The following is a 132,770-nucleotide window of genomic DNA, read 5'->3' as shown; positions in this document are numbered from 1 at the left end:
AAGGGTGATTGCCTCATGTTTCTGGCCCAGTCCCAGCAGGTACCACTGTTAGAGACTGATAACAGTTGGGTTGGAAGTTATGGTACAGTTTGGGTTGGAAGGGTCCTTAGAGATTGGCCACTTCCAGCTCCTGTGCCATAGGCACAAGTTGCTTAGGCACAAGTGCTTGTGCATAAGCACAACTTATGCACAAGTTGCTTAAGTCCAGTCTGGATCATGCTAGGCCATGTTTAGTAGATAACTAGAAGCTGGATATATTTGTCTAGCTGCTTTATGGATGCACTCAGGATTAAGACTTCATACTGAGCAATACTTGACTAAAAACATAGCATCTCCCTTAGCTTTTCTCAGCTCTAGTTTGGGAGGAAGGATAGATGCCTTCTCTGCATGATGCAGGGAATGTTTGACGCAGAGCAGCCTTGTTCATGCTCTTTAATGGGTCAGAAAGATAAAGTTTGGGTCCAGTTATCTTTGGTGTAAGTCCATGTAGATCCTTTTTCCTGGATGATGTAGATGGTGTGAGATTTTGACCCCTTGCCCTTATGTGGGCTTTCTACTGAAAGTGTTTGACCAGACTAGCTGCTCTCTGTAGTGGCAACTCACATCACAGTGCCAGAAATGTCTTTTTTGAGTGAAACCAAAGTTTCACCTAGATCCTGTCTTTGGGAATGGCAAAGAGTGATGCCTTTAGGAATCATAGGATAGGGAAGAGGATAAGAATAGAGCAAATGTATAGCAATACCTCTCTGTATTCAGTACTTCTCTGATCATTAGTGATTTCCAGCTGACGGATTCATTGAACTAGGGATGATGCCTTTATGTTCAATTGCCCTTTTAGAGACTTAGAACTGTTCTAGTGGGCAGTTTTCCCAGGCCCTGTTTGTCCTAAGGCTAAATTCTCAACACTTCAACTGTGAAGATGTAATGGACCCATTGGAAATTACCTCAGTGTTGAATGTAACAGATTCCCTTGGTTAGCCGTCTAGGTGCTGACAACTCTGATCAGTGATGATTCAGTTCCTTCAATTTTACACCATTCCACTGAATGGTATAAAGTCATTTGTTCAAGATAGCAAAACGCAAGGGAGGTGGCAAAAATTTTGACTTATTGAACCAGAACGAGTGGTTCAGTGTCCTCATGAAAAAGAAATGAAAAATAATTTTCTGCCTGTTTTATTTCAAAATAATAGCCTTATCTCTGTATTTATTTTTATTACGTGTCCTTTTTGAGCAATGAAGATAAGTTCTGATGTGTATTCAAAACATTAATCTCTTTCCTATCCTGAAAAACAATCAATAGGCTCAAAGCACTACTGGCACCTAGCTGACCACAACTAAGAGTGAGGTTAACGAGGCAAACCCACTTGCCAGGAAGTTCTTGAGACGAATCTGAAACACAGTGTTCCTGTCTGGCAACAAAGAATAAATTAAATGTTTTCTTAGCTCTTAAAATGCATTTAAATGCCAGCATTCTCAGGGTAAATTGGTTTCTGAAAAGAATTTGTATCAAAATTATCTTTGTACCCACTTCTTTGGAAAAACAGTTGATTGTCATTTATTTTCATAATCATTGTGCCAAGTATTCCAAGTATGAGGAAATACTGAATTCTGCATCTGACTTGCAGCAGCAGATTTGCTCCAGACAGCCTCATCTCCCAGAAAACTGATGGTTGTTCCCCGTGCAGTGTGGCTTGGATGGGATGCTGCCACCCTGTCTTAGCCCTTACTCTGAGGCACACCTGCCATAGACTTTGCTCAATCTGATGCTGACAGAGTCAAACAGGGGTGGAAATCTGGTTATTCTGGGTTTCACACAGCAGGAGAAAAGAGAGTAACCCTGCCCAGGAGTAAAGGCAGAAAAAGGAAAGACATACAAGAGCAAGGCAGCAGAGACTGCTGAGAAATGATCATGATATGATGAGGGTTTTTCAAAGGCCTGTGGAGGTCATCTAGATTAGCTGGAAATATAAGTGCAAAGGGAATTAGTTACATTTCATCTCTGTTTGCACAGGTGTTCTTGTTCAAAATGAAGATGACCTGGTTGATACCATTAAACCAGTTTCACTTCACAGTTTTCATTAATTCCACTAGTTTTCTTTTGAGTTTTCCATGGTAGACAGATCTTGGTACTGTTCTCTTTTCCAAGCTGGGGCTGGAAGAAGGAAGGACAGAAGCAAGAGGAACCACTTCTTAGGGTCAGAAATGAGAGAATTGAGTACCTTGTTAAAGAGATAAGGCTTGGACAGACATCAGCCCTCCAGAGCAATTGTCACTTGCAGAAAATCTACACAGGAGAAAGCAAGGCAACATCAAAGGCTGAAGGATGACAAGAGGCTGAGAATGGTCAACTAGGGAAGGTGTGAAAGGTAAAAAGAGAAGCCAGAGGATGCTAGGAAGCAAGAGGATAAAAATAGAGAGTTAAGAAAATTATTTAAGTAATGTTCTGAAGGGAGTGGGTGCAAGGGGGGACAAAACTGGAAAGGAGAAGGGCTGTGAGAGGATGTGAGAAGAAATGACAAATTTTAGAGAGGCTGAGGAAGGTAAGAAAGCTGAGACATAGAAACAGTCATATCCAGAGGACAGCGTAAGTGAAAGATGATATCCAGGAAAAGGGTGGAGGGACTTAGAGGAATCTGGTATTGAGCAGTCAAACACAGAGGGCAGTGCTGAAGCAGATATCAACATTGCAGCCAAGTAGACCAGTGAGGGATAGTCCAGGGCAAAGGTGAGATCCACTCCAGTGGATTAATTTCTGTATGAAATATAGACCACTTCTGCGGAGCAAATCAATGAAAGAAAGATGCCAGGTAATCAAATGGGCACCAGTGTGGAGGTGAGGCTGTGGTTAAAAGGTAATGATGTGAGGGAAAGGTGATGAGCTGCAAGTTGTGACCTCCAAGAGAGGTCATCCAAGACTTATCATGCCACACAGTGTCAGGATGGGACATGTAGAGAAGTTGGATGAAGTGATGATGATGGAAAGAGGGTAAGAAAGAGCAGGGAGGTGCTGGAATTATTGATAATGAGAAGAAGAGCCCAGCAACCTCTTTACACTTTTTATCCCTGGAATAATTAATTGCTAAGAAAGATGTGGGAAAGAAAAGGAAGTAGTACAGCAACCACAAGAATGAAGAAATGGTGAGATGCTATTTGAGGATAAGGAGTGAAAAGTTAATAAAAAGGGAGGGAATATAATTGGGCAAAGGAAAACTGAGGAAAGACAAAACAATAGTGCTGAAGAGGACAGGGAGGCAGGTGCAGTTGGAAAAGACCTTTTGGAAATGCTATTTGGACTCCAGGGCTTACAATTCTGAACAGAAAGGGAGGAAAATGCAGGTCCCTGTGACTCAGAGGTGACTCTGGCAGTCGCAGTGTACTCAAACCACTACTAGTTCTTCCTGTGACAGGCTGTTCCTTTCTGGTCCCTGAATCCCATCAGTCCATAACCCACAGTCCCATTCCATGTGTCTCAAATAAAAGTACATTGTTCCTGTATTAGAGAGAGAACTACATCAATGCAAAGCTTAATGATAGAACACCCTGAATGACACAAATTCCCCAGAAGAACTTTGCCCTGTACTTTGTTTCCAAACTGGTGCTTCAAGTATGCAGAACCACCGAGCACTGAAAAAACTTTCTTCTGAGGCAAGAGCAGGGAGAGCTGTGCGCCTCACAGCATGGTAGTGTCATGTTCAGCAGAGCATCCTCCATGCCTGGGACACGGGCACAGCTGGCCTGTGTTGGTAGTGTCTTCCAGCCCAGGGGCAGTTCTGCCCTCCAAGCTGCCCCTGTGAGATCAGCCAGGCAGCACTGGGCCACTCTGGGGACATCCATCTCAGGGAAACCTTCTGAGGACAAGTCCTTCTTGCCAAGTATCAGCAGCGCCTGCTGCTGAGCTCAGGAGCAGGAGCAGCCGGCTCTTGTAGGGTGGCAGCCACGGCTGCGCATGGATCTGGCCTTCCTCATGGCCCTGGTGACAGGAAGACCATTCATGAAGAAATTAGGCACAGCCCTCCAATGTTTTGAGGATCTGCTTGTGCAATGGCAGCATTGTTTCCAGTCACCAGGCTGACATGAAGATTTAGGCAATGGAGCTGCTCAGCAGGAGGGCCCTTTCTGAAGAAGAAGAGGAAGCATAAACATCTCAGTGCTGCTAGAGACTTGGTTGAAGCATGTGAGGAACCTGTGGGCCATTAGCTAATTCCTATATGCAAAATGAGCAGGAGAGAAGATGCCTTGGCCAGGATTCCCCTTTTAAGATAGTCTTAAATAGCCTGCTATGTGCATGGGCCAGAGTATTTAATAGGTCTGAGTAATACTTTATGCTCATCAAGCAGCATTTTGTAAAGCTCTTTGAGAAACCCTGACTTGAAAATATATATAACACTGGGGGGGAGGAGGGGTGGTGAATAATATTTTGGGGGTGATTCCTTGACCTCAGAAAATTAATTTATTCTTCTTTTCTATTTAATTAATGAAAACTCATGTCTGTCCCATGCTTTTTCAATTATCTGTTTAAGATCTGTAACCACAAATAACTCCAAATATTTTAAGTCTATGCGAGTCACCCTAAAGGTTGAAAATCCTTTATCTTTATTCCAAATATCAGTAGATACACCCACAGTTAATTTTAGGTCTTAAATACCACAGATGGAAAGTCACCTAACTCTGCAGATCACCCTCTGCACTTTACCATGTTTTCAGAGTGCTGTTACTGAGGGATAATGTGACCTCAGCTATGTGACTGACAGTAAATTCAAGGGTCATGCTGTGTAGCAACTGGAAGAATTAGTCTTGACTAGTGAGATGCCTCTCTGCCTTGTAGCTGTCAAAATCAAACACTAGTTTGAAATTCATTGCACTGGGTGCCTGCCAGAAAATGCAGTGCAATGCAGTTTATTTGAATTCCAAATACCCTGAGTAGGGCTGAAGTTTATTGGAGTAAACAATATCCCTTAAAAAAAACACTGTGAGAGCAAAGCAATTGTAGCCATTAAGGAAACAGTAAGTCTAAGCTGTTGATCAATCCTAGTTCTTTTCTTGCCTAATAGAGCCATAACAATAGCCTTCTTTTTTAACAGAAGGATCTCAGAGAACGAATTTCCTCTACTGCTGCAAAATTAGAGTTTTCTTCTCACTTTAAGTTTCCAGGAACATGAGTTTCATGGAGGTGCCTATCAGGAATGGGCTGTTGCTTGCTCCTAGTGGTGGGGCAAGGGGAGTGTTAGGGCAAACAAGCTTGGACAATTTAGTAAATCAGTGGAGTTTATTTGGGCCCAGCAGACATTGATTAATTGGGAGGTGAATCCTCTGAGGCTCTCAAATTCATGAAGGACATCCTCTCATAATACTGTGGCTGCCAAGCTTAGTGAGACATCTTTCCTCACAGGACCAGAGCTCCCCATCTCCGTCTCCATCCCCATCCCAGGCACTCTCCCTGGGCCAGTAGCACACGAGTGTCTCTGCAATCACTGCTCTGAGCTGCTGGCCATGGTCTCATCAGACAAAGAGGAGCAGTAAGGGTAGCTCCTCCTGGACTATGTCCTTAATGCTCCTAGTTTCTGTCTGCTGTCAGAGTTAAGGAGATGGGGGTGAAAATGTGGGTCTAGAAGTCCTAAACTCTCCATCATGTGGACAGACTTTGCTGCAGGGCCTGTCCATGCAACTTAGATGGCCTCTATCCCCTGGAGTTGTCATGAAAATCTGTTTATTTTGGCAAAAAGGCAAAGGTCGGAGTTCTGTGTAGAGCCTCAAACTCACCAAGTTTCTACTGGAAGCTTTTTTTTTTCCTATGTCTCAAAGTTACCACCATCTGCAATGAGGGGGTACAAGCACCATGCAGGAATGGAAGCTTAGAATTGCTACTCGTGCCTTTCCAGTTCAGTGCTCTTCGGCTGTGGAGGGCTCAGTACAGAGGGATGAGGCATTTTTTCCTGTTTTAGAAGCAGCCAGAATCGTGTTTAATTTGGAAGAACCCGTGGTAAGAGTGGCCAAGCTGACACACCTTTTATTAGACTGCTGCTTGCCATGATGAAGCTTTCAGGACTCGACACTTCATTGTGCTGACTGAGCTTTAGCAGCTGAAATGGCCTTGAACCTGGACAGACAGTGTTACACCTCTGATGGCACCCATCAGCAAAGCCTGTGTCAATCAGTCTCTCTCCTGACAGTTCCCAGGGTGTGAACATTGCTGTCCAGGCATCACACTGGCAGAGATCCTGTACGGCTGGGGATTGTGTGCTTCAGGCAGTCAACAACACCTAGATTTGACATGCTTCAGGGATTTCTTCATTTACGCACCTTGCTTCTCATTAGGTTGTCATTTCCAAAGCTGGACCTGGGTTTTGTGAGGAAAACATCAGGCAGGAATACAGGGAACTTCTTCTTGAGGCTTTGAAAACAAATTTTGTGAAGACTTTCATGAGTAGCACTTATATTCTGCTATTTTAATGCTGACTGGTGGCAGTGTTGAAAGGTGTTTGGCAAGGCAGCAATGGCTGAGTTTTATCAACTCAGTCTCACCAAGAGATGAAGAATAGGGGATCATGACATGGCATTATTACATTCACTGTTCTGACAGAACAGCATGGTAGAATAACACAGCTATCTCCATATGTATAAACACTCAAAGAAAATATTAATTTGCTCCAGAAGCTGAAGCAGTTTAATGGAGAGGAGCAGCATTGCTACCACCTTCTATTGTGGTACATGACAAGGAGCAAGAGAGTTGCAGGCGTGGCTTCTGTGAGAAGCTGCTAGAAGCTTCCCCATGTCTGATATAAAGCCAATGCCTGCCAGCTCGAGAACAGATCTGCTGGTGGTCAAGGTTGAACCCATGAGTGACAGTACCAGCACCTCTGAGAGGAAAAAATTGCACAACAGCAACTTCAGCCAGAGAAATGAGAATATATGAGAGACAGATCTGCAGGCACCCAGGTCAGTGAAGGGGCAGAAGGAGAAGGTACCAAGTACCCAAGCAGAGATTCCCCTGAAGACCCTGGAGAAGACCATGGTGAGGCTGCTGTCCCACTGCAGTCCTTACAGGCCCATGGTGGAGTAGAAATCCAGTTGCAGACCATGAAGGACCCCTTGCCAGAGCAGAATGCTGTGAAGGAGGTTGTGACCCTCTTGGGAAGTGTGCACGGGAAGAAACTGTGGACCCATTGGGAGAGCAAGGAGCTCGCACTGGAGCAGGTTTGCTGGCAGGACTTGTGACCCAGTACCAGAACACTGGAGCAGTCTGTTCCTCAAGGAACAGTGCTCAAGGACTGTATCCTGTGGAGGGGACCCACACTGGAGCAATTCAAGCAGCCTGTGGGAAGAACTGTCTTGCAGGGGAGAGAGCCCGCACTGGAGCAGAGGAGGAGTGTGAGGAGTCCTCCTCTTAAAGAGGAAGGAGCCACAGAGATAATGTGCTGAACTGACCACAGCCTCATTCTCTGTGTCCCTGTGCTGCAGTGGGAGAGGAGGTAGAGAAAATCTGAGTAAAGTAAGCTGGTGAAGAAGAGATTTGGTTTGTAATAAATTAATTTTCCCAAGTCAAGCCTGTTTGCCTGTGACTGTTATTGCTGAGTGATCTCTCCCTACTCTCATCTCAACCCATAAGCCTTTTGCTATATTTTCTCTCCCCTGTCCATCTGAGAAGGGGAATGATAGAGTGGCTCTGGTGGGCATCTGGTATTCAGGAGGAGCTACTAAAATGGAGTTCAACAGAAGTAGTGCTGGGCACTTTGTCCATAAAAGTCATAGAATCAGAGAATCATTTAGTTTAGACAAGACTCTTAAGATCATCGAGTTCAACCAAAGCCAAAACACTGATATTGTATAGAAGAATGGCATGGAAAATACATGTTTTCAGATGTAACAAGAGAAACAAGGCATGCCAGCTCTACAGCTGCCTAAAAACTTTAGTTACTTCTTGTTTGTTTGCAGCATTCTTTAATTACATAATCTTGTCTTCTTTAGTTTTTGTTTAAATGAGTCTACCAGATGAGCATACAAGAATTCTGATTCCACTGACAGTCATCTGGCAATTTCATTTAACTTAAGCAGCTTTTCATTTTCTTCTGTCAGGTTTTTTTTTAAAATCTCTATCTAGAAGCTGGATTGGGTAAATACCCCTCATATCTTCAAGAACACGTGCCTGAACTATTTTGTTGTTAAAAAGCCAGAAATCTTTCTTTTGGTTTAAGTGTGAAGGTTACCAAAACATATAAACGTTAATAATTAACAAATACATTAAAGAAACTGTTTCCAGGCAAGTAAACCAGAACAAAAGGCAAAATTCAGCAATTAAATTATTGGCTACTTGTGATTTGCCCATAACAAGTATATTTTCTAAATGTCTTCTTTTTAAAAAATGAGCACTTATTTTATATGATGCAGGTATTTGTGCTTCTACCAACCTGTATCTCACACTGAAATAGGGCAACCTGCAAGGAAAAGGAGTGGTTACCAGATGCACATAGTTTTACATTGCTGGAAAATATTCCCTGGCTCTCTTTCAGCCTCTTTTCTCTCCATTAGTGGCCTTCAACAGAATTGTACACTTCAACTCAAAAGAATTACATGATTAACATGCTTTAAATTGTTTCTGTTTGTTTTGGACTAAAATAGACATTTAGGCTTATGCATTTAAATATTCCTTGCATTTTGTACAGGTTTAGTGTTAAACAGATGCAAAATATTTACAAGACGGAGTCTTAGATTGTTTAAACAAAATTGTGTGGAACAGTGGTTGCCATTAGAGTAAGTGGTCAGAAACTTTCTTGGCAGTGTTTAACGTGGCATTCCTCCTTTCTTGTGCATATAATAAACATTTTATAATAAATAAAGCAAATGTCACAGGAATTTAGTAAAAGGCTGCTATATTTTTTTTTCATTTGGATCTGAAGCTATGATTGCAGATTGTGTAGAAAACACTCCATAGCAGATGTGGCTTTAGCTGCTGGGTGCTGAACCATGCCTGTGTTGTAGCCCATGCTGCCATACCTGGGCTGATGCTGGGGCTGAATCCTGCTTGCTTGTTTCCAAGTGAATTGCAGCCAGTGCTGTAGAGAATTATGGAGGAGAGAAATGCTCTTTACGGAGCCCTTGAAATTATAAGTATCTGGATAATTTGGCTCGCTAAAATTCTTCCTTTATATGTCTCTGTTTGCCTGTGTCTTCCATTTGTAAACCTGTCCCTACGAATGGAGGAACATCATTTCTATCTCATGGGGAATCCCTCTGCCACCCATGACCAGCTGGATGCTGGAGGGGCATGCTGAGTCTGTTCCTCCTGCTTTGGCAGGTACCATTTTCTCTTAGGGCAAGCTCAGAAATCCTTGTCAGAGAATTTGTTGCTGCAGATAGCAGGCAGGATTTGGATTTCTATGATGCTGAGACCCCTGACTCTAACAGATAGTCTTTACCCAGGTTTACTTGCTAAAACTTTTAACCTAAATATCTGGATCTCTCTGGTTTTGGTTTGGTTCTTTTTTTTTGGTTTTTTTTTTGTTTTTTGTTTTTTTTTTTTTTTTTGTTTCTTGTTTTTTGCTTTTTTTTTGTTTTTTTTTTTTTTTTTTTGTTTTTGTTTTTTTTTTGTTTTTTTTTTTTGTTTTGTTTTGTTTTTGTTTTTGTTTTTGTTTTTGTTTTTGTTTTTTTCTCTAGCTGTCATGCTTTGCTAGTGAAGTGTACTTTCTCTCAGAAACAGCTGGTGTCCCATGTGAGAATTACATGTCTTTAAGCAGTTAGTGTTCAAGTTAGTCCTTGATTCATAAAAAAATCCTTTCAAAGCTGCACTTTGGCATTCCATTCCTCACTGTATGACTGATGCTGTTGCACTGTGAACCACATCCTCAAGAATGCCACTTAGGAAGGAGAGAATCACAGCCCAAAGCATGGTAATGGATAATGATGCAGTGATGCTCAAGCAGGAGTGGCACCATTCAGAGCAATGAGGGGTACAGTGACCAGTGATGCCAGGTGTGATGCAAAGCCAGGAGGCTGCAACAGGCAGCAATCTACTAAAAATGTGGTATTACAGATGTGCCTTAACTTGAGATTCCTAAAACCCTGTCATCTAGAGGGTTTGGTATGCTTCTGTTTGGTATGCTGCTTTGTTTTTAAAAGCCTCTCCCAGGCTGTAGCAGTCAGGTTCTAGGAAGAAATATTCCAGGAGTGGTGAAAGACAGCCTTCTGGAGATGCTCACAACTCAGGACTCCCTTTGCTTGTCCCAGTGTGGCTTCCTGCTTCAGTTCTGGACTACAGTCCCTACCCTGTGCATGGCTGCTCCAGTCTCAGCTTGCTCCCAGGCTTCCTTACAGAGTGCAGTTGTCACCTTGCAATGAAACAAAACCCAGGTGTAGTTCTGCAGGAGGCTGTCCCATACCCAGTATGGATGAGCAGCTGCCAGGTTTGGCTCCCTATGTCCCACAGAGCTCTCCACCATCATCCTGCTGTAACATCACAGGACATGTAGCCTACAGTGTTCAGGTGTGAACACACATTCAGCTCATCAGCTTATACAATCTGCACCTCATTTTGGATGCTGCAAACTATGAAAATGCACATATGTAACACGCAGGGCACGAAGGATATTGATACCAGTGGGTACATGGCCAGTGTGCTCCTGTGGGCGGTGGGACCCTGGGCAGCTTGGCCAGGAGGACCAGAGTGGTGAGTAGGACCAGAGTCCCAGAAACAGGTATGTCCAGCAGCAGAGATGTAGCCTGACACTTTGGAGCCACTCTGTGCCAGTCCTCCATGTGCTCAGCCATGGAGCTGGACAGCAGCATGCCAAAGCCGGTGCTTGGGCAGAAGCGAGTGTGGAGCCAGATTCCTGTGCAAAGCCTGCCCCTGTTATTTACCTTCCTTTGATTTGTGCTTTTGTTTATTTGGTCTGTTCGTTTCTTTGTTTTCCCCAAAAAGATGTTGTTTATTTTCCCCAGTCTCTTTCCCTTCATAGCAGGCAAGAACTTTTATGCCCCATTTGGTTTTGGTTTTGCTTAGTTTTCCACAGCAGAGGACCCATAATTAATTGTTACAGAAATATCCTTCAGCAATGCAGCAAAAAGTAGATGGGGGATATGTGTTGGAGAGTTGTGGGAAGAGCCAGACAAGTCAGACTGCGAAGTGCCTTGTCGATATAACAGTGCAAGTCTACTGAAGCAAAAACCCAGGCCAGATATGGGGTGAAAGTTCAGAAAGAACAAAAGATGATGTGAAGAAGGAAAGACAAGCAGGTATAGAAAGTTTTGTGTAGTGAGCCGTATGCCCACACATAGTGCCGTAAGGGGAGACAGAAGGCAGCACGAGGGTGCTTGGGCCAGAAATTCCTCTGGGTGCCGAGGTTCAGGCTCGGAGCTCGTCGTCTGCCTGGGGAGATGTTTCCCGAAGGAGCCAGGTGCGCGCTCGCCAAGGCAGGGGATGCTGCGGGCACCGGCCGCCGGGGCGGGCCGGGACGGCGGGGGGCGGAGGGCCGGCTCTCGGCTCCGCGGGGCCGCCCCGCTGCAGTGTCCCGGCAGCCCGGGAGGAGGAGACGGCGGGGCGCGCAGCAGCAGCGGGGCAGCCCCGCCGAGACGATCGCCGGGCGGGCGGCAGCTCCGCGCCCCGCCGCTCCCGCCGCCCGCGCCCCGCGCCCCGGCCCCATGGCGGGGCTCGCCGCCCCCCGGGCCGCCCTGCTGCTGCTGCTGCTGCTGGCCGCGCTGCTGCCCGCCGCCCTGCCAGGTACGGGGAGCGGCCGCCGTCCCACCGTGTCCTGCCCGGCGGCGCGGGGCGGGAGGTGCCGCGGGGCGCGGGGCTCAGCGCGACGCGGTGCCTGGGGATGGATGCCCGGCGGCGCCGCTCTCTGCCCCGCCCGGCACGGGACAGCGCCGCGGGCACAGCCCGGCCGAGCCGGCCGCCCCCCGTCCCGGCGCAGCACCTGCCGCTGCCGCTGCGTGTGCGGGGCCGGAGGGACTCCCGAGCGGGGAGGGGAGCTGCAAAGCCGGGCAAGCCTCGGCACCGAGGGTCACCCGGCTCTCGGAGGGCGGCCGGGACCCTCCGGGGGTTAGCCCGATGCGGCTCCTCCACAAGACGCTCGTGGCCAGACGTGAGCAGGTGGCACCGGAGGGTGGCACCTCCCGCTTGCCTTCAGCCCATGGATGACTTTTCCCCCCTGGAACCGCGTGCTGGTCCCGTCGTCCTGGCTGGGCTCTGCTGGGAGCCCCGCTGGCGTGGTTAGCGGCACTGACACCGAGCAGCCCGGCGCTGCATCTGCCCGGGAAGTCGGGACAGATCCCTGTGTTCATCGCTGCCGCCGGAGTCCTGTGGATCGAGCCCTGTGCCAGCCTGGGCGAGGCTGGCGCTGCTGTCGCAGCTCCCCGAGCCCGCAGGCTCAGGTTTAAGCTGCTCTGGAGGTGGCGTTGTGGGAGGCAGTGGCAGATCTGCCCTGTCCTTTCCCTTGTGGAAGCAGTGTACGATCACTGCAGCCCCCGCGGCACTTTCTGCAGCGCAGGCAATGCTGAACCGAGTCTCTTCAGCTTGCGGCCACAAGGTTTGCCCCGGAGCACGGCTAAAGTCAGGGTGTAGACACACGGACGGAGGCATTTCAGTGCCAGATTGTATCTGTTGGGGTTACAGTAGCCGGAGCGGCACAGGGACACTTGCCCCCACCTCCGGATGTGGTGACTGTCCCGACTCCAGCCCTGTGCTGTAGCGCAGAGGAGCCAGCCGAGGACGACAGCATCCTCCCCAAGCCTCCCTGCAGCTCTGGGCTGTGCGGCAGAGCCCGGGATATCATGTCACCCGTGGCTTCTGGCGAGTTTTAGTGTGCAGCTAAACAACCGGAATGATCAGCTTAACCTGGAACTGTAGTTACTCTGCAACTTGCTATGCCCATCCAGGTTAAGCTTGGGATAGCACTCCTGGAAGCGGTTTTATAATAGTGCTCCCTTGTGGCAGTGCTAAATGGAGAGGGAACTGGATCTCTGGGGCTGCCTGCTGGCCAGTGAGAGGAGGAGTGAAGGGAGTAGGGGATTTGTGTTCTGCTAGAGAGGGAAACATTGTGAGAAATGTCATAGCCTCTGAGGAAAAGAGTTAGCTGTTGAGTGTGTGTGGGCTCTTGTTTCCCTGATTGTGAAATGTCTAAAGTGATTCTTGGAGATTCTGATACTTCACTAAAATTTTTGCATGTCATATCCATATAGTCTCTCCTTGTTTGCAGTCCCACACCAATGCGCTGTTAAAATTAGGCCAATTTCTGAACAAACCCAAATGTGTTGGCATGGTGCTGCACAGAGCTCTGCGTGCTTCCCAGCTATGGAACTCTGGAGCACACCAAAACCTGTTGGAGTGGGAATACTGTGCTCTTAACCCCAGAGTGCCTGGACAGGACTGAATGTGGGCTGCATGTGAGTTCCCTGTCCTTGTTGGTACGCTGGCCACGTTGAGGGGACACCACTTTCCTTCTCCAGTCTAGGGAGTAGTTTATAAGCTACTAAATACAGACTGTGTCCTGAGCATGTGCAGTGTCAAGCAGGAGGGCTGGTGGGTTATGAAGTTCCTTCTCAGGGGGTAGAGGCCATTGTTGAGCATTTTTGCTGCCCTTGGTCCTGCTTTCTCACACTCTAACTGTGTTTGAAATGGTCCTGCTGGCCAGCTTTACTGCATGTGCTCTGCCTAGGGGACCTGTCCCTAGCTCACTCTGCACTTTGGATCCTGTGTCCAAGTACCACATCTGTGAGACAGCGAGGCTGCCTTGGCTCAGCAGACAGGCTCCAACGAACTGAAAGAGCCCTTCAGTTTTTGTCTGGGAAAGATTTTTCCCCAGTAGGGGTCTGGCATTGGACTGGTGCTGTCATTGACCCTGTTCTGTTTATCAAAATAGAAAGTCAGTGTGGGGCCTGTGCCCAGGATTCTTGTGGCAGTCCTCAAGCCAGGAAAGCGTAAGAGAAGGATGTTGTGCTGGAGCCAACTTAGGGGGCAGATCCTATTTGTGTGTTGCCAGGAGCAATTTGTTGCTTGATGCCAGATCCCATGTGTAGAAGAATGGATACTGACTACAGAAAACAGTAGTCACCCACCCACCTTATTAGCTTAGACAAACAGTATTCAAGAACCACCTGCAGCCAGTGGAAGAAATTTGGGACAAACATTCAGAGGCTATGCTCAGAGCCAGAGCCTTTCTGACAGCAGCACTAACTCTCGTTTTCCTTCCTTGTCTAGACTGTTTGACATAAACAGAGAAAGCAGAAGGGTCTCCAAGGGAATTTTCCACTTCATTTAGCTCTAAGGAATGTATCTTCTTGGTTATTTAGGACAGTGCTGTAATGGTCTTAGCTGTATAGCTCTGTACCAGCCTCTGGGTGTGTCAGATGTATGAAAGCTCCTGTGCCGTCCAAGTCTGTGATTCCAGCTCTTCAGACAGCACATGGACTGATTTTGGCTGGATATGTGGTTAAGAAGACACTTTCAGAAGCTGATCTATACAGAGAGAAATTAGAGGGAGGACTGAGTAGATCAGGCAGCAAAAGAAAGACATGCCAGGAGGGGGAATGGGATCTTGTGTCTATGATCCAATGTGTTGAGTGAGCATTCAATTGCCCAAAAATATAGCTCAGACACATTTAGTGATCATATTTCCCATGCAGGACACTGAAATGTGACTTCTAAGTTCTCAAGATAACTTAGGTTGGACTTTATATCTGCTTCACATTGTATGCAGCTGTCTGCAGGAGGGCTGCTGTCTTCACGTGAAGGAAGCATAGCAGTATTTCCACCAGGCTCAGTTTCTGTGCATGTGTAGGATCCATGGTTTCTCTAGCTGGGAGTTATGTAACCCATCTCTGTCTGTCACTGAGGAAGTGCTCAGTAGTGTGGGTAAGTTGGCATTGGGATGTGCTGGCACCAGGCAATAGGTCTCTTAAATTTATGCTGTTGCATCTCAAGTATAATCAGTTCTGGAACCTCTTCCTAACCAAAGACTTCTAGAGTGAACCTGTGCTTAGTAGCCTGTGGGATCCCAAATATGCAAAAAACTGCAACCAAATCAAAACTTTTTTCCTCCCTTAGCTTTGAAGCGTCAGGATCTTCTTATCTTGTTTAACCTGAGTTACCTGTCTTCATAAATTAGTATTCCTTTACTCCCCCCTTTGCCAGCCCAAGTGAACCTAGCTAGGTGCATGGAAGTATAATGGGAACATTTACCTTTTGTTGTGCTTTCTTCTGGGAAAGAGGAGAGAGTATGGATGATAGGCATGTTCCCCACAGACTGTTAATGCACTAAGCAGAAGTGGTCACTTCTCCTGGGGGAATGGTGTGGACATCGATGTACCTTCCTCCTAGGGAGCTCCATGCTGCTATTTTCTCCCCCAGGCTGCAAGTGTACCACACTTTTTTGCAGCCTTGAGAGGGTTCTCCTAACCCTGCAGACTCTGTACTGATCCTTCAGGCAGGTGCCAGCACTCCCTGTTGTCTTTTTCTACCCCTGAAATTGCCACGTGTCTTTTCTCTTTTACAGCTCCCTAAAGCAGCAGCACTTTCACTGGTGTGCTGCTCTGTGTGATTGTTTTTATTCCTTTGAATGCATGTGAAATTTAATTCACTTGGAGCTATGAGTGTTTTCATTATTCCCCAGGATGAGAAAGATGGCTTCATCTCTGCAGCCAGTGCCCTGCCCAGCATGAGAGGGAGGGGTGAGCTGCTGAGTTGTGAGGCAGTGAAATCCAGAGGAGTGCAGCCAATACTGAAGATGGGGAGATCCTTTCCCTCTGTCTCGTGAGAAGCCCAAGTATTTTTCTTCCATGTGGGTTGAAAACTTGCATTTTGGCTATGTTTTCACTAACATCATAGCCCCTGAGGAGTGGTATGGCTTCCACTCAGGTCAACAGAGGAGTGATGGGTGTCTTGAAGAAATGTAAGGTTGTCTGAAAGATCCTTTGCTATGCATGACCCAATAGAAAGCCTTTGAAATCATGTTTGCATTTTCTTATATGTGTTTGCTATACTGCTGTTTATTCGCTGCACTGTTGGCTGCAAAACCTACAGTCTGTGTTGAATGTTCACAAACTGACATGCCAAAATAAGCACTGCCAAGATCAAGACAGTGGCTTAAATTGCACAAGTTTTAAAGAAAATCAAGAACTGCTGAGGTCTTCTGCTTTGCTGTCTGTTCTCTGAGTCTCAGGACACACGTTCCTTAACTTTCCTCCACACCCTGGATGCCTAGGGATTAGAGGGGTGGTGTCCTGCATCTCCACTGCTTGCTTTTTACCAAAGAGGCATTTGGACCAGCACTAGGGATTTTGTACTGCTCTTGTACCTGGCTAGATTGACTCTGGACACTCTGATCCCAGCTCTCACATTTATTCTTACTTGAGGCACCAGCAGCTTTTGCCTGCAGCACCTCTCTAGTTGGATTAATTTCCTTTGGGGGATGTACAAGCACCTGGAAAGTGTCTGCTTTCCCTGGTTCCTCTTTAAACTTTAGACAAGCTTGTAATAAAAAATAACATTTTCCACAGTGTAACACATGGTTGAGTGCTTAACTGCTATGCCAGTAGCAGAGTTAACAAGAGCAACATAAAACAGCATTTACACAGTGTCCCCTTCATTGTATGGTCTTGATTTTCCTGGGGAGATGAGAGCTTGTGCTGACAGCCCATGTGCTTCTGGTCCCCAGCGAGACTGTGTGGGCTGCTGAGCTCCCTCTGCCTCCTCTCTGCTGGATGGGACCTGGTACCCTGCTCTCTCCAGACCTCTTGTTCTGTGTCCTGCCCTCCTAAGGCACATGGCTGCTGGGTCACGTAGCTCTGGAAATTCTCTTCCCTGGTTCCCTGGAGCTACTGTCTGGGATGTCATATAAGGTCTTTTCTCCTACTCAGGGTTTCTGGAAATGTGTGTTTAAACTTCAGCATGTTTTGTACTGTTCACAGCACTTTGAAGGATGGTTAAAATCTCTCTGGGTTAAATTGTACCTTTCTCAAGCAGCAGTCACTGTACCTCACTCTCATTGAACTTGTAACCTCTGGCCCACTGTTAGCTCTTCATAAATGACATCTATGGAGTGGGACACAGCAGCTTTTCCCTAGTGCCAGGTTGGGTTGTGTACCCTGGCTGTGACACATCTTTGTGCTGTGGTGAGAACTAAGCACTCTCCAGTGCCTCTGAAATCAGCCTGCATGGGTCTCCATTTTGGCATAGGTGCTTGCATTTGGCAGGTCTGTATTTAAAGCAAATAGTCTTAAGGAGTGGAGAAGAAAGGAAAAGTGGAAGAAAGACCCAAGACATGTAGAAATTGTGTGCTCTAAACAGAGGGCTTTTCCTAAACAAAGAGAAATTGTTAGTTGCATCAAATGTAATACTGAAATTCAGTGGTAAGGAAGGTAGTCCAAGCTTCTGCTCATCCTGGAAGAACACATAAAATGTACATCCAAATTTAACTGTGTACACATTAAAAGTGGTCTGGAGAAGTGTGCATTTTAAATCACCCCTCTTCAGTGAGTACCTGAGTCATCAAATCAGCTCTTCATTAAACACAGTAAATTACTCTTTGAGGACTGTGGAGTGTGTTCAAATTTCACAGTTCCAGTGCAGCTATTCCACTATTACATAGTTATTAAGTCCTCTTGGGCATCCTGCAATGGTCCTGGTTCCAGCAAATCTTTCCGACTGTTGTATTCTTCCTGCGCTAAACTGATTACTTTTCCATTGGAGGAGCTGGTTGTTCTTAATATACACGTTTCTTGTAAAATAAGAGGCCACTCTTCAAATGGTTGTTTGACATGTTTACTGTAGAGTTGACTGCAATATTTTGGCTGAAATTTCTTTTTGGGAAAAAGTGCAGGACTGCTGAAGCTGGGAATGTTAATGTTTCCTTGTCTCTAAAAAAAAAGACAAAAGTAAGAGAAATTGAATAGTCAATGTAATTTGTTTTGGTATTCTATTATGAAGTGCTTAATCACTTCTTTCAGAGTGGTGTACTTGGAAGGGTGTACAGAAGGGTTTAGCTGGTATTGGGGAAAAACTACTGAGTGTGCCTTAAAATTCCCGCAATGGAAAGCAGCAAATGGAACTGACAAAACATGCTGCCATGGCTGGAAGCTTGTGGTACCTAGAGACCAGCCCCAGCCCTGCCACCTGCCTGGCCAGCCTTCTCAGAGCCCCTGGATGGTCCTGTTGCTGAGGGAGGGGAGTGTGGGAGAAGCACCCAGTTCCCAACCCTAGCATCCATCCCACAGCTTGAGAAGTAGCCAGGCTTATGTTTTCAGCCTCAGGAAGACCTCAGGAAGACAGTGTTTAGTTTTGCTGTCAAGATCTTGGGGCAGGTCTGAGAGCTCTGCAGGACACTAGGATAGATGGAGAGCTGGATTTAGATGCTGTAATTCCTGCTGGGTAGTGTCTTGCTTCATGTGGCAGCCCCATGGAAGTACCGAACATCATCAGAATCTGCGCCTGCATGAGTAACCGAGCTGCACTTTCACATAGTCTGCATGTCTTTCCCTTTCATCACCTTTTGAAGCTGTGCCGAGTTTGGTGACATAATTGTGTGGTCTTTAGCACGGGATGCATTGCACATGGTGCTCAGCTCCTGTGCCAAGAGGCTGCAGCAGTGAGGGCTTGCTGCACTGTGCAGGAGTGGGTGCTCTGGGTTATGTGTTTGCAGCCTTGCATCAGCTCAGCTTTGTGTCAGCCTCTGTCTCAGCTGTGCCAGTTGGGTTGATGTTTCTGGTCTCCCAAAGCAGAGCTGCTATTAACAGTTTTTAACCAAATGGCAGGAATGGAAATGCTCCATTTGGCTTTGCTGGTCTGAGACTTCAGGCTGATTTCAGGTTGCATCTCACCTTTCCCAAGCTCCACTGGCCCTGTTTTAAAAACAAGGTGGATGCTTTTTCCATGATGCAGTGCTGAAGAACTGCCCAAGCTAAGAACCTACTCTCTTCTACTTGAAATTTTCCAAACAAGAAGTAATGACTGATGTCTTGTGAATTGCCCAGTTGCCCAAAGCTAAATGTATGCAGAAGCAAAACTGCTGTCTTTACAAAGACACAAAACATAAGAAAATACAATTAACCAGAAAAGCTCTTCTATGGTAGCACTGCCACAGCATTGAAAACCTAGAAAGTCTAAGCCTTAAACAGCAATATTAGCAGGCCAAATTTCCCTGTTAGATGTGTACAGTAATGTATTATTTTGTTTGCAATGTGGTGATTGTTCTGCCAGAGCACTGAGTTCCTTTTCTTCACTCTTAATGACTACTGTAAGTCAAGCCAGTCCTCCAAGAGCCTGACTACATGTTTAAATGGGAGTCAGGGGACTGAATGCCCAGTGGGCACTGTACATGTTTTCATGAAAGCCCTTCCCAGTCAGGTTAGAGCTGCTGGGTTTCAGTAGCTGTGCACAAATTTATTGCCATAAGATATCTCTGACCATATGTGCTCCACATCTGCCCTCACAGCAAGTCAGCCCTCAGTGCAGGATGTGCCATGCCCCTTGGAAGTACTGACTGCTGAGGGCCACACACCTCTGCAAACACACTTTCTTTCTTTCCTCTGCAAAACCAGCTGTTTAAATTACCCTCAGGAAGGAATGATGAGTGGTATGAGACACTGTGGGGTTCTGGTTGTGTTTGGTATCACATCATGCAGGTCGGGCTGGAAACCTGCAGCTGATGATGTGATATGGGAATGAGTATGAAACCTTGGAGGGGTGGAAACAGATTTCAAACCACTACTTAAGTGAAATTAAATGAGAAATGGCTTTGAACTGGCTTAAGTCTTTCCTTGTGGTGGTGAGAAGCCAGCTGTCCCATGTTATGCTTGCACAGGGTAGTCACAGGCAGCGTGGTGTGGGCACAGCTGTGCCTGCACAGCAGCACAGTGGGAATGTGTCTGGGAGAGGATGGTGTCCACACTCCCACTGGGAGTGGAGGGAAGGAACCACCCAGGTGTGTGTCAACAGAGGGAAGGGAGAAGGATATACAAGAAAAAGCAAGACTTTTTTTTTTTAACACCAGCAGGGGAGAGGAAGGATTCAGCCCAGTGGAGAGAGCTGAAGTGAGAGCTCAGATTACTGATGGACCTCAGGGTCTGGTGGGTGTAAGCACCAGAGTATCTGATGAGTTAGTATGGATGTTTCTGAAAGAAGGTGGTGTGCTTGAATTATTTTAAGCACATGATTCTACCTGTTGCTTTCCTTTGGGAGAAGCAAGAGTTTTCTTAGGACTGGATCCTTACAGAAAAAGCTGCTAGTAATTGTAGTAAGGGTGGCAGAAGCAGACCCTATGAATCCAAACATAAGAACCTCATAAAATTAGACATAGAATTTGCAAGATTTTTGGCAATATGAAATGAACCATTTGGCTTTTTCAGCAGTTGTACTTTTTTATATATTTAGCAAATATATTTTTTCTCTGCTTGTACTGTATTAATATATTTTTAAAACCTCCAAACTTTGTTATTCTTGCAAGAAGTCCCTATAAAAACTGAGAAGGCAAATAATGAAATTTCAAAATGTCTGTAGGAGCTTTTGAGTAATTTGGGGCTGCTTTGTATGGAAGGAAATCACTATGTTTCAGGAAGCTTTGCAGCTTCAGCAAAATGTTTGTGCTACTGAATGGTAGCAGATGGCCAACCCACAAAACAGTAGCAAGTTGCTTGAGCTACTTGTAAAATAGTGCAAATTTCCTTGCCTTGCTCTTAGCAGCCAGCCTTGGTTTGAGGGATCCAAGCTTGGACCTTGTCTCTGCTGTGGCTGCAGGGCTGCTTCCCCAGCACTGGCCACACAGAACACACAGATTCAGGCTGCCCATAGCTCTGTTGGGTAACCTGTCCTTGCCATGCAGATCTGGTCAAAGCCCTGTGGCAGTAGAGGATACCACTGCCACAGAAGTAAGGGTTGGTTTTCATCAGAAGCTCAGGTTTGAAGAGGGGGGAAATTATTGTTCATCACCAGATCATTATAGGTCACCAGCATTGGTGATGGGTGGGTCAGAGCTCACAAGCAAGGCAGGCAATGCTGGGTGGGTGCTTTGGTATTGGAAAGCTTCATTCCTCTGAACTGCACCAGTGCCAGCGTGGTGTCACAGGTCACCTAGCAGCAGTCAGAGTGTGGCCTGCATCCATACACCCTTCCACTGCATCCTTCCCTCCAGATCTTCCAAACACTTTGGGTTTGGAACATGAATAGCATAAAATAGGAGTCCATGTACACTGGTACATAGCTCTAGCAGGCTGCTATCTATGGCATGTTAAAGACTCTGAAAGTCCTTCCTGAGACTTGCTCTCCTGATTTTTGAAGAGGCTTTATTAACAGGAAGGATTGATTCTCTTCCCCAGAGGCTCCACTTGCTGCACATGCCACTGGTCAGGGATATTCTGTGCTGTGCTGCAAGCCTTGAACCTTAACACTGGATACCAAACCAATGTAGATATATGTATTTTCAGTTCTAGATACCCCTGCCTAACCCAAGGGAGATGGCATAGATTCTCTTTTACAAACCTGCATATTTTTGATATGTTCAGATTCTTTTCAAGGTTATTAATTGGGTAAAATCTTTGCCAGCTGTCCCAGTACTTGACAAATCATGATGGGGCAAATCCAAGTGGCTGCTGCCATTTGTCCCAGTTGTGTCTGCTCAGCTATGATAAAACTGCTTTTAATGTGTGAAACAGCCCAGGGCTTTGCATGAAGACATTGCTTTGAATATGACTGCAGAAAGTTGCTCTTTGGAAAAGAACTTAAATAAGAAATTAATTTAGCAGTAATGAAGATCTGTGCCTATCTGAGCCCAACCTAATACAGAGCTCCTAACAATAGAGATCATAGTATTCTGGCCATTTCCCTGGCATGCACTTTATCTAGGATCTCTGAATTTTGCACTTTGGGAGCCTTGGAGGGTGCACCACCAGCTTCCCTTTTAGTGTACAAAGCTGCATGTGTAGTTTTTGAAGGAACTTTTGCAATAAATAATGTGGAATAAAGTTAGTTAGAAGAATCAGAGTGAGTATTACTTCAAGACGCGAATTGTGAGCCGTTTTATATTAGAGATAGATAAATAATATTTTAGTGGTTTTTATTTGCATTTACCATCAAGAGGAAGCAGAAAAGGCTATGTTATTTTAAGATTTATGTTTTCTAGTCTCTGTAAAGAAACTTAATCTCTGGGAGCTGCTAATGAAAGAGCAGAGACTAACGTTGAGTCTGAATTTTGTTCTTAGCAAAGCTGCACCTTGGGAAGCTAACTTTTCTGATTTATAAAAGGCTTTGAAATGTGAAATAAAAATGGAGAGTTTTAAATTTTATTTTCCTTCAATGCATGATGAAGCTTGAATTCCTACTCTCTGACTTTGTGAGTCTGAGGCATTTTTGGCAGTTTTGAATGGAAAGTTGAACATGCACTTCAACTAGAGATGGAATGGAAAGACTTTACATAAACATATGAATCTCCAGTAAATTAAAAAATCTGTGCTATTTCACTGGGTCAGGGAGCAAATTTATCTATGTTGAGGGGCTTCAGAAAGAGGTGCAAACCAGCCATCCCAGTGTAAATGTAAATGTCCCAAATGTAAGTAGGATGCTTGAGGAAGATTTGGTGAAGTCTGTGATATGCATAAAGAAATGAACTAAGAGCAGAGACACAGCATCCAGATTGCCAACGCTTTGGATTCAAACCCAATCTTCATTTCAGAAGTATCTTACTGATCATCTTCTTTTTTTTTACTTCTTTTTTTTTTTTTTTTTTTTTTTTGTATAACTGAAAATCAATTTTCAGAAATTTTCAAAATCCTAGATTTCTGAATTACAGTTGAAACCATGAGGATTTTTTTACTAGTTATGGTCTGGTTAACATTTGTTGCTGTGTCCACAAATGACTGATGTAATTAATCCATTTGCTGAGTGTTAAAGTGGCCAAGATTAACAGGTTTTTCAGAGGATATGAAAGTGACTGAGAGTTATCACTTTCCTCCCACAGCCTGTCACAAACCAATACAGAGTGGGTTATAGGCTACCATTTGTCTCCTGCTTTGAGGATGGGCCGTGAAACATCCCAGCAACCAATAGCTGAGAGAAATTTGGAAAGAAATTGGGTGTTTGGATAGAAGTGTTTAATTAAAAATATAGTTCTCAGATAAAGTGAATAATACAAGCAAAGCATGTGAAGCTTTGTGCTTTATGAATGTTGGTAACCACTGCCTGATGAGGTTGGAGTGAAAGCTGGTGCAGAAAGAGAGCTATGCTTCCTGCTGTGGCTTCCTGTAAGGCTGGTCCATATCTTCCATCAGGATAAGAACATTCAATGTTTTCTTCAGGCTTTGAACAAGCAGGGCCTCATTCTTCACTTGAGTGCTTCTATAACATGCCACTGGTTTTAATGAGATTGCAGGGATGTGAAAGGAGAGCAGTGCAGTGAAGATTTAGGTTCATAAGAAATGACCCAGGTGCACAGCATAAAGATCTGCCACGGTTTAGTTAGCCTCCTAATGAGCAGTGCAGTTTTAATAGTTGTGTTTTCCTTACTGGAGATGTATGGCCATAGCTGTGGGGAGCAGAACAGAGGTTGGCTCACAGAGGTGCATGCTCTGCCTCTGACTTGTGTCCCTGCCAAGCCACTTCAAAGCTACCTCAGGCTGCAGGCACAGGGAGGGAGCAGTGGTGGAGGGACGGGATGCCTGACAGCCTAGAAACAATACTCTCTTTTTTTTTTAACTGCCTCACCTGTGGGCATCCTTTGAGGTCCAGCTGGAAGGAAATAAGCTATCTGATCTGAAAGCCTGCCTGGGGTTGAGAGTAAATGTGAGTAAGCTGCAGTGCTGGAACTCACACACCCAGGACCCACATCCAGTCTGGGCAGAGCAGCATCATGCAAGATTCATGCTGGTGTCAGTGCTGGAGAGAAGGGATTTTGTGGGCTTCTAATCCTGTCATCCTTCCCATTTAGCCATACCTAGATACCTGTGGTCATCAACTACAGCTGGAGTTTAAAGCTCTGCATATATTTCCTCATGTGGAAATGAAACATTTCCTTGGTGGCAGCTCCACAGAATGTGAGAATGCCACTGAGACTAAGTCAGTCTGAGAAAATATTTTGTCTTATTCCAGGTTTTCATGAAACCAGCATAAACTTCAGTTAAAAGCAGCAATGCTAGCAGCTGATGTTATTTCTTCCTACTACCACGGAGGATTTTACCATGTGCATTTGTACCAGCAGTCCATTCTTTGTCATAGAAACACATGTAGAGATTGTGCCTTAGAGCTGGCAGCTCTCAGTGTGGGAGTCAGTATACTCTACAAGAGGGATAATATCCATCCTGGTGCAAGCTTTCTGCTGTCTTCTTGCCACCTTCTGCTGTTGTCATGGACAAAATTGCCAGGTTGTTAGAGGAGAATAAGACTGTTTCTGCTCATCATGGGTTCTGCCTGGATTCCAAGTGGCACTTAGAGTATCCCCATGCCTCTGACAGCCTTTGAAATATCTGAGGGATAAGCAGTAGACTGGAGTAGTCATGAGCAAAGGGGAGCCCTGCTCTCCAGGAGCTTGCATGGAGAAAACTTGTTGAAACCCATGAGTTTGCCCCAGGTACTAGTGACAGATGGATGGTGAGTGCCCTTGGGTCTGCACTCTGGAGCCATGGAATTGCTGTGGGGGATCCTGCTGCCTTTGGAATCTGTCAGGGATTTCTTCTCCTACCTTCTTCTGCAGTCAGAGACCAATATGGACTGTGCTTAAAACGTCACATTAATTAAGCTGTGTTTTCAGGGCCCATGCTGTTAAAGGCCCCAGCCTTTGTAGAGGAGGCTGTGAGGAGAGTGTGCATGTGTGTGAGGATGGGAAGTCAGGGATGTCCCAGGGAAGATGTGGCTTCCAAGTATTCAGGACCATTTTGTGGGTTTCTGTTCTGTGCTGTCCACTTCTCTTAAATGGACAGTGTATTTTCAATACCTTCTTTGACCACACAATTAATTACACATTAAAAAGCAGTATGAGTCAGGTGTCCCTAATTTTAAAGAGGAAACTAACCAAAATTCTAGGTCTGTTAGCTTTGTGGCAATGTGTGTTACATTTGCTCTTAACTTTCCTGACACGGTTTTGATGTAGTGTGTGCTTCATCTTAGACTGTTAGAAACAAAGAAGTTACCACAGTTTGTAGTAAATAAAGAACATGAATATGAGAACAAGAATAAAGTGTAGGTGTAAACAATGTGGTGGCTATAGTCATGGGCATGGTCTGGAAAGACTTTGAAGGGGGTCCTTTATTTTAATGTCTGTTTTAATGTCTTGCCATGGCATGAGTTGCTTGGTGGGTTCATGTTCTAATTTTCCCAGGTAGGTTTCTTTCCAGTCACTGGACTGGGGCTTCTGACTAGGGCTAGAGGACAGCCTGTACAAGGATTATCTAGAGGAAAACAAGCTGGGTTCTAATTTTATCCTGTGCTTTTGACATGTCTGTGATTGCCATCAAATTAAATTCACAGTGCACCATTTAAAGCAGCCTCAGGCTCTGATTTATCTCAGAAACAGTGCTTAAGATGTTGTAAGTTGATATTTGTGCTAATTCTGCAATTGGATGTCCAGTGAAACGTGAGTTTCTTGCACACTAGGAAGTATCTGAGTGTCACAGGAGCTGCCAGTTGTGACAGCCAGGAGTCTTGTGAGGCAGTGTGGTGTTGGCACTGGGAAACCTCAAGTGCATTTCAGCAGAGAAGCACTAATATTCCCTTTATCCTGCAGATGAGGAGTTGAAGGGGTGTATGTGGAATCATTTGGGACCAATGGCTTTATCAGATCCATTGACACCTCAAGCTGTTCCTCCCTGTTGATGTAAAAGAAATAGATGAGCTTTACTGTAAACTTGTTTTTCTGAAAAATCAGTGAGTCCCCCTTTTTGCAAATCAAATTTCCAGTGACAGACCTGATAAAGTAGAGGTTTCCACTGAAGCCAGGGACCTTTGAGTCAAACTGGAGTACCACAGGTATCCAGCCCCTCCTTATAGTCTTTCATTTTTAAGTTTAGAAAAGGTGAGACTTGGGGTCAGTAAGCAAAGATTGAAAGGATACTTGTATTAACATTTGAAACTTTGTAAAATATTACAGGTCTGATTTTTATTTGTTATCAAAAACTTAAAGGCTGTAAGCCTAGTTCTGCTGATGATACCACCTCATTCTCTGACTGCTTTCTGGACTCTCAAAGAACAACTGGAGTCAGAATTATGACTCTGTCCTGCATAGGAAGAAAAATCTTTATGTTGTCAGTCATTTTGGCAGTATCTCCGGCTGATATGGTTAAGCCATGTAAAAGAGAACAATCCACCAGAAACAAAATTATTTTCACCAGATGGAGAACTTCTAAGACTACAAGTGTAAACAAGCTAATATTATCAGGACCTTGAAAGATGCATTGATGAGAATCCCAAAGAAGAGTAGACTAATATCAATGTGAGTTAGTATTAGACAGCCAGGTGGAGGAAATGTATCTAGACAAAAGGGCAATTTGAATGACAGGTTTAAAAGCCACCTTTCAGTGCTGGTTTTGGAGTACCTGGTTTTAAAAATACTTCCGAAATGGGTCTGCCAAATGTTCAACTTTTTCCGTGTTTTACTTATTAGGGAATTGGGAATAATTAAAGTTTTTATGACATACAAAGCACATTCTTCATACATGCTGCTCCCTTTTCTATTAGAGATTGAGGATTTTATTTTAGAAGGGTCACACCCCTACATACTGTGCCTGATTTACAGAGTATGCTATATCCATCCATATTCATCTCACTGCCTAATGTTTGGAAGCTTTCAGGAGGTCTGCTGCTGGAATAGGTTTCATGTTTTGCTCTCCCAGAAGTGGCTGCTAAGTTGAGCAGTGGGCTGTATTTCTCCAGGAACTGAAACAGTGGCCTGATGTAAACCATATGTTTTGGAGCCCAGGCCATGCACATTAGTGTGGGTGGCAACAAGGAGCCCCAGGGCCAGAGCTGTGCAGCCAGGAGAGCTTGAAAACAACCTGCTCAGTTCTTCTGGGCTGTCAGGGGTTTCTGTCCTCTCATTGGACCTAAAGGAGCAATGACTTGATGCCTCTACCTCTGGAGCAGGAGTAGGTTCCAAAATGAGCTGGAGACAAAGTGTGCTACCAAGGCTTCAGCTGGGAACCATGAAGGTTTAAGGAGTGAGAGCAGTGAAGAGCTTTGATTGCAGTCTTGAATCAAAGAACTCAAATGCATGTGGTGAGGGATATTTTTAAATGCTCATGAGACTGCTGTCAGTCTCCAAGCAACAATTATAAGTGAAAAATATGTGCTGTAGTGGCACAGCTATGTAAAATAAAGCAAGGGGGCTGTTTTTAAGGCATAGCTGTCCACAGCATCTCTTGAGAAGAATGTGGAAAGAGAAAGATGGAAAATGCAAGTTTTAAAATTATAATAGTGGTGTTCTGGGAGCTGTATGGCTCAAATGGATGGCTTTTGCTGTTGCCACATACCTGTTGTCCATTCCTCACATGTGCTTGCAGTGACTGTGCACTTCATCTGTTTTGATGCTGGAGTTCTTTGTGGTGCCCATACCTGCCTGGTGAGCAGCATGGGCACCGAGAGTGTCTTGCAGTTTAAAGGTTTTGGCTGCATAAATATGCTAGCACATGCAGATGAGCAACATTGTGATTAGGGCAAGATATCAAGGGTGCAGTCCTCAGGGAGAACAGAAAATTATAGCCCAGTAAGTTAATGGAAAGGATTCCCCCAGCCCAGCCTGTGGAAGCCAGTAATGGTGAGGGCAACCCCATACCTTTGCCAGCCAGTTTCACCTGCTCTGCCCCAGCAAGGAGCCCCCAAAACTGTTGTCACTCCAGTACTGCCTTTCCTCCAACTGAGTGAACAGGCAGGTGTTGGATGGGCACTTGCAGACCAGGACTATGGCTGCAGTATGCTCTGACAGCCTTTGTGAGGCTCCTGACAGCCTTTGCACAGTGGTTTGATCACTGGAGAAGCCCAGATGTGAGGCATCCAAAGCCAGTGGGTGTGAGACACAGACATAGCCCAGCCTGAGTGGGCTCCCTTCAAAGGTCACTGATGCAGAAGGAAGCCTGTGCATTGATGTCAACTGGGGAACGTGAAGCCTTCAGTAATTCACTGTTGGTTTTTCCTAAGTCGTAATACACGTGTTAATCGTGTAGAATTACATTCCTGAGTTTGAAAAATGCCCTGCTCCACTGTGCTTAGCATTCAGAGGGCTCTTCAAAGGGAGCACTGGAAACTTATGTTGAAGGCTGTCAATTTAAAGAATGTCCTCTGGCTGCCAGGTAACTCCTCTACAGATGTATAATGAATCGCTGTCCTTAAATCAGACATTACCCTTGGATACTGGTCCTCTGCCCAAAACTCCTGACCAGAGCCCAATGAATTATGGCACAGATTCCATTGTGCTTTGCAGGAGCTAAAGCGTTCCAGTCCCTGCTTTCTGTGCCAAGCAGAAGTGTGTGGAAATGCGCTAAACGATTTTTTTTTTTTTCTGCAAGAAACAAAGGATTTTTATGTTGCTTGCCTCTACTGCTTTAACTGATGAGCTTATTTCCAGGAGGAGATCTGATGTTGAGTGTATAAATTAGTGGCATTACAAGGGTTGATCAGCCCTGCTGATCAGGGAAAAGTTTAACAGTGCATTTTAAAATGCCAGGAGACTTACCAACCCAGTAAGCCTCAGGGTGGATTTGTTTTTCCATTTCAGTCCTACTTTCTCTGGTCATGTACTTAGGCTCTTACACGTGTTAACTGCTGCAGTACTCTGAAGATCCCTGCTAGAGCTCGTGTTCTGGTCTGTGCCAGGGCAGGTCTGAGGGAAATCACTGAGCCCAGACTCTGGTGGATTTAGAGCAGTCAGCACATCACAGTTTGGAGGGCCACATCAGCACTGTTTGAGCTGGCTCACCCACTGCAGGAAATATCTTCGCAGACTGAACTCTTCTTGGGATGGCCCCAATCCAGCCCTCATTGAAGCTGGTGGAATTGCTCACATTTTCTTAACTGAGCTTGGGTCAAACCATCAATTAAAAAAAAATTCCAGCAACCCTTACCCAAAGTCACATGGGACATTAATTTTTTGGTGGAAAACAACTATCTTCCCGTGATATTGTGTTTGTGCTCTTTCTTCTTTTCTTTTCTGCTGATGTGGCTTGGGGACAGCGGTATGGTGACAGGTAACAGAGTATGTGAAGGTGAGGAGGAAAGCAGCCACACCCCTGTGTGGATTGCTGGATGAGAAATGTGAGATGTTTTCTTTCCCCCATGCTTTTCAGTTATGGTAAAATGACATTTTTATTTTCCTGTTCACGAATAATCAACAAAGGTTGAAAGCCTTAAGTTGCACAAAGGACTACAGAGCTTAGATGCCTGGCTTTGCTGGTAAAGCTCTGCTTTCACCTTGTCAAATACACTCTGTTTCATAATCTATTTCAAATCAGGTGAAAAAACAAGATGGTGTATCTGAATTGCCCCAACCCTTAAAGCAAATATCAAAGTGATTTACCTACTGAAAGATGGAAAATAGCATGTGGAAAATAGCACCTGTTGGGAGCATGAAGAAGAAAGAAGTGATCATGTTGTGAAGTGTTTTTGAAAGCAATAAACTTTTTCCTGGTGAAGGTCTGGCCATGGTACAGCCAGTACATGAACTCTGCCACATGAGTGTGGGGCTTTACTCTCTGACTTCCCTGGTGCTTTTTGCAGAGCTGGCATTCCTCAGTCTTTCTGCACCCCTGGGCAGAATCCTGTCTTGTTTTCACAAGCTGCCCAAAAAGGACATCTGTAGAGTTGCCTTAGGATGTGTTTGCCATGTGTGTCCTGAACTTGAGTGTCACTGCTCAAATAGTTGCATTTAGGAGTGGCCAATACAATAGATTTTATGAGTATGAATGTTTTACAAAGTCTTTCATCACAAATGGAATTAAATTTAGAATTGCCAATTAAAGAATTGAAATATAGTGTCTCCTTTTTTTCTTATTCATGGATTAACTATAATTTTTTGCTACAAGTACAGCTGACCTCTTCATGGAGGTAGGGCATGGACACTTATGGAAATAAAGAGTGTTGTTTCCCAAGGAAATAGCTCAGAGATCTAGGAACTGCACCTGGCTGAGGTACTTTTCTAGTCCTGGTGGTGGTTTTGAGTGGAAAAGTCCAGAGTATTTGTAAACTGAGTCGCTCAGCTCTGAAATTGGATTGTCAGTGGGGCATTATCTCAGAGGACAATTTTTTAAGCTGAGGGAGCAGTTAAGGACTTCTTAAGACAGGAATCTATGTTTTTTTAGAGGGATGGATGAACTGAGCAGTCGGTACTTTTTCTTTAAACTTACATGCTGTTTTGTCTGGCAAAGCAGCAGTAGTCTCAAGTACAGGGTTCAGAATCAGTAAATCTCATTTGATGCTTACAACTTAATTTAAAATAATAATAAAAACCGAAACACCACCTTTGCCCTAAAAAACCCACAAAAATCCCACCAGTTTGCTGTTGCAGTGAAGATTCTGATGATTTTTGGTCAAGTTGCCCATTGCAAAATTTAATTTTTCAGCTACCATTTCTGGTTTTTTCTGATGACTTGTTATCTCCTAGCAGCTACAATTTCTGCCTCCAAGCTGTTACTTTGGCCATGGCTGGGTCGCTGTACTCAGTCTCCCAGACTTTTGCCTGCAGTGAAAAGAGAGATAGGTAGTTGTTTATAAACTATATGGATGTTGTCTGCTGACTGTGCCATATTATGTGCCATCTCTGCAGCAGAATACATTTTATAGGTCCAGTTTTCCAGTCCTGAAGTTATGGAGCACAAAGTGTAGAAAAGTTTTTGTTGACTATGGAAGGCAAAAGGAAAAATTTGTGCCTAGACTTGCAGTGGTAAATTGAAGTGCCTGATTTTTTATGACCTCAAATTTCAACTACTTTTTGTGCTTGTATCTTAGTAGGTTTAGATTGCTTGGTATGTTTTTTCCCTGCAGTTATAGATTGATTGCTAGGGGTCAGTACTTCCCTTTTCTTCTGGAACTATTTTGTGTTTTCCTTTGCTGGATAATTGATGAGACCCTCTGAAGAATCTGTATGATTTGGCAAGTGCAAGCTGCCTCCGTGTGTGGTTGTTCAGAGGATGTGCTACCCTCAGCTTAGACCTTGTGCTTTGGGCTTATGTAATTTGTAAAATGTTTTCCTTCAGTTCTGACACACAGAGAAAATTTGGCAATACTGGTAGACATTTCATCTGTGAAAAGTCAATACCAAGGCTTTAATCAGCCCTGAATATTTGGGGCCAAGATACTGTACACAGATTCCTGCAGTTCAAAGTAATGTCGGATTTCTAGACTGAAGAGAGTAGAGAGGAGTGGCCCTTTTTCATTTTCCAGAATATAAAAAAACATTTTATTTTAATGTAATTGCAGGTAGCTCTTCAGATGAGTTCTGAAGATGATTTAATTTGACAAGAGTGGAACTCCAGCAAGCTGTTAAATCAGTTTTGGAACAAAAGAGAAAAAATAATTAGAGATGTTTACAGGTGTAAATAATAGGAGATGGGGAAGACAACCTTAAGTTGAGTCAAGTATTTTTAAGTCTGTTAAAGACTATTGGTCCTGGGGAGTTCAGTATTCTCACAGGAAGGGGCTACATTGGGAGTTGGATGAATTAAATGGTTGCATGGGTTTTATTACTTCCTCCTCCCATCACTTCTCTGGTGAGTGTAGCTTGTTTAGGACAATTCTAATTTTTGGATATGATTTTTGTTGTTAGTGCTTGTGGTTCTGAGGGATTTTTTTGAACATGAATGAGCCTGGCCAGGAGGACAAAACTCTTTAGAGTACAATGAGTTTTTCTTGTTGCTCACTGTATGTAGTCCCAGGGTTATCCTCCTTGTGGAAATTCAGAATTTTTTTTTCTTGAGAGCAGGAGACCAGGACAAGGGGATGCTGAGGTGCAGGGGCTGTGACTGCAGAAGACAGTGATTTTGTTGGGGACTTAAGGAGTGTGAAATGCCCTTCTGACCCTTTGGCCTGGCTAAACCTGGTGGGACATCAGCTTGGTAGATACTTCTATGGGGAGGTGTGAACCCAGTTTCATCTTCCTCTGTGTGGCTGAGGTCACTGCCTTCAGCCTTATCCCAGACCAGACTGATGGCTCCTGGGCTGTGGTAAGCTCCTGCTGCTGCTCTTCATTTTCAATGAGAAGTCCCTTTCTTGTAAAGCCTGGCATAGACTTCACATAAAAACGCTGTTTTTGATGGATCAGCAGTTATCAGCAATGCCATTTTAACCATTTAAATGTGATAAGGCACCATCTTGGGTGCCTTCAAACTCCTGCTGGTCAAAGTGTGACGAGGAATGATAAATAGAAACTGGAACTAACTAGTGAAATGGGAAGAATGGGTAGTAGAATATGGTGCTACCATGAGGAAAGTGAATGAAGCCTTGGAAGCCCTGGTTTTAAAATCTCAGCTGATCCCCTGCGTTCAGCCTGAAGGTCGATACAATTCTCTTTGCCTAAAACCACATTTGTTTTAGATTGAATATTTTCCATATGGCTCTCTGGCTGGGCTGGCTGGTTCCTTTTGTATCCTTCATCCCTTGCAACTCTCTATTTTAATTGCAGATGAAAGCTGCAGCTTTGACTGGGGAAGCAGAGCTGTTGGGCTGCAGTGTTCTTCCCAGAGCATACAGAGCTGCTGAGAGAAAACCAGCACACTGTGCTTCCACTGCAGCTGGAAAACTGCAGGCACCTGGGAGAGTGTGGCTGGTTGAGGGGAGATGTTACTCCCCTTAGCCAGGGCTGGGATGCTCAGGAGAAATGTTGAGATTTGGGGATGTGGTGGCTCCCAATGGCACATGGGCTCCAAGGAGAGCCCAAGGGAATGGCAAACAGGAGGATGGGGAAACATCTCTCAGCAGCCAGCTGCTCCTCGATGGGAGGCTGCAAGAAAGTCACTTCTTGGTGGGAGCAAGGCACATGTAGGGCTCTAATGCTGGGCAGCAGCTGCAGGTTGCTGTCTGGAAGGGTTGTGTTGGACATGGGGAGAATGTATGAGAAGTAGCTTGGCCAGCAGAACCAGGAAAGGGATCACACCCCTGTACTTGGACTGGTGAGACTCAACTACTTTGAGTTCTGTGTCCAGTTTTGGGCCCCTCACCACAAGAAGGACAGCGAGGTGCTGGAGGAAGTCCAGAGAAGTGCAACAAGGCTTGGAAGGATTGGGAGCACAGGTCTTATAAAGGAAGGTTGTGGGAGCTGGAGTTGTTCAGCCTGGAGAAAATGAGGAAAGGTCTCAGGGGAGGCCTTGTTAATGTCTACAACAGCTTGAAAGGAGGTTGTAGCATGGTGGGAATCCATCTCTTCCCCCAAGCTGTGAGTAACAGAACAAGAGGAAATTTAGATACCCAAGTTACCCAAGAGGAGGTTAGGATTGGATACTAGGAAATTTTTTTCACTGAAAGAGCTGTTGAGCCTTGCATCAATGTCACTTCTTAAAAGAACACTGCAAACTTGTCAGCAAATAATACCCAAAAAATACCCAACTTGCCTGAGGTACCTTTTACAGTGCTTAAGGGATCATATAATGGGAGTTTGGGAAGTCAGGAGTTGAGGCATGTGCAGAACAGACATTTTAGATATGAGTCTGTTGGGGAGCAGAACCTTTAGAGATGGGTTTAGGAGAAAAGAACCTGCTTTTAATAATAAAACTGTTCTGTGCTTCATTTTACACCTAATTTTAGCTCTTCCCAAAAAAATAATATACCAGTGTGCCTGAACTAGGGAAAAGGGATTTAAAAAAAGGAAAAGGAAAAGATTTAAACAGGAAAGCTACAAGACATCTCCAGTTTCTGGCAGGAGTCCTTGTATTATGGTATGTTTTCACTTGCAAGGTCTTGCACCAGTCTGTCTGAAGGGCCTGGGAAAAGATACTGTTGAGTATTGTACATCCCGCTTGGAAAGCTTGTTCTTACTCCAGCTTGGTTTTACAGAAAAAAATCAAAAAGCTCTAAAATTATGCCTTTTATTCTGATCTTAGTAAATGTGATTGTAACAGACCTATGTGGACTGCTATATGTGTCATGTGCTTCCTAGTAATTGTCATGGGGTTTGTGTGTGTGTTTGCTTATTTTGTGAAGAGAAAGACATGCCAAGGAGACCTCTGAGAGTGCGAGCCCAGTCTCCAGACGGCAAGTTACCTTTTCGGTGGAAACCAGCCTATGGAGCAGGCTTCAGAGGTGCACACAGCAGGTCCCAAGGTTATCCCCGTGGGTATGGAGAGAGCAACCGAAGGATGAGCTATGCTCCCATGCAGCAAGAGCGACAAAACCAGGAAGCAAGAAAACTCGGTGAGTCAAATTTCCCTGATGGCACCTGGCTTAGCTAGCACACTTCTGTAGTCCCCTGTGGCTGCTAGGTGAGCACACATCACATGCTGTCCTAGCTATCAAAAACTCTTCCTATAAATGAAAATACTTGTTATGATTCTGTTCTGTGTCTTAGCATAGGGAGAGTATTACGTAGAGAATAGGGCAGAAATTGTAGGAGAACTTGATGCTATGTTAAAGAGACACCATATGCAAGTTTGTCATATTAACAGCAGAGGGAAAGGGTGGAGAGCCACAGCTCAGATTCTGCTTGCATGTAGTGGGACCACTCTGAACTCTATTCTTTCTTTTAAATGAAAAAGGTTACAGGAAGCCTTCTGTTTTTTCCCTGTATGCACAGCCTCTGAATCAGTTCATGTGGTTTCGATGCCATCAAGGAGCTCACAAGGACGGAGCCAACCTGTCTATAGGTCATCTTTAACTAAAAGAAAAGTCACAGGTATGTTTCTTGCACATCTACTGCCAATGAGTGGAGACAATTGGATGCAAAGAGATAGCTGTGTGATTTTTATACTGGAAGTCTTTTGGTGCTGGAGCTACTATATTTTTCTCTTTTTGGTAAAGAGTTTGATGGATGTCTCTAATTCTCTAATTCAAGCAGGATTCATAAAATAATACAACTTTGTAACATGGTTGGTTTGGTTTCTGAGGTCCTGTTTGTTTGTTTTTTCTATAATCTCCTTCTCTCTATCTACTGACAGATGTTATGCATTGTAGTAACTGCATGAGAAGACTTGATTAAATCAAATCAGGACCCCCAAAACGTTATGACTTTTTTTTCTGAGATCTATAACCTCTTTTTTGTACCAGAAGTGTCAACCTGGTCAGCAAAAGTTTTCACTTTCTTTTGGAAAGAAGTTATTACATGTTGCTGCCATGGTTAAAAAGGATGAGTGACATTCTGTCATCTCCATGCCAGTGTGCTTTTTCACCCTCTCACACTGTGATGTGAATGGCATGGGAATGGCAAAGTGTTTAGGAGATTCTGATGGTGATGAACACCTATGGCAGAACTGAGAGTTGTGGTTGGACTGTGTTGAAATCCCATCTCACACCTTTTCTGGAGAGGTGATGCTCACTCATTTCTCATGCTCACTTTCTTTCTTCAGGTGCTCCCATTGCAAAACTTTGTAAATTCAGGTGCTCCCATTGCAAAACTTTAACCCCCTAAGCTATTTGTGGGTGGTAGATGGATCCTCTTGGCCATTTTTGTATAGTAGCTGTTTGGCTTGGAAAACCTGGAACTGTCTGAAAACTCTCTGTGTTAAAAACCTGTTTGGAAGAGGGGAAATGTGCCTCCCTGCTGCCTGCCATCTATGCAGGCAGTGCTGGGTTTTGGGCTAATGTGCCACTTGCTAAAGAGAAGGGCAATATCTCCCTGAATTTCAGTTATATATGAGTAAGATCCCTAGAGAATGAGATCATCCTCCAGAGTTTACTGGCTCCTTTCCTTTCCTGAGACATTGATATTTTTTCCAATGTTACTTGTCTATAAAATTCTGTCTGGAAGGTCATGCCTTGTGCATTCTGTGCCTTTGGGAGACTTGGAAACAGTTAGGAAAAGTAGTAAATCTTTAATTGGCCAGTAGATAGACTAGACTAAAACAACTGTGATGGAGAGATATAAAAGGGAACATCATCAGCCTTAAAAAATCTCAAAATATCAAATCAGTTTCACTAATTTTAAAATTTTGTAAATTATTTGCAAAAGGGACTCTGATATGTCAAAACAACCCATTGCAATGTTTTTTTCGTTTTTATTCTTGTATACCTTAAAAAAATTAAAGCTGAATTCAAACACACTGTTTGAAGCACTCAAAAATATAACATATACCCTAATTTTCCCTTGTGAAAAAAAATTTTGAAGAATGTTTTATTGTTTGAAAATCTCAGATTTTCCTTTAAGACAAAATTTCTGCTCTCCAGGTACCTCTAGCAGTGCATTTGCCAGAGATGGCAAATATCAGTATGTTAATAAAACATTTGCTGTGAGTAGCAGTTTGGGGATAGAATATTGAAGGACTGTAGAATGTATTAGTACCGTGCTCTTGCAGGCACACAGCTAACAAAAGAAATTATCTTTCCATGAAATACCATCAGTAACCAATGTAATTAGTTCTCCACTCCCACCTTTATTTCTAAGTCAACTGTGCTGTGTGAATATTATAGTGTGACTTGAAGACATTGCTAGTTTTTATGAGAACTCCAATGTTGTTGGTGATATGCTGTTCTGTTTTGCCATTTCAGAGGAGGAAGAGGTGGAGGTGGCACAAGACATAACTGTTCGAGTTATGTCCTCTCAGTCTGTGCTGGTTACTTGGACAGACCCGCTGTATGAAAGGAGGAAGGTTGCAGCAAATAGGTACTTAGCCCTGGGCTTTTTAGATGGCTGCTGAAGGGAAACTCCTGCCAATGATCTACTGGCTGCTTTTTGCATTTATTTAATTGCTGTTGGTTATGAGAATAATTTAGCTTGCTTCCTAGCACCCTGCTCGTTAGCATTTAGAGATCTGTGTGAGTATTGTACTATAGGAGTTTACTTCTCTTCTGAAATGTTGCCAGCACCAGCTCAGGTATTTGGCTGTTCCAGTGTTGGGATATCACCACAGTCAGCAAATCCCCAAAGACGCATGGGGAAAGAGGGAGTCGAGGACAAGGCACAGCCCACAGAGGTGAGGTGCTGAGTTGAGTTGTCAAAACAGACTACAGCTTTGAGGTGAAGTGGGTGGAGGAAGCATCACTGCAGTGGGAAAGACATCCATCCTTGCACCCTACATCCTCTGACCCTCCAGGAGCCCTATGCAGCTGAGGCTGAGCAGACTAGGGCTCCTGTGAGTAAGAGTTTAGCTTGTGGCAGCATGCTGCAGTGGTTGCAGACCAAAACAAACAAGGAAATGGGCTGGAAACTGCCAAAGATCTGAAAGCACTGGATTGTGTTGCTCAGCCTGGGAGCACTGAAGAGCTGTGCAAACTGGTGCTGAAATACCCTGAGAGCCACAGCAGGAAAGCTAGTAATTTCAGATGTTATCTCTTTCTTTGTGGCAGCAGTTATCTAGGCAGACAGGTGGGAACAGAGCCACTGGTGCTGCTCTGGGAGAAAGGGCCTGCCAGCAATCCAGCCATGCTCATGGCCATGGGGCAGTGAGATGGTCCTGTGGGCACCCCCAGGATGCCTGACTCAGTTCAGGAAATCCTGCAGCTTTCCCCCAGGGAAGAGGGTGTTGAGTAAGAGTCTTGAAAGAGCGGTCCATCCTTTGGGGTGAAAGCCATCACACTCCATTAGAGGAAGGAAAAAATATGCTGGGTTTTGTTGGTACTTTGTTGTTTGCACTTTGGTAGGTTCCTCCCTAAGCCCCAGCAGGCTGCCTGAGGGCAAAGCATCCCTGTCCCGCTCTGGTTCTGCTAAGGGCAGGCTTCCAGGTGCGAGCTTTTGTTTCCATTTCTGATGGCAGGCAGTATAACGTTCGCTATCGGGAGAAGGGGGAGTCGGCAAGGTGGGATTACAAGCAGGTGTCCAACCGGCGGGCACTGGTGGAGAGCCTAGTGCCAGACACTATGTACGAGTTTGCCATCCAGATCCTGGAGGGGGAGAAGGAAGGCAAATGGAGCGTGTCTGTTTACCAGCGGACCCCAGAGGCAGGTATGCATCCTTGGGGTAACACAGGTAGCAGGGTTTGAGCTCTGGAATAGGACTGACTTGAGGGAAAGCCAGAATGAGCCAAGGGGTTGCTTGGGGCAGCAGAGTGTGGGAAGGGCCTCAGTGCTGCTGCCTGCATCCCTGCGGATGTGAAGCACACCAGGGGAGCTGCTCTTGTGGTGCAAGGAGAGCAAGGGGAGGTGGCTTAGGTATTTTTGTGGGATGGGTCAGAGCCTTGGGCCCCTGCAGCTGGATGTGCCCCTCCCTTTGAGAAGAGCAACCTGGATTCCATTCCTCTCTGTGGACAGCAAATTTAAATCCTTCCTCCACCATGGAGAAGCTGTCAGGCCCCTTTGGTACAGGGAAGTGGTCCATAACAACCAAATTACCATGTCATCCCAGCTAAGCCACAGTAGCAGTCTTGTGCAGAACTCTTGTTTGTAAAAATATGGAATAGAATTTCACTATGGCAGTCTGAGAGAGAGATGTGACTGAGACAAGCATGGACCTGAGCCATGTGTAGTTGCCACATTTATCTTTGGAGTAGCTGTAGGAATAGTACAGTAGTATAGGAATCACTGCCATGGAGCAAAAGGTGTATGCTGTGTTGATTCTTACTTGCCTTTTCTGTGTATGGCTGTTTCCCAGCTCCTGCCAGTGCACCTGAAAATTTGGATGTTTGGCCATTAAAGGGGAAGCCAACCTCTGTAGCAGCATCCTGGGATGCTCTTCCAGAGAGTGAAGGAAAAGTCAAAGGTGAGTCTTCACTGTTGGTTTCTAACTCCCTCAAGGAGCTGGTGTTCTCAAGGGCAGACTGCTGTCCTGAAGTAAGCTGGAACCTTGGCTGTGCCAGGATTCTTTCACTTGATTAAACCCAAGCAAGATTTTCATGTTTCCAGCCCAGTGTCTCCACAGTGCCACTGAGAAGCCACCATCACTGTGGATGGACCATCTGCCTGGGATGTCACACTTTCCTGGAGTACCATGCATGCACATTTTACCTCTTCTTCCATCCATAGGCAGGTGAAAATGAGGCTCCAAAAGGAGGTTTCCAGAAAGATTTTTAAGAATTAATTGAAGAGGAAAAAGTTGGGTAGTTGCCACGAAAGTCAGTGGGTTTATGTTGTGATTTTTTTTCTAGTTTGTCATGGAAGGAAATCCTCAGCTTAAGAAGCAAACACAAAACTGATTTCAGCAGATATTATGCATAAATCATGTGTACTATAGCATTATTGTACATAGTCATAAAGACAATTTGCCAGTTGGCTAAGTTTTTGCATAGATTTAAAGAAAAGGGAAAAGCTCTGTCTGGGATTTTTTTCCTATTTCCCTCTGAAAACGAGGCTGATTTTTTTAGCCTTCTGTTCTTCAGTGGTTAACAGGATTGTGTTCTCAAATTACACAAGTTTTTGGAGGTACCTTATCAGCACTACACTATCTCAGGATTTGAAAAATCATTGGCCTGGAGGGAGGTACACCATGTCTGCAAGACCTACTTTATGTGTTCTTCAGGACAGTGGTGGAATTCCTTCCGTTTTTGAAGTCAGTAGAAGTCTTGCCAATTGCTTCAATGGAACTGCAGTTGTGTCCAAGAATCATTATTTCTGTAAGAAGGGTCATGCAGGGACATTATCTGATGTTTGAAGTCTGCTCCTAATTTTGACCAATCTGTAGCCCTTTGTGCAGTTTTGTCTGCATTGTTATGAGATGATTCATCCAAGGCAATAATCTTAAAGATACCTAATAATCAAGGGCTGAACGCTTATACACATCTAATATATTGAGTATGAAGTGTTACAGGAGAGGTCTTATTTTTAAACTAAATAAATGACAAGATACTTTTACTGGCTAACTAAAATCACTTAATTAGTATTTCATGGTCATTTTGATAGCATGTGGTAATCAGAAATTTTTGTCTTTTGATCCTTTTGTTTTTCAACCCTGTCCTTTTATGTATTTATACCACATATTAAAGTAATGGGAAAAAATGTCCTCCAGTAGCCATTTGAAAGTTATCAGAAGCTACACCAGTGTCTCTGCCATGAAAGCAACTCCTGTGTAAAAAAAAGGAAAAGAAAAAAGATGCAAAGAAAAAAGATTCATGCCTTCTGATACCTTGATTTGTTTTTCAGTGTAGCATTAAATGTGTTTGCGTATAAAATATTGATTTTTTTTTTCTTGATTTTGATGAACTGTGCATGGCTTATTTCTTAACACACTGAATATGGGCTCACTTTCAGTAAAAAAAGATGCCATTATGTTCTAGAGTTTTCTTATTGTGGCACTGTGGCTCCTCGGGTATTATTGTGGGTTTTTGTATAGAGAGAGAAACCTGGCAGCCCATGAAATTTATTATCAAAACCCTGGTTTTGTCTGATACCTGTGCCTCTTACAGAGGATTTGAAAAGAAAACAGAGCTTGCACATGTCTGAGATCTCACCTGCACTCTTTGGGAGTATAATGTGAAGATTCCTTTTCGTGCCCAGGATTGTTCCTATAGGGGTGAGATTTCTCACAATACAGAAAGCTAAGACAGAGCACAGGTATCACAGTAATTCAAAACTCAAAGGTGAGAGCAGGGTGAGTTTCCAAATGGCAATCAGACCTTGCTTTGCTCTCTCTGCCGTGGTATTTGGCCCTAGCTCTGGCTAAACACAGTGTATCATATTTTGATTTTTTTGGACAGACATGAGGTTGCTACCATTTGGCAAATCTGCAGCGCTGATATTTTCTGGTAGAAGTATCTCTTCTGAATAAGAACAAATATTACATGTCTCTCTCTTTCATGTCTTTATACTCCAGCTGTTGACTCGGCGTGCATTGCTAGTGTATTAATTTTAGTAATGCACGTTCTAATTCATCCTACCCATACAGTCTGTCCGCTGGAAACAGGACTGTTTTCAGTTTCCTCCTTCCAACCGTCTGCCAAATCATTTCAGAATACATTCTTTCATACGCCCCGGCTCTCAAGCCGTTTGGAGCAAAGTCCATCACCTACTCTGGAGCTACAACATCAGCCATAATAGATGGTCTGCAGGCCGGGGAGCGCTATATTTTCAAAATTCGTGCAGCAAACAGGAGGGGACCGGGTCCTCAGTCAAAAGCCTTCAGTGTCGCCATCCCAGCAGGTGAGCACCAAGCCATGAACCAATGCTGTAATTCACCCACTCTTGCCTTGGTCCCTGTTGTGTTAATTCTTACTGACTCAACTCCTCTGCACTTTGTCTGACCTGGGGGATTTGACTTCCTTAATATTATTTCTGCATGCTCTTTTCATCATTTTATTGTCCAAATAAGTCTTTGTCTCTCTGCAGCATGTAGGAGATCTTTATGGACATTTTAGCCTCTTAAATAAATGCATGCCATAATCTATGACAGTGTTATGTGCTCTTGTTATCCAAAGGCCAAAGAATGCAATGCTCTGGGTCTGTGGCTGCTCTGTTCCTGACAGCTTCTGCTCTTGATTGTCACTTAGTGTCTTACTCAGATACTACTCCTTGTGCTTGGCTCTTGAAAAGTTACTGTTGTAAGGACAGAGTATTTGCTGGGTTAGGTAAAAAGGTGAGCCATAGCCTTACATGGGATAATGCAGCACCATGCCTCAACATGACTAAATTCTGCTGAAGATTTGGCTCCCCTGAAAGGGTGTTGCAGTCCCTGATTTGAGAGATTTGATTTTAATTGGTCTAAGTTTCACCTAAGCTACAGTAATTCCAAATAGGTACCTTCCTACAACCCAAAACTTAGCTTGCCTGGACTCCACGGCCTGGTTAATACAAAAATAATTATTGTCTCATGTTCTCATAAGTTGTTTTGTTCTTGCTACCTTGGTGGTTTCTGCTTTTGGTTAGTTTTTGTGAATCTTCTACTGTTGTGAATAAACACTTTTCTTTTTGTCCCTAGCTGCTCATGAGGATTCAGTTGCTCAGCAAAAGACAAATATTCAAGATAATTCAGAGGCTAAAAAGACTGGGAATGCTGGCTCATCTCCTTCTCAAACTTCTTCTGTTTCTTCAAAAGCCCAGCTGTCTTCTTCTAAGCAGTTGTCTGTTCATTCACCTAGTATTAGTGATAAAAAGAGTCTTCTTTCTGAATATAAGAACAAAATCTTGACTCGAGGGACCCTAAGTAAATCTCAGTTACCTTCTAGAAAGACAGGAGAGCTAGAACCTGACCTCCAATCCACAGAGGTGACAGATGATCATGATTCCTCACAGGAAGCTACAGCGTCACCGCCAAAAGCCCAGAACCAGAGGAGGAATGTTAAAACCTTGTCCCCTAGTCGGCCAGTGCACCCTGTTCTTGCCTCAGGGAGGATGTCTGTTCGAACCCATGCATCTGAGGTGTCAAGCACAGAGACACGTGAGCCACCAGCACTGTTACCATCATCAGCACAGCACTCTTCTGCCTCGTCCGTTCCCCGGTACACAGATAACGAAACAAAGCAACCGAGGCAAAGCAGCAACACTGTGCCTTCTAAGACCTCTTCTCATCCTTTGCCTGCCAAAAATAATGGTGTTGTGAGTAGTGTGGAAGGAAAGCCTGACCCCATGCTGGTGAAAGTGTCTTCTAAAACTTCAGAGCCTGGTCACCAGGCCTTGCCATCAAATCGGCAGTCCGCCGTCTCTCACGAGGGTGTCTTAGACCATCGCAGTAGGTCTGGCTCTCTAGGTCATCAACCTGCTTCCAAATCAGCAGATTCCCATGCTCATGATAGCCATAATGAGTTTGACAGTGAAGAAGCAGAGGACAGAGCAGGACAGCCCAGTTCTAGGTCACAGCAAACAAGGCTATCCTCAGGCTCCAGTTCCCGCCCATGGAAGGATTCCAAATCAGCTGTGGCAGCAGTCTCATCAAGGTCTGCTGTTCCTGGTTACACTTCACCTCACTCTCGCTCCTCCACCAGTGCCAAATCCAAGGGAAAGGATGTTGATAAGAATTATAGGGAGGTCTCACAAGATGTAAACCCCTTATTTCCTTCTTTGCCCTATTCCAGGCAATCATCTTCAGCAATCAATTCCAAGAGAAGAAATCCTCAGGTCGATTCTGATTCTCGTCCCAGAGAGACACAGGGTGAAAAATCACCCCACTCTGATTCAGAAGAACAACGAAGTCAAACAGCTGCTCCAGAAAAACATTCTCTTTTGCAGTCTTCTCTTTCCAAATACGAACCTGAAGAGCAGGGCAATCGAGAGGTGAAAGAAACGCTTGCTCGATCAAAACCAAGTGAGTCTTTCCCTAGAAAGACATCATCTCCTCGACTTCCAGTGGAGAAGACCTCCCACTCAGAGCCTCCACACAGGGCGCAAACCAGTCCTTCCATACTGCATTCAAGGGGCCGGCGCCTCCCATCTCACGTCTCATCCCAGAGTAATGAAGAGTTGCAGGAGGACGATGATGAGGATGGAGCAGAGGGCACTGACAGAGCAAGCAGGCGCTCTGTGTTTCTTAAAGAGGTGTCCTCTTCTAGGGGATTGTCTGCATCTTTCTCTCAGGGAAGCTCAAGTTCATCTCAATCAAAGCAACAGCAACCAGGCTCTCAGGTACCTTCCTACAAACCAAAACATACTCAGCCAGACTCCAGTTCTGCAAGTGATACAGCAAAAGACAACCAGTATAATCAAAGGTTGTCACCCACTTCGAGACAAACTCGTCCTTCATTGCCTACTCGCTCAGGAGCTGCCACAAGAACAGCATCCCAAACAGAGAAAAAATATGGCCTGCTGCCCTCAAAAATGTCTAACACTGAACTTCCTCAAAAAGTTCCTTCCCCCTCTTTATCTAAATCTCATCAGTCAGTTTCTAATGAAGAGGATGATTACTACAGTGAATATGATCAGAAAGAAATAGAAGAGAAACCCACATCTTTGGCAGCAAAACGGTCCCCTTCTGTTTCTAGAGGTAACAAAAATGTATATGAAGACACTGCTAGCAATAAAAGAAAATCTATGGACACTCTTCTACCTCACAAAGTAAGTTCTGAAGAAGAAGAGACAGAAAAACCTTCAATATTAAAAGTGTCTTCTGAATCACCAAGAAGCTCTGCTGTAGCATCACAGATTGCTCAGTCCTCTAACAAACATATCCCATCTAAACCAAGCTTTGTCTGGCCACGTTCTGCATCTACCAGCACACACACCATTTCTCCAGCAGTTTCTTCCACTTCATCTCCTCGACAGCGACTACTGAACTCCAGGCTAGGAAGCCCTTCTCAGCGGCAATTTGTCAGACCCCCTTATAGACCAGGTATCCTGCCTTTGTTGTACTAATGTCACTAGCTGTGTTTTCCTAAGATCAGCAGTTAGATGAAGAGTCCTCCAGCAGGCTGCCTGTTCAGTTATTTAGTATAACGTGTTGCTTTCTATTTTGGTAGCTGCTGGGAAGCCCAGTTCTTGAGAGCATTGCCTATTTGGTGTAATGTGGTGCCCCTTACCCATTTTTCTGTAGTCTGACGTGCACAGGATCCTGTGATCCACAGAGAGGGTGATAGAGTTAGGTGCTAAATGGGAAAAGTTCCTTATGGAGCAACAACTTCACAGAGTGCTCATTGAAAGCCCATTTGTACTCAGAATATGATGACCTCTCAGGTACATAGCTCTTCATCACGGATTGCTGAAGGCCTTTGTAGACTCCATAGTATCACCTTCCCCATGCCTAGACAGTGAGGTGTTTCTTCATGATGCCCTAGGATTCCATGTTTTCTTTGATAAATTTTTAAGCTGCTTTCCTCTTTTTCCTGAGTGACAGAAAAGTTAGAGACTTGCTTTTTGACAGAATAGCTGAGGACCTGGGTAGTAGAATAGAGTACTACACATCAAGGTATTGTGTGGAAAATCCCTGACAGCCTCAGTGACTTTGCTAGGTAGAAATACCTTTTCTCCCTCCAATGCATGGGCCTCCAAATTAGTATTTAGTGACCTGAGTGTTTTAGTAAATACCTTCTGTGTTATCTGTAGGTAGTGATGTTTTGTTCGCTGTTACACAATGAGGACTGTGCAGCTGGGCTGTTGCATCTGATATGCTTTAGTCAGACTCAGTGTTTTTTAGAGGTTCACCAGCTTAAAGAGCTTTAAGATGGGAGTAGACCTTGAATAACACCATGGGGGATGAGATGTATGGCATGAAAAAATAATAGATTTCTGTATGGAGGTTATTTAAAGTTACTACTATCAATGCAATTGTGAAGTTATAGCCAACAACTGTTAATTGTTTTTTCCAGTCTATATTTTTTTCCCATTATATTTTTCTGGAGGCAAGTCTGAGATAAGATGTGAAAATTGTTGCCCTTTCAGAGCTGGGGGCCCTACAGCTCAGTGCTACTGCTTCTCCACTTCTGACCTGAGTGTGCTTCTGTTTAGCAGTGGTTTTTCAGCTAGAGAAGATTCATTATTCAGGTTAAAAAAAAATAGGTGTAGAGATAATTCCCATGCCCTCTCCTTTCAGTTTGTCACTACAGCTTTGTATAAGGATAGGATTGAACAAGTGGTTGTGTTTAATAACATTTTCATTAACTTCTGAAAGATCTCTTACAAAGATCACAAACATTTTAATGACTGTAGTGCCATGAAGAAATGTTGCCTGTTTTCTGAAAAAAAAAAAAAGAGGGAAAGGAGAGACCAAATAAACATGATAGAGACGAACAATGCTCTTCAGGAAAAACAATTTCAGATTCTTGTGTCAGCTGCAAAAATCTGACAGTTTCACAACAGTTGCTCCATTAAGAAATGCGTGCCTGGTTTGTGGAGTGTGGTGATGCCTCTTTCTGTTCTTGTTTATATTCAGATCAGCCAGAAAATGCATTTACTTGCAATTTAAAATATGGCTCGTAGGTTGCACAGCTTTCTTCAGAATAGTGTGTTTTCTTCCCTGTTTCAGGTTATAATGGCAGACCAAATCTTACAACGAAAAATGGAAATGGAAATGGAAAAGTAATACCTGGTAATAATGGAAAACCAAGCGGACAGAAAGTAATCAATGGCCCTCAAGGAGCAAAGTGGGTAGGGTGACCTTCTCTCTAAATTCAAGATGTTTATTGTATTTGTGTTTTCATTAAGAAAAGACAGGCAAGCAGTGTCCTCAGTCAATGCAGCTGTAAAGAGAAGCTATACTTGGTGGTTTAGTTTCCACTGTTCTACTAAAATCTAATGACAAATTCTGGGTTTTGTTATTTTAACATTAAGATATAAAGCCTGAGTGGTTGAATTTTAAACTATAACATTGCTCCTACAAAATTTAGAGAAAACTTTTTTCCTCAGAGTCAGGGGGACTTGTGTTCCCCAGTGACTCAGGGACTTGACACAGTAGACTCTTGTCTACTGTGCAGTGTGAGTGGAGACTGCCTGGGATAGTTGCTGTGAAAGACGTGTTCAGCAGTGCTTCTCCCAGACTTGTACTCCAGTAGAAGCTCCTGAGCAAGATTTCTGAAATAACAGTGACTCCATGACTTTCACCATGCTTTAAATGCACTCATGTAGGTTTTGCCATTCTTACAGACATGTTTCCAGAGGTAAATGCAGAAAAGCTCAGATGCCATTGATAGGAAAGCCTCACAAGCTGCATACATGCCCACACCTTGTCTTTTGAAATCCTTTACAATGAGTTTTTAACCAAGGAAAGTAAGGGAAGGAACTGGTGCTTCCTGCATGTTTTCCCAAGTACTGAGCAGTAGGAGTCTGTGATCAGCCTCCCTGGCATCAGCAGAGCTGCTTACACATGGCATGACACATAAAGACATTTATTTTATGGCCACTTCAGTTTTACCATTTTCATTAGAGGAGCATTAAAAAGTGCATCAGGTGTGTTACATTCAAGGGAGGCATTTTGAAAAACATGCCCAAAGTCCTTCATGTGGACTCCAGGAAGTGGGCTAGAAAGATCCTTGGAATGCTATGGGGCATTTCTCTGCCTCTTGAGGGGAAGGCATTGCTGCAAGCAGGATAAACACCTTGTAAAGCAAGAGCATCTATGCCAAATCTGGGGCCTGGAGGGCTTAGAGACTGATTTCATCATCTGCAGTCCTTCCTGCTGCAGTTTTTCCCTCAGCACCAGATGAAAGTCTGTCTTGCCAACCTGGAATTGCTGTTTCTGTCCCCAGTTTCCTCACAGCACTTAACACCTTTTGCATTTTTGTATTCCGTGGCTCAGTGTCTGTTACCTCAGGTTAAAACAGCATACAGTTCAGCTATTTTGGGTTGAAATAGCAACAAGGACTGAATTTTAACTGCAGTTAGCTCTGGAATTCAGTCCAAGCTCTCAGACATATTTGCTTTATGAGACAGAGGCTTTTCTTCTGTCTCCTATCCCAATTAAAATCTTAGTTACTTTGTTTTCACTACTGTTTCAATATAAAGTAACTAGTCTAATATTTAATGGTTATTTTAGTTACACATAATTCTAAATCCCATCTTCTAAATGACTCTATGACATACTGAAGTCAGTACTGACTGAATTCACCTTAGGAGTGTCTAAGCCCGAAAAAGTCAAGGGATTTGCTCATTTGCAGAGAGCTACTGTAGGTGACACAAATATGGCTGTGCAGCTCTGGAGCCCAGTTCCTGGGAATCTGCTTTCTTCAGCAATAATATTTCAGTGATTATTATACACTTGGTTAGTTTTAAAAGTTCAAGTGTGTTGTAACTATTCCTGAACATCACACTTAGTGTCTGAATTTCCCCAGGATTTATGTTGGAGTGAAATTTCATTTTACCTCCTCTTGGGTTAGCTAAACTTGAGCCCATCTATTGGTTTTAGATTGTAGATCTTGACCGAGGACTGGTGCTAAATGCTGAAGGAAAATACCTCCAAGACTCCCAAGGCAAACCTCTCCGAGTGAAATTAGGAGGGGATGGACGTACAATTGTTGGTGAGTTACAACTTCCTTCTTACAGAAAAAAGCTCTACAGTTTTTGTCCACATATACACAATCTGTTTAATGCTTTAGGCATCCCCAAGTCCCATGAAAACCATTTGGAGTTGCTTGTACCTCAAGTCTTCACCAGCACATTGCAGGACCTGGGGGGGCTTTGAGTCACCCTGTGAGACTCCAGAGTACAAGGCAGCAAGAACCACTTAAGTCCATCTCACTTGTATCAGCATTAGAAAGGACTGCAGAACTGAGCCAGAATAAGAATTGATTAGAATAAGGATTGATGATTGTTTATAGAAATAATTATTCTCCACTGCTGGCACTGTACCAGCCATATGGATGCGTTAATTTCATTTTTTTCTTCTAAAACCAACCACAAATAGTAAGAAACCCTATTTGTGTTCTGTGAAGACACTGCTGTTTGCATGTCAGTCCATCTGTACAAATCTCATGAATACAGATTCAGTGCCTATTGTTAACCTGGCTCCCACAAATATTTACAGTACTCAGAATTTGGCATAGAAGTTTATCTGCAGTGACAGCATCTTGCCAGCTAATCCCAGTTTATCTTTGCACATGTTTGACATTAAGGAGCAGAATATGTATTCATCATACATTTCATCAACACTTATGAGAGTGACTTAGATGAAATGCTGTCATTGTCTGCACATTGTGATTCTGAAATGAAACCTCCCTGGAGTGTTTATCAAACAGCTGAAAAATGTGAACACCACTGTAGTTTCTCTGAGATTCTTCTGAACCATTTCCCAGCTTCCTTAGCCATGGCTCTTTCCTAAGTAACACCCTCCTTCTCTGTCAGTTTACTTACAGAAGGTTGTATTCAGTGCTTCAGTGGCATCTACTGTGATAAAACACAGTAATGCTTAATGCTATAAGTATGAAGTGGATTAATGGTGAGATTTTTTGTTTTGTTCTCTTCTCTTAGATGAAAAGGGTGCTCCAATGGTGAGTCCTGATGGATTGCCTTTGTTTGGACATAGCAGATTTAGTAAACCCGTAGCGAGTGCACAAGATAAACCAATAATAAGCCTTGGGGGAAAGCCTCTGATTGGTCTTGAAATGATTAAGAAAACAACCATTCCCTCAACTACTACTACAATACCTACAACAACTACCACAACAACCACCACAACCACTACAACAACTGTTGCTACAACCACCACCAGCACCACTCCTGAACCGACCACCACTGACCCGCCCACCGAGAAACCCGCACCAACCTGTCCTCCTGGCACCTATGGGCAGTATGATGATGAGGGAAACCTGCTCCTGGGGTTTGATGGCCTGCCAGACTGCAATGCAGAAGGTAATTTCCTTTTGTGCTGTTTGAATTCCTCTGGCTGTGCTGTCTGTACAGCACAGTTACACAGATGTGGAATGGTAGAGAATCTGACTCTGAAGATTTTGGTCTGTTTGATAAGGTAGGAGCTGAGATTAGAGCATATGAAGAAGGGTTTGGGTGTTCAATGGATTTTCACTGGAAAATGCCAACTTTCACCACAGCCGAGTTTCTTTGTGGAATTGTGTTGTTTTCAGCTAATTTCTTACATGGTATTAGATCCACTTTTATCATGTGTGTTCATTCACAGGGGTACAAGTGTAGGCAGTAGCTTTGTGGTCAAAGCCCTTACATATAAATTTTTCTCATTCCATTTCAGGCCAGATAGGATTCAGAGGAGCTATACATTTTATCTATTTTATGTTCACTTATCACAATGAATTCTGAAAAGTCTCTCTTTTGAGAGACTGGTGGAAACAGCATTTGCAAAGTGAGATTCTTGTTCTCTTGCCAACCCTTGGAGATACACTGTCTAGCAGGAATGCAGCACAGCACAGATGAAGCTGGTGAAAGGCAACCCAAGTTCTGCACAGATAAGGCAGAGAGTTGTACACTGGTTTCTTTAATATCTGAAGATATGAACCAGTGTCAGTGCGTGTCATTTTTCCCTGTTGCAGTTATACAAGCTTAGGTTGTGGTGCCAAACTGAAATCCAAAGTAAACACATATAAATGCACTAGAGTCTTTGGGTGTTGAGCCTGTTCCCTATTATGTTATATGCTTTCAGCACCTGGATGTTGCACTGCAAGTGAATTAGCTGCTTATTTTGCCAAACCAGATCAGGGAATACCATGGTAGTAGTCCTTATCCTTCCCATCTGTAGGTAATCCTCAACTTAGTCTACTAATGGGCAATAGCAGCACAGCCATAACTTTACCAGCTTGTTAGCAATCAGACATCTGACAACTGCAGCAGCAGTTTTAATGGGTAATGAAGCCCCTTTACCTTTCTCCCATACACCTGTAGCTCTTAAGTGAAAGTAGATTTACAAGTAAGTAATGAAACCATAGCCTAGGAAGATGAGCTTTCACTTTGAAAAGGGCAGTGATATAGAAAGGTGTGGCTTCAGCAACTCACAGTGAGTCTATGGATGGCATCTTGGGAGAAGGTCTCAGAAGCAGAAAACAAAATTCCCTTACCAGCGGCCCTAGGTAGCTAATGAGTCAGAGATGTCACTTCCTTGTGCAGGTGAAATTACAATGAGTTATAGCTTTAGTATTTATTAACAAGTGGCCACATTTGACAGTGTGCAGTTATAGAAGTGTGCTTGCATGTGTCGACATGTACAAGTGTGTACACACACAAACACATGTATGTAAAAATCATATCATCATTAAATATTAATATGAAGAGTTTTGCTTATCCCTATGGAAAGTTCATGTTTCTTAATTGTACTGACAAAAGTGTTACAAATACAATAATATATTGTCACTCTCATACTTTCAAAATTGCCTGAAGCTCCTTTTTTTTATCTTAAGTGTTGATTATATCCTGTAACTTTTCCTCTTTTTTGGCCTGTGCTGTTTGGTACCTGGAGGACCTCTTCTGAGAATACACATTGTAAGAACAGTAGAAGTTCATTACATATATCTGGGGTTAAACTGAAAGTAGGCTCCAGAAGATGAGCAACAAAATCTGTTAAAATTTAACAGAACTGTGGGCTGGGGAATTTTCATGAGATTTTCTGAACACATAAAATTCTGCTTGGGTTTTTTGCCTTCTACCAGATGGGCTTGCTGAGTCTTTGAACTTGATAGAGGCATGAATGAAAACTAAGTTTTTATTCAGGCTGTGTTCAATCAGAATAGCTTTTAAGTAACTCATAAAGTGCCTGGCAAGATGTGCTGGGTTTCTGCTTCGTACCTGGTTCTTAAGGCTTCTTACCTTTTAGCTTCAGCAATATTAGTCCCTGTCTGGGAATTTGGAAAGCTTCTCTGAAGAGTCTTTGGGGTTTTTTTTTAGTTGTTTTAAATCCTGGTGACCTGCTTCAGGATTAGATAAACACAGCAAAACAGCCTGCCTGTTCCACAAAGGAACTTGCTTGAAAAGAAAAGGTCTTTGTGGTATTTATTTAATGAAGGCTGTTATTATTTAACAAGGGAAGTGTATATTTCAAGAGGGATAAAAAACTACTACTTGAATTATCAAAACAATGCAATTTTCACTTGACCATTTCCATATTATATTAAATTATATAAAATATTTTTATCTTGTCTTTCCCTTTAATCTGAATCTAGAAATTACTCACTTTAGTGAAATACTTTTTCTGCCAAAGCTTGATATTTGTTGCTAAGTGCTTTACTCACAAACAGACAGGGGCTATGAGTGCCAAAACCCAGCTCCAAATGTTCTACTTAAGCTTTGGCAAATTCTTTTATCTCTGGCAGGATTTTTTCTTGATCAAGCAGAATTTGTCAGCTTTTCACTAGATTCAGCAGTCTTTAACTTCCAATGAGGAGTTGGGCCACACAAGAGTGATTTGTCAGTGAAATCAACTAAACTTTATTCATGAACTCACAAACAAAAAACAAGTGGAGACTTAACCACGTGTTACATGTGATAAAATCAAGTGATGGATTTTGTAAGACAAGTAAGACAACAAGACTGTCCTTACAGGTGCCAAAAGTCTGTGGCAAGGGGTCATAGGAAGATTTGGCCCCATTTGTTACAGGCAGAGCTTTACTCAAGAGCTTCAGGAAAGGGTGATGGAGCAAGGTGAAGAACTGCAGCTGGAGTATGAACAGAAAATAATAAAATGAGAGGTCTGTTGGGAAGTACTCTTATTGTCACCATGACACAGCTAATGCTAAACAAGCACAGACACTGAAATTGAGTATAAAAACAGGAAATGAAATTTGACTTTGCTGGACTGTAGGTAGGCCAAAGACTTACTAGCTAATAAGGATGGGTGAGTTGAAATCTGCCCATGAAAGATTTCAAATTTCTGCATATCTGATCCTCTTGATTACTGGGATGTAGGCAGTCAAAGGTAAGTGCATACATTATAGATGTTGGTTGATTTTGGCCAGTTGTGGGTAGGTCTGCAGAATTCAGCAAAGAATCTACTTTGTGAATAACTGCCCCCAGAGAAGTCAAGTGACTTCCAGAAGAGTGGCTGCAGAAGTCTACCATGAGGAAATGTCACATTCTAATATATGAAAGTCTGACAAGAATTAACCAATTTCCTGTGCTTTAAAACTTATTTTGGCATTAAAATCACACAGTGTGTTTAAAATAAAATTATTTTAGGAGAAAAAACAAACCAGTTATACAGTAATTGTTGTTTCTAAAAAAAAAAATCAGCAAAATGAAAATGTATCATTCAGGTTATATTTATTTGTGAACTATTTAATATTGGCAGTTGAAACTTTGCACTGTTTGCAATTCTGGTTGTAAAAATAACACTGTTGGTTCCATACTGAGTGTTAGAGGAACGTGACCAATGCATGTGAAGTGTCCTGAGGTCAAAGCTGTCTTTCTCTTGTCTTTGTTCACATGCTGGCCACTCCCCAGCCCCAGCATTGCATTGGAGACTTCTGATGGTACTTCAGCAGGTTACAGCACAGTGCTTTTGCTTTGTTTGCATGGCTTTTTATGACTCTGCTGAGCTTTGTGCACTCTTTGGCTTCTGAATAACATGGAGAAACACTTTCCTCACAGTGTGCAGGAAAGCCTTTGGGATTCAACAGTTGAGGTACTTGATGGTGTTGATGTATCTGGTGCTGGATTCATGTCCTGCAGAGATAATGAGAAGCTGGGAAGTCTATTGGTGCATCTGCATTGGGTTTTGGGGTGGATCAGTAGAGTATTTTTGATGTGCACCTCATAATCATCTGTCCTTGCTATGCTTTCATTTGCATCCTGGAGCAATCTCACTCTGATTTCCTGAACTGAATTCGTGTTGGATGAAACTCATGCAGAAGCAGTGCTTCAGGGTTACACCTATATGGCTCAACCTGTAACAGGCAGCCATTCCATAGGATCAGAGGAGACCTAGTGCAGAGTAAAACTCCAGAAAATCCAGCACTAATTACTTCATTCTACAAATCCATTCCTTTTGGGCTGCATTCCTTGCAAGACCATTGACATGGTCTATAAATGTCATGGCCCTGTCGGCTGCTTGTTTTTATACCTCCACAAAAATATTTGGGTAGAAATATTTAATTGCTCGGTTGATTTTTTTGGCATATAATATTTTCACATTTGCTGCTTCTGAGACTATAAAATATTCTCAAATCCAGATGTGACCACTATGTAGTTGCTGGAAGCCTACCTTTGCTCCAGAGCAGCTGGGGCCTGGGGCAGAGGCTTCTGGAAGGTGATTACTATTAATTTTGTGTAGCAGCCCTGAACCCATTCCCCTCAGCAAAACTCCTGCCTACTGCACTTAGCTTCTCTTCTGTCATTCTCAATGTGTAGAGTGACTGTTGCTGCATTATTTGGAAACCAGGAAAATATCTTATTTCTTTACAATTCAACTGGCTAAATATTTTTATTTTAAACTTTTCCCCAGAATGATAGCATTTTTTCTTTCTCTGTCAATAGATACATTCTCAGGACTGGATTCAGATGTGACAGCAACTCCAGAAGCATATGTGATATATGATGATGGTATGGTTTAACTGTAGAAGTCTATTGCAAGTGGCATGTTGCTTTTTTCTCTCTCTTCATTCTTTGGAACTGGGTTCAAGGAGGCAGATTGGTAAATGGGAGCTTAAGCAAGTGGTGGTGAGCTGCAAAACAGTTTGCATCACACGTGAAGAGAAAGGGTCCAGAACCATCTGTTTCTGGACATAGAAGTCCCTTTCTATCAGTCCTGCAATCTAACAGGAACCTATTGAGGAAATAAATTACTTTTCAGAACTGTGTCATACAGACGCTGCTTCAATCCTAGATTCACCTTCTCTGGTACAACTTCTAACTCCAGCCCAGTCAAAGTCAATTACCTCCTCTAAAATACAAAATCCAAATAATATTCAAGCCCTGAACAATTGAAATACCTTATCTTGTTTCTCTAATGTGTAGTCTGCATTTAGACAATTAAGCATGCTCAGACTGAATGAGATCACCTATATATAAAGTAACTAATCTGCTTAATTCATGTGGGATTTAAATCAAAGAGATTTGAAATCAAATGAAAGGAAAAAAGGGAAATCTTTTTTTTTTTTTCAGAGTTATATTCATGCCATCTTGATATTATAATCAAGGACATATAAAACTTAGCTGAAGAGGAAGCATCAAGTTACAGAATTTATTTGCAAGTTTGCATAGGGAATGCAAATTCTCAATTACTGGAACTGAAAATCCCTTTCTGCCACCAGTGACATCTGATGTTCTATCCCTTTTAGTCCTCAAATTCCTGCTCCTACCCCCACATATGGAAGTGGATAAGTACAGACCTCAGTTAAACAAAATGTTTTTTAGTAGAATTTAATGGCTATAGAACAATGAAAGTTTTTTATTTGTGGTTGTAGTACTGGGATCTTAAGTCTAACTAACAACAGAAAAGCATTTAAAAAGAGAGTGCAGCAGCTGAGTGAAAGATATCATAGACATTTGTACTGTTAATTCTGATCACTGCATACTGAAACTGACATTTAGAATGTGAGGAGGAGGGGATGAACTAGAAACTGCACAAGACATGCATCCTATATTCCTTACATCTCCACGGATGCAGAATATCCTCAGTGCACAGGTCTTTTGCCAGGCCTTCCTGTAGGTACAGGCCACCTGCAGAAAACATAGACTTTAGCAGTTTAAGCACAAAACACTCAAAGAGATGAGCTGAGTTCCCCAGCCTGCATGAGGTCATGCAGGAATGCCAAATGCTACTCCCCTTTATTTTGTCTGCCATCAGGTAGCACAGTAGCTTTTGAAAGAGCACTGAATTTAATAGGACTGAACATAAAGAGATTCATGTGGGACAGGTTGCCTTCCTTCATGGCCCTGCAGGGAACACAAATGGAAAGTACTGGAGTCCACACCTCCCGTCACAGGAGGGTTTGAGAGCAGTATGAACCACCTCTAGGGCTTTAGAATAGCAACACAGTTTTCTTAGAAAGCCATTTTTTCTCTCCCTTTTCTGCTTTCTTCAGCATCTGAGGGCTTTGGCCAGGGATTCAATGCCTGTGCCATCTTCTCTTGGGGGTTGTGAGAGCAGGTGGTAGAGGCCGTTCAGGATATTGCTGTACAAATACATTTGTTAATTTTTGTTCTGTTTAACCGTGTGAGAGAGGTGTAAATTAGCAGTGACATGAGTATTCTGGGGCAAAGATTGTTTTCCCTGTCCTTCATTTTGGAAGAAACCATTGCAAAGCTGAAGTGTGACCAACCTCGACATAGAGTTCTGTAAGGACTATCCGGTGGACAGGGCGCTTCTTTGGGACTGTGGCTGGTGACAGAATTGTTTCCCTTCTCATTGTTAAGCCAAAATTAGATGAAGTGTGCTAACATTTTCTTCTTATGTTTCCTCTGAAGACTATGAGTTTTTTGAGAGTACTTTGCCTCCAACCACCACCACCACCACCACTGTCACCACTACCACTGCTTCTACAACGACAGAATTGGAGGCTGTCTATCCAGAGACCAGTGTTGGTGGCACTGGCCCTGTGTCAGAATATGATATTGCTGGGAAGAAACGCTTCACTGGTAAGGATGCCCTTTGGCTTACATAGCTTACTACTTGTGCTGCAAAGAATTCTTGTTCCAGCAAGGCCAGCCCTTAAGCTGAGACCATTGCACAAACACAGCCAGATGTGTGTGGAGTCCTTTTAAGGATTGCCACCTTGGAAACCCAAACAACAGTACTTTTTTCCTTGTTTCAGTGCTTGCATGTCTATGTGTGGGCCCACAATGATTTTGTTGCACCAGTAAAAACCTCTTTGTTCTCTGTCAGTATAAGTGCTCTGCTCTGTGTTCTGCATTGTTTTTGGTCTAGCTGAAGTTAGTAAGAGAGCAAGAGTGTCTACACCAGTGCTTAGTTCAGCTTAACTGCATCTAACTTCACACCAGTAGTTCCAGAAGGGCAAGTCTCCAGTAGGTGTGAGTCTTCCTCTGGGGGACCTGATTCTTTTCCACTGATCTCTTCCACCCAAGGATTTCATCCACCTTGCACGAGCATGGATGCCAAAAGGGTGTTTCAAAGTCAAGGAATGAATGGTATTTTGGATATGAACTTTCCAAAAAGGAAATCCAGTAGAGATAACTATGATTTTGGTATTTGACTGTTTTCTCAGTAGAAGCCCCCATTACATGAGCCATGTCTCCTGAGTACATGAGCCATTCAAGTGTATAGGTTGGTGTTGCAGCACTGACTTCAGAGCTGCTCTGCTTATTTTCAGAGTAGCAGCTGGGGGCCAGAACAGAGGGATTTGGGAGGAGGGAGGGAGGGATTTGAACAGAGGGAGGTTGTAGGGCACTGCATTCCAGCCTCCACCCCAGGCTGGTAACACCCCCTGCAGCCCTTTATATATTTCTGGCACTTGAACTGAGGTCAGATCAGCTGCTGACTCACCTGGAATTTCAGAAAAGAGTTCAGGGGATGGAGAATCTTCTTTAACATATCTTGGCTTCCCTTCCAATATCCAAAAGCTTCATGTGGCTTAGAGTGGAACTCTGCTGCTGGAATAAAAGATTTGTTTTTATATATGCCAAAACTTTTTCCAGTGCATCTTCAGTTTCTCTGACCAAACAATTTTATGATGTTTCTATTCGGTTCTCTCACTGACAGTGCTTCTTGATTCATTTAGCTGGAGAGGCTAAAATTAACTTCATTGCAAGATCTGGAAAAAATTCCTTTAGGGCATGAAATCCAATAAGATAAACCAAGAAACATTGGTTTATGAACATTTCAAGGCACTAGGGAATAATATTACCATTTCAATGAATTGTATTATTGCAACTGAATAAACATTTCCAAAGCAAGTTTTATAGTCCTTACTTTGAATGTTATGGTGATTTTTAAGGCAATAAAAAGATGGTTTAATCTTTTCCTGAACTGAAGTGCAATTCCAGTCAGTATAAAGCTTTTAAAAATAGAAGGTACAGGTTGGGAGCACATGCCTGGAAGGTAGGGACTCATGGCTTCTGGATCCTTAGTATCCAGGGGACCACAACAATCATTTTAAACTGGTTGGACTTCACCTTGGAATTACTCTTCGTGTTTCTTTTGTTGGTTTGCTCCAGCTGTAGGTTTGTGTAAGAACCAACCACTTAGACCTGTAGTGTCTTAGTTGATTGAAGGCCCTGTCAGGGATCTGTTTCCACGTTGGAAAGGCAGAATGTGGGTGACATTTTCATCCCACCTTCCAGAGCAGCTGGAGGTAGCGTGCAGAGGGTGCTGCAGTCAGACTGCTCTCTTCTGCCTCTTGTAGCAAAGACAGTTCTTCCATCTTTGCATAATTTGGTACAGTTGTGAGTGTGGGTTAGGTAAACCTGAATGCTGCCACCCCATTCCTCCTGCTCATCAATCAATTGGCTGTAAGCCATGCTTTGTTGGCAGCAGCCTCTGGACTGGAAGGTGAGGAATATAGAAATGCACCACAAAACTTGACTCTCTTTAGGAAATTGCCAGCCTGTGTGCTACTTTGGGATACCTCAAACTGCTAACTAAATGCCACTCTTCCCTATCTTTTCTAGCTCCTTATGTGACCTATCTCAATAAGGATCCAGCAGCCCCTTGCTCCTTGACAGAAGCCCTGGAGCATTTCCAAGTGGAGAGCCTTGATGAAATCATTCCCAATGACTTCAGAGAGAAAGACCAGCGTCCCCTGAAAGCCCCTCACAACATCACAGTTGTGGCAGTTGAAGGCTGTCACTCCTTTGTCATTGTGGACTGGGCCAAACCTGCTCAAGGAGACATGGTAACAGGTACTCTCCTGAGGGTGTCTCTCCTGATGGGAGAGTGGTGTAGGGGAAGATTTTCCTAAATGAACATTTGTACTAGTGTCTGCACAGTCAATGTATCACTTAAAACAGTGAATGGGTTACCTCTGTCATCTTTTTTGCCTTTACTGTGTTTTAAATCAGAATTCACAACTGGGTGCCATCCTCTGATGTAATGCTCCACAATTATTAGCTAATGATACAAAATTCAAAAGGCCAGGATTTTCCAGGAGAGTTAGGCATGGACTAATTTTCATATTCTAAGATGTTTCAACTCCTTTTAATACTTAAAATTTACTGTGATAACAAGGGATATGATTTATTTAAAATTTAATTAGAATCCTCACAATTATTTCTCTTTTCTGTTTACAGGTTATCTGGTTTACAGTGCATCCTATGATGACTTTTTAAAGAATAAGTGGTCAACCAGGACTGCAGGGTCTACTCACTTGCCAATTGAGAATCTGAAGCCCAACACACGGTAAGGATTTGATCCACTCCTTTTCAGTTCTGTTTAAGGAAATAAAACAAATTTTGAGAATTGTCATTTGTTTTTCTTGGTCTTGGTATAAATGTTAACATCTGATTTAGATTTTGCTCATTCTGTTGGACAGCAAATTGTTCTATAAACTGCACAACAACATGATATCTTTGCCATATTAACCCTGGAGCAGATGGCAGTGTGTACATATATATATGTTTGCGTGTATGAAAACATATATCAGCAACAAAGAAAATATTGTTTAAAAATGTATTTTCTAGTCTTTTGCATAACTGAATCAAATGTTGGGGGGGAAAGTGCACTCAAATATACTAAAATATACCCGTGATGTGACTTGATGTGATGTGGGCCCATTCCAACACATGTGTGGCCAAAATTTGATGCCTAAAGGCTGCTGGGGAAGTGCTGCCCACTGGTTATATGGTTTTCCTTTCTATTCACATAAATAGTGCTGGGAGAGAAGGCTTGGTGGTATAAAGTGAAGCTGTGGCAATTGCTCAGAAGTCAGTTTAGCAGGAGCTTTAGGTCTTTATCTTACAAAAAATCTGACTGAGATGGCAGAACAAGAACACACGCTTCATATGATACTGAAATAATTTGTGGTGACTGGGAGGGAATGCAAACAGCTACAGAGGGACCACATTCAAATTACCCTTTTAGAGAGATGCTCAGTGTTTCACATACTTGTCTCTCAAATTCTGAGCCTGAAATTCTTTTTGGTGCTCCCTTGGGCTAGGCACTTCACATGCTGCAGTCTCATAGGCACCGGTGGAAGGTGTTGCTCACACAGTGGAGAGATGCACTGGGATTGTAGGCTGGAGTCAGCACGTCTTACTTGATGGTGAGCTGCAGATCTGAGGATTTACTGCTTGGACAGGCACATGGGGTTTGTGGTAGGACAACTCAGAACAAAGAAACAGTGTCAGCCAAAGTATCTTTTCCTTCCAAGACAATTCATAGGCAAAGGGAAGGTTCTGAGTGTTAAAAGTAGTTGATTGAGAACCTCGACCTAGAAAACAGAATTGTTTGAGCACAGTCTTCACCTAAAACCCTAATAGACAATACTATAAAATAAATAAATTATGAAAAGCCAGTGCAGTGTAGCCAGTTGGGTGTCAAGTATAATGAGGCACATTTTTCTGACCACGTTATGACACTTCTTCAGACTTCAGCATAGACTCACAGAGGTTTGCCCCTGCAGCTGCTCCTGCTGTCTGGGAAACATCCAAGCACCAAGAAATCACAGTATGTTTAAAGGAAGGGGCGTGCTCCCCTCTCTCCTCCACAGAGACTTCCTTCCAACCAGAGTCCTGGGGACATGACATCTCCTCGGGAGACCCAGAACCTGAGCAATTTAGCAGCAGTTCCTTACACAGTTACACAAGGGCCATGCACAGGGCATCTGCAGTGTCAAAGACCTGGAAAATGTGCAGGGGAATGCTAATTATGGAGAAGCAGGATAAGCATGTTCAGAGCATCCACAGAGTTAAAAGTACAGAAATAAGATGTTACAGGAAAACATGGTCCATCTTAGCCTCTCCTGTTCTGCCTACAGTACTGTAAACCACACACTTCATGAGGCATTTTCTTACATATCCAAGAGCTAAAAAAAGGCCACTTATTCAGAAGATTGGTAATCTAGACCCTAGGTTGGTTCATGGTGTGTTAAAGCAAAATTACTTCACAGTGGAGAACTTCAGTGGTGTACTCTGCATCTGCTAGCAGTCTCCTCACAAAATGTTGCAAATATATATGTGGCACAGCTCTCTGTGGGTTTCACCTGTTATAACAAGGTGGAAGAGGTTTGAGATCCCCTGTTCCTAGATAGTGATGGAAGCAGTTCCAGACCATTCTTCCTTTGTACACCTTCATACTTGTGATTTGAGGGCTCCCTTTCCATAAACAGCTCTCCTCTTGCTGCTAGAACTCATTCCTGCCTCCACATCCCAGACTCCTCTGTATGCCCAGCCTTTTTCCCCTTCACCAGTATTCATTCCTCCACTCTCCCTTTGTCTCCCATGCAGGTCAGGGAAGCATTGCCTTTACACCCCAGCTTCTCCTGGCTGCAGCCCTCCATTTCTTGCTTCTGTGCCATTTCCACCTTCCAGCTGAAGCTCCTCATCTCTTCAGTCTTTCAGTCAAGTCTGTCTCTCCTGATGCCCAAAGGACAGTGTTGAAGGCCAGAGATAACTTTCTGCTTCTCATACCCAACAGAACACCAGAAGGAGTGGCTGCAGTGAAAGCTCACAGGAGCTCTGCAGCTGCTGTCCATGCTATGCTCAGTGCAGGGCAATTGGTGTGAGTTGAGCTGCCAGCATATCTGAGATGTACATTAACTCCAAGCTTCAGAAGGTCACAATTTGTCTGTATTTGAATGGGGTTTTATAGGATCAGCAAGGTTATAGATTAATGCATCTCCATGGACTTAGTGACTGTCTTGTCTAATTAAGGTTCTGTTTCATGATAGGGAGGTTCAAGCAAGTGCTATTTCTTTAAATATATTGTTTCACCAGCATCTTTCTGAAGATGGTAAAATCTATTTGCCCCTATTTTATGCTCTGTGAGGGCAATAAAGGCTTCATGTGGGGTCTGTGGTGGAGAAGAAGGATCTTTATAACAGAGAAATTGCATGTATCAGCCATTCTCATTTACATTCTCCAAACCCACAGACTGAATTGATTGCATACCTTTTGTCTTAAAAATAACTCTCTAACCACTAGAAAAAGATACCATGCCTAAGAAAATATGGCATGGAAGCTGCAGTTAGTCTAAAAATTTCGTGTCTGCATTGTTAGTGCATTTTGTGAGAAACATCTGATTAAGTCATTTACTGTAAGCAGATGCTGTTGGCTACTGGGTGTCCCTCAAGGGGCTTTGGGTGGAGCAGTTTTTCAGCATGTGCAGTGCATGAGAAGCAGGTTGGCATCTTGGCTGAAGTCAGCACCAGAGAAGATTTCAAGCTGTCAATGTATCCTGGAAAACATCTGCCTGTTATTTAGGTTTTACAAACAGAACAGAAATCTATGTTTAATCCATGTCATAAATTTTCTTCTGAGGCCTGGTCTGACCTCCATTTGAGAATTTGAAGTTTTTCCATTAGTGAAACTCTTGTCAGCTTCATTGGGCACAGGAGCTGCTTCCTTGTGACACGTGATTGTAAACAGTAAAATTACTTTAAGCCATATTAAATCTTTAAACCAAGTCCCTTAACAAGGTCCCTTCCCTAACTTTAATTCTAAGCTGTCACTGAAGATGATGCAAAGGGTTGGACAGCATCTGTTCAACTACTAAATCCACTCTTTTGCAGTCAGAAACATTGTAATCCTTGCCATAAACATTTCACTTCCCTTCCTGAGCATGGTTAGATTTTTTCCTGCCTTTTTCAGGAAAGCTGTGTCAATGCCTGATGGGAGTAGCTAGATGGTCTGATGATTTAAAAGACCATCCTTCACCCTCATATCTCCATGTGTCCTAAAATCTTTCTTGGGTTCTGGAGATATTTTGATCTCACAGTGCCTGCTACCAATTCTAGCATTGTACAGAGTATTTCATAGGAGGTTCTTTAACATTTACTCATGGCTTACAACTGCAAACAGAGCCTGGATCTGTTTTAGAGGGCCAGATGCATCAAAAATTTCTATTTCCTTTCTATATCTCCACGAAAACAAAGCCACAGTGTGTCCAACAACCAGCATCAAGCAGAGGTGGCTGCTTTCTGCCACGAGGGCCACACAAAAGAGATAAGATGTCCTTGAAACCATTGTCCTGTGCAAGTGGTAGACCTGGGTGGCACCTCACACCAGCTCCTCTGCCAGCTTGGCTCTAATGTCTTATTAAAAAATTAGTTGTAAATATTGATGAGGGATGTAGTAGTTGGCCATTTTAGATGGAGGGAAACACTTTGCATTAGCCTGTGAACAAGAGGGCACTGATTTACACATTTTTCTTATGGAGGAATGGTGTAGTTATAGGAAGAGGATTTTAGCCCTTGCTGTAGGGGTGCATCCTGCCATCTCAGCCTGCCACTGAGTAGAGTGCAGGGCTGAGAATCCATGGAGGCATGCCTTTGGAAAGTCTGGGAAAAGGAATTTGCAGCTAACTAATTTTTTTTAAAAAAGCTGCTTCCCTAATTATCATGCTGAGTGATTATCTCACTTTCTGTCTGCACTGTGAGTGCCAGCTATTTAATTCCAACAGAAGGGAGACACCTTGAATTAAGTTAAAGAATAATTTTGCTCCAAATAACAGGTATGTTGAGTGATTAGTCATGTAGTCTAAATGAAAAAACATGCTATATATTCAATGGCCTGTTCACTATGTCCTTTCTTGATGTTTCACTAGAATTGGCATATAAAATCTCAAAGGAAGTTTATTCTTTGGAGGAAAAGACTTTTTCTTGTATGTCAAAAATGAACAACAAATGGTACTGCATATGTTGTGATTCTTCTGTGCCTAATGGTGACAATTCATACAGTTCTGCCTAAGCACAGTGTAAATCAAATTATATATTGCAAATTTTGTTCATGTATTTATGTGATGAAAACCAGTTGTGTTATACTGATTTAAGATTTCCTGGCAAATTCATCAGCTGAAGGATTTTGACTAATGAAAATGTCAGATTCCTGGACCTAGAATGGCTTTGGCAATTTCTTTTTTTATTTGTCATGTCTGAGAAAGAAATATATCCCAACTGCATTATTTTATTGACATTCTTAATACAGCAGTCATAGCATTGTCTATGTTTAAATCACAGGTCAACAAGTCATGAGATCTGGCTCTCTTTCTGGTACAACTAGAGCCTTCTTGTGTATATAAAGGCTTAGGAATCAATTTTCCAATTTAGTGAAGAAAAATGTACTCATGACTTCATCGCTGGTTTTTTTTATTTTAGACTGTCAGACAGGCAACATGAGCCATCATATGCCCTAGATGGGCTTCTGTGTGTGTAACAGGACAGCTGAATGCACAGTTGTCCTGATTGCACAGGTAATTAGCTCCTGCATTATGCACTGGATACAAATCTGTGTGTTTTTCCCCACTTAAAGACGTGCACAAGGCCCTTGGGCTGCTCTCTCTCCTGTTTTGAGGGGGATTATGGCACTCATATGTCTGTCTGATGGGAATGCTTTGAGGGTACCATGAATACACATGTATTAAGTGTATTTAAAGGGTATTAATGCTTCTTTGGAGGCAGTGGGAAGTCAGGCATCCATACTTGCCACTATGCTTTGGAGCATTATGAGAAAGGTGTGGGCTGGAATACATTTTTCTCTTGCTCTTCTGAAGCAGTTACAACAAACACTGAGCTGAGTCAGTTAGGCTTGGTGCTGTGTTGCAGCTCTTTTGGGAGCCAGAGCGAGGAATTGCTGCCTTGTGTCCTGTCCCTATGGACACCTGTCCCAACCCAGGTGACAAAAGTGCTGGTGAAGGAGGTGAGGATGAATGGAGGTGCCCCGTGAGAGCATTGGCAACTTGGGATTAAAGCAGTGCTCAGGCTGCCATGCTCTCCTTGGGTGGCCAGAAGTGGAGAAGCACATGGGAGGCTTTTGCCTTCCCTCTCTCCTCTTTCCCCAGACATGTTAAGCACTCTTTTACACAAAAAAATCTAGGTCAGTGGTTAAAAACAGGGGCAAATTTTTCTGCTAGCAAAAGGATTGGGCATGAGCAAAAAGCAGAGACTTGCTGAATTCTTCTATTTATCATGTTTCCTTTTTGCCACAGCATATGTGTCTCTTAAAAAAAACCCATAAGTTGTTTGTGAGCATTGTACACTCATTAATTGAAGGCAGAAGTGGCTGCAGAAAGCAATAGTGGAGTAGTTTTCTGGTATCAGCTGCAGGACACAGCAGGGACAGGGGACGTGTCCCTCATGCAGACATGGGAACATGTCCCACAGAGGGTCTGACCGTGCACATGCTCCAGGTACAACGCAGATACAAGGTAAATCTGGTGCCATGGATGAAGTTCAGAATATTTCAATTCTGCTAGCTTCCACACTGATTTCACCTAGACAACCTACCTTAATTTTTAAGGAATTAACAAGATACCCTAGCCCATACCCTGGAGATAAGCACCTTGCTTTTTGGCAAAACCAGTGTTCACATGACTACCACCCTTCAGCCAAAGAAGGATTTGCACATCTTTCCTCCCTTTTCATAAAGATCAGTTTGATTTTGAGGAAAAACAGTTCACCTTACTTCTTATATCTTTCATTAAAAGATATTAATTTTAACCAAAAAAAAAAAAAAAAAAATTGGCCAAAGGGCTGTTTCAACCTTGTCCTCTCTGGTTTATCATGAATAGTTTCATACTTGCCCTGTTATGTGTGTAGAGCATTTAGACATGTCTGCTTTTGGATGAGAGGCTAAATCAAGATCCAAATGCTATGTGGATATTACGGAGGTGCAGTGATTTTAATTTTTTAAAATTAATTTCTTTACAAGAATGAAACTGAGCAAGCAGGCAAGAAAGGGAAACCTAAACTCATGAATTTAAAAAGTGCTGTGCTGGAAATTTTTAAGTAATCTTCCATTCTGGTTGGTTTCTGTTGGATTGATACAAATATAAAAGGAAAAGAAGAAAACATTACCTGGTGAAAAATTTCATGGTAGACATCAATTAAAAGCAATTGTATTTGGAAATGAACTGAAAATGTACTTATATGTTTTCTTCTGTAAGGGTGAAGATAAATTTGCTTCTGTTGAGCAAAGATGGAGTTCTAGTGGTGATTCAAGTGCTTTGAGTTAAGCATGTGATTAAAATACTTTGGAGGAATCACTAAGGCATCATGTGATGCTTTCTTCTTTTACTCAAGTATTGTGATTTTAATGCTGCTGGCGTTTTTACAGAAAAGTCAAAACCTTAGCTTCTGATCTCATATAATTCTGATGCAGTTTCAGTTTGCAGTTTACACCACTGCTTCCCTAGGAGTTTAAATCTGGTTTGAAACTGCTCCTGAGTTCAGAATTTGATTTCCCTGCAACTTTTTCTTTTAGTCTTATGCTATTAATTGTTTCGTAGAAAGTGGATGTGGTTGTATTGGGTTTTGGAAGGGAAATTATATATAAATATGTGCTCCAAAAATATGCATGGGAGCAATTGCAAAAAGGAGACATTTGTCTGTAACAGCCAGCTCATATTCTGGCTCAGTATCCAACTCCATTTAATGCAAAGGATACTCAGTGGAATTCTTCTGCTTTGATTCTTACCCTTTTTTAGTATTATATATAATTTAGCCATTGCAGTGGAATCTGTTTCAATATTATTTCCCCTCTCTTCTTGTTTCAGGTATTATTTTAAAGTCCAAGCAAAGAATCCCTTTGGTTATGGACCTGTTAGCTCTTCAGTCTCATTTATCACAGAATCTGGTATGGTTTGCTTTTTATTTTCATCTCAAAACTCATAATAACAGATGTGGCAGGGCAATGACTGAAACCAGCATACTGGACTTGCTGCTTTCATATTGTGTTGGGATTTTTTTTACTTTACTTATTTGTTTTCAGTTAAGCTAAGAAAATAATATGCACTCCTAATTCCACTATGAAAACAAAAGAGATGCTAAAGTTGGATCCAGGAAAGCAGGAAGTTGAATTTCAAATACAAAGGGCTACTAATGTTCAACAGTACAGAAGCAATGGGAAGTTTAAGGTCTTTGGTAGATTGACCTAACATTTGGGAAATTAGTTTCCTAATTGTGAACAGCTAAACAGTTGGAAGCAGTTGTCTCTCGAAGAAATATGAAAAAAGCAATAGTTCCATCAGACAGGCAAAGTTCTCTGTTCTCTTTTTTTTTTTTTTTTTGACAAGGCATGCTGCTCTTTCACAGGGCTAATATTACATTCGAGAGCAACATGCTCTCTTCTAAAAATAGTAGGTTAAATGAGCTATTTTTGCCTGTTTCTTCTTCTACTTCCATTGAGCCAGAGGCCTATGACTCCACTGAATAATAAAGAAACGTCTTGAGTGAAAGGTCTTGTTGTTTCTTGCAAATTTTGCCCTTTCAATGGCATGGATTTTACAGTCTCTGCCCTTGCTCATTTGACTTCACTCTGTAGTGCTCACTTCAGAAGCTCCACTAAGAACTGTAGAAGTAAATCATACAGAAGGGAGACAGAAATGTGAGATAAGTCAATGGGCCTGGATAACGTATTCAGATTTTCATTATATGACTAAGAGGCTCAAGAATTAATCCAAGCATAATATTTGGCATTGCCCTGGTGGCCAAGCAGGCCAACGGCATCCTGGCCTGTAACAGCAATAATGTGGCCAGCAGGAGCAGGGCAGGGATTGTGCCTCTGTCCTTGGCACCAGTGAGGTCACACATCACATCCTGTGTTCAGTTTGGGGCCCCTCACTGCAAGGAAGACTTTGAGGTGCTGGAATGTCTAGAGCAGGGCTGTAAATCTTTGGAACAGGCTGCCCAGGGAAGTGATGGAATCCCCATCCTTGAAAGTATTTAAAAGATGTGTAGATGTGGCACTGAGGGACTTGATTTAGTGGAGGACTTGGCAATGTTTGCTTGACAGTGGACTCACTGATCTTACAGACCTTTTTCCAAACTAAACAATTCCATGATTCTGTGCTGCATCTTGCAAATCATATGCTTCCAGCATATGGGTCTGAATGCCTAGTTTTCCATCCAAAATCAGCTCCTTTGTGAGCTTTATTTAACATTTTAAATACATCAAATTTAAAGGGTTTTTTGCAGCATTGATCTTTCATTTGTCATGGCCAAAGGTGGCTTTGCAGCTGTCACAAGTACAAAAATCAGTTGCTAAATGCAAGGCCAGGTGGTATAGTGATGGGATAAGTCATAAGAGAAAGAAATTGCTAATTCAGAGTGCTCTACTAATGCAAGTGTAAGGTTTGAGCTTGGATGGAAATATGCAATAAAGAATACCATCATAGGATGAAGCACCTTATTGAAAATGCTCAATCAATGACTCCATATATTTCATGTTATAAAACAATGTTTGGAACAAAATACTAAGTTTTCTATATGTTTCTTTCTTCTAGACAATCCTCTCCTCATTGTCAGGCCACCTGGTAAGTCTTTCTCTGTTGTTTCATTCATGAAGTGCATAAAACCTGTGCGAAAGTGTTAGAATATAGGAATTAGAAACATTTAAACATGCAGTTTTAGGTACAGTTTTCAGCAGGAACAAGTAGTAATTAATGGGACTTATTCATAAAACATTTTTTGTCTTAGGACCCCTTATTCTATTTTCTGAAAAGAAATCTTGTAAAGATATGTTCAAATAAGCACTTGATTTTGGCCTGTCTTTTTCCCTGGTACAACAGCTTTAATTGCTTGGTAAAAAGCAGTAAACTGTGTTACTTCAGTATCTGTGTCCAGTATTCAATTGTCTAAGCATAGCTTGAAGAGCAGGATCATGTTACTCTCTCTCTAGTTCTGGTGCTCATCTGTACAAATAATCATGCCCTTATAAATGCTCAAAAATTCAAGGATTTGTTACTGACCTGAATAATATGCCACAAAGCTGTTTAGCTTGCTTTGTATTTCCAAATTTGCAATGAGCTAGTTCAGCCCATAATCAGAAGATCTGATTTCCTGGTGCTGGAACTAACCTTGCTGACATGAACATTGGTAGTGTAACCACAGGCAGTATGTGCTCTTAGAAGAATGCAGGAAAAAAGACCTCATGGTAACTGTGCTCCCTCAGCTTTCCTAAGGAGTTAAAATGGTTGGTTCTGGATTTTTTGCTACACTTCTCATGAAAACAATGTCCAGTATATCCCTTCCTTCTCTGTTTTATTGTGCAAGCAAGTCTGTTTTCTTTGTGTCCTCAGAAGCCTCTGAGGATTGCTGATCAGTGATTGCTTCTCACATGCAAGTTTTTGCAGGACTTGCTCCATGTGCCTAGTGAGAGGAAGAATGCCTAACAGAAGAAACTTCCAATCTCATTTGTAAACCACCTAGAAATAGCAAAGTGAAAACACAGCTTTGGGCTGTAGCCAGAGAGAAAAATACCAATTATCACATTGGGAGCTTTTTGTATCATTCTGTATACATTAATACAACAGGAATTTCAAAATAAATTATACTGTCTTGATGCTACAAAGCACATATTTAGGTAAGCCCATAGGAATATTTATTCTTTTGCAATACAATTAAGCAGTCTTATCTGCAGCAATGCTCTGAACAGGGTTCCCCAGGAAAAGTCTCACTTGTCTATTATTGGAAACCAGTCTGTTTTGATGTAATCTGGGAAAACAAAACAGAAAAGTACATTTGTGATATGATCTTTAAAACTAAATAGCAAGAAGATACTTCACAGGCTGTTGCTCACCATGGAGTTCTTAACATCTGTTCTTTTGTAAAAGGGTTATGTTTTATAGTCTTAAAACACAAGTCACTGTCAGACCTAAGATCAAGCTGTGTTCAGAAGAGAAACTGTGTAATACCAGGCAGAGAAGAAGTCTTACTGAAACAATTAAGACTGTTTACTTAAAGCTGTGGTTCAGTACATGAAATCATATTTTAATCATTTTAACTGTTATTTTTGTCTACTGCCTACGAGGGATTTAATAAAGTCTCTAACTTTATTTTTAATAATATTTTTCCTTGAAGTACTATTTCTGGATATAAAAAAGTCATGCGTTAATTTGTTGCAGCATGTCTAGCGAAATATATCATTAAACTCTGCAAAACTTGGACTTAAGTGTTAAAGTCTGTTCCTAATGTGGAATTTATATTTTTTCTCCAAGGTGGTGAGCCTATCTGGATCCCATTCACTTTTAAATATGACCCCACCTACTCAGACTGCACTGGCAAGCAGTACGTGAAACGAACTTGGTACCGCAAGTTTGTAGGAGTGGTTCTTTGCAACTCCTTAAGGTACAAAATTTACCTCAGTGATGACCTGAAAGGTAGGCACCATGATTAATTTCCTGCTATGGGATTACTTCTGGTTTTCTTCATTTCATATGTGTCAGAACTGTGTGACCATTATGTGAGAGTCCTTCTCTCAAGAAGAATTAGCAGTAGCCCTTACACAGGTGCATTGCCTGAGAGATGATGAAAAAAACTTTCCATATTGTTGAGCTGGGGTAATGGGATCATTTCAATGGCCTTTCAGGCTATGCTTATGACTATTGTAGTGCCTTGGTATAGTTTCAATACAGTGTTTAAAAAATAAGAGATAAAGATCCCTGTCTAAGAAACAGAGCTCCACAGTTTTCAATTTTTGTTTGAGACTGAAGTCAGACTAATGGTATTGACATACTGCTTTCTTCCACACCTACTTGCCTGTGGTAAAGAGTATCCCAAACATAAGTATTGCAGAGTTAAGTAATCTGTCTGTATCCCTCTTCAGATACTTTCTACAGCATTGGTGATAGCTGGGGAAGGGGTGAGGACCACTGCCAGTTTGTGGATTCACACCTGGATGGAAGAACAGGACCTCAGTCGTACATTGAAGCCCTGCCCACGATCCGAGGTACAGCAATGGGGGAGTGGGATGCTGGCCAGGAGCCTGTTATCCCATCTGTAGGATTAAGGGGTAAGGAGCAGAACCAGGGGAGCTCTGTCCACAGGTGCTGGCAGCTTTCCAAGGAGCCCAGCTGATGCAGTAGCTGAGAACAGGTTATGCAAGTCCCAGAGGACTTGTGGGTGCAGAGAGAGAGAGACAGAGACAGAAAGAGAGGAGCATATGATGCAAAAACTATGCAGTAGCAAAATGCAAAAACAGAAGAAAAAATAATTGTATAGGTCTGTAAAACCTTTCTCTTATTAATAAGACCTGCTTCATTGATTTGGGATGCAAAACCTCTTCCATGTACCTAAAGGGACCAGCTACATCATTGCAAACACATCTTTTGTGATTGATTTCTATCAGTTCATTCAATGCAAAACACAAAGGAATATGTCTAGTGACTTAAGGTCAGTGCTTTTATTCTGGCCTGGTAGATACCTTTCTCAGAGGGAAAATTCTTACCTTGAAGGAGCTCCTCTGAGCAAACTGCTCACCTCACATAACCAAGTAGAAGACAGGTTGCTTCACAAAATGAAACCAGCCATGGAAGTCAGCCAATCTCTTCAGTAAGTCTGTTGGTTTAAGTTAATCAGTTTTAGTGGTTTCCATGTTAAATTATATGTTGATATTCTTTGCATGGTGGCGTTACCAGGAAGAAACTGAAATGGTCATTGATATTTATGTATCACTGTGAGGTACTGCACTTCTTAGCTCAGAAGACAGATGATTAATCCAGATGTGTATATACTAGGTCTAGGGGACAGAGATAAAGAGCACACAGAAGTTTTATTATTGGCACAAGCCATGGGTGTTTCAGATGTTCCAAGGCACGAGCTATGCGGACAAGAATGCTGCACCTCTTCTAATGCTTTAAGCAGTCACATTCTTTCTGCAGATGAATTAAAAGGGGAAGGGAGGGCTTAACTCAGTATTTACTGCATGAAATGGTACCTTTTTGTTTTGTGAAAAGCTGACTTTTGGTGATAGTCTCTTAAAGCCCTATGAAATAATGTGATTTGATGGTATTTTTTTGCCCCAGAGTCCTTCATATATTTAAACTGACTTGGAAACTTCATAAACACAGCTGAAATATGCCCACCTTTTGGAATGAAATGCAGAAACTCTTTGGCAGACCACAGCATTACACAATAGTTAAAGAGATTTTGAGCATTAAAACCAATCAAAACTACAAGAAATATGAAGGAGCAGAGTTAGATCATTCAAGAAAGACCTCAGCCAAATACCAGGGCTAGCCAATACTCTTTTGATGCAACTCCCTGCCAGACAGTTTATAAATTTTCGTTTGTGCTGTGGGATTGACTCTCAGTGCATCAGTGGAGTGCAAATGGGTGTTTTTCTCCCCACAGGGTATTACCGCCAGTACCGCCAGGAGCCGGTATCATTTGGACGCATTGGATACACAACACCCTACTACTATGTGGGCTGGTACGAGTGTGGTGTGCCCATCCCAGGGAAATGGTAGCAGTCTGCTTTCCTGCCTTAGGTAGACCATGCTTTTCAAATTATTCCTACCAGAGGACTGTGAGCAACTGATTTGGAAAAGGAAAAAAAAAAAAAAAAAAAAGATAAATGGGCTAAACCAGTGAAGACCAGCTGCTCAAGAAACCCTCGTGAAGACAAACATGGACACCCTTTGCCAGCTTAACCTGTGGTGCTACTTGATTTCTGCTTGGAAGCAGGGATAGGATGTAAGTTTGGTGTCCTGCCTTCCTCTTCTGTGTCTTTAAGGCACAAAGAGAAGGTTGCAATGTGTGCAACCTGTGAAAATTAGAACTGTATTAGCCATGAAAATTTGGAAGTTTATTGTATCTTACAGGAACGACCTAAGCATGCTGTGCTTGCTTAATGGGATGCTAAACTATCTTCTGCTGCCCAATGGGGCTCCCCTATGCAATCATGCCATGTAACTGGCCACCCACCAAAGGCAGGATATTCTCCTGAAGACTTACCCTGTGGGTTCACTCACTGCTGGACTAATCACCAGGTCACAGTGTAAATTCACTTTGAGATATATCTGTATCTATATCTATATAAATACAGTACTGTACATCTGCAGAAATACTTCTTAGTGATGCTGAGATCTTCTTGTTCACTTGATAAATATGTTTGGAATTTTTATGTAAAAGGTGCTGTTAATTCTTTGAAATATTGCTATGCACAATATATTAACCAAGGAAAGAGCTGTATTCTTCTTGTGAGTACTGTTGATGTAACATTTGAATTATTGATAAAGACCTGTGTCCCACTTCCTTGGCAGCCTTTGGACTGGACATTCAGTGGGATTCTCCCCTCTATCCATGTTAGAGTGGCACTGCACAGTCCAGCAAAAACACATACACAGCAGTTTGTCAGCATCAGTACAGCTTTCTATCTGTTACTATTTAAAAGTTTTAGTGCAACTTTCCTTCAATCCATTCTCATCTTATTTTGTATGTTATTTATTCCTTGTCAGTATCTTTTATGTTACTGTGCAGAGGCATAGGATGAGTAATTTGGAAATTAGAAACTGCTTTTAACTTATTTGCCCTCCAAAAAGAAGCCCAAGCCACCAATATGGGAGTCAACTAGCAGGAAGCTCATTGACCATGGGGACAAATTGGGATACAATTCTTTTAAAATACTACCAACATCTCTTCCAAGCAGACCAAAAAGCAGAAAGTGACATGAATAAAAGTTGTAATGATTATTTTTTTAGAAGGCATTTGGAAGCTTGCAATAAGGTTTCATAGTAACATCTTGAAGAACTTTGCTCATGTTAGTAAGACTCACCTGTTCTGGCAGCCTGGGAGAGCAGCAGTAACCTGGGGGACAGATGCAGTCTCTGGTCCACCTTTCACTCTTATTCAGCCTACATGTAGTGTAGGTCTAACACCTCTTGAGTTGCTTCCTGTAGTTCTTTTAAATTGTATGGGGGCAGAAAATGGAATTAAAGTGATTAAAAGAGCATTTTCTTTTTCATGGTGATTTGGGTTTTAGCATTTTAATTTTTCTAACATATTTTTGCTTCAGTACAGTGCCAAATATATGGTTTTAAAGTATAATTTTTTTTTTCCCTAATAAATCTATGATACATGGTTCCATTTTTATTTCATCCTTTCTGGTCATCTGTGTCAAGTAATCTAACTGACAAATTGTTATCTTTCAGAAAGTCCCCTTTGGGATAGGACTAAGTGTCAACTTTTTGTAAGGGACTGGAAGCATGTGGATGTGTTGCTCTCTTTTGAAGATGGTTAGCAGCTAGAGTGGAGTTACCAGGGGCAAATCATGTCCAGCCTGATCACTGTCTTTATAGAAATGGCTGCTGCCATGCACAGGGGAGAAAAGGGAATGTCATTGGCTGCTGTAAAACACTTGGCATGGTCTCCCACCATCCACTTGTAGAGAAGCTGGTGGAACGTGGCTTGGAGAGTTGGCCTTTTAGGTGGATGTGAAATTAACTGTGTTGTGAGGCTCAGAAGGTTGTGATCAAAAATAGCATGAAGTCCAAGTTACAGCTGGTTCCAAGCACCACCCCTGGGGCCAGTACTGGGTGCATTATGGTCTAGTGACCTGCACAGTGGGATGGAGTGCATGGATGGAGTGCTCCATCAGCACTTGCCACTGATACTAAACTGGGGCTGGGGAGTGGTTTATGAGAGCTTTATTGTGAGCTTCTCAATAGAGGGACTTCTATGGGCTGGAGAAATGAGATGTCAGGAAACAGATAAAGTTCAGCAAAGGCAAGTGGAAAGTCCCACATGTTGGTCCTTTTGGCATGACTGCATAGGGAGCAGCTTTGCAGAAGAGCTGCATTATACCTTCACAGACCACAGTAAATTCTGATTTGTTCATCTGAAGAGACATGGTTCCTTCATTTCTTGCTGGAAATACCTTTGGGGTGAGACAGTCCCATTCAGAGATGTCACTAGGGGTGAAGATTCGAGACAGTTGTTTTTTCTGCAGCCTCAGCTGAGGAGGAACTGGGTGGTGCTGGGGTAGGGGTGGAGGGCGTTGTGCATTCTTCCCCTTCTGTGTAAATCTTCTCTGAGGCTAAACCAGCCAGGGCAGAGTCAGCAGCAGGGCACAGCAGGGAAACACATGAAGTACAAAGGTATGCAGTCTGAAGGCAACAGGTCTGGAGAAGTCCTCTGTGCTGTAGAAGGTGTTCTGATTGACACATTTGCATCCTTTGTCCCATGTATAGGGTAAAGATATTATCATGATACTAGGTAGTTTCTTGAAGAGATGATGCTGACCTTGCTCTTTGTTCATCTAAGAGGTGGTGGAATTACAGAAGTGACTAAAAGCCTTTTGGGTCTGGAAAGCCATGTCCCAGTCCAGATCATCTCTCCAAGACCCTGTCAGTATCCCCTTTCCTTCCCCATGTCCCTGCTGTCCCCATGACACCCTGATCCTGCCATGCCAGCATAGGAGAAGTAGCACCCGCCTGGGAGCTAAACTGCCTCTCAATTTACAGCTTTGTGGCTGCCCTGCTTATTGGGGAATGTCATACGACTTTGGGGAGTGCTAATGGGAGAGGAATGGGTCTTTTCCTCTCTCAGCTCTCCTCCCATGCCCCTCTTACTGGCAACACCACATCTGCATCTGGTTTCCAAGCTCTTGGCGCCAGCTCAGAGAATGCCATGTCCCTTCAGAGGCTCTGAGGGCTGTTGCACCACCCCTGCTTTCTTGTCTAAGTGACCTTGAGGGAACAGGATGGAGGGGAAGGAGGATCCCCACAGAGAGAAAATTCACACAGCTTGGGTCTGCATTGCCTCGGGTCCAAGTCTCTCAGGGGTGGAGGGATGCCAGGGCCCTGCCTAGTGGGGAATTGTACAGGGCTGTAAAAGAAAGGGATAAAAACACAACAGAGGAAGGGGTGGGGAGGAAAAGACAAGCAAGCTGCTCAAAGCATTGTCTGGCCTGGTCAGTTCCAGATGCTAATCTCTGATCACTGTACCATTTTTGTGAGAATTAGGATTTCTGCCTCAAAGGCAGCAGGAACAATTGCCAACATGTGACAAATGCCAAGAGTTCTGAGGGACAGCCAAATCCCTGCATGTGGACCCAGCATGTGAACAGAGGAACTCTTTGGTGATGAAGGAAGCACTGAGTGCCACTTGGAAAGATAATAGAAGGCTTTTGTGGGAGGTAACCCAACCCTCTGAGCAATGTGAAATGATCCTTGCAGTTCCTCTCTATGAGGAACCATACAGTTTTCTATCTGCAGAACCCACGTACTCTTTTCTTACCAGGCAGATAGATGTTATGCAAGTGAAGAGCTGTCTCCCTCTGGCAGAAGAGAAAGAGGTAAATGCAGAAGAGAATAAGGTCGATGTGGCAGTATCTCAGCTCTGCTTCCTAAGGCAAAACTGGAATCCCTGGATGTTTAAAGTCCCACCCACAGAGCCCTGCCAGCCTGCCTGAGGGCCCTTAGCTGGTAACATTTGAAAACAAAGCTGTGCCTTGTACTGCTGCTCCCTTTCTCACCATGCTTGTGTGTCCCATAAAGCAGGAAGCACTCCCACAGGACTTCTGCCACATCACTCTGCCAGCTGCATCACAGCAGTCAGTGAAATGTATGGCCCTGGTGAGAATGAGTACTCGGAGAGAATAACACCCAAATTGTAGCTGAGGGCAAAAATCCTGGTGCCAACACTGGCAAGTCAGGTGTCCAAGGCAACAGCTTGGGGGACAGGTACCAGCAGTTGTTCTGGTTCAGGTTAGTTAAAACTAAAAGTAAAGGACAGCTTTTTCTTATTAGTTATTGTGGATAACACAGTTTGGGTGAAGGATGTGGGGGTGCAAGTGTCGTTTTAGATAACAAATTTTGTACTGTTTTTCTCCCCCTTTACTTTAAAGCTGCAGAACTTAGTATCTATCACAAGCAGAACAGATGAATGGGGATATAAGCATCATAAAGTCACCCTAGGACACTCCTCAGGGCCAGTTGTGTCACCCAGCTCCAAGCATGACCAACAGGAGAAGAGCTGGAGAAGCTCCACATGTCACATGCCAAGGAATCACGTACCTGTGCTAGTGAAGCTGAGCCACTGGCCATGCTGCATGAGCAGGGACACAGTCAGTGGGCTCAGGGATGTACTTATCTCTTCAGCAGAGGAGAGCCTGCACATGGAGTACCTTCTGTCCTCCGGTATGAGGCTGGCTGGAGGACAGCAATGAGAGGATGATGATGAGGAGGATGGTTAGGGGGCTGGACATACAGGGAAAGGCTGAGCACTGGGTTTGTTCAGCCTTGGGAAAGGAAGGCTTGGCTGGCAGTGGTTTGATATCTCAAATGGCCTAATGGAATAATAAAGAAGGCATTCCCACACATTTGTGAGCAATACACTGAAAGGCTGAAGGGCAATGGATACAGACTGCAACATGAGAAATTCCAGGAAATATTAAGAAAATTTGTGTATCATCAAATTGATCAAGTACAGGGGCAGCAGGCCTGAGAGGTAGGGAAAACTCCATCCCTGAAGGTGCTCATAACTGGCCTGGACAGGCCATGAGTAGCCTGATCTAGCTTTGATACTGGCCTTGCTTTGAGGTTCAAGTGTGTTGGATCTGCCATCTTCAAAGCTTCCTCCAACCTGGAGAATACAAGTCTGTGAATGATACCAACCACTTTATTATGCAGCCAGACAAAACAAGACCCAAAATTTCATAAAATATGAAGTTCAATCTCCACACATTTTCTACAGTGGATATTTATTGGACAAAAATCATCATAAATTTCAGAATGGCTGAGGTGGCAAGGGACCATTGAGAAACATCTTGTCCAATCCTGCTGAAAGCCAGGTTAGCTATAGCAAGACCATGTCCTCTTGAATTTTAAAGATCTCTCATGATGTAAACTCCACAGTTTCTCTGCAACCTGGGTCAGTGTTTAACCACCATCCCACTATAAAAAATACTTTTCTTTTGTTTAAATGGATTTTCCTGTATTTGAGTTTGTGCCATTGATTTCTGTCTGTGACTAGATACCACTGAGAAGAACCTGGCTCTATCACATCAGAGATATAATTCCACTGTGCTTTCTCTTCTCCAGACTGAAAAGTCACAGCCTTTTGTTATATCAGAAGTGCTCCTGTTCCCTCATCTCCTTCATGGCCCTTCACTGTTTTTTCTCCATTATGTCACTATCTGTCTTGTACTGGAGAATCTGTAATTGAACACAGAGGACTCCAGGTGTGGAACACTGAATAAATGGGGAAAAAAAATCTCAAAAAAAAAAAAAGAAGCAGATTTTTTTCCTAAATGGAAGTTGCAAGATAATATGCAAGATAATATATGGTCATTTGTGAGGAAATGGTGGAGAGTCTGAGGGCAAAAGTAGGAAAGCAGTGTAGTTTCCTAGACTCCCATGAAAAGTTTCTGACCTTGGTTTCTTATTGTGAGTAGCTCCTGCCCCTGCTTTCCAGATGTGACTTGTGGAAGCTCTGCACTGAGCCTGAGGATCAGCTCACACATGGCTGTGGGCAATACCCTCATGGTTTTAGATGGCAGGAGATCTTGTTTGGCCAGGCCCTACAGCAGGTCCATGCTGCAGGAGATGAGTGGAGGGGCAGAGGAGTGGAGGTTTAGATTGGATATCAGGGAAAGTATTCTTCACCCAGGGGGTGGCTGGGCACTGGAACAGGCTCCCCAGGGAAATGGTCACAGCACCAAGCCTGACAAAGTTCAAGAAGCATTTGGACAATGCTCTCAGGCACATGGTGTGACTCTTGGGGTGTCCTGTGCAGGGCCAGGAGCTGGATTTGGTGATCCTGATGGCTCCCTTCCAACTCAGCATAATCTATAATTCTATTCTGTGTGCATTCAACGTTCCACACACATTGTTAGAAAATTCTTTTAATGAAGGCACAGTTTTGGTTCAGGAACAGCAAAGTCTATTTTCAGGTCTTAGAGAGAATCTTCAAGAAGTCCGTCCCTCACAAGACAAAACTTGCAGCCTGCTCTGTCTGAAGCTTTGGAAGATTCTAAGTTGAAACAAGTACAAAACCTCTGTGTGATTCTGCTGGACTTTCACAGGTGATAATTTTCCTAAGGTTGCAGGCAGTGTGATTTTCTCAGGAGTACTATGGGCAACAAGAGCCAGTTTATCTTGCACTAGGAATAAAAGCATTATTGACTATTTCAAGGATGCTTTCAAAGTCTTCTTCAAAGTAATAGCAATAGTTTTTCTGCCCACCTAATTGCTTTCCACACTTCCATTCTTCTGAAGGTCTTTGTTATGTGGTTTTCTTCTTCATCATTAAAAACAGGGGCTGGATTTGGTTGAACTGCTGATAAAACACAGAAGCTTTTGTTGATTCTCCATCATTTACCTCTATTTCCCCCCTTCATTTACTTTCTTCCTTTGGTACTTGGAGTTTCTTTCTTGGACCTGAGTGTCTTTCTTGAAGCACTATGTCTTGAAAGTGTGATCTAAGGCATATCCAAAAATATTTCAAAATTTCACTCAGAGGTTGGTGTTCCTCCCTGGCACCCATGGGCATGATCTGCATTGTCCCACTCAATGTCTGCTAGCAGAGGTTTAACCTGCCTTGCCCACACATTTCTCTCCTGCATAAACATAGCAGATGTTAATGCCACAAACTCCAAAACAAATGTAGCAGCACTTCTCCCTCCCCTAAAACACAGGAGAGAGCCTGGGGTCAGATCTTCTCTGCTCCTCCACCTCACCCAGCATCTCTGTCTTCAGACACATCTGTGGGCAGATCCTGGAAGTCCTTTCCCCAGGGAAGGGCAGGGTGAGAGCCCAAACCTGTGCCATGGGGACCCATACAGACAGGGCTGCCTAAAGGCAAGAGCACACACAGGAGAGGCTGCCCAGAGCAGATACACTGTGTGTTTTTTTGTTCTCTACTAAAACAGCAGAGAATGTAAATACAAGTCAGCTGAGGTCTGTTTAGTTTATGCTGCTAATCAGCAGTGAATAAACAAGAGAAAATTGTTCCAAGCTCTGAGTATAATACAATTTCCTCTCCCTAAATGTGAGAAAAAACAAAACCTGCAAAATGAATAGCATTGTCAACAACAGCTTTAGGCAGTGCAACCTAAGCAAAACAGAGAAGCAACCAACCAGAATGAGGACCTGTCCATTCATTTCAAGTAGCATTATGGGTTGTTATTACATCCACTCTTCATCTTTTGGTACTCTCCTGCTCTGAAACTTTACCTTGCAAAACTGATGGTCTTGTCCACTGTACTGCATCAGCCTGGCTCCTGCACAGATCATCTGTGGTGATGCTGCAGCCCCTTTGCTCTCCTACCAGGTACTCTGCTGGTCCTCAGTCTGCACAGGCTCAAAGCTCCTCTTGCCAGAAAATGTGAAATGACTTCCAAGATGATGGGGAATCTTCCTCTCATGAGAAGGCTGCTGCTTGCTTTTTGCACAGAAATGGCCTAGGTTAGGTCAGGGCTGACCAACTATTTCCCAGTTATCTTTAGTGTTGCTGCAGCTCTTATTTCACATTTTAAGATTATATTTTTTCTGGAATTTCAGCTCCCCTACTAGAAATAGGCTTTAAGATATTTTATTATAAAGAAAACTCTGCTTTGGTTTCTTCCTTCAGAAATTTTCTTCTGAAAATTATTCTGGAATTGCGTGCTGAGAAATCTGCTTGGACTTTTTTCCCTTAAAACACCAAAGGTTCAGAAAACAATAAAAAAAACCCCCGTGTTGCTCAGAGTAACTGACATACCATTTATTCATACAATTAGTGAATTCTTATGTTTATTATATTGTATATTATAATATTTCATACATCAATCAATTTATCACAAGACATTTGAGTAACCTGTACTAAAAACAGAATTGGTTTAAAAAGGCAGCATATAAGATATAGGGGCAAAATGTTTTATAAGGGTTGTTTGAGTTGCATTTGAGTAGAAAAATGTATGGCACTGAAGGATATAATATGAACAATACACAGTATATAGCAAATTCTTAGTGAGTTCTAGAGATATACTGATGCTTCTAACAAGTAGATTAAGTAGGTATTAGAAGAATTATGATGCTTACAACTTGGGACATTTGGAAATCTTCACTGGTTCACCTTTTACAGCACTTTCAAGAAGCTGAATGTCCCTTGGTACTGTCAGTTACTCCAAACAGCTTAGGGCTAATTAAGTTGAGTGATCAAAATGTGATGCACTTTTTGTGATCCCTCAAACTCCTGAGATTCACAGGCCTTGACTTCCTTTGCAAAAGGACCACAGTCCTCCAGTGGAAATGTTCTTGGTTCAGGGATCTTTGCTGTGTAGCAAAAGCAAGCTGCTGAAGACAGGTGTCTAGTTTCTCTGTGCTGGGGGGTGTTCCTGTCATCCTGGTGTATAACTGCAGATTTCCTTTCTCGTCATCCAAATTTTCATTTTTGCAAACATTCCTTTCACCTGGGAGGTCGCAGCTCCAAAGAAGGGCTTCAGGCTTGTGAAAAACATTTTCTTGGAATAATCCTGTAATGTGTCACTTGGGAGGTAAAAATGTTGTGGTGTGGGATAGTATCTGCACTGTGTAGAATGTTGAGATTTTTATAGCTGTTGTGTAAAACAAGTGAGATTGCTCAATTTGCCTCTCTCCCTTCAAGGCTTTGGTTTTTGGCTCCATTATTGTGGAGGTGAGCACCCACTTTTATAGCTGTTATCTTCCACCAGCCACATCAGAACCAACACAATTTGTTTTCCAAACAGAAAAAGAGGCAAGAATTGGTGTATGGCCTGGTGCCCTCTGGGGTTTTGCTGACTTTGCCAAGTCTCCCTTGTTCATCCCTTGCATGCAATTAAACCTGAGGTCTCCTTATGTTAAACACTTCATCCAATAGCAGCGCACCAAGCCAGTGCTGATTTGATCCTCTCAGTTCTCACTCTGCCAAAGAACAACAGGAAAGGAGATTGCAAGAATGTCAATGGAACCATCTCTGAGGGTTTTCCTCTACAATAAAACCCCCTGATAAATATTATCCTTGTCTTAATGTTGCTTCATGCAATTATGGAAGTATAAAAGGGACTCTGGAATCTTCACTAACTCCAGATGCTTCACGGGACTGGACTTCAGATATCTTTGGGATCTCTCAGCATGGGACAAAATTAGGTCATGGGTTTTTCCAAGTTTCACTGCTCTCTAGAGACTTGTGCATTGTTTAGGAAGCCCAGTTATAGGAAAAGACCCTCAGTATGGGGTCTTGTTTTCAATCTTGCATCTTTTCCACAAGCTTTTGTTTCTGTTGTTGTCACTGAGCCTGAAAAAACTTTGTGAAAAGGCGCTTTGGTACAGACTCCACACATTTCACACACATGGGTCTGTAGTCCTTTTCAGGGTCTCAACTATCAGCTGGAATTGCAACTTCCTCCTTCATTTGGGTCATCAGGGTGTGTATTAGCCAGCTGCCAACAGCTGCAAGGAGACAGTCTGGAGCTGGAGGCTTCAGAGCAGATTATTAATCCCCACCTCCTTCCCTATATTGCAATAGAAGACCTTTTCACTTCTTGAAAATGCAAAATCTGCCTTCTGAAATTCCTATGAAAAAAGGGGCATTAATTAGCAGTTAGTTGACTCAGTACTGGACTGGGGACAAATTATGGTTACATTTCAGTTGTCAGCCTCCACAGAAGAACATTCAGAGATCTTGAATTTAAATAGGTATATAAAATTGGACAAATAACTGTTTGCAGATGCAGTAAATAGAATGCTTTTGTTCAGTCTCACGTTGTAGTTTCTGCCCCCGTGTGCTGGCAAGAGAGCAGAGCAGCTGTGACCACAAACTCACGCTGTGGGTCAGCAGAGATGCCTCTGTTGAGCTTCACCTGAAAGGGTCATTACTTTGAGGCTGGAAGTGACTAAAGAGAAATTAATATTTTAGAAAGCATGTACAGTGCTGCGTAACTGTCTGTTTGCCATTTCCCCCTTCCTGACTGATTCTAGGCATCTGTTTTAGTCACACAGCTAACGTGGCTTTCTCCATATGCATACTATGCTGTGTTTCCCTATTTTATGAGAAATGTTTATTTGGCTACTGTTATGTTGCTTTGTGTTTTATGATGTTGAATTGGCAAGTGGTTTTCCTTCAAGATCTGAAGAGATCTAATGGGAAATAATGCACGCCAGAACATACAGGCATGGTTTGACAGAAAGAGTCAACCCTCAGATGAATTGCAGTTCTTGCACTTAGGTAGGAAATGGACCCTCAGAGAAGCCAGCAGAGCAATGCCAGGTTTACATTTGGCTCCCTTGATGTGTGGATGGCCTAGCTGATGTCTGTGTTGACATGGACAGCTTAACCTGCTCCGGAATTCCAGGAAACACTCAAGGAATGGTGCATCCACATCTGAGTATGTCCTGCTTGCTTAGACTTGTATTCCAGAGCTGTCAACTTTTTGTACAGAGCTTAAGTAGCCACATCCAGACACATGAATTTGCTTACCCAGTTTGTCCCTATGAAGCTAGCAGAAGTGAGCCAGCTGTCGAGGGGCTGGAGCCAGCTACAGAACAGGCTCCACTGTTCCTGAAAACAGCCAGTCAATCAATCACATGCTTTTTTCAATGCTGCATGATGAATACTTCATATGAACCAGCTACAGGGGAAACTCCACATAATAAATGTTGGCACCACTACCAACATTTGATATTTTCCACTTGCAAATGGTCTTTGAAACAAACTGCACCGTACTTCCAGAGTTTCTGAGCAAGCATGCTCAGACAGTAAGTAACTATAATCTAGAGCTGCAGGAAAAGGAAATGGAGGGTAAAAATGTTTTCTCATCCTCCAGAAATAAAAGGGGCACAAAAAAAAATTAAAAGGTGAATGTGGGTGGTAAAAGAGACCTTTTGGAGGTCTGCCATTAACAAAGAAGGAGAGATGAGAGCTAGGGCAGTACTGGGGTTGTGTCACAGGGAGATGTGGGAGCTGCCTGAGATCAGTGGACTTTGTTTTACTGTAACTTCTCCATGTGCCTGACACAATGCAAAAGAGCACTTTGCTTTTAGTGGCCAGAGGGTTTTTCTCTAAGCTGGTAGCACAGATGATAGTTAAGAAAGAGGAAGATACTTAGGTGTGGTTAAGACATATTCCTTCAGGAGAAAGAGTTGAAAGCAAGGAGATTTGAGTGTCCTTCAATGGCAAATAAAATTGGGACAGGCCCATAGCAGGCTGTCCCAGGAAAGATTTGGAGGTGACAAGAGCACAGCACAATCCAAGGACAGGATGGTTAAAAATCCATGGACCTTCTCTTGAGGTTGGTGCGAAAAAGAAGTAGCAGAAAACTTGGCATCCAGTGTGTGGAAAGCCAACTTCTATGAAAGTGGAAGGAAGAAGAGTTAATTGCTGAGTGAGAGGGAGGCAGAACTTCACACTGGGAGGTTTTACTTATTTTATGAGGCTTTTTCTGGGCTGTGGAACTTTTATGGGTCTCTGAGGCAACGTGAGCTAGTTAAAAGTCCTGCTGAGCTGGAAAAAGCACAGAAGTGCAGTGAGCTAGAGATAAGAAAAAATATTTAACCAAATTTATATTTCCCCTTTTTTGTAATCCACACATTATTCATATGCTGATATTTGCTCTTTCCACCCCATCCCCCACCAATAAACCTTTCGAAGCACTGAAGCATCAGAATTTTTTCCTAATGAACATTACAAAAGTCCTTAATATCTTACACTGAAAAATAATTCTACATTCCTAAGCCTTGCCATTTCCAAGATGGTGGGGACAGGGATAAAAATCCCTCAGGAAATGGAAAGTCATCAGCGTGATTTGGGGTTTCAGTGGTTTCACTCTTTAGCATGTGCTGAGAAGACATTCCAAAGTACACAGCTCCTGCTAATGCCACTGCCAGAACACTACTCCCTCATCCATGTTTGAAATTGTCCTCCCAAATGTATGAAGTAGGAGAAAGGGCCAAGAGTGGAAAGTGCAAAGCCCCAACAGAGCCAGGACATTCTGAGGTGGGTATCTACATTTCAGCCAGACCATGGCTGGCCTGGATGAGTTCGTGTCTGCTCTGTGCTGCCAGTACAGCACAGAGTGGTGGTATGGAGCAGCTCTAATGCTGTGCTTTTCAAGCCAGATCACTTTCCTCCGTGATTGAGATATCCCATTCCAGGTCCAGGCCTCCCTTGCCTCCTGCAATTCACAGGTAAGTTTGCTGTAGTAAGTAGTTTCTACAACGATAGTTCATTTTCCATTTTATAAACACAATGCTGAAACTAGAATGCTGTTGAAAAGCAGACCCACATTAAATATCCTGTTTGGCATTTCAATTACAAGCCCTTTAGAAATTTGTGGAGTACGGTAATCACCAAAAAAGCCCCAGCACCTCCATCTCTATTAAGTCTCACTATGAATTCAGTGTTTAGAAAGACTTGTTCTGAATTTAGCATCTTCTGTGAAGGCAATGCTGAGTTATTTGAACACTTTTGAAATGTGGTGTTTTCTTCAGAGCAGGGGTGAGGAGCATGTTCTTTGCTGAGAGTCAAGTAGACCCAAGCACTCTGGCAGGCCAGGTCCCTTAATGATGTCCAGTAAAGGAATGGCGTGAGGATGGAGGGAAGTCAGACAGCTGGGGACCATAAGACTGATGTCACTGACACAGCTCTTCCCTAGCCAGCCTGGCCACCCATAACAAATCACAAATTACATCCATCACAAATTACACCAGCAGGTATGGGGGGCTGCTCTCAGGTCTCACTGAAACTCTTCTGCAGGCTGAGCAAACCCAACTCTCTCAGCTTCTTCTCACAAGGCAAGTGCTTTATCCCTGGCCAAACTAGTGGCCTTCCACTGAAATTTCTCCAGCTTATTGATGTGTTCCTAGTATTGGGAACTTCAGAATTCCATGTGGTATTCTGCACGTGGTCTGTTCAGTGCTGAGTGGAAAAAGCTTCCCTTGATCTGCTGGCTGTGCTTCTGCTCACACAGCCCAGGGAGCTGCTGGCCTTCTCTGCTGCCTTTGGACAGAAAGGACAAGAGAACAGTCTTGATTTTGCTCATGCTTAAATCAGTCACTAATTTTATCCTGGCAGGCCTGAGAGCAGAATTTGGATCAGAATAAACAGCTTTCAGCCTCAGTACTTGGGCTTTGTCTCCCATCACAAGCTAAGGAGAAGAGCAACCGGGGGATGCAGAAACCTATTTTAAAAAATAGCTAAAATACCTTGAACCACAAAACCCAGTAAATCTGTAAACTGCTAACTGCTAAAAGCTCAAGGGCTGAATGCAGAGGAAACTGCTTTTTATCTGATTCACACAGCTAAATTTACCTTCCAGCTCTACACCAAGATCTTTTTGGGCAGGTACCTCCTCCCTGTGTAGCACAAGACCAAAGTCCATGGTGCTATCACCCTGAATCTCTAACTGCTCATCCTTTTTCCTACACATCCATGTGACAAAACTCAGGCCAGGAGTTTTCTGGGATTTAAGAGATCTACACCACCCCTCTAGGTTTCCCTCAAAGCTCTGCCTTGTGAGGCCCCCATATTCCCTTGCAAGTATGTCACACACTGAGCTGCATGACTGTATGGAATCCCTGCCTATATGGAGCTGTTTCCAGCATTGCCAGACACAAAACTGATACAGAAATTCAGAGAGGTGGTGAAATGCTGGCTTTATGAAGTCAGTGAGAGCCAAAGAAAAATGTTTGTATTCCTTCATCAAGCTGAGCTGGCTGTTTACATCTGTGATTCCTTCTTCACATACTTTGCTCTCATGGTCATGGAGCTGCTTGGGAAACACTTGCATGGGCTTGAGGTCAGCTGCCTACAGAGGCCTGAGGGATTGTTGCCACCAGCCAGCAGGACAATGGCATTGCTCTGGTCAGAAACCTGGTGACATGCTGCATTTCAGAAAACAAGAAGACTGAAGTTACAAATCTGCTGAAGGGTTGACTGCAATGAACCTGGAAATGTTGGCCATTTCTGGTAATATATCATATTCTTTCCATCTGCAGCTACAGATTGCAATTTCAGCACAGTTTGGTTAATTTAATTTTCAGTGGTTTTTTCCTTCTTCATGATGCTCTTTTCTCTTCAGGGGTCTGACTAATAGCAGAAATGTTACAATTCTTTCCACTTTCTTACTGCTTATATTTGCAGCCAAATATTGTCAATCCATGAGGTTTATGTAAGTATAACCAGCACTTTTCTAACCATTGCTAAAAATATCCTTTTAGGTAAACCATCTGAAACACTTATGCACAAGAGCAATTTCCACAGGTGATTTCTGAGTGCTCTTGGGAATCCAAAGAGGTTCCAGCTGACTGGAAGGTGATGAACATTGTCTCAGTTTTCAAGAAGGGAAAGAAAGAGGAAGCATTATGAGGAGGGGCTGAGGTCACTTGGTTTGTTCAGCTTGGAGGAGACTGAGGAGAGACCTCACTGTGGTCTTCAACATCCTCACGAGGGGAAGCAGAAGGGCAGGTACTGATCTCTTCACTCTCGTTACCAGTGAGAGGACTTGAGGAAACAGCATGAAGCTGAGTCAGAGGAGGTTTAGTACAGGTACCAGGAAAAAGTTTTTCACCCAGAGGGTGGCTGGGCACTGGAACAGGCTCTCCAGAAAGAGTTCAAGAAGCATTTGGACAATGCTCTCAGGCACATGGTGTGACTCTTGGGGTGTCCTGTGCAGAGCCAGGAGCTGGATTCGGTGATCCTGATGGCTCCCTTCCAACTCAGCATATTCTGTGATTCTAAGATTTATTTACTTATGGGCATGTGCAGTATCAGAACATAAAACATCTGTATTTAAGAAATTTCCAACTTAAATGAAGGAGTTTAGTCTTTATGAATCCTGGAAAATGTTTCAGGTCATTGAAGATAAAGATGCTGAACTCTTTTCAGGGGTGACAATCCATTCCTGGACAAGGAGACTGCAATCACATATGAAGTACTGACTTAATTTAGAAGAGAGATAGGAAAGAAGAGCTTAGATAGCCCTTAGTCTTAGAGTGCGCTATTTAAATATTGCAACTCAAGCAAAATCACCAAGTGTTAGCCCACTTCTCACCCTCAAGAGAGTTGTGTAAATTAAACGTTTTTTTAAACAACAAATTTAAAGTTCTCTTCATTTTCATTCTTGAATTGGAGCATTTTGCTCTCACAGTGTTTCCCATGAAATTGCAAAAGCTGGGTTCAAGAAATAGAATTCCTCTGGTACACTTCTGCTACTTCGATTTCAGAAGTTAGAAGGCAAGCAGAACACCAGAGGGCAAGCACTGCAAGAATTGTCCTCAAAGATGGCAGACTTGTCCCTAAGAGCTGACAGTGCTGGGTTTGGGCAGCACTGTGCTGTTGCATGACAGCTCCACCTTCCACTGAATTGACTGCATCTGTCATCCCTGTAGGGGTAGAGATGGGTCAGTGATCACAGAGAGAACAGGGCTGCAGTGTCTTCCCTCTTTGGTGCCTGCTCCTCCAAGCAGGAATAGTCATATAAATTACAATTAAAACGAGCCTGAGCTACTGACTCCCTTCAAGCTCAGCCAAGAGATTAGATGATTTATGTTTTTACAGGCTGGATGAACTGCAAGAATTCTGGCAGATGTTACTCACATCCCAACAGGAAACTCTCAGCACCTGAGTGCAAGCTGAGCTGCTGCCTTTTTAGCTCAGCTTGTTAGCACTGATTTGGGAGAGGTTACCAGAAAGGAGCTTTTTCCCTCTCCCAACAATGACAGCTTCATGTTGAACTAATGGTTAATCACTTCCTACACACTAATTTCTGTACTCACAGATGTTTTGGATGGGTTGGATCAGCATGGTTTGCTGTGGCTTGTGGAAAAAACAGTTGGAGCTGAATATATTTAAGGTCCTAACAGCAGCCACATCCAGCCCTGCAGGCTCATTTCACTTCTGGTGCCACTGACACTTCCTGAGCAGCTGTGCCAGGCTGTGCCAGGAGCACTGTGATTCTGTCTGCTCTAATGGGGGCAAAGAGGGAAGTTACTCTGCTGCCCCTGCATTACAGAAACCTGGGGCTGTGCTGGCACCAGCTTTCTGTTGCAGCAGGAGTGTGTTTTTGAGATATCTGCCTTCCCCATGCACAACCTGCAAAGATTTGTAGTGCAGACTGGCCTCAGGGAACTCAGTCTGGCCCATGAAATGAGGCTGAGAAGGATCCCTGGGAGTCCTTGTAGCATGTGCCACATCTTCATGGGCATCTGAACCAGGCTGGAGGAGAGCGATGTGATGTGATGTGATGTGATGTGATGTGATGTGATGTGATTGATGTGATGTGATGTGATGTGATGTGATGTGATGTGATGTGATGTGGGTCCTCAGCACTGACCCATTCCCAGACTTATTCCAGCTATGCTACCCTGCATGTTGGTGCAGACAAAGTCATGGCCTCCTCAAAACCCACCGTGGTTATTAAGCACAGAGTTTTGAAAACAGCTGAGCATTCCATAGAGCGATTACATACAGCAACAGGAAAGTTAGGAAATAATAACTAAAAAATAATCCTGCACACAGACAGTGAATCTAGGAAATCTGGTTTGGATAAAGGCAGCACAGCCCCGAACTTTCACCAAGTTTCAAGCTGCAGTCTTACACAGTTCAGAGAAAAGTCCTCACCTTTCCCTCCTCCAACCTCCTCCAGAACCATTTCTATTCCTGAGAGCTTCCTGCAGCTTTTTATTGCTCTACTGCTTTAAAATCCCCTTGTAGCATCCCTGTGATCTTTGAGGATATTTCTGCCCTATTTTAAGATCTCAGAGCAATTTGTCTGAATTTTTGCTATGGTGCTGATCTAGCCCAGCTAACAATTATATGCTGAAGAAATAGAGTCCATAAAAATATTTTGACCATAAAAATTAGGGGTAAAATCTTGTCCTTACTGATGTTCATAGGAGACTTTCCATCATTTTTTGGCTGGATGAGGTTTCAGCCTGCAGCACTGCTTGTCTTTAACATCACTGTGAGGAATGAATGTGCAAGGTTTTTAGCAGACTTCAAAACTAAAATGGGAAATAAATGCATAACACTAGTCAGTGTTTAATAAATTTGTCACCTGATTTATTTCACAACAAACAAAATCATTTCCCACTCTTCTCCCCACCTTAAATGGCTGAAACATTTCCTTGGAAAGGAGTCAATACTTCCAAAGAATTTTGCCACACAAACATGAAGAACCCCTCAATGTTCATCTGTTTGGTGGTGGTCACAGCATTCTCCTAGCACCTGCAGCACAGCTGGGTGGATTTCCTGTGCAGTCAAAGGAAATAAATTGACAGGTTTTGTGGAAAGATTTATCTCACCCTGAGCTGGGGGAGGGATGTAGCTCTAGGCAAACACCTGAGTGTTGGTGCCTGCTGCTTCCTAGAGGTGGAAGTCAGATGCCTAAACACAGGGCTGTCCCTAAGGTGCAGTAGTGTATCCTGTGTGGTCCCTAGACATGGTCATGGGAAGCTGTGGTCACCTGTAAGTCTGGTGTTTTACCCCCCAGCCCCACAGGGTGCCCATCCTTAGGCACCTATATTTGGGCAAGGGAGTGAAGGTGAATGCAAAGCCAAAGTTCTTCCTGGGAGCACTCTCAGGGAGCATCACTGTGAAAGCTGCTCTATGGTAGGACCAAAATATTTGTCGTGGCTTCATCATGTTTGGTGTATCAGATGCACATGAGAATAAAGGCAGGGTAATTGAGCCTGTATTTGCCAGTAGCCTGGTCAGTGAAAACAAGAGATATCCCAGACTGTTGCCTCCACAGGGTCAGGGAGAGGGCACCATCAATACCTCAGAAATCTCCACTTGTCACAGGATCACTTTGAAATAAAGATGTCTTAAAATTAACACAAAGGACAACAAAAGGACAAATTGCCAGATGATTGTAGACACAAGCTTTCTCTTTTATTTCAGAATCCAAATGCCATAGGGTTTGTTACAAACTTTGTACAAAAGTTTGTTTCAGACTTCAGTGATTTGATTTTTTTTTTCCTTGACTGGAGACAAATTATGAAAACCAAGAAATTAATAATGATGTTCTGCATCTATTTGGCAACCAATTTCTTCTTGCTTTAAGTGTGTTCAGCAGGTCTACATCTCTGCTGAGTCAAGGATATTTAGTGAGCAGCAAGGGTGAAATATATTAACTTCTAAAACAACTCCATTAAAATTGCAATGAGAAAAACAGACAGAGAGAACTTCAAAGTTCTAACTCTTGTATGGCTTGGCATGTTCCCCTTTGTTTATTATCTGTGCTGGTACAGTGCCTGCATCAGGGAGCAGTAGCCTCCTGTACTTTGGAAAGCAGCTGACAAATGTGTCCCTGCTCTGTGGCCCTGACAAGCAAAGTCAGGGAGGGAGTGTAAAACTGGAATTCAGGTGACACATAACTGGGAGAAAGGTAAGCCTCAGGTCAAGCCTGTGGAAGAGATAGAGAATACAATCTTAGTTTTCAAATGACAAAGCTGTAGGAAATGGAATACAGTTGGAAGCTGTTTTCAACTCTGATTTTCCTTAAGACATTAGACAATAACTTTTGTTCTCAGCATCTTTTTCTAGTCTGGTGGTGGTTTCCTTTTGGAAGCAAATTGCCCAACTGGTTTATGGTCCAAGGGCCCGTTCCTGATATGAATGATGTGTGTACACAAGGGCTGGGTGGAAGAGGCTGCTCCAGCCCTACAAGGACTGACAGGATCTGACATTCTTTTCTGACCAGAAAAGAAAGAAAAATTATACATAACAGTTCCAAAGGAAATTAACATTTTACACTGAGTGACTGGATTCTCTATTTTCCAAATCTTTATTTTGATTTTGACCTTTTAAAAATATTTCCAAATGTTTTTTCTTCTCAAGTAACTAATCTTTCAAAAGGGAATGCCATTTCAAATGCTAGAAAGGAAATCCTTGGGATGCCAGAGAATCCAAATGTTCCAACTATTCCCCAACTTTTTGCACTGAGCCATACAGGGGTGTGAAGACTCTGGCAGCTCCCTGTCAAGATGTGGGGCAGGCTAGAGAGGGGTTTGCCCATGGCATGGCTCTGGTGGCCAGGCTGGTTCTGGCTGCTCCCACAAAGGCCAGCTTCCAAAGGAATCCACCCATGTGGCCTCCCACTCCATGCAGAAGGTACCTGTGAGTGAGGTTTTGCCCTAAAGCCATAAGGACTTGTCTTCTTTCCAGCAGCTGTGCCCCATTTTGTTCCAGTTTGCTTCTGACCACATCAACCCCTCTTAAAAGACAGGTGTTGCACCTTGTTCTTTTCATGCATGACCCACATGTTCACTCACTGCAGAGATGGGGCTTCTCTGCTCACACTGGCTGCCACTGTGTAATTTCAGAGTAAACTGGTGCAGAATGGTCTGGCACCCAGCAGAACCATGTAAAGCTTCCAGGGAAGCATCCTCAGTTCTTAGGGAAAAGTAGCCACCTGATGGGTTTTGATGATATGAAAGACTTTCTGAACTGATCCTAGAATAGGATTTCCTAACTTTAGGATTGCATCTCAGAATTATCTGCAAAAAATTTCATTGTTTTTATCCACCTGCCTACCAGAATCAATGATTCTCCAGACTGCCTCCTCTGAAGTACAATTCATGACATCTTGAAAGCCCTAAACTGAGTTGCATCGCATTCCAGGCATCCCAAATCTGAGTTCCCAGAACTGCTCTCCCTAAATCCTTCCAAGCTGGGCTCCCTTATTCAGTGGTTTTGGCTGCCACAGGGAATTTGTGGCTTGAACCTTGATGGAGTCTGAGTTCTGCTATCAATCAAAGAAACCGTTTACTGCACTGTGAAAAAAAGGAAAAAAAAAAAAAAAAAGAGAAATGAGAAAAGGAAAGAAAGGAAGATTAAAAAGGAAAAGAAAAAAATCGGGGATAACATGTAAATTTTGGAAAGTATTGTGACTTGGAAAGCAAGTATAGACTGGGGATTTAAGGAAAATCTCACCCTGTTTATGTCACAAGACTTCACCCTTCTGAACTGGAAAGGACAATAATGACAGAACAAATCTTGGAAAGAGCTGCTGGCTACGAGGTGTTTATTTCCATTTCATCACACAAGTGAAATACTAGACTGCAGTCATTTCCATTCCAGAAAGCTTATCTCTGCAAGTAAGTCGGAGAAACTCAAGTCCACCATAGGAGGATGAGTCTTTATGGCAATCATCAGTTTTGTAGCTCATTATCTCTTTCTTTCAGCTCAGAAGATTGTTTTCCCCATAAATATTTCAACATCCAGGAGACTGTGGTGGGAAGCCAGAGGCCCAGCATGAATTCAAACCTGCTGTCATAAACTTGCCTCACACTGAAGCTGTCCTGAAGCCTGACCCAGCTGTGAGCATCATCTAGAGACACGAGCTAGAAGACAGGGGGACAGCTGGACACCTTCAGGTGTAACTGTCTGCCTTGACCAGACAGTCTGAGGCACAGAGATGGAGGGTAAACTGGCTCCCATTCCCTCCATCTGGACTGCAGAAGTGAAACCAAGCATTTGCCTGCTGCTGCTGGTGATAAGTGGAAATAATGTCACATGCTTTCACATTTTTATCCATGTGGCCACTGAGAAGCAAAGTCCCAAACTGCTGAGACTACTTCAGATGCTTAGAAACAACTCTACAGGGGAAGGAACAGCACATTTTTGCATTTAAAAAAGGCTAAGCTTTCTGCCTTTCCTTGCAGTGGATACCCTGCTCCTGCTCACCACCTCACTCTCCTCCCATTCCTTTCCAAACTTTCATTTTTCAGAATCTATACAAGCAGTGTTAGTCCTTACACGCAACAACAGTGCAACAAGCAAAAGAACCTCAGTTATGGCCAGGCATCCTTCCAAGGAAGAAGAAAATTAACAACTGTGGCTCCAAACTCTTGGAAGGGCTGTGTTCAACATATGTCTGTGGTAAACATAAATTTCCAAACCTTAATAAAACACCTTCCTTCTTATAACACAGATGGAATTACTGGGAACTTACTGTGCTTGGTAGTTGATCAAGCTGTTTAAAATAGTAAGAGAAAACATCAGTTGCAGTGTCAGTGAAAAATATTTGCAAAAGTGCTGATGAATATGATTTTAATACCATATAAATTTGTGGTGAGAAAAAAGAAATTTCTATTGGATGCTCTCCACAGTAAACCTTAGTTTTTGCTTGGTATTAATCCACCCTGAATAGCTTCTGATCTGATTATATTTTACAATAATGTGGAAAGGTACACTAGGGAAATCATTCACTGTGCTTCATTCAGGTAACTTTTCACATTAAAAGAGAACAGAAAATTAATGCTGAGGGAAAAAAAATTATATTGATGGATTTTCCTGATCATTTTAAACCTTTCACAGTCCTAGAGGAGAAGGTGGTAACAAATGAATGGTCCTACACTGGGAGACTGGCCCACAAGCAAGACCTAGCCCTGCCAAAGGAGGCAGAAATTTCAATGGATAGTTTGAGATTCTGGTTTGGTTTCTTTTCCTTGGAAGGGTCATGGGGTGTAATTGCAAATTCAGCTGAGCTTTTGCAAAGCTAATGCAGAACAAAATACAAGGGAGTAAATTTCAGAAAAGTTTAAGTCTTGCTTCCATTTTTGTTCTCCTGAGTCAAGAAATTAGATTTCCATGGGAGCATCTACATAGACCTTGGTTTATTCAGCCTAGAGAAGAAGATATTGAGGAGAAAACTAATACCAGTTTACAGCTTCCTCACAAGGGGAAGGGGGGTAGGTCTCCTCCTCTGGCCACCAGCTGTAAGACCTGAGGGAGTGGTATGAAACTCTGCCAGGGGAGGTTAGGAAAAGTACTTTCATCCAGAAGGTGGCTGGACAATGAAATAGGATATGGTTATAGTGCCAAACCTGATAGAGTTCAAGAAGCTTTTCCACTTCAGTCCCAGCAGCCCCTTCCCCAAAAGAAGAGGCTGGGGTGTGGACCCAGACCTTTCTGTGCAAAGGTCCCTGGCAAGGGCTGTAATTAGACACAGCAGGCAAGTTCTTTGCTGCTAGGACTGGCTTTTTGCCTAGCTCATCTGCATCTTAAAATACTGACCATCACCTCTCATTTTTTGTGGCATTCCCACTATAAACAGCATTGTTTAGCCCACTGTGTTATGGGTCCCACTTATTTTAATGATGCAAAAAGTTTCATTTGCAAAGCAATTATGATTTGTGTATCTAAAGCAGAGATGAGGAAGTGCACCGAAAAAAAAAAAAAAAAAAAGAAGATTCTCAGCTCTCCCAGATTTAAATTCTTCTAATTTTATTCTCTGAATATGAAAAGAAAACTTGGAGGAGATCAGATTGAAAATGACAGTGTTCTTTCAAATTACAAATTACAATTTGCTACTGGGGCACTGGAGAGACATTGCCAGCAGGTTGTCTGTAATTTGTTGACATGTACAACAATTTGGAATTATGTACATTTTAACATAGATGCTTACTTTAATCACAGTATACTATCAAGGATTTTTGGGCTGGCGTTTGACCTCTTCTGTGTGAGAGCTCTGTGTTCCCTAGTACCAAAATAGCTTGTAAACACTCTTACCTGCCCTCAGGGGTGAGCTGATGGTTCTGTACAATGGTGGAGGAAAGATCTATGAAAAGCCATGCATCTCTATAGCTCTTTGACTCCAGGCACCCCTTTCCCTTCCATTTATTTTTTCACCTACATGTGCAAAGTTTTCCTTTATTACCCATTTGCAACAGCTTTCCTGTAGGGAAACTACAGAGTAGGGAAAAATGTCTTTCATAGTACCTGTTAGAGCATCCTTCTACCATGCAAGCTGTGACCACTTTAAATCCCCAGGACAAAGGATGAAGTTTATCAGGTGAAACTACAGGTTTTCTCTTATTATTTAAGGTATTGTTCTTGTAACAGAAGTTGAGAGAGAAGGGTGTTCAAAGCTGCATCTCAGATTTGGCCTTTTGACTAGCATACATCTGCAGGGAGTTTTGGCTTCTGTTCTCTGTGGTTGTTTCATATTTTCTCTGTGGTTGTTTAATATTTTCACACACCACATTCAGCATGAGAACTAGTATTGGCAAGAGTACACATTGAGCTATTTGATAATGTGATATGGTTTATCTTCTTCATTTGTGTGACATCCATTAAAATGTGCATTTGGCCTGGGACTGTCCAAGAAGTGGGCACTGCAAGAGTTCCAACTCTGCTTCAGGAAGTGAGAATGATTCAGAAAATCAGTTATGGGACCAGCTCCTGAGTAGTGTGCTCCTGGGGTGGCAATTCATACTGAATGAAGGTGGTGAAACAAACATCCAGTCCACACATGATTTCGTGATCCATCAGATCACAAAATCATCAGGAAAAAGCCAAGCAAAAAACATATGCCTCAAGATCATGCCCCATAGAGAAGATTTCCTTAGAAATATATAAGTCATCATGGGGAAATAGGGAAATTCCCATGGGGAAACTGGGGATGGGGAAATCTATTTGAGGCAGCAAAAATCCCTGCCTCAGTTGTCTGAGTTTGGCTCATTGCAAACCAACCTTCACCACATTCCCTCAGTGTGGCAGAAGAGTGTGAAAACAGAGGTGAAATCTGAGCATTCCTAAACTACTTGAAATGTGAAATTGCCTTATAGGACATTTCCAAATAAAGAAATGGGAGAAAATCAATGCCCTTTATTAAATCTTATTTTTCTCTAACTGGGATGGCAATAGTCAACTTGATTTGCCTTGCTAAATCTCTGAAGGACTCAGAAACAGTGAAACCCACCTCTGCTGTTATCTGGGACAATTAATAAAGTTGGGTCAGGGAAAACCTGGGCTTTTGGGTTCTGTCTTTGGGACTGGCTGGTGACCAGGGCTGGGCTGTGTGTGCTAGGATGGGTGGCAGATCCCACACACCAAGTGCTGGTAGCCACAGTGTACTGTCCAAAACCTTACAGCAAATTCCAGACCTTCAGCAGGTAAAGCCATAAGCCAGAAACTCATTATATGCCTCAGGAAAGCAGAAGCCTAGATCAGGTATTGTCAATGTCCTCAGCCATCAGAAATAGTTGATAGGACTGTCCTGCAGAGACCAGGAGCAAGACTTAACTCTGCATTAAAGTGCCCTGGGGGAGGGTATGACACACACAGTGAGTGTACAAAGACTGTGGCTAGCCAGGTATGGTGCAAATTCACCACGTGCATCTGAGCCTGCTCAGTCTCTCCAGATGGATGAACTGGGGAGTGGAGACACACACAGGCACAGTCCATCCCAAACCTGCTCCCTACAGTTTTCCTCTTGCCAGAGGTACGCTGCCTATGCATCCCTTGCTGCATTTCATCTCTTCAGGTGCCAGTGAACTGGGAACAGCCACTCCTGCACGCTGCTGGACATGGCTGGCTGGCAGCCCCTTGGCCTTCTGCTGTGTGAGCAGTGGGTGAAGTCATGCAATTGTCTGCAGCACAGAGAAATTTGAGATACCAGCCCAGCTCCAGGCTGTAAACACATCCATCTTAGTGCTGCTGTCACTTGCATGATTAAAAGGGGAAAATGGAAAGAGACAAAATGTCTTTGGAAGACCAACTTGATGAAAAGGGAAAAAAGATCAAAAAGGAACTTGATTAATGGACTTGCATCCAGGCCAAGAGATACATACACTGAGAAGTGCTTTGACTCATTCCTGTCCACTTCCCATTTGAGGCACATTGAGGTAGGGCTTGACTGGCTTATGCCACGTGCACACTGACACCAGCAGTGATGGGGAGCTTTACACAGACTCATGTTGCCTTCCCATCTCTCTTTCTTGAGTTTCTCAAGAGGCATCTGGACAGGGATGGGAAGCAGACTCTTATAAACTCTGGCATTATGTCTCCATTCCTGTCACATTAGTTTCCAGTTCCTTGTTCTCCTGAAGTGACTATGGGCCAGGGTGAACCATCAAAACTGCTGCAGCAACTAATGAAGGGAAAACTTTGCAGTCACTGAGAGCTGCTTCTCACTCACATTTAGGCATCATACTGTCTCTTTCTCAGACCTGGCAGTAGTATGAAAAATTACATGTCCAACAACACCTCAGCAGTGATGAAAGTGCAGAGCTCAGTGCGTTGCTTAGTAAAACCTTCAATGCTGCTGTCCAGGAGAAATTCTGAGCCTTCATTTGGAGAAGATTAGCAGAAGATAATCTCTCACTGTGAGCTCTCCTGCCAGCATGGATATTAACAGCAATGGATAAGGTGTGCTCTTTCTGTGTGAGCAATACTGTCAAAAAGCTCCATGGGAAAACCTGGCTGGACACTGAAGGAGTGACAATCTTTGTCACAAAACTTGGGCTTCGTTCCCATACAGCTGTTGAATACTTTCCTTTCCAGCTATAAAATGTAAGGTTCTAGTTTTACTAGCTGGAAAATGCCATCAGGATTTTATGCAGAGATTTTGCTTGCAGTTCTGCCTTGTTAAAAGTTTGATTTGTTTCCAAGTCAGAAGACCTTGTTCTATTGCAGGTCTAAAGAGCATCTAGGCTGTCAGCACTACTCAGAATTATTTTTTCAACTTGACATTTACTAGAAAGACTGACTTCTCTAAGCCCTTTGCAGTGCCTGGGGGAATTCTGCTGGTGGGGTTAGAACAGAAGAAGGCAGAATAGCCTTAGAATGGACAAGCTGTAAACCTACCCCTGCAACATAATTTCAGCAATACATTGAGGGCTGTTTCACTAATTGACTCCAACCCTGGAAGACATCCAGTCATTTCTAAAAAGAGCATGTCATGGCTTTTGCTTTTAAGAATCTGCAAGTGGTCTGGATGCCCAGAAGAACAGATGCTGAGGCTCATCAGTAGCTTGAAAGCAAGGAGCTAGCACTGGCAGGCAGAGCTGTGAGAAGTTAACATAATGGAAAAAACAACACATTTTCCATGTAAAATTTCTCTGTTAAGTAGAACACGGCTGCATGGATTTTTTAAGCATTAAATAGTTTTCAAATCTCCCAGAAAAAAGGAAATATAAACAGGCCAAATGCTGGGAAGGTGGAGAAGATGGAACTGGTGACTTGCAGTCTGGTGCAAGGAGACCTTTGCACCATGGGTGATTAGAGATATTGTGTTGATCACACGCTGTTGAACTTCTTATCTGGCAGGCACAGGCCATGGGGCTGAATTCTGGCTGATGTGAGACAGCCTGAAGCAGCCCTGTTTGTGCCAACATGCAGAAACATGTATTTGTACATGGCAGCTAGCCTTGGCACAGCATGTGGGATCAGTCCTGCCTTCCCCTGCACACCCCAAGGTGCATAAAATCTATGTTCTTGTAGGCTGAAACACATCTGGATGAATGAAGGGGTGAATGAAATGATGCCTCTGAAGGGCAGTGCATGGCCCAGCCAGTGACACTATCCAGTGGATGTGACTGAAGGAAGTCACTTGGAGGACAGTTTCCCTTAGGGCAAGAACCAGTTTTACATGGAGGATATCTGACATGACCCCATCATGGACCCCTAGGGAAGTATAGCAGCCCCATTTCCCAAAGAGGCAGGAGTAGTAGAAGTGCCTTCCAATTCAGCTGTTCCAAAACTTGCTAGCACAGCAGCTTGTCAAACTCAAGCTGCCACCCACATTGGGCACAAATCCCCCAGGCTTTGCCTTTCCAATACACACCCCAAGCCTTTTTCCAGAGAAAATCCTTGCCTGTTGGCTGAGGCTGCCTGCAGTGTGGCTTGCACCAGCCCGGGCCCCCGATTCTTCTCCTCATTCGAAAGGGCTTGACAGCTCTTCAGTCTGACAGCTCATTCTTCCATGGCTTTAATGAGGCCTGTAATTGTTATGGACTACAGTAGCTAATTTTGGACTGTGGAAGCAGCCAGTAATTGGATAGGAAAAGAAGGGGTCTTTATATTGCCTGTCAAATCCACCTTCCTCTTCCTCTCCTTCTCTCTTCTCCCACAGCGTCTCACTTGTGACTTTCTTCTCCTGCTTTCCTCACTGGCTCCAGGCACCACCTTACCCTCCTGCAGAGGTCCCCTGCCTCCCCACAATGCCAGATTTTCCCTACACTCGTTCCTAGTGGTACCAGATGCCATCTCCCTCCCTGCCTGGTGCACTCCCTCCCAGCACAGCCCCAGCCCGGGGCGTGCAGGTCGTCCCGTGGCCAATAGCTCAGTCTGCAGAGCCAGGTCAGCCAAACAGGAGATGTCAACCTGAGCAGATTTTTAAATTGCTTCCATTTTTCAATCTGACTGAACTACACAGGCACAGTTCCACAGCAGAGAAGACTCATGCTGTTAAGCCAGCAACAGCCCAAGGAAGGCCAGGAGTCTTTCCAAGTGCAGAAAAGTTTCAGCTCAGCAAAGCCATTACAAAGGTACTTGAAGTCAGAGAAGTGATTAAGTGCTCTGCTGTGTCAGAACCTCAAACTCTGCCACTTCATGACAGAAAAAAATAGACATCTCAGCAAAATGGAGCCAACTTTCTTTCACAAAACTTGTGACATTCTGGATGCAGTCTCAGAGATCATCTGCCAGCTATGAGGGCATGTATGACTGGTGGTGATATCTATGTGCTTATACATCAAGCCCATTCCTTCATGGGGTTTGCTTGCCCTGAGATGATTTTTAGAAGTGAGAATTCCTCACAGAAAAGAAAAATTTTAATTCTGCTTGAAGCAGAAGAGGTAATTTCACATACAGGGTCAAATGCCAAGCTGTGCTTTACTCTGCTCTGGGCTGGCAGAGTGAGAATCAGGTGTGTGTCAAGTCTGGGGCTGCCTTGCATCCCAAGCCCTCAGGAAAGCAGCTGGGGCAGTGCTGAGGCACAGCATGGTGGGCAGAGCTGAGCACAGGGTCTCCTCTGCCAGCAGAGACACAGAGCACCCACAGCTCTCATGGTGCCTGGTGTGCCACTGGTCATGCTGCTGGTTTCAGACTGGGAAATGCTGGTTTCTGCTCCATGGGCCCAGTGCTGTATGCTGCTGGGCAAGACAACATTTTAAGGGATTTTGCAAATTTCTTTGTTCAGTCAGGCCCTGGCAATCTCAGTGCTGAGACCTGCTGGTGAATTTGCTCAGGTACACTGAATTCAGCTGTAATGACTGCAAATGCACTGAGAGGTTTCTGCTTGGCACAGATCTTCAGAGACCACCAGTGTATCTACCAGGCTAAATTAGGCTTGTGCAGGTGCCTAATTTTTATTTTTCCTTCTGGGCCTTCTGCATAATAACAGTGTAATGAAAATATCCTTGTAGGGTCTGAGGCCCAGGGAAGATTTTTGCATTATAAGCTCCCACAGCTTCAGAGCAAGGAGGTTGCTCTGGAGGCTTTGAGATGAAAGGTGCAGGGTTAATGCTGTTCAAGCCCCCAGGATCTCAAAGAACAGAGGCCAGTTCAGACCTGCTGGCAGCTGAGGTGCTCTGGCACAGGGGGTGCAGGGCAGGAAAGCCAGCCCAGCAGTCTGCCAGCAGGGCCTGAGCTGAGGCTGGTGCTGATGCCCAGCTCAGTGAGATGCTCTGCACCCCCCTGCACTGCCATGGCCAGAGAGCAGCTCAGCTCCACAGGCTGTACTATTGCAGGGATGTTATGGGAGATGGTTTCTCCCCATTTTTAATTTGCAGCAGGACTTGTTTCCAAAAGCATTTGAGTGACTAGCTTTGCCTGCTGGTGTCAGTCATTTATCACAAAGCACTGTTGCTTTAGGTGCCTCTTGCAGAACTCCACTCTCTCAGTGCTGCATGACCTCATGGCCTTTGGGGGCAGTACTGGAGTCAGGTCTCTTGTTTCCAAGTTCAATCCATGCTTGGGTATGTCTGTTTAACCTGTTTTCTTCTCAGCCTAGCTGGAACATAGCAAGCACTTTTCTGCCTTCATCATGTCCTGTCAGCAGACTCACTGATCTCAGTTCTGGAGAGCATAATCAAATTTGATCTGGTAATTTTTAATGGTTATTCTCCAAATGGCCCACAGTAGGGTGACATGACTTCTCTGAGTTCTTCTCACAAGTATTTTTTGTTGGATATATTCAATTATGGGCCAATAGTTATCCCAGCAAGACACCCCTGGATCAGAGACATGGGGCTTGGATTCCTCACTGACAAAGGATGCTGGTTTTTGCAGAGGTGTTCCAGCATGAAGACAAGCAATATCTAGCCTTAACACTGAGGAATGGCTGGTTTCTGGATGAGCATAACTTTTCCTGTATGTTGTATTCTCATTCCCAAGCAGACAGGAAAGTTTGGACTCTGGGAGTGGAATATTTTGCTGCAAGGAAGTGGATTACTACAGACACATGACATTGGATATCAACATGTGAAGGGTAAAACATTAATTTTTGTTTTAAAATTGTGCTGTTAGAAATTTCTCTCCTAGCAACAAACCACCTTGGTTTGCCAAATGCTGAACCTTAACAACATCATATTTGTGCTAATTCCATCTGTTTCAGTTCAAGACAAGAGTTACTAAGTGAATCAACAGCAAGCAGTACCAGTGTAATAAAAAATATAATATAATTTTTCATGTAACCTGTAATTTCTTTGAAAAACTGAAATGCAGTGATTATCCCAAAGCCTCTGGATCATAGGGAAGAAGTATTTGAAGAAGTGTTACTGATTTTATGCTGCTCACTGATACACAGTTAGACTTAATGCTAATATAATTTCCCATGTTTTTGTATTTCCACAAAGTCCTGGTTAATGTAAGCAGAAGAGGCTGAATGGTTAGATGCACAGAATGAATGTTTCCTCATCTTTTTACAGCATTTCTTTAAATAGCTTTGCATCTCTGCTGGCTACATATGCTTTCCTCCAGGAGAAGAGACCAAACTAGTGGTTCCTAAAGCCTGCAGAAGTGAACAGCACTGGCAAGTAGTTTCAGCTGTGGACAAGGCTACACTGCCTACTTCAGTGGGAACCCACTGCAGCTGAGGAGGATTTGATCTCACCAGAGACAATCCATGTTTCTTGCATCCATCTTCTCGCAATTTTAATTGTTAATTTCACCAACAAGTAATTTGCTTTTCTTGCTCTGTAGTGGCTGGTGTCCCTTCTTAAACTTCAACTCACATTGATCTGAAAAGAAATGGGGATGGAGTAGGAAGCTGTGCAAATTTTAATACTGTGTGCTTGGTTGTGTAAATTTTAATATTGACCTGATTTTCCTCTAAGGCCTTGGGTACATCTTTTTAATGATTCTCTTCATATTTCCTGTGTGCTGATGGTTTCTGACACATGAAGGCCTAATGAGGAACATGCTGGAAAAAGTTTTGAAGAGAAGTGTGGAGCCTCTAGATAGATCATTGAGGACAGCAAGGGTCATCTTCTAGTTCTGCTCTACTCAGATGCCGATTTGTCTCCTTGGGGTAAACTCATGGAATGAGTGGTTGAGGAAGATCTTGGGAATCCTTCACTGTGAGGGTGGTGAGGCACTGGAGCAGGTTTCCCAGAGAGGCTGTGGATGCCCTGTCCCTGGAAATGTTCAGGGTTAAGTTGGATGGGGTTCTGAGCAGCTTGGTCTATTGGAAGGTGCCTCTGCCCATGGCAGGGGGGTTGAAACTACCTGATCACTAAGGTTTTTCCCAACCCAAACCATTCTATGATTCTGTGAGTTTAGTTTGAGATGCAGCACGAAGCACCTCCAGCTGTAGCACACCTCAAGCCTGAGCAGCCCTGTGTCAGCATCCTGTGGTCAGCTAGAACAGGCAGAAAGTGTCTGAGTACTTGCAGAGCTGAGGAAGGGAGTGCATGCCTGTGGCATCTCCAGAGGAGCACATTTCACTGATGGTGTCAATCACAAACCTATGTTGCCATTGTTGTTTCTTTCCTTTTAAAGCATAGTTTACAGGGAGGTATTTAGAAGCAGCAGGAAATTATTATAAGCTTAAAAGCTTTGCTTGAAATTGTCAGTCTCCACAAGCAGGTTCAACTATTCCTCCTTCCCTCTTTCCTGTCATTGCCCATCAGTAAGAAGTGGGTGTTTTTACACAGAGCTGAGTGTGAGTCCATTTGGTGTGACTGGCCTCATATAAGCAGTAAAAGAAAGTGCTAGGATCAACTCTAAACCCCATTCTCTTGTCCTCACTAAAGTTTACTTAAGAAATATTTGTAAAGTACACAAAGTGATAGGGAATGATTTTCAAGTGTTCACACATAAAATGAAGATTCCTAAAAATGCAATCTTTAAGAAGTATCTTTTTTCATAGGAAGACGTGGTTTGGGGTTATTTATTTGTTTAGAATAGACATTTAGAAATATACACAGCTGAAAATGTCAAGAATTTTAGGACTGTGTGAAATAATGTTGGTCATGGCAGAACCAGTAAACACATCTCATCCAACAGAAACAGACTGTGACTGGCATAATAAAATAACCACAGTTATTCTCAGTCCAGATGAGCTTATTTAAGTAGTAATTTTAGCAGTGCCTTCCATCATATGGGCACTAATGTCTCCAAAAGAATATTTGCAGAGAAATAAAACAAGCAGCAGATTACAAGGAAATTGGTTCATATGTTTTTCAGAGAGCTGAACTTCTGAGCTTGCTCAGTGAGCACTGACTGCATGTCACTTGAGTTTATATCAATCTGATTACTCTGACTTCCACAAGGAGAACTGCTCTGATATCCAAAACTCTTCAGTAGTTAGCTGAAATGCAACAGACTGTAAGCATTTGCACTCTCTCACCTTTCAAATATCTTAGAGAAAGTTTGTCAGGAGAGCTGGTTCAAATTACTGTGATTATTTCTGCCACAGTTTATTACACAAAAGGGGTATTAAAGACATGATAGGAATAGAGATAAAATTAGTTAAAGGAAACCAATCTAAATTTATTCCCTGGTCTAAAGTGTTTAGTTATATTCATCTCGAAATGAAGATGTAGAAATGGGCTGCAGTCATTCTCAGTGGGGACAGCTTGTTGTGGCAAACACTGAAGTGCATTGCTCAGATGTCAATGTGTGACAGCCATAGCCAGCATCACACAGGTGGGATGTAGAATGCTTCCAAGAAAGCATTCCAGCTCTCTGAGCTGGAAACCCACTCTTCCGGATATCAGAAGGCCCTCAAGGCTGGATCCAAAAGGGATTTGAACAAAGTCACACATGGGCTAAAAATCAACACAGGAGCACGTGTTCCTACTAAGGAGTATTTCAGTTTTTTAAGTAATGGGAGCTCTTCTGAGTACCAGCCTGCACTACTGGCCTGACAACTGTCTCTTTCCCTCAGAACTTCTCAGATTTTAGGACCCTGAAATAAATTTTCAGGTCTTTCCCAAACCTATTTCTCACTTTTTCTTGGAATTTTCCTTTGTATTTTAAAGCTGTTTCTAAGGAATAATACTTTCCTGTTTTCTCTCACTTTGTGTCATCACATAGTGATTAATGCATAAACTCCCCCTTCTAGGTCACTTTATAGCCTACATGCTAAATTTCATACCAGCTGAGTTAGTAGAGAGTGCATGTTTTTTCTCTCATGAGGCAGCTCCCAGTAGGTTGTAGGCAAGTATTTGTGTTTCACAGTATGAAGACTTCATAAGCATCCTTTTAATTGAACACTGGTACTCAGCAGAGATCACTCAAGACTGCTCATTTTTGGCTGTGGCATTGCAGGAATAAATTTTTCATTTATTTCCATCTGTTTCCAAAATTGTTTTTTCTGGAAAAGTGATAGGGGCTATAATGAAGCTTGTGAAAGGTCAAAAAACAACATCTCTAATTGAATGCACTCTTGGGAATTCACTTGGAAATAATCCTCTTCATTTTTTGGTCTCCCTCTCTGGCTGCCAGTGTTGAACCACAGAGTTAATAGCAGCCCTCTAAAATAAACTGGCTTGTGTGTTGGGTCAGCCACAGTCATCTCTCCCCAGACCTCTCCATTTGCTGATACCAGAAGAATATTGGAGGAGAAGCATGCAGCTGGGGGGGATATGAGAAATGCCTTCCTTTTGGCAAAAAGCCTCTGCAGTCCATATGCAAAGGACTACAGAGTGAAAGGGCAGATGATGGCTGTTTCAGAAGGAAGCTTTGCAATTTGCTCTCCTACCCAGGGCTCCCACAGTACAGCTTTTCCTCCAGGTGTCCCTGCTAGTCTCAGCTTGAAAAATCTCAGGCTGAGGCAGACATGTGGGGCTCCAAAACCCAGAGCAGTGGGTGACAAGCAGTGCACAGCAATCACCACCTGGCCAGGGGCAGAGGCAGCAGTGTGGTCTCAAAGGGAGGGAATTCATGCAGAGCTGTGACTGACTCAGGCTGGGCTCATCCTGCCTCTACCAGGAGCAGTCATCATGCAGGGCTGGTTCAGAGCAGGCTGCCAAGTGTGCCAAGAGGCTCCACAAACAGTAATTAGCATCTCCCCCATGGCTTAGCTTACAGTGGGTGGAAGATGGCCAAACTCCACATGATTTCCTGCAAACCCTCATTTCAACATCTTTGGTGCTCCTCCAGCTAGTGACAGCTACTGAATGGTCCTCCCATAACTCTGCTTCAGTGATGAGCTGAGTTCCAGACATGAGGACTTTGTGTCATCTGCTGGCAAGTCCCTTGAGACACCCTAGGCACAGCCATGGAGACGCCATCCTCTTTAAATTTGAAGCTGGCAGACCAGGAAAAAAAATGCCATTAAGTTAGAATATTTTAGTGTGCTGGCAAGTTTTCTATAAACTTGAAAAACTTAGCTCAGAATTAATGAACAAGCATCTTCGTATATCAAAATGGATTGCACAGTATTTCAGACATTCAAGTTCTAAAGAAACTTTATTTTTAGCAGGTGAGATTGGCCTGATGTGCTTTCCTTTAGCCAGTTTGCTCTCATTTTTAAAAAGCTTTTTGAATATTTTGCTGGCAAACAGGGAAATATTAATACTAAAGGACTATTATGACCAGATACCTAACATCCCACAAAATAAATGAAACTTTTGTTAATTGCAAGAACACAGAGATTTATATATGTAAAGGCTGATATCTTGCGCTATAAACTTAATGAAATAGATGAAAAATGGTGTTCACAGCCTTATTTGTGCTGCTGTAATGATTTAGTTCTGTGGGGTTTTATAGTCCATCCATCCTAGCATCATGGGAATGGTTTACCATTAAGAGTGGTAAAATTGAGAGTGAGTTGTATTAATCTCTTAAGCATTCAGACAAGCAGACTTTTCTTCATCAGGAAATAAAGGAATTCTTAGTTTCTACAGTGAGGTTAAAGCTATAATGTCTGTCCTGCATGGCAGAGCTCTTGCCACTCCCTGGGACACAAGTTGCCAAAACCTGTTCCAGGATTTCCTATTTGAGGATGCTGAGGATGCAGCCCAGATGCAGCAGAAACAGCATTCCTTCAGAGTGTGATACAGCACTTGGAAGCTACTCAGCCAGGCATCACACACACAGAATCATGCTATTTGCAGCATTTGTTTTTGGTGTCCCATTGGGAGCTCTCAGAGAGCCAGCACTTGGCATTGTAGCCTGCAGTTGGGCTCTGATCACATAAATGTTCCAGTAGGATTTAACTGAGATAATTCATAATTCACTAAAAAAGAAAGTGGGACAAGTTAGACTCTGGACACAAGTAATGGAGAGCAGCAGTCAAGTGAAGATTGCAGCCAAGTGGTCAAGGCTTGTGCTTTTTTTCCAGTGCTGGGTCTGCCATCTCTGAAGGGATGTGACAGGAGGGATGGGAATGCAACAGATGTGGGGATAATTGCTTGCCATTCCTTCTCCTTCCCTTTTTCTCTTTCATAACAAGCATGATAAGGTCTCATGGCTTCAGACCTGCCCCTACTTCTTGTGGCAACCACTTTGAATTTTCCTCCACTGCCGGGAAGCCCAGCACAAGCTTTGGCATGAATAGTTCAGCCAGTGAAAATGCTATCTAAGCTGATTTGCTCCATGTCTACAGCTGTACTGAGGGTCAGTGGGGTGTGCAAAATGTCCACTTTTATTAATTTCTCTTGAAATGTCAACTAGAAATATACATAGAGCCATGTATACACGTGAACATACCTGTGAAGAATTTCTAAATTAATACAATCATACTTTAATAGCAGAAGCTTTTCTTTTTGACCAAAGCACAGATGCAGCATGATTTGTTTGCCTCTGTGCAGGGAGAGATGGGAAATATTGTCTCTTTTCAATAAAATCCAGCTGTTTATTTTATAATACAGCCAATAGCTCTGCAACTTCAGGAGACACATGTCCTTGCTGCAACTGCTGGATCCCCAGCTGTTCTCTTAATGTTAACCATTGGAATGTGGGACTGATTTAGCCCTGGGAGATCAAGCCTGACAGATGTTCATCACATCTGCTCTTCAGAGCTTCCAGTAGACAAGATCCCACCATCTCTCCATCACAATCTTCTCTCATACTGATCCAAAACCTCCTTTGCCACAAATCAAGTGGATTTCTTCTTCTCCTCTGCTTTAAGTTATACAGGGAACTTGTGAAAGAGAAAGTGTTATGAGAAGTGAAAGACACAGATACAAAGAGGAGAGCATTCAGCCAGGCAAGAATACAACAGAGAAAGATCAAATAGCTACACACAATCAAAAATAAAAATGAGTCTAATGCAATTTTGGTATTGTCTCTCTTTTTCATAAAAATAATTCTAGATTTGTTGCCTGCCCTTGTGTGTCTTGTGAATAAATTTCATAGGAGCTCTCTCTATGCCAAGACCCAAATAGAAAATAGAGAAAGATACAGATCAGACCTTAGGATTTCCTTTTCAAAGATATCTGTTCCTTTGGACAGCATGACATACTGACTGCTTCTTGCACATGATTCTAAAACTGGTTGTGCATGGTAGTTCAACAGAGATTATTTCACTTTTTTTACAAAAACAAATCAGGGTAGGGAGTGTAAAAAACTCAAAGCAAGTAAATTTTGCTTGATTCTCCTTTATTCTCCAGATGGCTTATCCCTTCAGAGGAAGAATCTAGATTGGTCTAAGGCAGCCAGTTCTTGACAAGGTCATGCTGATGCTATTATATCCCATCATTCTCTTTCAACCCTTATTAATTGTTTTGCTAACAACCATGGTGTGATGGACATCATGCTGATGTCTGAGTCATGAAAAGAGCATATGATTGTCTGCTTCCCACTCTGTCCTTTGATGAAGGGGTCTGGGTCCTCTGGGTCTAAGACAACAGATGGTTGTGAAGCACCTGCCAAAAGAGCAGGAAGGGATAGAATTGTGCATGTGGTCGTATCCTGCACCAGAAAATTAATAAAACCCAGAGAATGACTCTTCATTACTTCAACAGAAAGCCACAGCTTAAATGAACAACAGAGAGGATCTTAGCACATTCTTGTGTGGCATCCCAAGAGTACTGCAAGTGTCCTTCCAAACTGGTGAGTTCTCTCCAGAAGGATGCTGTCTTGGGCAGTGTGTCCCAGCAAACACAGTTTTTCATGCCACAGATGACATGTTCCCTGAGTCACCCCAGCGCAGGGCACTTATCCAGCTCACCACAAAATCCACTGCTCTGTACATCCTGATCACTGGGGAAGGCTCAGCATGCTCCTGGCCCCCACCCTAAGAAGGAAGGTGAGGAGCAGCAGGGCTGGGGCTGGGCCACTGGCCTGTGCCCTCCCTTTCCCAGCAGTAGGGCTGTCCCTGAGCTGACTTTCCCTTCCTGTCCCACTGGGGTTCCTGGAGGAGCTGGCAGGGCAGTGCAGGGATGACTCCTGCAACAGGAACTACTGAATGCATGTGGATGGGGCTGTGAGAGCATGTCTTTCTGCCCAGGGGAGCAGAATTTGTAGATGCCCCTTGGCTTGACCATTTGGGGACACTCCAGACTGGAAGGGATTGCTTTCCCATTCAGCACAGAACAAGATGTGAGCGATCTGCAACTCATTTTTTATGCCATTCAACAAAAAGCTGTCTTGGTTCTCACAATTTCCCTGCTTTTGCACCCTTCTTAAACTCAGTGGGCTCCCTGCCATGAGAGGCTTGGACTCCCAAAGGCTTGTAGCTGGAAATACTCTGTCACTTGTTTGCTGAAGCTGAACAGCAGAGTTGAATGATTGGCTTTCAGGCTGCCAGCACCTTGGCAAAGCTCTCAGAGGATAAAAACCAGAAACGTTTAATAACTGAAATGCAGGCTTTTCAAAATGACTCAGAAGCAAATGCCCTCATGGGTGTGGAGAGAATGGGAAGGGGACCTAGAGAAAACAAAAACAAAACAAAAAAAGATTTCTCTAGGGAAGGTGTTAAATTCTGCTACTGCAGGCTTCTGGAGACATGTCTCTGCAGGGTTCTCTAAGATTTTCTTGATTTATACATTCTCCAATGCAGATGCAGCTGATCAAGTGTCTCTCTGAGAGGAATACCAAAATGAGGAGCCCTTCCAAAGGAAAATTGCTAAATGTTTCAAACACTAATTTTTCTTACGTTCCCTCCTAATTACTTAGTCATGAAGAAGCTGGGGATTCAATTTAAGCTTGGAGATTTTAAAAACCATTCTCCTGAAAGTGTTGCAATACCTTTGCCCTCAGGTGCTAACATCAGCATATAATAATAAGAGGAAATGGCCTCAAGTCACATTAGGGGAGGATATTAGGAAAAGCTTTTGTTGAAAAGGGTTGTAAAGCATTGGAACAGGGAAGTGGTGGAGTCACCATCCCTGGAAGTACAAAAATGAATGGATATGGCACTTAAGGACATGGGTTAATGGTGAATGTAAGTGGTGGCTCTAGATTGATAGTTGAACTTGTCTTAAAGGTCTTTTCCAATCTTAATGATTCTATGATTGTACCTTCTTGAAACAGTTTCTGGGCCAAATTCTTCTCTACTTACATCACTACCTATTCTATTAACTTTAATGGGTTGGAATGGGCACAGTTCTGCCTCCTGTAAACCAAATTAAACTCTTGTTTTCAGAATATAGACTTTGAAGAACAGAGAAATGCCAGTCTGTCATATTGGCAGTACCAGCAGTTCAAGAAAACCACCCAAGGGTCCTGTCTGACTAAGTGTATCCCTTATTATCACCATAAGCATGGTAAAACCATGGTAATACTTAGACAAGGCTGGGAAACTAGGAAAGCAGATTCCAAAATGAAATTTAAAAATCTTTCAAGGCAATATTTAATAACGAAGGAGGTTCAATAGGTTGTTTCACAGGTCATGATGTCCTGAGACTTGTGTAATTACCAAAAAGTTGTCTTAAGGCAAACTGGAGTAATATAAACTAACACTACAAAAATGTGGGTGAGGTATTAAAAAATACTTGAACAGGGTTTAACAGAGTTCCTTCCTGTATTGCATCGCATTTTGATGTGACAAGTCAGAGCCAGAAAAGGATTTTGAAAAGTCTTTCATCTTTTCTCCAGCCCTTAGTGTCAGTGTTCCCACGTAGGAAAATAATATACTTTCTTATCTACAGACTGTAAAACCATGTATTTCAATCATGCTGATTGGAAACAAGCCTATTTTGGCTGAAAATAAAGGCTATCCTTTACTTTCGACCACTAAAGCAGAGGCTGGATGGAAAAGATGCTCAGATGACAATTACTCAGCATTTTACTTCAAACTCAAACACAATTTCTGAAACATAGCTTTGTCCCACCCATACTGCAAGACCACAGGGGTTTCATACCTCTGCTCCTTCAGCTACTGCTTGTGGCACTTGAAAAGACAAGAAAGACAAGTCTCCATTCTTCATAAAGCTTTTTATTAAGGTTGTTCAAGGTGCATTGCTCAAAGCCCATAGATGAGAGGATGCATGTGATACTGGCAAAGGAGGTTGACTAGAAAAAGAATATGTAAAGGCTGGGGCATTGTCAAAAAATCAGAAACAGAACTTATTTCCCTTTCCTAAATTAAGTCCAAGTTTGCACCTAGCTTGTATGCTGCAAATGAAAATAATCCATGAGTTGGTGGGTAACAGTGCCAGTGAAACTTGATTTGCTTCAAATTGCTGAGGGTCAAACTTGGAGTTTCTGGGCTCTTTCTGGTAAGGGAAGGGCTATACTGAAATCTTGTCTTTTTTAGTGGTATTAATAAATTCAGCAGCTCCAGTACAGTCATGTCTTTCCCTGAAATACAAAATTCATGTCTGCATCTCTCCTCTGTCAAATCTGAGAAAAACTGGCTAGGGGATCCAAGACTTATTAGGGATACATAAGCAAAGGTATAGACCTGTATTGATACTGCTATGACTACAGAAGCCTCAGCTCTTTATGAACACAGGCTAAAAGTGTGACAAATTAGCTAAAACCAAAGTTGAGTGAAGAATTCTTCTAAGATTTTGGTCAATGCTAAATGTATTATGATACTACTATGTTTCCTAATATTGCAGTCACAGGTGGGGTGAGTTTTTCTTTTTGACAGCATTTGCTGCAAGCCAGTGCTGATTAATCATGTAAATGCAATATTTTCAACAAGCATTGGCTGAAGAGACAAGCAGTGCCATGTGGCTTTGGCTGATTAATTGGGTAGCTCAAATTTTGGAGCTCAGATACATGAACAAATAACTGTGGTGATCAACTTGTGAGCCAGTCACAGACAGATGTTTACTAGTGGAAAACTTTCAGCTAATAGGATGTATTTCTGAAGAAGTCATAATCTGTTTACAGGCAATTTCTGGCATGAAGGGACTATATTCATCAATTAAAATGTTTAGTCTGAATCGGTTTCCAACTCTAATTGAAACTAAATGAAGAACTGGCTAATCTGGGCTGTAGCACTTTTAAAATGCTGCAACACATGCCTCTTCTTGATGTGTTGGTAATTACACAGGAGTTTGTTCAACTTTGTCTTTTCTCAAGGGTGTGGAAAGCATGCTGCTTTTCTTGACCTTCTGTGCTGGTTGACAGGTTCTTGGGGAAGTCTCTCAAAACCTGAGAAGGAAATCAGTAAGAGCAAGAAATTGAAGCATATCCAGATAATGCTAATGATATTGCATAGGTTTGCCAAACCATGGCAACTCACAGCTGATCACAAAGTGGATGCTCAGTTTAAGTAGGAACATCCTTTGTGCTTTCCATGGAAGTTTCTCTCTAACAGGAGCCTGGCTGGAGCTCCTTGGCAGGCTGCACCACTTGCTCTGCCAGCAGCAGCAGTTACCCAGCCAGGGAGACTCGACTTTCCCTGGTACATTTCTCCAGTTTCTGTTGATGCTTTGTGTTGTGAAGGACAAAACTCATGTAGCCATGTAATAAAAATAATCCACTGTAGATGACAGGATGCTGGCAGGCTGCAAAATACTGTAAATATAAAAATGTTGCTGGCAACAAGAGTCTTGGGGTAGGAGGACAGAAGACTCTGCAGTTCCTGGATGCTGCCAAAATTCATGGCCATCCATGAAATAAGAAGCCCTTTGAAAGACCTGTCCTGAAAAAGAAAAGGCATTTGGGCTATGGAGCAGAGGTGAGAGCAGCACCAGAATGCTCAGCCCACCACATGATATTCTTCACTGGAAAAGTCCAAAAGCACTCCCTAGGTAGGGCCAGACTGGGGAGAAATGAATGAGTGCCCCCTCCTTCCTCCTCTTGTTTTTGTGCAAGAGGCTTGGCTCAGGTGAGAGACAAACTGTGCACTCTCACAACAGTTTAGACCACTTCTCATTTCCCTGCCTGTAAAACAGAGCCATCAAAGGCTCATATAGGCTGGTTCAAGTCACTCTCTATTGTGGTTGCTCATTCTTGTGAATTTCCAGGCTTCTGAGAGTGCTGGATCAGTCTATAAGGGAAATGAGACACACTATCTCTTAGTTTTGCTATTGTTTTTGGCAACATGGAAGTATCTTCAGCATGCTCCATTACCCAATACCAGAAGATACACGGCCTTCTCATAGATGATATGGTTTCAGCTTGTATCTTACTGTGTAATGAGCGAGACAGACTTGAAAAATATTACATTTAATGGCAGTTTAACTGTATATACACTCCTTGGAAAACATCAACAGCGAAACTGAAAACAAATATTGGTACTTGTATGTCTCTAAAACCATTCAGCTTGTGACTGGAGCTAAGAAATAAAGCCGGTATTCCTGCTCTCTGTGTATTTAAACAGGAGTCATTTGGGAGTCATGGGTGTTGACTGGGCTGTTGCAATGGTAGAGGGTGCTGGACTAGTCACAGACAAGTTAATGTCTCATAAAACAAAAACTAGTTGGTGCTCTTTGGAAAGGTTTTGGATAAACATGTTACTGGAATGTTGGAAACCTCTTTGTCTTCTTTGTCTTTTGTTTTAGCAGGAGAGTCAGTGGGTGCAGATCTCAGAACGAAGGTTTTCTTTTTGGCCAACTTTATTCATGCCAATGATGACAAGTATCAGAGGTCTCAGCTGACTAGAAGAATGTGACTAACTGTCCACAAATGTATCCCTCAACTCCACAGTGAAAAATTAATAGAGGAAGCAGCAAGAGCAGTGACTACTTTAGTTCAATATACAATGTGATTTTTTTTTCAACCCACTGTTTCACAAGAGTGAGGGAATTCTGGACTAGATCTTCATTAAAAGGTGATTCAGATCAATGCTGGCTAGTAAAATACAATCTTGAAGATTCAAAAACCTTGAGGTGAGGAAATGAAAGCAAACCACCACATATATTATTTCTGAATTCCCATCATCTCCTAAATCTGACCTAGGACTTCTGGGCATTGGGGCTTGGCTGCAGATCAGAGAAAGAAGAGGAGGTGGCAGAAGGTGGTTCAGTTCCCTCACTGAAGTTCCAGCAGAGCTGGCTTGGCTGCTAGCACACACAGAAACAAACAATGGTCTGAGCCCCTGCTGGCAGAAGGTGTAGACCCATGCCAGTGGAAAGAGCAGACCTGAGTGCAGTGTACACTTCTGGGTAAGGACAAAAGACAAAAGCCTTCCAGGCAGAGCTAGTAAACTAAGGAAAGTCAAAGAGGAAATTCCTGTGGGAGGGCTGTCAGCATTACTGTGGTGGATGGTGACTGTGGTCCCGGGCATGGCCCCATACAGCCCAGCCACAAACACCCTTCAGCCAAGCACTGCCCAAGGGGGTGCCCTGTGGCCCAGAGAGCCCCAGGGGCTGTGCAGGCAGTGCTTTGCCTCTGCTGGTGTCCCAAAACCTCCATACCTACTGGTTTGTGTGGCCACCAAAACACTGCCGTAACCCAGACCTGGCCAGGGCATGGATGGTTGGGAAGTGGGGTGTGAGGGGGCTAGAAGAGTATCAGTGAAACATCAGCTCTTGGAAACATGATCTAGATTTCTCAGTATGCTGGCAGCTCTCTGAGAGAAACACAAATTACTGAGCCTCAAAAACTTCTGAATTATCTAAAATAATTGTGAGATTGGAGAGTCCAGCCAAAACTAGCAGCACAGATTTTTCCCAGAAATCTGGAAGAGAGTGTGTGTATGCATGTTAGAGACTTTTCTCTCCTTCAGAGCCCCAACACCTACCTCCTCCTCAGGCTCAGCAGGAGAGAGTTCAGGTACAGCCTGTCCTTTAAAGGTATCTGAAGCCAGGGCATGCCAGGGGAGTGCTGCAGAGCCTGGGCTCCCATGTGCTTTCCTGTCTGGCACCAAACAACCTCGTTAGTTTGAGTGACAGAGGCTGTGCTGCCAAAAGGAGATAGTTTAATTACTGTTTTCCTCTCTCCTCTCTTATGAAGTGGCTGTAAAACTACTCACTGCTGAACCTGAGCCATCCCAAGGAACTGACTGAGTGAAATATTTAAGAGGGCTATTTATTTAGGCGTCAGCTTCACAGGCTCCCTTCATAACTGTCTGTACAGCTCTGAAGCCACTGAGTACTTCCATAGCAAATAATATGATTTATGAGGACTGCCTTGGTTCCTGTGCACAAACTCTCTCAACCATGCACAGATGGATGGTGTGGAATAGAGTCCATGGATTTGCATGGAGCCTTCAAGGGTGGGACAAAATGGGATTGGTTTATTGGGACATAGGAGGTCAGCTTGCATGTACTTGCTCTGAGTGCTAGCTGGTTCACAGCATCCATGGACATTTTCCCTTTCAGTAAAAAACCACTTTAGCTGTTGCAAGGCTGTAATTCCCTTGTGCCCCCTGCCAGCACACAGAATATGGAATAGGCTGGTAGCCCCTGAGCTGGGGAGCCCCACAGCAAGGAAGTGGGTGTGATTAACAGACAAACAAAGCAGCAGGTGGGGACAGACAGCATGGAATCCACAGACCACCAAGAGAGCTGGTTGTCCAGATAAAAAAAATTCTGAAGCATTACCACAATGGCTTGGGTCAACTTTCTGAACTTTGAAGGGGTCTGGTAAAGAAAATGAAAGGAAAGCACTTTCCTATCTCCTATATGGGGCACATGAGCAATTTATACAGATATCTCAACGACAGTTTCAAACCACTCCTTATCCTTTCAAGGATAGAATGGCAGGTCTTGAGAAAGAGTTGAAGCACAGATGCAATACAGCATGGCTTTGTAAGGTTTTCTCCTAGTGTTTTGTAAGATATTCTTATAAGACAGGTTGGGAAATAGGAACCAAGCACTTGCAAAACTGGTTTGGAAGCCATGTACAAGGAGTAGGTGTCAGTGGTGCAACACTGCATTAGAAGCTGGGTATAGAAATAGACCCCTCCTGTGGACAGCAGTCTTCACTGCTTTCCTCAATGACCAGAAAGGTGAAAGAAAGAGCATGCTTATTAAATTTAAATCTGGTGCCAATTTTCCAAAATACTAGAAGATAGGGTAAGAGTTCACAATGATCTTGACAACTTGGAGAAGAGGCATGAGCTGATGGAAAAGGGCAACAACTTGGAAAGCAAAATGTAAACTATAGGGATGGACACAAGTCTCCTGTTCATTCAGGCCTAGCTGAATTAACTAACACCTATCTAAATGCCAGGATTCCTGTAGCTCCTAAAAATATTGGCAAGGATTAGCACACATCATACAGGGCTTGCTGTGCCAGATAGCAGGTAGGGAATTCCCAGATAGGGAATAGAGTTTTTGGGGACAATGGCATGAACAGTGAGGGCTCTTTGCACCCTTCTCATTCTCATTTGCACCTGCATCTTTCTCTGCTCTTTGGTGCTGCCAGGCTGTGTCTGTGAGTCCTGGCTCCTACTGTGCCATGGCCACAGGTGCCAGTGACTGGCAGACAGACAGAGGGACAGCATGAGCCTTGTAGCTCATGCTCAACACCCTACAACACAGGATCCTTACAGGCTGCAATGTGAGGGCAGTGGTTCAGATCTCATAGCTTGGCCTGAGAACTCCTTTGCATTGCTCACTGCTCTGTTTCAGGCCAGAACAAAAGGGAATTTTAGAGTGCCTATGTGGTTTCTAGTTATTAAGCAAAAATCAAATGATACCCAATCTAAATAAATCCATTGTGCATCTTTGATGGTGAAAACCTCAAAAGATAAGAAAATACTGGTCACCAAGTATCAATTTTTTGTGCAAATTCAGAGCTGTAAAAATGCAGTTAACCCTAACTCTTTGACAGGCAGAAGTGTTTCTGTGCAGGCACTTCCCAAACAAATGCCATTGGAATAGCATTCTGTAGGAGGTGTTTGCTAACAGATGTGAGGACTGAGCAGCTCTTGGAGGGGTCATTTCTGCTCACTGACAGGATGGTGCTAATCCCACCAGAAAATAAGACAGCCATGTACTATCTATGAGATAATTATACTCAGTGATGGAAGACAAAGCCTAATTATATATAACTTATCAGCTGAAAGAGATGAAGTGTCGTGTTGACTTAGAGGGGACTAAACTGCAAAACATTTTTTTCTGTTAATTATAACATGCACTTATTACCCTTTTTGCTTGTCAGAATGTTTGTTTCCTCTGTGCCAGTTTTTCAGGGAGTGTTGTTGCTGCGCTTTCTGCCTGAGAATGGTGGAAACTTCTCAGAGAATAAAGACATGTGCAATACATATGGAAACCCCTGTCCATAGTTTTCAAGTGAGCTGCCTAGGTTTGGCATGGCTTCCTTTTCCAGAGCAAATAATCACTAGCAGTGGTATGTGACTCCACCAGCACCACAGATTTTTAGATTTTTCTTGCTTCAACTATGCAATGAGATATAAGATTTAAGACCTAAGTTAAAGAAGGTTGTCAGCCTCAAGGACCTCAGTTCATCTTGTAGCACCCTTTGGGTGTGAATGTGAAAGCTTTGAAAAATGAAAACCATGAGCAGTATTTCTACTGTTTGGCTTGAATTCTCACTGGAATGTTTGTTCCACTTATTTCAAAACAGCACAAATGGAGCAAACACTTCCTGAATTAAGATCTGCAATGGACCTGTGAAGATGTAACACAGACAAAACGTGGAAAAGAGGCTTTTGACCAAGTCCTTCAAAGGCCAGTTTAGTCCTCTGCATGTTAACATGTTATGGGCAGTACTTGTAAAAGCATTGCTGCCACAAACATGGCTTTTGTAAGATGCAACAGTAAATGAAAATGATAAAAATTTGGAGAGGGAAAGGTCAAGAAGTTATGTATCACCATACCCAGCAGACTGTAGAGCTCTGACCTGTCAGTGGAGGTTTTTTCCCCTGACTTGGATGGGTATCCCAAGCAAGTCTGTCGAGAAAAGGGATGTGGAATAGAACATGCACACTGTGCCCCAGTGCAGACCTTGGCTTTGCTCAGGGGGCTGAACAAGCTCTGTAAATAAGATATGTTCCACACAAGGGCTATATCCACAGGTGCACATTTGCACAGGAGATCCCAGCTGAGAGAGGAAAGGCTGTTCATGCCCTGTGCCTGTCCTTGCTCTATGGCATCTGCATTTATGGAAGCATGAGGCATTAAGAGAACAGCTTGCCAGTTGTTAATGTAACAGCCTCTTTTGACTCAATTTATTTACACTTGAAAAAATAAGAATGTAAACTTCTTCCACAAGACAAATATTTACTGTTTATTTTTATGATGTGTGTTTTTATGAAAAGTGGTCAATCTCCGAGTGAATTTCTACACAAATTAAATATAATCTAAATAGATTTTTAATATTTTTTTTTAGAGATTGTAAGTTGTAAACATGCTTTGTTTATAGACAAACCTGTTAATTTCAGGGAAACATGCATCTAGTTTCAGGCACCAGTAAGGTTTCCAGAGGTTTTTTCTGTTTCTCTTGTGATCTCATGTACTTGAAGTGGCACTCAGTTTCCTGCTCCTCCATGCTTAGAATTCTAAATAAAAGCATAAAAATCTGAAGTGGTTGAGAACAAGAATGTGTATGTTGGACTGGGTTTTTTGTAACACATTTCCTGCCCTTGGTGTCTGTGCTGGTCAAAAACAGATTGACTGAATCCAGTGTAATATGGATCAATGTGTGCAAACTCCAGCTACAGTTTTTAGGAAACAGATGTGAAAAGCTGGGCTTCTCAACCTGTGTTTGTTTCCCCTGGCCTTAGATGTCCACAGTGCATTTTCCCAGAGCCAACCATCTCTCTTTAGGAGGAGCTAAGCTGTGCCCATTTCTCTCTGTGTGAAGGCAGCCTGGCAGCTTGCTCAGCTCTTTGGTGAGGTGGGTCCCACCCTCCCTGGAATGCTCTGAAATCCTCACTCCAGCAGCTCCAAACTCCATGCTTGCTTGGAATTACTGGCTTTGGACATGCACCTGTCTAAGTGTCCCTGTGTCCCAGACAGGTACCTTCAGTACCTTCAGTAGAGGTAACTTTAGTCCAGCTGACTGTAGAGAAGAGTGAGTTGGCAGAGCCTGAGGACCCCCAAGAAGGCACAGAGGGTTCAGTGCCAAAAGTCACACTGCCCTTAGGGCCACCATGCCCTGCCCCACCAGAGAGCCTGGGAGGGCGGGCTGCACATCCTGCTGGGGGACTTGGGGTGTGGGAAGGCAGTCCAGCCCACACAGAGAGACCTGCTCTGCACCAGCATCACCCTGGAGGAGATCCTGCACAGAGGAGAACACCCTGCTGTTGCTGGTCCTGGAAAGGCCTTTTTTACACATCTCTCCCTGGAAGAGTGAAAAACTCTTTCCAGACATATGGCCTGAGTTTCTTCGTCCACTCCTCCATTTGCATGTGGATACCCTCTACCCTTCCTCTAACCCCTCACACTGTTCTTCTTAGTTTTGCAGGAGCAAAAATAGAAAAAGATAGTTTACTTAATTTTGTAATAGATAGCTGAATTTTCTGGGGGGATGAGGAATGTGGGAAAGAAAAGTTTGTTTTTGTTTCAGGATAAAATTTTTGGACCTTGTAACATTTTCTGTCTTTTCCTTAAAATTCTTGGCAAGAAAAGACTTAAACAAGATGAGGAGAAGAACTCCAGATGAATAAATCTGTGTGAAATTAAGGGATCATTGATTTTCATTCAAGAGAGGCTAATGAATTAGTACATTGGAATTATCTGTTCATGTTCTGTTTCCCAGACACTCAATTCTGAGTGCTGGATAAGACCTTTGTACAGAGGTCCTTGCTCTGAAGACTCCAGTTTTCTAGATAATATGAAAACTGTGAATCCCAAACATATTCCAGTAATTTTCAGTACAGTTGTTCATCCCAGCAGATGTCTGAATGTTTATAATGCACATATACACTTAAGTTGCACATAAGATTTTTCAGCTTACAAAGGGGAAGTCATAGCAGATAGAAAGTGACTTGGCTTGTGTTGCTCCAGCAGTTCTGTGAGCAAACCTGACACAACCACTTCTGTGACAGCTGACAGGCTCTGCTATACTGGATAAACTACCTTGAGATGATTCTCTTGAATATAACAGTTTCTTCACTTAGCTTCAAGAAATGTCATCCAACAAGAAATGTGGGTTCTAGACCTGCCATATAAAACAGATTTTAGAACCTTAATGAGGAAAAAAAAGGAGGCAAGATGTAAGAATAAAAATGTAGATGAAGAGTATGTTCGATAAATGAAGTAAAAATGAAGTCCACATCTGGCTATGTACTGAAACCTGGGGAGTTCTGGCAAGCAAAACCCTTAAACAGTCCTGTGTTGACTCTTGGAGATAAAAAGAAGATAATGTTCATTCTTGGATGCTGACAAGTCACACTAACAGAACTTGCAGCTAAGTCACCCTTTAGCCAGAGCAGCATGAGATCAACCATCAGTGAGGTGCTGACTGCCTCCCTTCTCTGCTGACTCCCTTCTCCAGCTCTTGGGCACAGAGAGCAAGGAGAGCAGCAGAGATACTGCCCAAAGTGTTAGCACAAAGTCTGGGTGGGGGAGATAAAATCCCCTTAATGCAGATTTTGGGAAGGTTCAAGCAGTAGTGTGAGTCACACAGCGTGAAGATGGAGTGCACAGGTGGTAAATGTTCATGGTGTATAAACAGTGGAATATGGAGCTGCTTAGTGATGTGGAAAGGAAATGCAGGGATCAGGATCATGCAGGATTAAATTCAAGTCTCCTTTAAATTAGTGTTATTGAGTAGAGATGCATCTGTGCACGTGATGGCTGGAATTGACCTTTTTAAACAGCCTTGTAAATTTAACTACTGGCTGAATCCTTTTTTGATACTTTTTTTCCCCAGTTTGTTCTCATTTTAACTATACAACTTTTATCTTAATTTCCTAATTAATCTTTAAAGCCAAATGAATTAAAAAGCAACATGTGGTTTAGCACTGTCTCTGGAGTTGCAAGTTTCTTTCAGGGTACGCACAAAGCTACTCATGGACCTCTGAATTAATATCAGAAACAGGTACTTGAAAGCAGAATTAGGGGCAAACAACTTCTGTGTTGGGGTTATTGATTTTTAACTTCTTGATGAAAGATTAGATTGAGGATCCTGCTGACATAAAGTGCCAAGTGAGGAATTGCAGTGGAATGAAAGTATCCTGAACTTTCACCCTGCTTCTGTGTCCTTCTGAGCCACTGGCATTGGACATAGGCACATATAGTCCATCTGTATAGGTGAAATTTGAGTCTGATCCAGCATGTCTACTGATGTTTTTCTACCACAATTTAGTAAGGAAAATGTTTTATTAACTTCAGACACATGAAAGTACAGTGGTCTGTGACACTAAACACCCAAATCTCTATTCCCCCAAGCATTTTTCTACACCCAGTGAAGAAAAATGGGTATCCAGGTGCCTTAAAGGCATGAAGAATCACACCTGAAGATTTTTCTCCCCAGGAGACTTGAGAGGACTGACCTGGGCTTAGATAGCTAATTTTAGGTACATAAGTGAGGTGATAGAACTTCCACCCATCCTACTGCCAGGTGTAGAGAAAGATCTGGAGGAATTGGAGTAAAGGTTTGAGTAATAACAGCTTTCACTCAGATCACAAGATCTCTTGGCACACAATAAAAATAATAGAGTATGTTTGAATCAAAGCCTTCCCCTTCTACCCCTATTCACTTGCCTTTTCATTTTGAATGTTCCTGCCAGGATCTGAATAATCTACAACATACTGATTGGCATGGTTCCCTCCAGCTGAAAGACAAATAGGAGGGAGAGGGGAGATTACCCCTTCAGCTTGCCAGCAGGATTGCTTTTTAAACTAAACCTCTGAGCTGTTGCAGTGGTGCTGCTGTAAACTGCTGTGTGTGCAGGCAGGGGGGCACAGCTGGTGCACAAATTGGTGCCAGCCCAGCCACAGCCAGCTGTGCCACTCTCCAGTGAGGAGCAGTGGTGGAGATGCACTGTTCCCCTCTGGTCTGCCTGTTCAGCAGGCAGCACACAGCACACTGGAGTGCACTCTAACCACATTCACATTCTTAAAATTAACCACATGTTTAAGATCTGACAGCCCCACCTTATCCCTGTCAGGGTCTGGATGCTGCTCAGGACTGCACAGCTATGGAACTCTGAGGTGTTCATTGCTCTGCAAACTGATGATGCTCAGCTCTACTGTCCAGGCCACTTCCTTGGGGCTGATGCCTCTGCTTTGCAGTTTCCTCCTGTCTCCAGAGGCCTCAGACAGGATATTCAGAGATCTATACCTTCCAGTGCTCCCATGAATCCATTCTCCTACAACCTGTGATCACTCTCCCAGAGATCACAGTGCTCTAGCAAACCCATATCATAAAACTGGCCATGATAAGGATGCAAATCCTTACCATAAAACTGTGCCAGGGAGTTGGCCAGCCTTCTGCTGCACATCCTCTTAGCTTTTAATGAAAAGCCACACATGCAGTTTCACTGGACCAGAAAGTCTCCTTCAGCCTTTTATCTTTAAGCCATGCAGTGCTAATGCAGGAATTAAACTCCTAAACCTGATGTACAGGCACGTGTTCTATGTAACTACACAGAAGGAAAAGCTATTAACTTCAATAACAGCTGTTGCATTTGGTTAGACTTCTATCCCCAGAAACATACAGCAATTCAGCATGTCTACCAAGGGTCCTGTCAAGTCTGGAGCAACTGCTCTTGACAGTGTCCTCAATGAATGCCAAGCCAAAAATGGCACAAGAGACATGTGCAATCTTAGGTCAACCCCCATCATTTCCAGGGGGCTCTTCTCTGAAAGACTGAATGGATCAAACTGGTCTTTGTCCCAGCAGAGCCAGACAGGCCACCTTCCCAGAGGAGCAGACAAACCTCTCTGCTGAGATCCAGCAATGTTATTTGGCATCAAGTGGTGAAAAATGCACCCTTTCTGGTAATCCTGGAAAATTCCATGTTCTCATGGTTTCATCCATTGTGAGACAGATATTCAAATACCAGCACAAATTGTTTTATTTTTATCTTTCTTTATCTTTATCTTATCTTTATCTTTATCTTTATCTTTATCTTTATCTTTATCTTTATCTTTATCTTTATCTTTATATCTTTATCTTTATCTTTATCTTTATCTTTATCTTTATCTTTATCTTTATCTTTATCTTTATCTTTATCTTTATCTTTATCCTTATCTTTATCTTTCTTTATTTATTTTCATTTTCATTTTCATTTTCATTTTCATTTTCATTTTCATTTTCATTTTCATTTTCATTTTTGTTTTTGTTTTTGTTTTTATACAGTATAAACTGCACTACCTTCTTTGCTGGTGGAAAATATTGTAACTATGATCTAATCTATAGAGGTGCTTAGTTTTCCATCATTTGAAGATCCAATGTTCTAAGCCAGCCCTTCTGAAAGAGACAACAATTCATTCAGTACAGGTTATGACATTATTCTGTTGGCACTTTAAAATTAAATCCAATTGCTAAAATAGTGTAAATGTATAAAAGGCCAACAGCTGCTTTCTTGCCCCCGAGATCAATATTTCTGAGTATAAATACTAGGAAAATAAGAATATAAATGCTAAGAAAAAAACCCTGACATCTCTCTCATCGATCAGCATTTCTCAGAGGTGATATAGGAAAAAATACCTAGCTCCAGGTAAGAGCAAGATAAAATCTGAGATGTGGGGCCATATGAAATCTGCAAAAAAAGGATCTCTTTAGGGTAGCTGCTTTCAGAGACTTGTGTACAGTTTTGATTGGAGAGATGATGAGATAAGAGGATAAATAAAATAAACTACCCATAAATGATTTTTAAATGTAATTTTTTAATACAATAGGTATTTTAAAATAGTAGGGAATTACAAACCTTTCTTCTTTAGATATCACAGCCAATATTTGAACAGTATGTTTACCTGAAAAGTCACCTACCCTGCATATTTTTGGTTCAGAAAAAAAGATTCAATTATTGTTGACCTGTATAATTTTTCCTGCTTTTCTGAATGTGATATGGTGTGCCAGATGATTTTTTTGACTGAGCAGTGTGAGCAGATGAAGGGCATCCACAGGGATAATCTGACTAGCATGCTCAATCCATCTGGATCACATCAGCTTTTTTCCCCTCACATAAGGACATAGAAAAGAGGGAAAGGAAAAACCTGATGAATTGCTCCCTCAGATTAGTTGGCCACTTACATAAACTTCAGGCTCATTTCATAAAATATGGCCCCAAGTCTCTTCTAACCTCACCATACTTCATGATTTTCAACTGAACCCACTCAAAAGCCTGTTCAGAATCTATGATGCTTAATCAAGCATGTGAGCAAAATTTCCCTAAGGACCTCATCACACAGAATGAATTCTAGCAACTTTTAAAGAATACTTATTGACTTAGCTCAGCTACTTTAAAGTTATGTTTTACATTCATTAAAATAATCCTCTTGCTTATTCAGGACCTTTTCAGCAATGAGATCATTGATGAGAACAACACATGAAACCTCTGTGCTATTTGTTTCTGGAGGAACATGTGCTGCCCTTGCAGAGGAGAGCAGAATGACTGTCCACTCCATTCCCATTCCCTGGGGTAGGGAGAGCTAAGTAATGGCTGACTGGCACTTGCCCAATCCCTTCCTACAGACCTGAAGTGATGGAAAATCTATGGGCTCCATGGGAAATATGTTCCAAAGCTTCACTGCCCATTATGCTGCAAAGTTATTCCTAATGTCTTTTCCTAGTTAAGTACTGAACATCTTGGTCAAGACATAGATTCAATTTGTCCTAAATCATTTGAAGAATCCCCAAAGTAAACTTTCTGGAATAGATTAGGTCAATTTTTTTTTTTTAACAGTGAGGAACATGTTGCTACATTTTTGCAGGTATTCAAAAGAGCAAGTAGATACTTGATTGAACAGTTGAAAGTGCAAAACTTCTAAACTGTATTCCATGCACAAGCTGAACCTCTAAAGGTTTCAGCAGCTTTGTCTGCAGTTGATATAGTGCCACACTGCCTGTTTGACCTTTTCTGATTAAAACATATCCTCCAATCATGGGCAATGTTTTCTTGATGAACAATAGCAATGAAAACTCTTCATTCACCAGAAGCCCCATTTATTCAGTAACAGCTGTACCTGTCTTCTGTTTCATTGGGCTTTGTTGTATCAGAGGACTCCTACGACACAAGATCACTTTTCTCAAGTGCTTCCCAAAACACTCTTTCATCAGAACTGATTTAAATGTTGCCTTACTGTGGGAGCCTTTCATACGACCCTGGCTGGGACACTTAAATATATCTTCCTTCATGAAGGCAATACTGCAATATCCAGCACACAACCTGAGGGTTGGGTGCAGTCATCCAATATTTACAGTTGTTGCAGTGATCATGTGTTTTGTCCTATTAACAGGATTGTACATGTGGTAGTACTGTGAGGATCACAATTTAACCCTCAGCTTTGGGATATGTGACAAAATATGTTCTTTACTCTCCTTTCCACTTTTGCACAAGAAAGAAAAACACTCAGTTTTCTTATTGTAGTGGGCAAAATTACAATTCCCAGTGCTCTGGAAGCAGGATTTTTCTTCTGTAGAAACTCCTTGCTGGCAGAATGATTGCTGGTCCTCTCCTTCTCCTGCCTGTCATGCACAGCAGCTGGGACTGATATGTCAGAACCCATCTGTATCTGCTCTTTGTGCACTGAGCTGAAAGGAAAAAGCAAGCTATAGGACTTGGCTCTCAATAAGCAGCAAAGCACAGCTAACCCCTGGTCTCATGAGACCAAGAGAGCTGATACTCCCCATCACAGGATGCCTCAGGAATGGAGATGTGGTCTAAATTGAAGAGATGTGGTCCAACATGTTTCCAAGAAAGAAGAATGAAAACTGGTCTGTGTAAATGTTTTCACAGGAGTCAATAAAGCTGTACATTTCTGGCCTGCTTTTTAGCTGCTGACCAATACCAAGGCTTTAACAGCATGTGATCAAAGCTCACCCCTGGGGAGGTGGAGCTCTAATCAGCCTGCTGACCTGCCAGCCCCAGCCCTTTTGGGGGTGACAGCTGCCTCCACAAGCCACTTGCCCCTCTCCTGCTTCCTCCACTTTTTACCCTCCCTCCCCATAACGTGTGGAGTGTAACATGGGGAGCTCTGCTCCCCAAATTGCTTAAAACACTCTCTTCCTTAAAACACTCTACCCTAAATCTTCTCCTTGCAGAGGTGACTGAGGCAGGTTCATTATTGTCCCTCTCCCCTGTCTGTGTCTCTTGAGGATCCTCAGGCCCTGTGTGCCACTTCCACTCCAAAATTACAGCACCAAGGAGCTCTTCTTGTGCCTCTCCTTTCTCCTTCATGGGGTATACTGTTGCTAGTACACCTGAAAAGTGAGATGTGCCTCAGTGATGGACCAAAACTGAAATCTATTGCTTTCTGACAAACAAATGTTGGCAAGCATGTGATAGCATACAGTGCCCTAAATTTTAGTTTTCTGTGTTGACAGAAAGCAACATACAAGAAGACAGATATCTTCCCACAGCACTTTTTCCCAGAGCCCTGAATTGTCTGGACATAAATTGCCATGCAATTTATTTCTTTTCTGCTTGCCCATCTATGAGCTTATACAGGACTTTGAAACCCAGTGAAGCAATGGTGCCCACAGGAAGCAATTACTGATTTAAGGCTCTGTGTGAATGAGTCAGGACTTTGACACCTATTAGTGAAACACCATTAGGTTTTGATATGTACTCCTGTCCTTTCTAGATAAAGAATGTGGGATTCCCTCCTCTGATATGGTGCACCAGTTCCCACTGTCATTTTCTACCTGGTCTGGTGGCTTTTCTGCAGCAATCAGATTGCCCTCTTGTGTAAGGGAGTCAGGACAGCTAAAATCTTCATGAGCCCTGGCAAAGAAGAAGACCAAGGTCTCTATCCTGATTGAAACCACTAAACCTGTGCCAAGGGATGTCTGCAGGTTGCTCATGAATGGGAAATGATGATGGCTGGCAGAACCAGGTGTGCTCCAGCAGCTGCAACTCCAAGCAGGCCCACAGAGAGGGGAAGATGTGTGAGCAGAGGTTTGTCACCCCCTGATGAGTGCTGGAAGCCACTTTAGTCTCTGGCTGGCTCCGTGCCAGAGAGAAAAAGGTGTCACAGCACTATTTCTCATCACCTACAAATAACTCTGCCTCTTGTCGCACTCATCTTAAGCCTGGTTTGCTAAGGGCTGAGCCCTAAGCATTTCTCACAAGGAAAGCTGGTTTGTTTTAGTTTGTGCACTGAACAGCAGCTCTTGCTGTGCCGAAGGCTGCTTGTAGCAGTTGATTATTTCCACATGGTTATCAACAAGCCTGAGCAGTCTGAGATGCAGCTGAAGATAAGGCACTAGAGGGTCCCATCGTGTCAGGCTGGGCTGCAGAGGGAAGGTGACCAGCTCCAGAAAACAGTGTACAGGGTCAGAGGGCACAAACAGGACAGGGAGTCCACAAGGCTGCTCATGTCAAATCCTTACCTGCTGAGGCTGAACCCTTTCCTACAGGCAAGACCAGCACATCACATTGCAGGTGCTCTCACTCTCTCTCTTTTACAGATGTCAGCTATTCTGAACCTATTGAAGATTTCCTAAGTCTGGCTTAGACAAGTTGCCCAACCTCTCTATTTTTTCTCCCCAAGGCGGCCAACAGGGAGGATTTTTCTTTATGCTACACAGCCAGTGTAGCAGTACACAGCCAATGGTCCAGCTACAGACACCTCCTTTTGGGGATCAGGGATCCCAAGTAACATCCCAGCACAAAAAGGCAGGGCAGTCAAGTCCCAAAGCTCTGCCTGAAGTTATTCATTTGTGAGGAGATATTCTAGCCCTTTTTCCCTTCTATCTTCCCCTTGCCAATAATGGTGTGGAAACTTTTCTGCTTCTCTCTTCTCCATGAACATGTTGTGGTGCCAAAACCCAAGTTAAGAACATGCCTCTGTCAATGTACTCTGTAAATATATCTCAAAATAGTCATGTTGGTCAAAACATATTTCAGTACTTTGATTCAAATGCAGATGATCTCATAGGGGGGATTGCAATGAAATGAAGCCATTTATTAAAGACAGAAGACCTGGAAATCAGTTAAACCATAAAACTAAGGAAAACATTTTTATATACATTCATTCAATGCATATTTTCTTTTGATTTTTCCAGAATCCCCAGTCCCTTGCTAAGACACCACTCAAAACACTGATGATGTTTTCCCATCTCCAATTAACATAACAGAGGTCAAATAGTGGAAAGTGGTATTTTTTCCAGATTCTATATGGAAACTAAAATGGTAAGTGAAAAATGGCTATACACATAGCCTAACTTTTGATGTTTCATATTCATCTTGACAAGTGCTAAAAGATGCACATTGCTGTCAATAATAATAATGGATCGATAAACTGGGACTTAACTACACTGGCACTGCTTGGAACACATCTTGGTTTTCTCTTAAAGGATTATTAAAACTAGTAATATAGAAAACTACAGTGTTAAAACAGTTAATTACCCTACTTCTGTAAAAGAATTATAACATTTACCAGAGCAAAATCAATGCAATCCAATCACTTTTAAAGCCTCAGAAATATTTTTTCAATTCCCACTCTTCATGAATGGGCAAAAATCGGAGGTTAGAATTAAAGTAGCCTAAACACTTTGCAAAGCCAAATGCAGATGCAATATTCACTCTCAGGCATGAAAATTTATTCTTTATCATCTCACACTCAGTCTAAAGAAAGGCATGAAAAATGTCCCACTTGATGTGGGGTCAACAGGGAAGTAGATACCCATGTCATACTTCTACACATAAGAAATCTGATCAGGATTGTCAATTTGTGCATCCATGCCCCCAGAACTCAGATGTATGCCCAGCTGCACAAATGTAAAAGACCACAATTCAGAACTGAGGAAAGCTAGAAAACCTAATCACAGGCTGAGGAAATGAATTCCTGGGAATCACTTTGAAGAGAATTGTCTCTCCCCGAGGGCCAGGGTGTGCTGCCTGCTGAGGAGGAAGGGTTTCTATCCCAGAACACCTGGGTTCCACTTAAATGATCTCAGTAATAAATATCATGGAAAACCATAAATTATACTTACTTGAGCTGTGTGCCTTAAGCAATTGACATTTGCAAAGCACAATGAAATCCTCGAAATGAAAGAAAGCACATGTGGTGCATGATATGAATTATGCCATTGCCTAATTTCATTCCAGAAGAAAGCTCTGGCTACCTGGAATTGCAGTGTGCGTGCTGCAAAGCACAGATAACATGTGGGACATTTCCTTTCATGATGAACATATTTTTATCACAGTAAAATACACAAAAAGAGTGTTTTTCTCTGTATCTGTATCTTCTACTTCCTTTTGAGATGTTTGAGATTTCCCCCACTGCAAGAAGTCTGGAGGCTGCAGCTTGTCCCCACATGAGTGTAGACACCTTGGTGAGATGCAGGTGTCCCCATTGCCCAAGGCCTCAGGGAAGGGAGCAGATTTGTCCTTGACAAAGTCCATCTCCTGCCCTGCATGTGAGAGCTCTGCATCCTATGGTCAAGCTCTTCAACATTAAGAATGGTAACCTGGAAAGAGTATCTGAAGTGGTTTTTTTCTTTTCCAATAGATGCATCTAATCCTGCATATTCAGGATGAAAAGTTCTGATTCTCACTTGAAGGTAGAAGCTGTCTTGAGTCTGAACACAGCTTTCAACACTTGCCTGGGGGAATTGAAAGGCCCTTGTTCTAGCCTTTCCAATAGCTGCAAGAGGTCTGAAAAAAAAAATGTTGCAGACATACTCTGATTCCAACTGGCCACATAATATTTTCCAGGAAGATGATGGGCTCTTTTGTCCATGTGTGCTTGAGAGAGCTGGAAGCAGGAAAACTCCCTGGCACTTGTATATCATCAGTTAAAATGCCTGTGGCAGGCTGGAAACATAACATCACATCCAGGGTGAGATGAATTGAATATAACATGAAAGACTGGGGCTTCTAGGGGATTTGCATGGGCTATGCTATTCCTTTTCATAGTTCATTCCACAGTTTCTCAAGAATCCACCAAAGTGCTAAAAAAAACATCCACCTGGTCGACATTGCTATCTGGCTGGGCAGGAAGTGACACTGCTATGGGACAGACTTATGAGAGAGCCTAAAGCTGTTTTTTGTTCCAGACTGGGAAAAAGCCAAAATGCTTTCACAAACAGAATGAAGTCACACCTCCTGTCTCCATATTATTTGCCTTTATCTCAGTGCCTCAGGAGCTATTCTGTCAAAAATACATTTGCAAAACGTTTTCACCCTCAAACCAGTATCTGGACAAGAAATAAAAACTGCCATTAAAATGTTCAAAGCAGCTCTTCAGTGTAGGTTTATCTAACTGCAGGAGCAGGTTCTCCTTTACAGTTTGCAAATTTTAAACACTTTTCCCCCCAGATATTTGACTGAAAAATGCAGAATACTTTATTGCTGGAAAAGCACTTACTAGTATCCACATTTGGACACACTGCAAAAGCACCTGAACCAAGGAAATGCCTTTCTGAACATTTTTGTTCAAAAATTATGTTTTGTTGAAAATCAAAGAGCTTTGAAGAAGCATGTCAGCATTGACCACCCTTGTCATAAGTCCAGGATGGAAGTTCTGCTGGAGAAAAGCTGTAATGCCAGAATAGTCTGACAACTATCACATACTGTCCTGCTTCAGCCAGAGCAGTTAGGAAATCAGAACAGACAGGACCCTACTTCTAGAGGTCCTGCTAAGGACATCCATCACTTGAGACAACATCTCTGTCTCACTTGAGTGCTTTAATTAAAAGTCTCAAACAGACTGGTGTTTTCAGCTTTATTACTACAAAAAGTAACTAAAACCCCAAAACAGAGTTATTTTCCCTGGAGTACATGAGCTGCTGCCTCTAGAGGAGGTCCTGGTTTCCCAGCACAGTCAATGACTGGGACACCAAAGGCGCAGCGTGTTCACACTTGCTCACAAAAACCTTTTGAAGCAGAAAGCTGCAGCTTGAGACAGCAGGACCCTTGCCCTTTCCTTAGCACACACACACACACACACACACACACACACACACACACACTCACTCTCTGGTGCTGCTGCTGGAGGCGTTTCCTGTCCCAGCATGACCGCGTCGTCTTCGTTTATCTCATGTGACTTGATCAAGTCAGTCTTTGATAGCTTGTAGGGAAAATGGGGCCTCATTCTCTGTCAGGCTGTTGACAGCAAAACAAGATCTGTTTCCTTTGGGCTTGTGGTATTTTGGTTGGGTTCTTCTTAACTTTCACATATTAGTCAAAGAAGAAGCCTCAAATATGATGCTCCAGCAGTTCAGCGCAATAAATAAAACATCTGTGGTAGAGATGGCCTCATGCTGAGGTTGAAATTGGCTCTGTGGGTGTGGGAAGGATCCTCTGCCTTGTTTTCCTCCCACCAAACAATAAAAAGAAACTTTTGGGGGCATTTATGGTCAAACTTTTGAGTTTTCTGAGGATTTTTTTAAAAATGTTTTTGAAATTTTATCTGCCATTTGGTTTGTTTTGGAAACACAGGTTCTCACCTGTCAGATAAATCCTACTAAAATGCTACGTATGTCCTGGACTTCTGGGGGAGTTCTGGCATCTTGGTGCACAAAGGCATCCTGGGCTATTCATGACACCTCACCCAGGTCCAGGTCTGTGACCAGCTGTAGTGCAAGGTGATTCTATGGCAGATCAATGGGCCTCTCTGCACAGGTACTTACTGAGCATATCTGCAGGAATTGCAAGATGATGACATTCATACTAAACATTCTTCTCCTGGAACTATATAAAGATATCTCACTCTGTCTGCCATGCTCCAAGAGCACCTACAGGACCATGACCATGACACAACAAGCAAGTACCTTAGTCCTGTGCATGTAATTTTTAAATGGGTTGGCTCTTCATCTGATTTCATTTTCCAAGCAACTGTATTCACTAAAGAGTGAAATCAATAACCTGCTTATTCTGTTTCTGCTGCCATAGTTACTAGCACTGGCTTTATTGTTATTATTGCAATTATTTTTTATTTATCAAAGTACTGCCAAGGAAGAAAGCTGCCCTGTTCCAGTCATTTCTCCCACAGGATACTATCCAAGTCGATAATGCAGAAGAGAAGAGCTGAGTTAAACGCACAGGCAAATTCAGTGGTGTGGTGGCAGTCAGTAACACATGAGCTGTGTGATGGCTGTCAGGTGTCAGGAGGGAAGGCAGTGAGTTACCTGCAAGGGTTGAGCTGAAGGGGAGAGGTGGTGGGAGCAGCAGATATGCACTGATAGGCTTTTATGCATATGGTCTTTTTTCCAAGGTGATGAATGCCAGTTTTGATGGGAGAAAATGTAGAAGTTTCTCTTCCAATCCAAACAAAACTCATTGAACTGAAATTTGTCCAATGATGGTGTCAGAGCAGATAAAACTAAACTCCTTGTATGAAGAAAGAGCCTAACTAAAAATAAAACTAGATCATTTCTTATCATTGTATGACACCCATTCCTCAGCAATCAGGCACTGCTGAAGCACCGTGTTGGAGAAATTACTGGGAGTATGTGGAAACACCATCTGCTTGAATTACTTGTTGGTTCTTCAGCTCTGGTTCATTATCACTGATCCTTTATAGAGAAGTGGTGTTCCAAAAATACATCTGTGTAGCAAACCTCACCATTTCCTCCTGGCTTGGCTTCACAGCACTCAGCTCTGCACATTCCCCACTCTGACACTGCTGGGACAAGCTCAGTGACAACTGCTCGAGTACTGGGTCCTTGGTGAGCAGACAAATTACTTTTTTCAGAGAGAGAGAGAGGAGTGTGATCTCATGTGATCTCTTCAGAGCAAAGAGAGCAATCCTATCTTATGTGTCAAGGTCCAAAGAATCAGACAAGACCCTATCCAAATGCATGTCAGGACAACCTCAAGACATTTTCACTGCCTTTGTACTAAGTGCCACTCCGTGCAGTGGAGTATCCAACAGCAATCATGGATTCATGGCAGGTCACAATGTTGTTATCCAGATACAGTTGTATCCCCACAGTAACTAAAAATTAGCTTAGTTTTGTTACCAGGATAGCTGTCTGCCAAACTCACCTGTGACAGGGGGAGAGCAGCCAGTCATATCTCTGCTCTGCTCTGCCTTCCATGGCTCTGTGCTTGACTTCTGCAAACCCAAACACGAGCACAGGCTGTCATTAGTTCAGAGGCTTTTACTCAGGGACAGGCAGCACACCCACCCTGCACCAGCAGCAGAGCATGGGATGGATCCCACCACAGACATCAAGAGAAGACTGTCAAG

At 43.0% G+C, this 132,770-nt stretch overlaps 1 protein-coding gene across 1 annotated transcript; it reads left to right on the top strand.

Annotated features, from left to right (window-relative positions):
• The first annotated feature begins 11,527 nt into the window (after positions 1-11,527).
• FNDC1 (fibronectin type III domain containing 1) lies at positions 11,528-73,176 on the top strand. Its single transcript, XM_056487770.1, has 20 exons — positions 11,528-11,710; positions 34,085-34,294; positions 34,674-34,772; positions 36,581-36,695; positions 37,786-37,973; positions 38,619-38,726; positions 40,910-41,098; positions 41,874-44,216; positions 45,846-45,967; positions 47,721-47,832; positions 48,782-49,162; positions 53,741-53,806; positions 55,673-55,843; positions 57,833-58,063; positions 58,451-58,559; positions 65,868-65,947; positions 67,596-67,625; positions 69,309-69,470; positions 69,917-70,039; positions 71,443-73,176. Exons 1-20 carry the CDS (start codon positions 11,632-11,634, stop codon positions 71,556-71,558), a joined length of 5,034 nt encoding a protein of 1,677 aa, XP_056343745.1. The 5' UTR covers positions 11,528-11,631; the 3' UTR covers positions 71,559-73,176.
• Positions 73,177-132,770: the final 59,594 nt, after the last annotated feature.

Source organism: Oenanthe melanoleuca, chromosome 3 (assembly GCF_029582105.1).
Source record: "Oenanthe melanoleuca isolate GR-GAL-2019-014 chromosome 3, OMel1.0, whole genome shotgun sequence".
Classification (NCBI taxonomy): Eukaryota; Metazoa; Chordata; class Aves; order Passeriformes; family Muscicapidae; genus Oenanthe; species Oenanthe melanoleuca.
The sequence above is the reverse complement of the archived record's forward strand: the minus strand, read 5'-3'. Positions and strand labels throughout refer to the sequence as shown.

Bases quoted from the DNA above. Each gene is read 5' to 3' on its own strand.
- FNDC1 (XM_056487770.1), top strand. From the start codon at position 11,632: ATGGCGGGGCTCGCCGCCCCCCGGGCCGCCCTGCTGCTGCTGCTGCTG. The intron at 45,968-47,720 runs GTAGGGTGACCT...TATTGGTTTTAG, and splicing joins GCCCTCAAGGAGCAAAGTGG to ATTGTAGATCTTGACCGAGG. The intron at 58,064-58,450 runs GTACTCTCCTGA...TTCTGTTTACAG, and splicing joins TCAAGGAGACATGGTAACAG to GTTATCTGGTTTACAGTGCA.